The 144,179-nt window shown below is 42.3% G+C and overlaps 3 protein-coding genes across 9 annotated transcripts in view; 1 reads left to right on the top strand and 2 right to left on the bottom strand.

Moving 5' to 3' along the window:
* traf3ip1 (TNF receptor-associated factor 3 interacting protein 1) overlaps nt 1–16,358 on the bottom strand; it is a 20,058-nt gene extending 3,700 nt beyond the window's left edge. Inside the window, exons 1-15 of one of the 3 annotated variants that reach the window (XM_010879847.3) lie at nt 16,128–16,358; nt 12,348–12,416; nt 10,088–10,249; nt 9,329–9,457; nt 7,669–8,151; nt 7,498–7,572; nt 7,129–7,152; nt 5,471–5,494; nt 5,243–5,321; nt 5,089–5,109; nt 4,804–4,888; nt 4,059–4,151; nt 3,740–3,875; nt 3,502–3,538; nt 3,311–3,387 (exon numbers count right to left, since the gene is read on the bottom strand). In XM_010879847.3, the coding sequence (XP_010878149.2) occupies nt 3,311–3,387; nt 3,502–3,538; nt 3,740–3,875; nt 4,059–4,151; nt 4,804–4,888; nt 5,089–5,109; nt 5,243–5,321; nt 5,471–5,494; nt 7,129–7,152; nt 7,498–7,572; nt 7,669–8,151; nt 9,329–9,457; nt 10,088–10,249; nt 12,348–12,416; nt 16,128–16,250 (1,617 nt within the window). In that variant the 5' untranslated portion in view covers nt 16,251–16,358. The remainder of the gene's footprint in view (nt 1–3,310; nt 3,388–3,501; nt 3,539–3,739; nt 3,876–4,058; nt 4,152–4,803; nt 4,889–5,088; nt 5,110–5,242; nt 5,322–5,470; nt 5,495–7,128; nt 7,153–7,497; nt 7,573–7,668; nt 8,152–9,328; nt 9,458–10,087; nt 10,250–12,347; nt 12,417–16,127) is intronic. The other 2 variants (XM_034286941.1, XM_010879848.3) reach the window with 2 other exon arrangements.
* Nucleotides 16,359–16,824: 466 nt separating this feature from the next.
* Nucleotides 16,825–21,195, top strand: agr1 (anterior gradient 1). 3 transcript variants are annotated; one of them, NM_001303932.1, is given in 8 exon segments: nt 16,825–16,880; nt 17,908–18,018; nt 18,269–18,332; nt 18,821–18,873; nt 19,084–19,160; nt 19,325–19,388; nt 19,762–19,845; nt 20,988–21,191. In NM_001303932.1, coding segments are annotated over 7 exon segments (489 nt in total). In that variant the 5' UTR covers nt 16,825–16,880; nt 17,908–17,921; the 3' UTR covers nt 21,038–21,191.
* Nucleotides 21,196–28,791: 7,596 nt separating this feature from the next.
* On the bottom strand, nt 28,792–136,278 carry adarb1b (adenosine deaminase RNA specific B1b). 3 transcript variants are annotated; one of them, XM_010879842.3, is made up of 13 exons: nt 136,038–136,278; nt 101,175–101,252; nt 97,741–97,830; nt 68,872–68,932; nt 49,740–49,814; nt 45,183–46,108; nt 42,585–42,699; nt 42,040–42,208; nt 41,622–41,773; nt 38,870–39,038; nt 36,123–36,304; nt 33,765–33,943; nt 28,792–33,567 (listed from the first exon to the last, which is right to left on the bottom strand). In XM_010879842.3, exons 5-13 carry the CDS (start codon nt 49,765–49,767, stop codon nt 33,391–33,393), a joined length of 2,097 nt encoding a protein of 698 aa, XP_010878144.1. In that variant the 5' UTR covers nt 49,768–49,814; nt 68,872–68,932; nt 97,741–97,830; nt 101,175–101,252; nt 136,038–136,278; the 3' UTR covers nt 28,792–33,390. The 3 variants fall into 3 exon arrangements, with proteins under 3 accessions (XP_010878144.1, XP_010878143.1, XP_012993354.1); XM_010879841.3 differs by lacking the exon at nt 101,175–101,252; XM_013137900.4 differs by lacking the exons at nt 68,872–68,932; nt 97,741–97,830; nt 101,175–101,252; nt 136,038–136,278 and adding an exon at nt 65,597–66,817.
* Nucleotides 136,279–144,179: the final 7,901 nt, after the last annotated feature.

Here is a 144,179-nt window from a genome sequence, read left to right as displayed (position 1 = left end):
TGACAAAATCCAATTTCAGGGTGGTTTAGAAAATGTTTGCACTCACTAAAGAAGAGGATAATACTTTAGACCTGTGAGACTCATCCATCTCCTGCCTCTACTTTGGAGATAAAACAGGCGAACCAACCGCCCTGAAATGTGTCCCTGGAGGAGATCTCAGAGGTGGGCCATGGACCTAGGTATTACAGCATGACAATTCCTCAGTGCTGCTCTGGGGTTCCCTTTCTTCAGGGAGACACGTCGCCCAAACGTTCAGCCAGATCATAAAAATAGCTGTAAGTCAGTGAGGTGAAGCGGGAGGCTAAAGGAGGAGGGGGTTACAGGATGTCAGGGTCAGTATGTAGCAGCCTAAAGGGCCACAGCTGATACCCCTGAGACCCTAGGGTACAACAGGGAATCTCACCTTCCCTGGAAAAGACTGGGGACAGGGAAACTGGACTGATTTAATTATGAGACAAAATAAGGGCTCCACCACAAATGCTACTAAGAAAAGTTTACAGTTTTCGTGTATGTGATTGAAGCAACTTGAGAAAATTTGGTCTTACGATGCCATGGGCTGCATCAGAGTCCAATCTCATAAGCTCAGAATGATATTTCTCGGAAACCTTTCCCAATCTCAACTGGGAAAATGTTTCTCTGAAATTTCAATGAGGTGCTCTGAAGGGCAACATGGAATGCCACAGGGTCATTTCCTTATGTTTCCACCCCGAAAACAAAAAAGCTGAATGTTTACGAAGACACAGGCTTGGCGGGGTTGGACTATTTATTTTCCTGACTATTCTGCCGAGAGTATTCTGGCATTTCTCCTTCGTGACTCTCACTCAACAGCCATCCATTTGTGTGCCACAGGGTTTATTTATACATTGCAAACCTTCATCAAGGCTAATTTGATGGGGTAAGAAAAGAGAGAGGGTATGAAAAAAAATCATATGAAAACGCAGCTGCTACGAAGGCCCGGTTCTGTCTAAATAAAACGGACGGCCTCCGAGAAGTATCTTCCAATAATATACAAGTCTTCAACAGGGTCATGGGGAAGGTCGTCCCTATAAATATACAGCCAAATTCTTAGATGGTGCACTTTGTGTGGCAGGATATGGCAAAATAAAAGTGCTTTAACAGTCCCAAAAGTCATTTTATTTACAGCGGTTTAGCCACTGGCACTAACAATAGCAAAAATGATTCTGGGAGAAGGGGGTGGGGGGGACATCTACAAGATATGACATGGAAATAATTAAAGTTCCCATAAATGGGACAAAGTGGGGGTAATCATAAATCAAAGAGCGTGAAAGTCATTCCTGAGCAGGGCGTTTGATAAACGTCAGCGTTTAAGAATGTCATTTCAGACCTGTCACACTCTAGGGGACAGGGGAAGCTCAATATTTACAGTTTTTAACCCTCCGTGTTCCGCTGTGATTGCAAAAGAGCAACGTCTCTATTACCCTGACCCTCAACCCTTTTATGTCAGGAAGGAAGCCATTATAGTCCTTTCTACAGCTGACGAGGCAAGGCCAATAAGACTGGGGGGGGGGGGTAGCTTATGTTTCTCCTCATAAGCAGACCTACCTTTCATTGGGACTGCTGTGTGAACCCCCCCCCCCCCCCTCAAACCCCCTGGTTAGAAGCCCCATAATAAGGGGTCTGGAATCCCCAAAAACTGATGAGGCGGCATTAAGACATTTAGGACAACCCTGTGGGCTCTGCTCAGGTTGCACTGGAGTGGCCTGGCACGTTTGATGCAGGAGGGTAAAGCTCATTTGATTATTTAGAAACCAAAGGGGAAAACCAGTCTGATTATTTTGAAAGAAAGTCTACAATTTAAGAGTGGAGCAGCGCAATCTGAAATGTTGAGGCGGGTGGGGGAGCCGTCCATCCAACGGGGCAGCTGGGAAAAAGAGGGGACCTTCTGAGGGGCACCACTCCCACGTTTAACCTGTCTCAAGCCTGGAACCCCAGTGAAACCCGACGCATGCCATGCAGATGGGAGCATTTGTTTCTCATCAATAGCTGGACCGACAAACTCATTGGAGAAGAGGGATGGATGAGGTCTGGGGTTAGGGAAAAGGTTGGGGGCGGGGGGTAGACAGGTCCTTTCTGCATGAGCGACGGATGAAAACACGGCATCCGTCAGAGTCGGATGGTCAGCTGGGCAGGGAGCGTAAAACGCTTGGGCAAGAAGGACCACCCAAAACAGGCTGCGTTAGACAACCAACACTGCTAGAGCATGGACAAGAGGCCTTCACACCGATTCACTATCCAAATAATGACTGTGGGAGCGATCTCTGGCCAGTAAACACGCTCGAGAGAAACAGTTATGGTATGACGTCAGGCTGGAAGTCATGTTTAGAGGACCCTATGCAGGGTGCCCATGAAGCAGACCTTCAGGTATACCAGGGGAAATGGAGAGAGCTGGTGATGTGACTTCCGCTTTTAGACGTTAACAAGACGGCATACCATTTTACTCTTCCTCCACATTTACTGGACTGGTTGAACTTAGCAGATAAGAACATCCCGATATGACTTTTTTTTCTTATTTTGCTAGTGAAGACCAGCGTGTGGGGGGTTCTTTGAATGTCTGCTATGTCAGGTTATGTTCAGAGTAATAAAGTCTTAACTGAGAGGCTTTGGTTGAAGCACATTTAGGGGAAGGGCAGGAGGCCATGGAATAGAGGGAAGCAGCTGGACACAATGACACATATTGATTTAAGGTCAGATAACTGATTTTACTGCATAGAAAATCCAACAGAACAGTCCAACCCATATCATTACCTTTATCTCTTTAAGATGCCGCTGATATGACATTAGGGGAGCTGATACAAAGACGATTTCCAATGGAAACATCAAGTTATGTTGTTATGCACAGAAATCAATCACATTTGAGTTTTAAATAAACATTCTTTCAAATTGGTTCTTGCAAAAATGCTGTTAAATTAAGGGGTAACTTAATTCACTCAAGGCATCAAAAAAGTGAAATGACCACAAAACGAATAATGGGTTGGGACCCCTAACCCTAACCCCTGATCTGTTGTTTTTGGTTGTTTTATTGGGATTTCTAATGGGCATTTTGCAATTAGGGTTCTTTAGATAATTTGCAAGATGTTTTTGAGCAACAGAGAATGCATGGTATGTGTTTTGCAGCAACACCTCCCCTAAGGTACTGAATTTCCAGAAATAACTGCTTGTACGTTGATTAAAAGATACAGTGGTGATAAGATAATAATTTGGTCATTGACAGAGCTGTGTTTGTCTGTCATTGCACTGTCCTCTAGTGGGGATTAAGAGCATTACATCTGTAGGACACCACAGATCATACCTGGTCTTTGGACTTTGGAGATGATGGGGTTGTTTCAAAGTTTTTCTTTGTTTCAAGGATTTTTTTCACTAGTCCACCTGTGGATGAAAAAAGGTGCAGGTGTTATAAACTGCTAACATTTTTACATGCTTTGTTTTACACAGTCCAGCACCTATGAAGTGACTGATCGGCTGGCGAGATCGATTGCTCACCATGTTTTTCATTGCCTTGGACTTCCACTGTTGGCTCCTACAGAAGAACAAAAAAGATTCCGAAAGAAGAACGCCATTTCATTATTAGTCAAAACTTTTAATATTCAATCTCGCTTAATGGCACAGAGTTAAAAACATTACCGGATATAAATTATATTTGTCCACCATTGTACCGTTAAAAGATCAGTCCATGAGTCAAAAATCAACTAGAAGAAAGATTGTGTTCTCCTTTTCATACCATCTCCATGTCTGGCATGTCTGGAGGGCGGATGGTCTCCTCCACCACAAACTGCTCATCTTCATCCTCTTCATCGTCCTCAGAGAGCTTCTTTCCCTCCATAATGACCGCTGCCGGAATCTTGGCACTGGTCAGCCTGAAACACACACACGCACACACAAAAGCATGATGTACTCTGAATATAATGTATTCTCTATAGCATGTTCACAGCAGTCCATGTTTCTGGCCTACATGAAACCACATATTGAATTTGTATCAGACAGGAGACGTTAAGGTATTACTGACAGTGGCACAGGAAGTAAAAGCTGTGAGAGATCACCTTTGGGCCGAGGTCACGTCATTGTAGCTCTCCTGCCTCTTGAGTCGTGGAGGGGCGGGGCGGGCACTGCTGGGTCGGGGTATCCTCCGGTTACTGACAGAAACACAGGCCGTGTCACTGACAGAAACGCCTTTAAGTAACAGTGCTGCTGAAAGCTGATCCAAATGAAAGCCTGGACCAAAATGCATAGTCATAAAATACCTAGCGGGGGTCATAAAATACCTACTGTATTCACTGTACTTCTATGCATTTAGTAGTGTCCAATTGTTGAGGTATATCTAGTTGAATTTTGTCAAACTTGGGCCCAGAACATAGTGTTCTCAGTCAACCCATCAGTCCATCATGGGACAGCCGTGTGTTTGACGTTATGCTGAACATAATTGAATTGAGGAGTGGTCCAAGTTACTGCTCCACAGTACAGCTGTGTCACTGCGGCCAGGTGTTCAAGTCCTGGTGGCGGCATACCGACAGTGCCTGGGGGTCCAGTAGAGGGCGACACAGTCACCAGGGGTGCTCTAGCAATTTCTTGTGGTAGGTCAGGAGCTTACAAACTCCAACCTGGTGGCAGGCTGGGGAACGTCTCCTCTTGCACATGTGCCGACAAATACTGAGCGAGCAGTGTGATAAGAAGCAGCGCAGCGTTGCAAGTTCTGCATATGAGGTCACCGGTCTCAGACTTTGAATCTCCCATTCCCACTAGAAAAAAATCGATAATTGGACAAAACCCCCACCCCACCCCACCCACCTGTGGGCCACGAGCGACGGTTCTGCATCTGGGGGATCTCCGTTTTCCAAGAGGACTGGTCTCTCTGCCAATGCAGTGTCTCCATCTAAAGACACAGAGCTTGATGAAGTCAAGACGACATCATTTCATTCAAACTAACAATGGATGGATTAGACATCAACAGCTGCTGATGACTATGACTCTGGAAACAGCACATAGAAACAGAAATGTCCACTCTGAACAACCCCAGAGACAAAATGCACATCCACAGAGAGAAGGTATTGGTGCAGTGAGAGAAACACTCACCTCCTTCACTGTCAGATTCATCTGGAAAAGATTTATAGAAACATTTTTATTAATTCATATTATGGTGTGGACATGAGTCTGAGTCTAGCGAAGGTGAGAACGCTGAGGCATGTGAGAGGAGAAGAGGGTCTGGGGACAGGTTTTAGGGGTTCACCTCGTTGGACTCCTGCTTTGGGCCAGCGCCTCTGCCCTTTGGCAGACGAAGGCCGAGCTATTCTGGCTGGACTGTCAGACTGAGGAGAAAGAGGAGGAGAGAAGGGAGGGGCAATGACTCAGCGTGTCCCGTTGAGGACGGCGCGACTGTAAACACACATTTAAACATGCACACATGGAGGGTAAACCAAGCAGGACACGGACAACCCCTATTTAAAGACAACCGTACCTGTTTGTGTATGACTTCCTCTGTCTGTAAACAGAAAACAAAGCAAGGGTCAACATCGAAATTACACAATTGAATCCAGACCTCGGCCTCTGAGCCAACCACCAAACGGAGCTAGTGTAACCAGTAGGACAACCAATGTACTATGTTAAATGGTATAGCATTACATCAATAGCATAGTATGACAAGCTATTTATGTACACCCACGAAGCGACGGCAAGTCAACCTACCAAGCAGTACAACCAGTTACACTCCTAATTTGGCCTAGCCAGGTCGATTCTAAATTGCTCCAGGCACCTAGACTATGGCAAGATAGGCAAAGAATGAATACCACTTCAGCTGTGATACTAAGCTTCCAATAATGAGCACAGAATCACATTAACACACTCACAGCACCATAGAAAGTGCTGTTGTGTCTTAGTGCTGTTGTGACATTCGTTATTTCAGATTAAGGTGATTGACTGGGTCAGTCACTGACAAAGGGTGCAACAGACTTGATGACAACTCACATGTCCATCCATCCATCCATCTCTATATCCTTATATACTGTACACTGCAGTTTCTAATAAAACATTTGGAACGAGACGATGTTCCAGGGATGTTTGATGTAGGCCATCTACTTACACATTAAAATTATTTTAAATCTGAAAATACTCTGTCCAATGAAGGAAGGCCAAAAGGGTATAGCCTGCTGGAAGGTTACAGGCTATAAAAGATAATTAAACAAGTATTCAAACACATTTGCACATGGCCAGGTTAAATGAGATGAACAAAATAAATCGAGTTGATTCATCTATGAAAAAAAGGATTGCAATTTAAAATGACCATGTCAGGATGGAGGATTAAATGGCACGTTGTCTATTTGACAAGATTAGCAGACTCAATGTGTCAATTATGAATACAATTAAAACAACTATTTATTTAGGCCTATTTAAGAGGAGGCACGCAATGAAAATGCACATCATAAAATCAAGCCCGCACAGCAACTTTCTTTTTTCCACAAATATAAAGTTGCTAATAACATTTACGGAAAAACTATTATATTTTAATGCCTGGCATTGATACATGAAAATAACAGACACCAATTCCAACCAAAATGTGACTTACACTCATAACCTAACCGCCCGGATTGTGTTAGCAATGCGAGTAATCTAGCAAAACTTGTATGACACAAAAACTATTTTACATCCTCCATTCATCAGTGTAGCAGATGTCTCAAAAGTCTATTAGGTCCTGAATTCTATGGAAGATATCCGTTAGAAAGATAACTATAGTATTAGAGTTGAGTCGGGTAGGTCTGAAATGGCTGCGCCACTGAAGAATAGTAGTTGTATGAATATGAAATGGATAAATATTTTCCATAAATGTTTTGTTGTTTGTTGGATATTTTGTACTTATTAAATTGGCTTCTATATAGAAAGCAATCTATTAAAATACTGCCAATAAGGAAGCAACACATTGCAAGCTCTCACTAACCAAGAGAGTGCTATATATATAACCTAATCCCTTTTAGACCGCAGATGACAGCTGTCTTTGTATAAATAACAAAGCCTTAGTCTAACAAGTGTTTCATCCCAGCAAAATGTGAGGCATGAGGGAGATAAAGCAAAGGAGAAACGTAGGGTCTGTGCTAACAATAACAGAAATATGGATTCAGCTACCTCTTCCTGCTCATCATCTGCCTTCTGGTTGAAGACAAGAGGACATGCATTATGACACGCACAAAATATATAATATTGGAAATCTTTAGCCTGAATAAACTTGAGTAATGAAATTCAATTTTTTGGTTAAATAAATGGCTTTTGCTAAAGAGAATAGGATAGTTATACATTTTCTTTCCTTTAAAACAAGTAAATCAATGATATTGTAACTGCCAACCTGAAAATAAAATGGAGTTGACTTGAACTTTAATGCCAAACATAACTGAAAATATTGAGCCATGTGCATTAGTAAAATATTCTAATAACTGACGACAGATGATTGGTTCAGAGAAAGGATATGAGGAACAAAAGAGGAACGAATGAGCTTACCGATGGTTCAGGTTGGGTAATTCTATTAGGCACCTCTGAATTGGGTTTCAGTTTGGTATCCTCTGACGCTCGGGCCTAAACACACAAAAACACACCCCCACGATGTCATAATATGTCATAATGGCGACATTGCAGAACAAGGGGAACCAAACCATGAAGAGACTGGCATACCTTTTTGTCACCTTTTGGTGGAACTTTGGTTCTCTCCTCCCCCTCTTTGTGTCTAGGCTCTCTCTCTGTCTCTCTTTCTCCCTTGTCCCGCCGTTTATCCTTGTCTCTCCCCTTCTCCCTGTCCTTCTCCTTGTCTCTCCCCTTCTCCCTGTCTTTGTCCTTCTCCTTCTCCCTGTCTTTGTCCCTCTCCCTGTCTTTGTCCCTCTCCCTGTCTTTGTCCCTCTCCCTGTCTTTGTCCCTCTCCCTGTCTTTGTCCCTCTCCCTGTCTCTCCCCTTCTCCTTGTCCCTCTCCCTGTCTTTGTCCCTTTCCCTGTCTTTGTCCCTCTCCCGGCTCTTGTCTTTGTTGCGGTCTTTGGTATGGTCTCGTTCGCGGCCCTTCTCTGTCCGATCTCCCTGGCGGTGACGCTCCTTATCGCTCCTCCTGGGCAGGTCCAGGTCCTTTTGCTCCTGGCCTTCACTTTGTTCCCGTATCTCCTTCCTCTCCTAAAGAGACCCGAGCACAAACAAGCACAGAAGACCAATACAGAAACTGTTCAATAATATGAATCAAGCTGTAACTGTCAGCAGTGCATCCCTGTAACTAGTCTAGTGGTGGTTAGAAGTTAAAAAGAAAATCAGGACTTATGTCGCCTTTGTAAAGATTTCAGACCCCTTCAGTTTTTCCACAATTTGTTGTGTTATAAACGTAATTTAAATGATTTTTAGAATTGCGACAACATTGCTTTAAAATCAAAAACGTGTCAGATCTATGGAGAAATTAGTGGAATTTCAAGAAATTGCCTTAAACATTAATAAGAAAAATAAATCTTACATTCTGTGGGGTGACAGGCCAATATCAACTATCAACACACCCATGGCCATGCCCCCTGACCACATCCACCACCTAAGACCCATTTTGACTTAGAAAACTCCCTGGGGACATTTTCATTTAGTATTCAGGTATAATAATTGTATTTTGGTCACATCAGACCTAATCATCTATATTCTCTGCTACAGGCTAAAGTAACTTGCCTTTAAGTCAGGGGGGGCATCCATGTAGCCACTCTAGCATTAAAGCCTAATTGACAGTGTTGCAGAAAAGGCTGTCCTTCTGGCAGGTTCCATATCTGCAGGGAAGCTCTAAAGCGCTGTTAAAGAGGGTGTTGGGTATTTGGTCACCTCCCAGATAATAATGGTGCCCACTGTGCGCCTGTGATTTTTAAAAATAATTCCCATGATCTACACCTCGACACAAAACCTATGGCGAGTTAAACTTTGTTGCTTGATTTCTGCTCTGACATGCACTATGCAGGGGTGTAGGCATACTCCAATCAAGCTCTAGAGACATATCAAGGACGATAAAAGGACACAGGATGCATTGGAGCTCAATTTGGAGTGTCATGGCAAAGGGTCTGAATACTTATGTACATAAGATCCTTTTTTATTTTCTACAAATGTTCTCGCTTTGTCATTATGGGGTGGTGAGTGTGGATTGATGGCCAAAAACAATACATTTTAAATTAAGTCTTTGACAACAAAATGTGGAGAAAGTGCAGGGGTCTGAAGGCACATACTATAAAAAATAACATGGTTGACTTTTCTATCACTGGCATTTCACATTCATGGAATTCTAAAAGTGAATACATCGTTTCCACTCTGAGTTCTACATCTACCGTCGCACCTCTCTGTCTCTGTGGCGCTCGCGACCTTCCCTGTTTTCTTTGTCCTGGGACCGGGAGGTGCTGGCCTTGCCCTTGGGATCGAGCTTGTCCCCAGCCAGGACACGCTTCACCGCCTCCTCACTGGACAGCTTGGGTGACATGACACAGGGGACAAGTTTGTCAACAAAACCCAATCACAGGTTTTCATCTCACAAAGAGAAATTCCCCAGAGAATTGTACACTAATAGCATATATTAAACTTTTACATGAACTAATTAAGCACAACTGACAAATACAAAAAAAAAAATGTTTTTATAGACTATCTAGCTTACATTTTATTTGTCTTTGAAAAATAGATCTGGAGGAGGCTTCGCAGAGATCCTCTGAGCTCAAAGCCTTTTTATTCACACTGGCTGTCTTCAGGGTCCAATTAAAATGTACTAGGCTGTATTTCATCCCTTCAGGCTTCACCCAGAGGCATCGTTAGTGTTTTGCATGAGCTTTTCCAGAGCATTCCGTGTGTGTTGAAGGGTGACATTTTTTCAGGGTGCATTTGAAACATCGACTGAACTTAACTATGCTCATAATAATTGCAGAAGGAGCTACCTTGGAACATTTCTTTGAGTCTGGGGATCATATATAATGTATTTTGGTGCAATGCTGGATGTCGGACCGAAAAGTTTGCTACTTGTACAAGAATGTGCCGTGTGGGTTTCGGCGGTGCCGCTGGGCACTCCTGTTTGTGCGTAGCCTAGCTGTGTCATTCCACGCAGCCTGACCTTGTTGAGGCAGCACTTGGCGATGGCCTGCAGCAGCTCATTGGTCCTCTCAGGCTCGTGGCCGGCCACTATGCGAGCTGGCTTGGCCGACAGGGGTTCGCCGCTCACTAGCATCACCACATCCAGGGCCTTCTGCAGGAATGCGATCTTAGCGTCCTTATCCTGGTGGAGGGAGAGAGACTTTGAGAACATAACAGGTTTTCCTCCATAGAAAGTCTCAGGAGGGGGACTCAGTCTGTCTAAGCCAGGAACAAATCATGTATAATAAAGCATGCAGCCTACACAAGTTAGCATTAGTCTACACAGTACAATTTGTAAAGTATAGGTTAAATAGCACTTAATCAAAAACAATTCCAATGAGATGCCCCTAACGCAGTAGACTGCATGTGTATTCCATCATTATCATAGTAAATGGAAATGTTTTACACCAAAGGTGCCAGCCTGCTCTAGGGAGTTTATAGGCTTGAAGACACCAAAAGCGCAGTGTAAAAGGTTTTCAATACCTGCTGCTGGCAATGGTTAAGTGCTTGAATGAATAATGGGCTACAGAGCCTGCTAGCTAGCTGTCCACTGCAGCTCAATGTATACTTTCTACTCAAACATCAAATCATAGCCAGGGCTCCAGACTGCAACCAAATTACGGTGGTAAAGTCTGGTTTTTACTATCAATGTAGACTTTTTGATATACCGCAGGGGTCAGCTACTTCCTAGGACAGACAATGCCAATTTAACGGTTTGTTTTGTTATGAAAATCCAATCCATATTTGTAGATTTTACATGGACATCCATAAAATAGTCATGCCACGGCAGACAAAGGGTGCCATGTCATTTTGCTGATGGACTGCTGCCATAGGATTGCTACTACTCTGAATGAGTTTATTGCACAACATCAGCTTTGGAATTACAAACATTTCAGTTATGTTTGTCATGGAGTTATGCTCGGTCATGGAGAAATGTGGAATAACAATAAAAGGTTGTCAATTCAGCAGGGCGACACTGCCACCTAAACCTCATTTTGATCCAGAACATCCCTGAACTCCTTAAAGACTGTCCAGTTTAAAAAAAAAATGTTTAATCCCCACTGTGGGATAGCATAATTAAACCGTGGTGATTCCTCTTCAATTGTTTTTCTCAACTGTGAGCCTACGCAGACATTGTGTGTGAAACTCATCACAACTGTTGTTGCAACGTAACAAGCCAGTGCCTCATCTGGGATCCATTTCTAGAAAACCCAGTTATTCAATGCAGATAATAGTGAGACCACACCCTCAGATGACCCTAACCTGACATTTTAAAAGTAACCTGGAATTAGTGACAGCAGGAAAATGCTCTATGTTCTCACAGCTCAGTCCCAGAGGTCTCCAGCCCAGGCCATTTTTTCAGAACACAGCTGACATTAAAGGCCAAGCAGAATGAATAGTGAATGGCCCAGAACCAATAGTATCCCTTTCAGGTGTTGCCAGTAATTACACATGCTACCGTCACTAGCGCTCTCCACTGGGTTCAGGTGTGAATGCTTAGGTGCGTTCTTGCCCTCATTTTGTTCCCTCCACCTCCATTCTCAAGCCAGCCTCCTACTGACAAGAATGGTGCCTGATGATTGCATACATGTCAGTACTTATAGCACTTTATACTGTATGTTACAGTGGGGGAGATGGAGATATTGAGTCATCTGGAAGCTCACTGACTGGAAGTCTTCATGGATAAGACTGGTGTTACCCCTGAGGCCACAGTGGTACTGAATTTAAAGCCATACAGCCTAGCTACACAGGTCTGGCTCGAGTAACACACTGAACAAGTCTTCTCATGGCTGGATGTTTCCACACCCATGCACGGTGCTGAAATGACGCATACAAAACAAAGAGAAACATATTTTATATATGTGTTCAGGAGAACACAATCGCGACGATCTTCGACTACTCATCCATACAGAATCTTTTCAGATCCTTGAAAAGTTTGGTAATCATTTTGACACTTAATTTCTGGGAAAATATAATATAATATTTATACTTTAGGAATATTTAATTTTGGTTGATTACCCAAATCATTAATGAAGTACAGCACATTCCACATTCAATTTACAATATACTTTCTTAGCTGTGTTTATTTTACACAAGCATTTTATCAAGTGTGCCAATAATTTGAGGTAACTGTATCAATTAGTTCATAACAAAAGTGATGCAGACCGTAACTCAGTGGATTTCCCAAACCGGGAAAATGCAACATTTAACAAAGTGATCAGATGGAGGACACATCTTACCTTTACGTTGTCTGACTTCATCTCGGCCTCTGCATAGAGTCCCTTCATAAAGCCAGTGGTTCGGATCACCTGTAGCAGAGATGATACATTCAAGCAATTTACTTCAGGGTTGGTCGACTGCCTGGGGCAAGTCAACGGATTACCCTGGCCAGTTCAGACTACTGAGGTTGCCAGGCATTTTACATTTTAATTTATCCATGAATTCCAGCAGGCCTAGCCTCAAATGGATCTTCTGGGTTCAGCCCCATTGTTTAGGTCAAGGATGGTTATTGGATGGCATTTATGCTTGATTAGGTTGCCCCACTTGTCAGCGGATTATTAAAGCCTTATTTCAGTGATCTAGGGGCTACACTGGATCTTCTACTACATGTTACGAAGCCCAACTTGAGCTGCATGTCAACCTTTCAAGATCATCAATATAACATCTGCTTCCATCAGAAAATGCTGGGTGACAAGACTAACAAAATGATTCCCGCCCCAAACTTAATTTTTACTGTGAATGCAGCTGGCATGCCGGAGAAATGGTGAGGACAGTTTTAGCCAAAGTGAGATAACTTTTAAGAACAAGCTATAAGTGTAGACTACATTTGGGATTACAGGTTCTTGGCTGATCATTGTACAAGAATTGTGTACATCTGTGTGTACATCTAAACAGAAATAGTTATTATGCATATAAAGAAATGACACTGCAGAGGTAAATATATTTGAGCTAATGAAATTAGAAGAAAACATTTTATTGGTGGATTGGTGTGATTAAATTAAAATTCCAGATCGCACAGCCAAATATTTAGGTGCAAACAGTGCAAAAGTTTTCAAGCACCTCACAACATTTGGACAGTTAATGTTTATTAGCTAATAAAAATGCTGTATCATTAGAATAGAAATATATACGAATACAATAAAAGGCAATAAAAACTGCTTGTGATGTCCCAAAGGTAACTGATATCTTCTGAGATGGCCATAACAAGTGTCCTAAAGAAACATGTTAAGAAACAGGGCAATTTGATGACAGATGAACCAATCTGACTGCATCTGATGTTCAATACTTAAGGGTCACTTCTTTGAGGGGGCAAAAGGAAATCCAGTCAAGTGCTAGCATAACATCTGGCAGTCAACAGGAACCAAAGTACAGACTTTGTCCATGAAGATAAGCCTTGAGTGAAATGGCCCTCTGATTGACTGGCATAAATGTATTGCCTGGATTAAAACACAGCATCAAATTGGCCACATCACAGACCCAGTCTGAACATAATTAATGCTGTGTGGATCTACTGCTGTCAGTGGATCTGTTGTTTAGAAGCTTGTACATAAGTGGTTCACTGATTGTCAAATGATACATTATTGACCAAAATCCCCCACTGGGGAAAAGGCAGCCAAAGTCAAAAGAAGAGTTATGGTAAACCCTGCAAGAATCTTTGAAGATTTTACAGCAGAAATAATAGGTTACAGGATAAAATGCAAAAGGGCAGGAATTATTTTAAGGTTAGGTAAGGTTCTCAAAACACTCATAGCCTTTTTTTTTTAAAAGGAATACGTTTTTCCATTTGTATAACTTATACACTGATGAGCTAAAACATTATGACCACTCACAGGTGAAGCAAATAAGGAAACATGGCAAGGTCTGGGTAGATTAGAAGGTAAGCAAACAATCAGTTCTCATAGTCAACGTGTTGGATGTTGGGGAAACTGGCAGAAGTAAAGACCTGAACGACTTTGACACAGGCCAAATTGAAATGGCCAGACAATGTACACTGTGCGCCGTTTACCTGGGGAAGTGGTGGCAACAGGATGCACTGCAGGAAGAGTGCCACCTACCTAAACATCGTTGCAGACCAGGTACACCCCTTGACAGCAATGGGCTTCCCTGATAGCAGTGGCCTCTTTCAGCAGGATAATGCTCCCTGCCACACAGCACACATTGTACAGGAATGGTTTAAGGAACATGATGAAGAGTTCAAGGTGTTGCCCTGGCCTCCAAATTCCCCAGATCTCAATCCGATTGAGCATCTGTGGGTTGTCCATTCCAATGTGGCTCCACCTCACAACTTATGGGACTAGAAGGATCTTGGTGCCTGATACCACAAGACACATTCAGGGGTCTTTTAGTGTCTATGCCTCAGCAGGTGGGTGCGTTTTTGGCAGTACACTGAGAAAAAACAGCATATTCGGCAGGTGGTCATAATTTTTTGGCTCATCAATTAGGTTTGTATTATTTATTTTTTTTACAATTAAACACTTTCAGCTCAGATAATGGATTTCAACAATTTTCTCAGACGGACTCAAGACTTTTGAAAAGTATTATAGGTAAGTAAAATGGGTGGTGTACTCTAGAGCAGTCAGATTTGATCAGATCAGGAAAACTCCTTCCTGCTTACTCCACATTAACCTATAAATTGTGGAAACATCGAAAAAGATCTCTGTACGTTTCAAACAATTTCCTAATGAGCAAATTAGGCAGCATGACTTGGTGGTTCAAATTATCAGTTGTGCATATTGAGCCTATGACAGACAGGAGTGACATATTTTTGGGAGAGACAGAAATAAAATAAACATTGAACAAGATGGTATCTTCTATTAAATTACATTTGAGTCACTTCTAAAAACACTTCATAATCCGTACAATGGAGTTACGCATGCCAACACACTTATCAAATATGTATGAGCATATATTGAAAGGTGAGACAAACTGGAGGAGAGATAACACCATAAATGTAATAAAGTGTAGCCATCACTGCCACTTGTGGGAAGAGACAGCAGTGGCAAATACAGAGGAAACAGAGCCCGTACGGGTGATTTAGAGAGTGTGTTGTGTTTCCAGATGATGTAGTTGTGATCTGCTCGGCCTAGATAATCTTTCCTGATATAGCCTGTGGCACAGACCCAGCCACTTGCCAAACCCTTTACCGTGACAGCTATGATCAATGGTGTCCTTTTAATCTATAACATGGACGCATATAGCTGACAATCAAAGAACAAACTGCCTTCTGTGCAGTTCATGCGTTCATAATGACATTTTGGCTAGGGTAGAATGCCCAAATCAACAAGCAATCCTACTGCATTTCCAATTTATTGTTGTCATCTATAAGAGAAGCTTCCATGTGAAAAAGCACTGCAACACGGCACTTCTCTTCTGACAAAAATATAGTATGTAGCTAGCCAAATACTACAGCTAGTTATACTGAACAGGTAGCAAAAGTTTTGAAGAATATGTTCAACCGATTCATGAATGCATTACATAGATTACTAGGAAACGAGAACTAGCTTTTTGTGTCGTATTTGTTTTACATAGAAATGCAGAATGTCCACTGGAAATTAGTAGCTTTGTCCAGGGCTTGGTTTTGTTTGGTAAAACCAAGCATACAGAGCGCTTAGCAACAAAAAGCAACGCAGGCTTGTTAGCTATTTAACGTTCTTGTACTGTAAACAGCCAACTAACATGGGCAACATTTTAGCGCGTTAATCGAGTACTATAACGTTAGAATCAAAACCAGAATTGTACTGTACTTTGAGTGTTGTGATGCTGCTAGTGGGAGTCAAAATTATGCTGCAACAGAATACACCAAAACCACATAAAGTTGACATACAATGGGTGGTGAGCATTATGGATAATTATGGCTTATTATGGTGAGTATATCGTATTATAATATAAATGTATAGTTGTACGTACACTTCCAGTACACTATCCAATACTAAGCTTGATGGCGAACATTAGCTCATGGTGTTAGGTGGCTAGTTAGCTGCTTTACAGTGAGTTAGCTTGTTAGCCTAGTAGCTACTCACCTCACTGAATATGTCGTGCAGGTACCGAAACGGCGGTTTGCTGAGCAGTTTTTCAGTAAGTGGTGGTTTCTTTATTACTTTCCCCAAAGTATCTTGGGTCTTTTTGGCCACTAACCCGTTCATGGCAGCTGTTGAAATGATAAATTCCTTGAAAGTATGAATAAAACACGAAAAATAGCTAAATGACTGCTTTCTATCAACCCTCTCGTCGCTATGTCAATAGCTTCCAATCCCACAATGCACCATTAATCTGAAACGCGCGTGCGCTAATTGTTGATGGTTGTCAAGCACATTTGCTGACCTAAGCAACAACTTACAATGTAAATAATTAAATATTTTTATAAGTTATGCAACTTATCATAAATGCAAATGGCATTGTATAAATTCATCAAAAAATGTATACAAAAAAACCCATCTGTATGTGTGTACAGGTTAAACAACAACATAATCTACAATAGGGACTACACTTGAAATTATTTCCAGTAATTTATATAGGCCCAATGCTTAGATGTATGGGTTTATGTTAGATAAAGTAGGATTTTTCAATAGAAATACATTTTCACTGCCAAAAGTGTTCACAAGTATTGTATAAATAATGTGTGTCTGTGCGTGTGTGTAAAACACCCTGTATGCCAACCCCATACCTGTTTGGTGAGTTCTGCTGTATATAAAAAGGCCTGCAAATCAAAATCAAGTTACAGCCAGCTTGGACGTAGGCAACAGACAGATTCTTTTCATACACCTGCAAAGTGGGTAAGATATCTTTAATGGTAAATCATTCATAAGTTTAATGAAAACCTTTATTTGTTTATACATGTATTAATTGAAGTATAATAATATTTACTTGATGCATTCTTTTTATAAACTGTGTAGCCTACATCTCTGTTGGTTTAAACATAACATTAAATCCTTGATTTTGTATGGCCAAAGAAGAAACAAATGATCTAAATGAATTATCTGTGAAACTGTTTAAATGCCATAAGACTACTAGTAAAGTGATATATTTTTATTTGTTAAGACTGTAGTACATAATCTATGTTGCACTGCGATATTCAAGGAAATTGGATACAATAATTAATAAGACTATACATGCCACAAAGATTTTTTTAGAAGGGTCTCTTTGTTATGACACTTGACCTTATAGGGTCAAAGAGTGGCTATACGGCCAAAGAGTGACATACATAATAATAACGTTTTACATTTTTATGGCCTTTCACTACACCATTCAACCACAATTTATCCTACAAAATATATTAGCATATGTCATTGCAATGAAACTGGCTAATCCTGTTATGACACAAAGCATGCAATGCCTTCATTCATTGCTTCAATCCAAAATGAGGATCTTTGGTGTAAAACCTGTTAAATTAGTTTTAGTTGCACACCCAAAGGGTGTGTGAGAGAATTCAATGAAGAGAGTATCAAATGCCTGCTTCTCAAAACCCATTGGAAGAGAATGTTATAGAGGAGGGATCTATCAGCTTTTTCATCCAATGGGATTTAAATAGAAGGTGACAAGAGGGGTAAATCTTGCCATAGTCTTACATAGTTAAGTAGGGTATGCACACCACCCTATAATTAAAGAAGATTGTTTCTCCTGACTGGTTGATATCAAACTGTAAACTGGCCAGTACAGGTGAGCTTTGCTTTTGGTGTCAGAGACCATAAAGGAATTAGGGAGTTGTCTGAGATTTTCTTTAGCATTGGGTCCCATTTAAAAAAATAAAACGCTTTCAAACACTTTGACTCCTCTTTCATCTTCTCTACTATTCTCTCACAGAACGGATAACCATCATGCATCGTTGGTCTCTCTTTGCCTTGCTCTTGGTCACCTGCATAGATGTCTCCATACAGAAGAAGATAAAACTAGCCCCTCAAACTCTCTCAAGAGGTATGCCTGTTATGTTATTGTCCTAGCACCATACCTTTATTTGAATGTGGATGTTGGTACTAAAAATACTTCTTCAAGTCTTAGTGCCTACTGGAGACCAGGATTCAATCCCTTTGTCAACATTTTTGCCATTGTACTCCTGTCTGTTTTCTACAGTCTGAATAATGTGTATAACATGTGATGTATATATAGAGTTAATGATCATTATTACACAATACATTCACTGTTTCTTTCAATGATTTTGTCTTAGGATGGGGGGATGACATTACCTGGGTCAAGACATATGAGGATGGACTAAAGACGATGAAAGAAAGGTAAGAGAAAAAGTATTTCCCCAAAATGTATGCAATATATCACATTGCAATATTTGGAACATTGTTAAAACTACCCACTCTGGTTACATACAGTATAGTCTCTTAGACCAGGGCGACATTTGAATGCGTGTCCTTGCGAGACTACATACTTCACAGCACTTCATCGTAATTATTGCTCCATTCATTCAATGTCCCCAATGAAATAAATCTGTGATCGAATCACCATATTTATGAACTTATTTCCTACACAGTACATTCCAGTTGTCCAAAGCACCATCAAACGTAGTCCACTAAGCAGGTGATAGGGTGCCATTTTGGAAACCAAAAGCCTGTGTTCTGTGTTCTTCTCTTAAATCCATTACGATACCGGGTTTTTCCTCGTTCTCCAGCACATTCTGTGCTTCTCTTTAAGCATGTGCACTCACTACGGGTAGCTATCTTGCCGTGGAAAGTGTTCATATTTTGTCTGTGTCCTTGTCTTCCCACAGTAAGAGGCCTCTGATGGTCATTCATCATTTGCAGGACTGTCCTCACAGTCAAGGTAGGGTTGCTCTGCTTCCGTACTAACTTAACATCTAACCACACCAATCAAGGTCAAGTTGCTTACACTTCGTCATTCTGTTCATTCAAATAATATCATAGACATTGATGTAAAACATTGATTGTTCATTTGCAAGAGTTTGTGTGACATTGAAATTGCAATATATACATGTTCTCACTGACTGGCATCCTGTTTTACTTTCTTAAACAGCTCTAAAGAAGGCCTTTGTTGCTGACAAAACCATACAGAAAATGGCCAAAAGTGATTTTGTTATGCTCAATTTGACGGTACTTCACAATATTTGGATGTTTTGTAACATAAACTAATCAAAAGCAATGAAATTGTAAGGTTATAACTGTATCCCAATAATGCATTTCGTTATCTGCTTACCTGGAGATAGACATTATGTTCAATTGATATTTATTAGAAATATATCTTTTTCATTTTTCAGCATGAAACTACAGACAAGAATCTGGCACCTGATGGTCATTATGTTCCAAGAATCCTATTTGTTGGTAGGTCTTATTTCTACTACGTTATTATCGTATGACATCACTAATAGCTAATAAATTACCACTTTCTCATCTGAATCCACGACACATCAATCAGAATGTGTAATGCTTTCTGTGGGATCGGTAATGTAGCTGTAATCAGTGTCTCCTATAACCTTATTTGAATGAGTAGCCAATTTCCTAAGAACAATAGGTGAATTTTGATCAAGGGATCAATGTAATGCATGATGGGCCAGAGTGTAGGAAATTCAGAATAAAGCATTACCATCTACTTATACCCCATAATGTGTTCTGGCTGAAGGAAAATGTGTCTGCAGTGAAGACATTCTCTAATCCCTCTACTCTCTCTCTCTCTCTCTCCTGGTCTCTCTCTCAGATCCGTCCATGACTGTGCGAACAGATATTGTTGGAAAGTACAGTAACTCACGGTACAACTACGGGCCTAGCGACATGGCTTTGTGTGAGTGTCCCCCCATTCTTCTGATCTTCTCTAATGAGATCCTATGAGAGGATTCTGTTCTCTGTATAAAGCTTTTCTTAGGCACATACAAGCATTTCTTAGAACAACAGGGTTCTGGAGATACAAAGCTCTGAGGCTTTTATGCAAAACAGTCAGATGCATTTTCATAATGTTGTTCGTCTTCTCAGAAAAGAAATGCAGTCATCGAAACTGTTTTCTACTGTTAACTCTGCAAATGCTTTAATCAAAGGATGACTGTCAGCAAAAAGATGAACATAACCATACATTTTCCTGAGCACATAAGCACACCAAACAGAAAGTTAGCTTGTCCTTGTCCAATAGAAATATCCAGTGAAAAAGTTATTTGCAGCAAAATAATTTTAATGAGAAAATACAACCATCACAGTTCTACTTATTACAGCAAACTATTTTTGTTGGAATATGTAAAATCATTCTGCTAACACACTTCCTGTGTCGTTTTGGTAAGGGAAAACAAGGAGAAAAAGTTGTGTAATTGTTTAAATTCAGTCTTATAAACGTTAAAGCTAGGATTCTACACAGTGCCCCTTTAAGCATTTTCATTGATATTTTCCTACTGACAGCTTTTCCCACAGTTTTGAAGAATGATTGAACATTGGGAAAAAACTATAACAAACAAACATGCATAGCATGCCTCCTTATACACAATACTTCTTCATTCAGTTCTACTCTTCTTCCTTGACACCATCCTTTAACTAGCTGGGAAGAGAGTTTGTGGGATGCAACTGCAAAATAATGAGAATTCTGAGAGGATAGTTCTTAGGTGGAGAGTTCAGCGGGTGAATACTTCATGAAAGTTTTACTGGAAGAGTATTTCTAAGCTTTCTGACAGTATTGCTGAATGTGTAGGAAAATGTCCAGGTGTTGCTGGTTCCACTGAAAAGCTGAACAGTGAATAACTATTGATTGAGAACAATTAAACTAATTATTGTAATTTCTGAAACTGTAACAATTGTTGGTATATCTTTACACTACTATCAGAATAAAGTAAAGAAAAGTCAGGTTAATTTCTGGAAATTCTTTAATTGGATTTCAAATTCTCTTTCTAAGTTGAAATTGAATTCAGTCCTTTTTATTCAAGCTTCTTGTCCTTGTTTCTACAGTGGCTGAGAACATGAAGAAAGCAAAGCTTCTGCTGCACACTGAACTGTGACACCACAGCCTTTTAAACACTGTACCCATAAGCCACTGGGCTCATTCTTACTCTTGGAATCAACAGCAAAAACCTTCCCTGTGCTTCATTGAGTCTGGGACAATCACATTTACACAGAATTGATACAATGAATAAAAAATAAAAATGATACTTTAACATTTCCATTTCATTGTGTTGTAACAAGGGGACCGTATTGATAATGCATCATCAATCCATTATCATGAATTCTGTAGACATTATTCTCTGTGCTGTAAGACCCTCAAAACTCCTCAGTATGACATATTATTGTAAGAGAAGTAATTTACATTTATAAAAACTGTCAGTGGGTAAAATTCCTGATTATGCTTAGGTCTCATCACTGCAACTCAGGCTTGTGAGAGTCAGAATTTGCACATCCTGCCATACTCTGCCTTTCAGCAGAGTGGTTAATCGACAAGGAAGTAGGCAGGAGCCAATGCGCTCCTCAACCATAATTTAGCTTGCAGGTTCACAAATGGCCACAAGGAGTTACTAGAGACCTTCCTTCCAATCCAGACTGCGCTGAGGGATTTTTAACCACCTTTTGCTGGACTATCGGTCATGGTCCTTATGCTGTAATCTGCAAATTCAGTGTAGTTTAAAATGAATAAAACCTAACTGAAACTGTATAGAAATGAAAGCCTCTCCATATTGTACACTTTCTTGACTGTGTCCAGCTCACTAGTTGCTAATTATTGCCTAAATAAAAGCTATTGATTACTCAAAACATTCGCTTACTTGAATTTAGTAGATACTTTTCTCACTGGTTCTCCTCTGAGCTCAGGATTGTTCAATAGAATGAATTATTTGCCAGGTCTGCAAATGTTATAATGTCACAATCAATAATTTTTTTTTGCAAAAAGTGCTCTTAGCAACTCCATGTTTAGGTGAGTATGACAAGTAACAATTATAAGTGGACACACAACTACAGTATTAGATACAAATGAGCTAAGATTGTGTAAGTTTAGGTATTAATTTTGGAGCAAGGCATGACATAAAACAGGACTATTCAGAAGCTTTAAAGGGGTCAATGCGAGTTGAACAAAACCTAAGTTATTAATTTTGAAAATCTAGATTTCCAGCTCTAGATGCTTCATTCAAAATCATACTATAAACAAACTGTTTGTTGATAAATAACTGCTTGCTGAGGTTAGGGTTAGGTTTAGGGCTACAGTTAAGATAAAGATTAATAGTTAGTTGCTCTTGTCCAAATGTTATTATCATTCATCTTATTAAAATCTGATTTTGAACCTAACCCTGGCCTCTTCTAACGTGCCTTGAATTAAGACATTTAAGCACATTTCTTTTCATGAATTCTTATGACGTAAAGCATTTTGTTGTTGCATCTAGTGACGTCAATTAATGGTCAAACCAAACTGAAAACCCACAGACAGCAACCATGCTAGAAGTCTCTATCACCTCCTGTTTACATCAAGCTTATCTATACATAATTAAATCAATGACCAATAGACAAAAAACGAATCAATCAAGTTTAATCAATCAAAGGATTAGGTAAACACAGTTATTTTCTAAAAACTGAATCACCCCATACAGTAAAGTGTATAATGCCCTATAACACAGGTAGGTTCAGTATGATAAGCAATAAGTGTTCTTAAAATACACATCATATTCAGATTGCCTCCTTGAGACTTAAGATTTATGTTAGCTCCTAGAACTATTTGATATGGTCATGAGTTGGAGCAAAGTTCATGTCAAATAGTGATTTGTCAAATGAAACGCTACAGTAAATAAGACAAAAGTAAATCTGTAGTGTAATATAACAATAAAGCTTAGTGAATGTGTAATATTAAACCAGCCATTTTGCAAGGGAAATGTCAAAATATTTCACCACAGCTGCTTAACCCCACCATAACCCCAGGTGAAGCTTCAATGTAACAATGTAACAAAGTTCAGTCCATGGCCTCCCACTGATTAGCACTCTCATCCAAGTCAATTTCACAGGCTTGACATCGATAACTGAGGTCATCAGTGGGAATAAGAGGAATGTGCAAGAATAAAAATAAAGACAGTTAGTTGATATTTGTAGATGCTTACAGACCCATAGGAGAAGGCCTATTCAATACATACAAACCTCTTTAGATGTAATTATCAGATTTACTCACTAGATGGCGGTATATGATACTGTATGACAAACATCTCAGGTGATGTTAATACCTTTTAATACTATGTCCTTCACTGTTATCGCTGTATAATTTACATAAAGACACACCCAGATGCTAAAACAGTATGGAGATTACTCACAAGGCAAATCTTATTTGAATGAAGATGCATTTTCAGTATTTCTTCTGTTTGAAATGGTACTGTACTTTTTGTTTGGAACCAGATTTAATCAGAACCCGCTTTGGCCAACGTCCTCACAGGGCATGTTTTGCTGGTGTTGGAGGTATATCTATAATATGAGCAGACCAGCTGGTGAGAGGCTGTTCAGGTGACAAACCACTCCATTCATTATTATGCTCACCACTATTGCACTTCAAAATGCTGATTAAATCGTACTTTGGGTACCAAGTTTGGGGTACTTTTAGGTTTCAAGCGGTTTGGGCTTCAATAAGTAAATGAGACATGTCATCGAACAACAAAATGTAAATCAGAATAAAAATATATTTAGTTAAGCCAACAGAAATGTTAGCATTGATAAGTGACTTATATCTGCATTTGTTTCATGATTACATGATTTCTTGGCTCGACCATTAATGCGTAAAGTTAAGTTTAGATGGCTAGCTAGGGATTTTTATTTTGCTGTGATCAGTAGGTAAGTAGTAAACCTAACGTTACCTAAACGTAGAACATAATTAAATAGACCGCCCTTAATATTTAGAGACTGTGATGATCCATGTCTGAAAGCTGCTAGCAGAAAGTTTATATTACCGCAGGTGGAAATTTCTATATCCTATTTTCACTATTAAAAAGCAATATTCTCTGCCTAAATATTCGATATGGGAAATCAAGTAGCAACAACAAAAATTTACACAGAATGGGAGTTAATGCAAAGCTCCACCCCAGAGTTTGGTGTAGCTGAGAGTCTGAGGTATATTGGATATTTTTTCTGGGTATATTTTACTTTAAGCTTTCAAACAATACATAAATCGTGAAATAAAAAAATTAATCACTAATTTAAAATGTTACTTTGAGTTAACAGATTAACTCTGACAAGCCTTATTGTAAGATTAATTTGGAACAAAATATATTTTCCAGTAACAATTACAATAAACCTAGCACTTCCTTATGTTAATCACTACTTATATTTTTGCAATTGTCACAGCCTTAGTTACAAAAATAAAAAGGTTGTCCTAGCTGTAAATTGGGTGTGAGCAAAAACTATCCGATTGAACAACACTTTAATCCATTGCCACCCACAAACAGCTAAGACTAACGTAAAGGTATCTGACACTATTTCTTTGGTGTGTGAGCTTTTCCAAGCACACCTGTGTGCTCACTGAAATTAAAAAATTACTTGCCACAGTCTTACGTTGTCCATAGATTGCTTTCAGGGTAAGGTAACCAAAGAATACATTTTGCCAAGCCTTTTTTTAAATGTAAAAGATTTAATTATGAATAATTGGGCCACTCCCTAACAAATGACAGAAAATTCAATACAAAGCCTTCCCTCAGAATGTCTACAGGTAGGCCAAGTCATCTAAAAAACATAACGACCGGTAAATTAACTTTATTTGAATGACATAACCACATAATGGAGAATGCCTCTAAAGCTAGACATCATTAAATTAAATAGTTGGACGGAACATAATCATCAACATGTTATTTTAAATGCACACAAATGATTCTTCTGATGAGAAAATATACTTTTGATAGTATATTCATTTTGCTTATCATTTGGCTGCGGAAATGTTATACAATTGTTGCCGATAGAAATTGTCTCCCTGGAATGGGAGAACATCACATAGCAGGGAAATGATTCCCCACATGTACAGTCTTCACACAAACCTGATCAATTACTGGTTAAATTATTCATTCTCTATTCCTCATCTTATTTCTGGGATGCGTTTAAACAGGCTGCCCAACTCTCTGATCTCTGTTGAACCTGGTGGAACTAGCAAATTTATTTTCCTCTCTTAGGTTTTGTTGGCAACCACAGGGACAGAGGTGAAATCCATGAATTGAATAAACATGTCTGTACCAGTGTAACAAAGAATGCAATGAACAGCTTAAAGTTATAACAGATTCATAACAAGCCGCCATGTTGCCATACAGTGCGTGTTTCCATGACGTTTCCATGACTGAGGGAAAGCACTGAGGACATCTGCTAAAAACAAAAATGTGTATTGGACACAAATATCCCCTTAGCTCTAATTCTTCCCAGAGCTCTCCTTTTTTTTGTATGTTCTTTTTTTGCCCAATCAATGCTGGATGTCCCTTCTTTATGTTTGGAATTCCTTTTGGATTGTCAATCTTCCGACTTAGCCTTGGATGTGAAGCCAAATTGACTATGGGAGGTTTTGTGGTTAGGCAAGGACAGTGTCTCATATGTGAGAACATAACACACCCTTCAAGCCCTCAAGGCAAAATTTTGTCTTAACAAATCTCTTTATGCAGAGGCAACCACTCTGAAGGACAATTTCAGTGGATGAGGGTGCAGTGGAGATTTATACCGTCGCACAAGAGTGCCTTTATGTAAAACGCTGGCAACTAATCACAACATTGAAAACCAGAGAGCTAGTGAGGTGAGGACATGAACCAGGTGACCAAAAGGGGATGACCACCTCCAGGTATAACTCCCGATGACACGGACTGGGAAAGTCCAGACACCACTACAACTGAAGACCAAAACATGTTGGTGTTGAAACCATGTGGGTTACTCCTGGGATGATCAGAACCCTGTACAAATGTTGCAGCACAGGGTCGCCTAACCCAGTGGCCCTTCATTCTCGTAACAATGCGCAGTACTAAAGCTGCAATGAACAGTGCAATAATCAGTCGCCCACATGGACAACCAATTCCTTTATATCATAAGAACACAGCATATTTATTATGCAAACTACAACAATGCAAGAGATGCATTTCAATTAATCAAACCCACACACTTTGGTTTTTTTTAACAATTACAAAAAATTCCATGCACTTTGTCGAACTTGCAGAGCAGCGTATGCCTTGACATTTAGCTTAGTGTTTCTCTGATCTTCAGGTTGACTTTGACAATGGGCCATAAGTGACAAGGACACAGGACCATTAGCCCTGGTCTCCGCAACGCTCAGACAATTTAGATATTCAAATCTTCCCCCGCTCTAAGAAAAGTGTTTGTAACGAATAGATGAACGGGTAATATGCCATTAAGGTCAAAATGCAAAAATCATCTCCATTGCTCCAGTCTCCATCCCCTTTCCACTCACACGCCATCATCGCGGATAGAAAAGACAGGGTGGACATTTTTAATTATTGTGTCAGGTTCAAAGAATCTTAATCAGGACTGAGCTATGCTGAGCCGGAGCTCAAAGATAACACCCCCCCCCCCCCCCCCCCCCCCCCCCCCCCCCTCTTCTGATGACAGCCTATAACCTCTATCCTCTCTCCCATTCTGCTGCTACCCCTTCCATCCAAGAAATGTTCCTATTACTTTCAAATATTACTGTATTTACCCCATTACATGGGGTGGGTGTTTCAGGAAGTAACCACCTGAGATGTGACATAACTTGACTGATGAAAGTGGACATATACCACGCAGTTTGAAAACAGGAAATGTTGGTCAGTTTTATCACGTTTTGCACTGATAAACACAAAGAAATTCTATAATGTCGAAGTAAAAAATAAGATCTGCGAAAATGGTCATGATTGAGGGAAGGATGAAGTGGGGTATAGGTAATTCACAATGGTGAAGTGGCTTTGAGACAACTGAAGGCCTTTCTTCTCCTTCCAATCTGACAGAGCTTGCAAGGATCCACAAGGAATTAGAGGAACTGCTTAAGTCCAGGTGCCCAAGATCGCAAATTCACGCTATGTCATTGTGGTGTATTAGGTGAAACAAATTAATCAATTATGTCTATAACACGTGGAGAAAGTGAAGGGGTATGAATACTTTCCTAAAGCAAGTATTATTCCAAGAAAATACCCCAAGGTGTGTTAAGACCTACACAATAAATACGTAGTTAAAATAAAAAAATGTATATTTACTGTTATTTCCTAGTCAAAAATGTTACATTGCCTTTCCACTTCGAAAGTGCAGGTTTTTGCAAGGCTGCAAAAACAAAATCCATTGTTATGCTATTTCAAGTTTACTGTAAGACATAAATGAGACTGTGGGCTGATAGATTTTCACTAGTAACTAGTGAGGAGTGTAGGTTTGCTCCATCGCCCGCCAGGGTGAATTCCAAAGATAAATAATTTCTCTCAGGGACACCAATATCTGCTTTCACCATAAATATTACACGGGGGGTGGTTCATGGCTGTGAGGAAGTGCACACTCAAAGGCCTCCAAAAACAGGCTACCTTCAGGAATGATATTTTTCACCCCTTACTTTACTAGGTAAGTATAACCAAGGACACATTCCTATTTCCTGCAATGACCGGGCAGCATTTTGGCCAACCTGTAAGGGGAAGGGCAGAACACTTTTTATTCTCTAACCGTTAGGCTCCTCTGATGCCTCATATAATGTAGTTTAATGTCATATCTCAAACACCTATTGACTTTTGGAAGGTATATCCTTGGTTGGGTGAAAAGGGTTGTGTTTACACAGATTATTTTGGATTGAATTTCCAGTAATTGGTCACACATTAGATCACATCAGATATTTCACGTCTATATTTCACATCAAATAAACGACAAATCAGTAAAAACTGATTTTTACTTCAGCTTCCAGTGAAACTAATTTTGATGAACATGACTTTCAATGCTGTAAAAGGCAAGGGCTTGGGTCCAGAGTTTCTCAATTCAGTTCACTAAAGCACTACAACTGTACATTTGAATCACTTAAAAATAAAATAAACCAGCCCTAAATAATGAATGACAGAAAGACAAGGCCTGGTTGGTCTTGGCCCATCACCACATGCAGGCGTGTTCTAATCAGCTTTCTCATGAATCTGTGGAGTTATGCCTCAAGGGGTTTGCGGCTTCATTATTGAAAGAAAGCGTACAGTAAGAATTTGATGGTTGTATTTCATGACCCTAAAAATAATATCCAGCGCACAGTAAAATATTAATGCAGATTTTTTCTGTGAAGTTAGGCATAGCTGTGTTTTTCTAGTTGGTTAATTTTGTAACAGGACCGTGTCGACTTGGAGCCTTCTCAGGAGGAATGTGACTCATGATATCTTCACAGCATCCACACACGTCCACTGCAGCCAGGAGCTTCAAGGGCGAGCACATGCACAGTCAGAGACAGACAGCCACACGGTCACCTTTTTATGGCCCTGCCTCCAGGGCTATTTGGAGATACCACGGGAAAGTGGAAGGAAAGCCCTTAATCGGGCTTCACCTTGAAAAAGAGAAACATCCAACAACAGCCTCTTTTCATTGTTCGCTTAAAACAAATATAGAATTGCATTTTGGTTCTGTCCCGGTGGGATAGTAGAAAAGATGACATTGAGGTTAGGGATTTTTTTTTTGTTGCTAAAATGGATTTGGTGTTTTCTATGTGCTCAATACTTTCTGCCCCACCCTCCCAAAGCAGCCAGAGCAACACCCACCCTGCCCACATATGGGCAGCTATGCACACACACACACACACACACACACACATCACAAAGAAAGACAAGGCCTCGGCAAAAGTAAACTAAGGTCTCCTTTATTCTTTTTTTGTTCACTTTATATATCTATGTATCAATTTTTTTTTTCTACATACGAGTCCTTAAAAGTTAGTCGTCATGCTTTAGGTGCAGCTTCAGTGTGGGAGCACATGCAAGATGGTGGTCCAGATGGAGACTGCAGCGGACGAGGGGGTGAGAGGACGAGTAAGGAGCTCTGACCACCCCGAGTGTGCCACACTGGGACTACCGAACAGTCACCAGATAACCACAACGCAGTCAGGATGGCCGGCTGACCGGATGACCGACCGACAGGGGACCACAGATCACTGGGATCACTTGATTATAGGGAAGCAGTTCTGTTTCTTGCAAACAGTTCCGACCGATCCATGTTGGGGGACGGTTTCTGTCATGACATCATCAATTGACATCTTTAGTGCATTCAAAAAAAATATAAAGAACATACTATAGACAAGCAAGCCGCCTTTAAAAAATTCTCTGTTTTAAAAGAGAGTGAACAATGGGGAGGGACGGGGGGGACAGAGGGGGGCCCTAATTAAAGGGGCATAAAGGGGGGTATATTGCTCATGACCTGGATCTAGTTTTCTTTCTGAGGCCCGCCTCATGGCTCGGTTCCTCCATTGTCAACGACCTCAGGACATATTGTTCCACAATGGGACGGTGAGGAGGGGACGGAGGGAAAACTGGGTTGGACCACAAACACAGAACTGATAGTCTGTTCCTCTCAACCTTGAGCTTCAAGTCATTGATCCAAATTACCGCAACCAATGCGGCCGTTTGCGGTTAAGAGGCCTTTTAGAGAGACACAAAAGGCACACAAAAAAAAGTGCACCACAAAGAACATACAGGACATTTGAAATCGGCTCACCAAACGACTAGCAAATCTCTGGCCACTGCAGAAAAGGAACAAGACTTTTTTTACGACTTCAAAATAAAAGACAAAACTAAATCCAATACATCCCAGCTGTTTCATGAGAGGCAAAAGAGGGAGAACCAGAACTAGTCAGTGAAGGAAGAATAGTTGCACAGGCATCACATTTTTAAACCAGTATTAATCCTAGTCGCATCAATTCCATAGCAATAATACAGAGGTTCACAATATTTACACCTTGATAATCAACAGCTACAGAATTACTGAGAGCCTGACACGCAAAATTCCATCACAAAGCTGGAATAAAACAGAACACAAAACCATCTTACTATACAAAAAAAAAAAAGACATTGGTAAAATGAAAGTATAAAAACAAAAACATCATATCACACCCAGCAATCTGAATAACACAGGTCTAAAAAAAAACTAAACAAAAAAAAAAGTATCCCGATTTTGTCTTTTGTCTGCTGAATAAAGTAAATAGAAAAAACACAAGGACATCATCTTTGGTGCAGATTCCACAGCAATACCGAACGTCATGTTGCCATGACTTTGACCGAGTGGTGTCACACATGCGCAAGCACACACGCACTTTGCTCTAGACATACACACACACGCACGCGCGTGCGCACACACACTGCTGGGACTGCTGGATATAAAAATACACCAAGTTATAGAATACCTCAATAACCAGTTTTATCTGCAGCATGTCTGTTCACATTGGGGTTTATCACTGGCCATCGACTGCAACGCTCAACCACAAACAAAAGAACAATGCTGATATTAAAGGTGTGACTGGTTTACAGTTTAAGGAAGAACACACAGATAGCACAGTAGCAAGTTGTCATTACTGGCATCCAGAGTTGTGTGGTAGAAATAGCCTAAATTGAAAAGATTACCACGAAGAATACAGCGGGGAAAAGGCTTCGAGAACACCCAGGTATATTGAGGGATCATAAACAGATGGGTCATTTGGTGGGGAGTGGGGTGGTAGTACCAAACCCAACTTGGTAAAAGCCCATGCGTTTCTCTTTGTTCCACTGGAAGTTCACTCGCACATGATCAATCAGCGTTGGCGTAGAGTTCTTTAAACGGCTCTTGGAGACCTATGCATTGAATGACATGACAGTCTACTTTAGACCTTCATAATAACCCCAGGTTGACATAGCATGCAGTTGCCCTCGGATTAAGGATCACAGATTTTTGGGATAATGTGAAATGCCAACTGAATCAAAATTCCATTTCAATAAGAAAATATATAAAATCCTACACAAGTCACATTTGCTATGCACTGCATCTGTTTCAGGACAGGCTCATTCACCATTAATCGCCTCTGACAACGTGCCTCTCCTTATCAGGTTTGAGGACAGTTACAGTGAACTTGCCTAGGCCTAATGTAACATTGTTTCAACTAGATGTTTTCCATGGCAATCAGCTTGGGACAACGTGTGCAGAGGGGAACTGTTTTATAGCCTATTTTATCACGTTTCCACTGCAGATATGTGATCATAAGCTTTTGCCTACCATGGATTGTTCTAAAGGAATAGGAACGATTTATCTGAAAAGGTTTTTCACATTCCAAATAGATATAAAACACTGCTGACTTTGTTTTTCTGTGAAAAAATAGACCTTAGTGCAAAGGCCGGGAAATGCACACTAAAGCAGTAGGTTATGTAATATATATATATATTATATAAAAAATGTGAAGACAAAGCCATTATGGAGAAGAGCAGTGTGTTTGTGCCACATACAGAAACTCAGCATATAAATTTGTAATGTCATTATGACAATATTAAGAAATGGACAAAAAAACCTGGGTAACGGTACAACAGAGTGAGACCAGGCGACAACAGACAATTCATGTGAAATGTTAAAATTCACTACCAGAAGAGTTAAAACAATGTGGTGGGTTTGCGGTGCAATAAAGCAGCTATTTTCTTGTATTTGATTAATTTCTGTTTGATTGATCTGTTATAATTTAATTCCGATAATTTTGGGTCAGATAAGGTGGACCTCGGATCAAAGTCAGATCGAGTAATAATAATTTAATTAAAAATTAAAAGTTTCCTTCAGATGTCTTCAGTTTCCTGTAGAACAGACTAGTCATGAGTAATAACATGAATGATAATATACATTTCTACACAGAAAGGTATACACATTTCCTATACATCTAGATTGATACATTTCAAACCATTCATAATTCAGACATATTATCCCAACTCTAAGACCAACATTTTTGACAGACCGTCATAGCTTCAATTTAAAAAGTGAATAATTGAATATATCACTATTTTGGTGGGGTCCAGGATTGTTTTTGGGTCACAGGCCAGAAAAGTTAAAGAAACATGCTTTAAGCATTTATAAATGCACAGAGCATTGATGCTAAATGCCACTGAGGCTTATGAAGGTATAAAGCAACTCCAATGTCATGTTACTGATAGGACATATCATATTCCTGCCATTATTTAGTTGCAGTATAACCCAACATCTCGCAAACACGAAAAAGTACAAAGTTGCAATACTAAAACAAAGCCCCCCCTCCACAAACACCAAAGAAATCAAACAAAACAAACACGCATCAAGACACAAACGTGATCCAAAGCTGCCTGTGCAGAAAAAAGATGCAGGCATTCAAAAATTCCCTCAAGGAGATCCCACTGCTTATCGACCAAATCAGCTCTGCAGACCTCGGAGACAGTTCCCATGCAAAGCCATGGCTTAAGACAATAAGAAAAAAACGTGCAGCGTCTCCTTAACTACCTTAACACTCCAGGCCCAAAGACTCAAGTGCAGTCGTCAGTGGCCCCCACCAGGGCTCCGTGCTCCAGGATGGAATGGCTTTAATGACCAACAACGGCCCACAATTAAATATTTCCGATCAGCGAAGATTCAAAGGGAGCAACCATTAATTTTGTATTTAATACAAGGGGCAAGACCACTGTCCTGTAAGGCTCTGTTGGTAGAGCTAGGCTCTTCCAATGCCAGAGATGTGGGATACATTTTGATTGGAAACAATATCATAAAAGTAAGTTTCTGCTAAGTGACTGAAATGTCAAATGTCGTATGGAAATACAACCAAATACATTTTTATATTACTTAAACCAAACAGGAACTTATGTTGGACCTACATTCATAAAGTTTGTTGACTGTGTCCAGCTCATTGATTATAACAAAAAGCAAGGACACATCAAAACATTTTGACAACCAACCAAGGCCCCCGGGGCAAAGGGAGTTTGATACCTCTTATCTAGCCAATCAATGTACATTTTGGTTATCGAAAAACTTTGAGAGTAACTACATGCTATTTGGACAACGTCATATTTTGTGTCTTGAGAAATAATCAACTACTAAAATAGATTCCAGTTAAAAAAATGGAGGGACTTAAAGGGCAAACTGAACATGGTTACATTAGAATAAAATGTAAAAAAAGAAAATTTTATGGACGCCACACCCATGAGGAATGAGTGTTTGGGACGGAGGGAAGTGGCAGGAACCACCTACTTTACTTATAACAAACACTCAGACAGACATATAAACGCACACATACATGCATGCACCCACGAGTCACACGCACCCACGCAGGCACACGCACAAACACACGTGCACACACAGACGTGCACACACAGGCGTGAAGTCTCAGTGGCTGGTAGCTTAGAGGAGCCCCTCTCTCAGGCCTAGAGAAGGGTTTGGGCTGCGATGGGTCGGGCTGGTCCAGGAGGTTCTCCAATCAGGAGTTAAGGGAAAACTGGTCCTGCTCGATGGGCTTCTTCACCCAGGCCCCCAGGCCGGACTTGTGGAAGACCTTGATGAGCGTCGTCTTGGCGTTATGGTACTCCAGCGCCGCCTGCTTGGCGTCATGGTACGAGCTGGGCTTGGACACCTTGATCCTCAGTGTGGATGACAGCTGGAGTAACCCGGGGGGGACAGGGATTTTGAGATGAACAGAGGACTACTTTAAATCAAACGTCGAGGAGCAAAGAAATTGGCTTTAGCTGGTCCTAATGTGAAATTTGCGTGTCTCGGATTGCCATAAAGACTAAAGGAGAGACATTGCGGTGTGTGTGTGTGTGTGTGTGTGTGTGTGGTGGGACCCTTCCATACCTTGGAGTGGAGGCGAACCCAGCGGCTGTAGAGGGCGTGCTTGCAGAGACGGGAGGCGCGCCCCATCTCGTCTTTGCCCGTGGTGGCGTTAATGACCTCCAGTGCCTGGTCTCCAATTGCCCAGTTCACGCTGAAGTTGGGCGCCTTTCCCGGCTGCCTCGCCTCCGCGTTGCTGATTCCTGGAATCCCAGACAGGACAGTGGAGTAGTGGATGAATCGACTTTAAGACTAAACACCCGTGAACCACTGTGGGACATGACGAGCCTTCATGGCAGACAACGTCAGAGGAGTTCCGCTGCCTGCCGAGGACAACCTCAGCCGTAGACCACAGGGTCATACACAGTGCATAACGCCTCAATAACGGGTTGGGTTCTTACCCAACACATTCCAGGCAGCAGGTAACAACCTATCTGGGTATCATGTCAGCTCATCATTTATATTGAAACACCATGGAAACAATGCAATGTCCAAGCAGCCAGTTCATGACAAAGCTCCTGCTACGGGACAAGAGCTCCTCCAGGCGGGTGGGTGTTGGGGGGGTGGGTAGATGCGAGGCATAAATCTTTCGGTGCAGGGTGTTAAAACGCCTCAGTTCCTTTTGCTTCTCTGCAGCGCTGACTGGCTGGCTGGCTGGCTGACTGACTGGCTGGCGGGATTATGATTTAAAGGTCTAAATGCTGAGCGTCCGCCGCGCAAAGCTCCTTCACGGTAAAACGCCCTAAAGCGGAAAAGGTTAATAATCCTCCCATTATATCTTTACCTGCAGTTTAGGGAGCCATCGGGGAGGACAGGGAGAAGAAGGAGGGCAAGGAAAAATAAAGTACTGATAGATACGCGACTAATGCCAGGAGGAAGCTAAGGGCGCCAGTCAAGACGGATCTGCAGGGAGACCGGGGTCATGTTCATTAGGGTTCACCATGAACAAAGATTTTAAAGACTTAAAAACAAAATCAAACCAAGTGTTTTGAGTCCCTTTATGTTTTTGTTTCTACTGAACATGGACCATGACTCTGTTACAAGGGAAATGCCCTCCCCTGCCTTTGGACAGCGGGAGGGAACAAACATTTTATGTGCTATAGTTACATATGCCCTAAAACAACTTGACAAACAGCTATGAAGCTAAATGTCACAAAAGAAAAAAGGCTTGCGTGAAGAATAAAAATCAAAGAAATAGAAAACTACAGCTCAAAGTGTCTAAACAGACCTGACCTTAAAAGAATAACGGCTGCATGGCATGGTTCCCACGGATTTGGAACAAAGGGCATTGAGTTATCGGAATACACACAGGGAAAGGTATGCAAATGTCACCACAGATGACAAGAGCAGTGGTTCAACGGGACTGAACCATCTGATTACCTGGGATTCTGTTGGATGTTTACCACGGACATGTATACATGATTGGTGTTTACCTATGAGCCTACTGTGGGTTTGCTGACCGAGTCACAGTGATGGGTTTGACAAAAAAACTATGAAACAGACTGAAGTCAGCCAACCTTCTCCTGGCCAACTAATAGCAGTTTTCACAGCATGTGAGTGTTTGAACACATTTTTGCTGTGTTTGTCCCTCAGGCATGAAAGTCTTTAACCGTTTTGGTTTCATTAGACTACAAAATGGATGAGAGACTAAAACAGAGGGGTTATCAGGTGTCTGTTTGGGGTGGCACGTAGCCTAGCAGTTAGCACAACTTTGTTGCTAAATTTAGCTGGAGGGGTCATGGCGAAGTGTCAAGGTGAAAAGGTATTGGAGAAGGGTCAAGGTGGAAAGGTAATGGTGAAGGGTAGGGCTGAGCGATATCAACAAAAATCATTATCGTGAAAAGTGAACCCAAGGTACACCTTAATGTTAATTAGAATAATCTAGTTAAACTGCATTGGAATATGGCACATTTGTACTCAGCCTTTTTTAACACAAAGTTATTGTGATATATATTGTTGGAGGTAATTGGGTCCACTTATTGTAATACTGATTTTTGTAGTTATCGTGCAGCCCTAGTGAAGCATTAAGGTGTAACGGTGGATGGGTAATGTGATGGGTCAAGGAAGGGTCACTGTGTAAAGGTAATGTGAAGGGTCAAGGAAGGGTCACTGTGTAAAGGTAATGTGAAGGGTCAAGGAAGGGTCACTGTGTAAAGGTAATGGGAAGGGTCAAGGAAGGGTCACTGATGAAAGGTAATGTGAAGGGTCAAGGAAGGGTCACTGTGTAAAGGTAATGTGAAGGGTCAAGGAAGGGTCACTGTGTAAAGGTAATGTGAAGGGTCAAGGAAGGGTCACTGTGTAAAGGTAATGTGAAGGGTCAAGGAAGGGTCACTGTGTAAAGGTAACGTGAAGGGTCAAGGTATAACGGCGAAGGGTACTGACCACTCAGTAGAGGCCTGTTGAGGCTGAACTGCTGGGGTAGGTCCTCGATGTCTGCGATGCGTTGATACATGGCCCGGGACAGGTGGTCGGCATGGTACAGGCTGCCCAGGATGATGCTGGAGAAGTAGATGGGCTCCATGAAGTAGCTCATCAGAGAGCCCTGGATGCCCAGCACGTTCCATCTGTGACAGACGAGCACAGGGGTTAGTATAAACGTGCGCACACACACAGTACACACACAAGGACACAGAAACACACAGAGATGGAGCGTTGAGTCTGAACTATCCAATTTCATTTCCCTTCACCCTCTCTGCTATGTCGTTACATTAGTTGTGCCTCGTCTTTCCTGTCCATTTTCCATCCACACGCTCTACCATGCATTTGTGCCAATTGCCTGGGAGACAGACAACATCCAAGAGGACACACACATAGACGGGAGGAAAAACACCATCAGCCAGCGACAGAAACAAGACCCTGACAAACAGCTCTGATAACCGCCACTCCGGCTTCCTTTCTGACCCGAGGCTGTGTGTGCAAGAGTGTGAAATTAACACACAGATGAGGCTAGACCTCTAGTTCTCCTGTTGCCCTCAGCGGGGTGGGGGGGGGGAGTGGGGCATTTTTCATATGCAAAAGGGGAGAAGGGGCTTATTCTGTGGACTATCTTCGCTAGTGTTCAGTTCCTGACACAAGCAAAAGACATTGTCAGACAACTTTGCGCACGTGCCTGCACAGAGAGACAAAAGAGACGCAGAGACACACTGACCAATAGCATGTCACGACACCCACCCAACTACCAACTACCACCTAACTACCCAGGAAGAGTGGTGACTAGGGGCGTGCTGATCACATCACACTCGTATCGGCAAAAGTATCCATTAGATTCCACTTGATACTCGTGATCTGGAAATGCACGTGTAGGTGGAGCCTTTAACTTAAGTGAATTACTGCGATGTCACCCCTCAGCACCTCAGAAACGCCTCCAAATGCATCACTGTCCCTGCATGCAACTACACACTGTTCAACGCTGCTCAAGTGATAAACCAGATATTAAATGAGTTGCAAAATAGATCAAACAGAATAATGAATGGCGGGCTGGTCAGGCCTACATGGGTTTATCTTTCTCTGCCCTACATCTGTCTGCGTTGTCTTCGCAATCAGTTGTTTTCTCCAAAATATGGCATACCTCAGGAGACGGTAATGCTTCTAAAGAGCCTGGCCTTTCACCTGGGCTGGGACCAGGAGGGAATGAGCTGTAAAACTGGACCTCCGCATCGAGCGTTGCTGCCCACGTAATCAAAGGAGGAGGGAGTACAAAACCTCGGTGAAATGGCAGGGAGAGAACGCATATGTCTACAGGAAACAATGCTGGGGCTAAGCGGCCATCGCCGAGTCATTAATCATTCCTTCAGGAAGAGGTGGTAGGAGGTGATTTGTTTTGTTGTGGGGAGAACTGGCGGGCAGTCTGTTCCGTGAAGCTGACACGTTCTATACATTGCATTCTCATCAGGCGCTAAGGTAGGTTAGGGTATGATGGCAAGGCCATTACCGCCTGCTCAAAGACATTAGCTGTGTGACACATCGAAATGAGGGGGAGGGAATATATGAGGCGGAGTCGGGGTGTAGATGGCTCTGTATATTGACAGGGAGGGAGCGGGGATGTGTCTAACCTCCATCCGTAATTAGGCTTACCCTCTGAACTGCAGAGGTGCCACTGTCTGAAGAGCAACACACCTGCTCAGGATCAGAACTACAGCGTTTTGCACGTTACTGACTCTGTGGACAATGGGACATCCAGGATAACTCTTTACGGCTATTGCAGACCAAAAAAAAAAACTGCTTAAGGAAACTCTGCGACTTCGCTGTCATTCATTATTCATCTGTGAAAAATTACTTTATTTTTGGCCAGCAATTTCAGAACAGTATAACATCTCAATATATCCAACACTAGCTCCAAACACAAACTATTGGAATTGAAGTAAAATTCATTCTAAAATAATCATACCGCATAACCACATGTTCATTCATTCCGTTGTATTTAAAGAGGCAACACATTCTTGTAAATGCCCTCAAACTCAGGTAAAACACCACACATACACACATACACACATACACACATACACACATACACACATACACACATACACACATACACACATACACACATACACACATACACACATACACACATACACACATACACACATACACACATACTGTAACACTGTTCCTTTGAAAAAGTGTTAATTTTACAGAAAGAAATAAGTTAGAATAGGTTTTCGGGTATTAGGAGTTAGGTTTAAAGCAAGATTAAGGGCTAAATCAGGTTATTGGATTTGTTTAGGTTAGGATCAGTAAAATAATTTTAAAAAGAAATATATGTCCATGTGCACCGCAAGGTTTGGCGTGTGCATGCAGGGACATGTTTTTGTTTCATTGTGAGCATGTTTGTAGGGGAAAGGAGTAGAGAGACTAAAAGCTTGCTGTAACGTTTTTTTTACGGTCAGTTTGTACAGTCAGGACCACAGTGGCCCTTACAGATAAAGGCTGACAGTACGTGCTTCCAACTGCAGTTAGCGGCTCAAAGTCAAATTAACTAGGTGTAATGCCCAATTCAATTCCTCAAATGGAACAACCTGGACCACACCACATTTACACCTGTGGCTTATCCCTACGCAGTGCGTCAACCTTCCTTGGGGGTGGATATGTGCTGAACAGGTCACCAAAAGTGGTGCATTACTGGGTACCTGGCAATCTTGTCGCTGCAGGACATGGTGAGGAGCCGCTCGCCCTGCAGCACCCCGTCCCAGGTCTGGATGGTGTTGCTGGACCTCACAGGGATGGTCCCTTCCCCAGACTCTATCTTGGTCCTCAGCTGGCCCCGTGCCTTACGGTTGGGGTGTCGGTCCCCTTGGTCTGGACAAGGGAGACAGTGACGAGACGGACGGATTCATCCCAAACCACCAGAAGATCCCGATGACAATGTGTCATACTGTTTACGAAGGATTACTTGAAATCAACAGATGTGGTTCAGTACCTAAGCAATCGTGACTCAAACAGTAAAACTTGATCATGGAAATACAAAAGTGAGTACACCCCTCAGATTTATGTAAATATTTGATTATATATTTACATGTGACAACATTTAACAAATGATACTTCGCTACAATGTAAAGTAATGAGTGTACAACTTGTATAACAGTGTACATTTGCTGTCCCCTCAAAATAACAACACACAGCCATTAAGGTCTAAACCGCTGGCAACAAAAATGAGTACACCCCTAAGTGAAAATGTCCAAATTGGGCACAATTAGCCATTTTCCCTCCCCGGTGTCATGTGACTCGTTAGTGTTACAAGGTCTCAGGTGTGAATGGGGAGCAGGTGTGTTAAATTTGGTGTTATCGCTCTCACACTCCCTCATACTGGTCACTGGAAGTTCAACATGGCACCTCATAGCAAAGAACTCTCTGAGGATCAGAAAAAATAATTGTGGCTCTACATAAAGATGGCCTAGGCGAAAAGACGATTGCCAAGACCCTGAAACTGAGCTGCAGCACGATGGCCAAGACCATACAATGGTTTAACAGGACAGGTTCCACTCAGAACAGGCCTTGTCATGGTCGACAAATGAAGTTGAGTGCACGTGCTCAGCGTCATATCCAGAGGTTGTCTTTGGGAAATAGACGTATGAGTGCTGCCAGCATTGCTGCAGAGGTTGAAGGGGTAGAGGGTCAGCCTGTCAGTGGTGAGACCATACACCGCACACTGCATCAAACTGCACGTATTTGGTTCAGATGGTGTCAAGCATGTGTAGCGGCAACCAGGTGAGGAGTACAAAGACAAGTGTGTCTTGCCTACAGTCAAGCATGGTGGTGGGAGTGTCATGGTCTGGGGCTGCAAGAATGCTGCTGGCACTGGGGAGCTACAGTTCATTGAGGGAACCATGAATGCCAACAGGTACTATGACATACTGATGCAGAGCATGATCCCCTCCCTTCGGAGAATGGGCCGCAGGGCTGTGATAACGACCCCAAACACCTCCAAGATGACCACTGCTTTGCTAAAGAAGCTGAGGGGAAAGTTGATGGACTGGCCAAGCATGTCTCCAGACCTAAACCCTACTGAGCATCTGTGGGGCATCCTCAAACGGAAGGTGGAGGAGGGAAAGGTCTCTAACATCCACCAGCTCCCTGATGTCATCATGGAGGAGTAGAAGAGGACTCCAGTGGCAACCTGTGAAGCTCTGGTGAACTCCATGCCCAAGAGGGTTAAGGCAGTGCTGGAAAATGATGGTGGCCACACAAAATATTGACACTTTGGGTCCAATTGGGACATTTCCCTTAGGGATGGTACTCTAATGTCTAAACCAGCGGTTTAGACATTAATGGCTGTGTGTGGTGTTATTTTGACAGGACAGCAAATGTACAATGTTATACAAGCTGTACACTCACTACTTTACATTGTAGCAAAGTGTCATTTCTTCAGTGCTGTCACATGAACAGATATAATCAAACATTTACAAAAATGTGAGGGGTGTACTCACTTGTGAGATACTGTATATATGGTTTTCATACAAAAGGTTTAAACTTTCTATTGTACTCCTCTATGGTGAGCAGTAACTGGGAACAGCACAGATAAGACACAAATAGGAAATCTGTGGTATTAATTGGCTAGCAGGCCTCATGACACACTGACTAATTGTAGCAGGTTATTTATTTTGTGTTTCAGTGCATGACTGGAAAACAATGTGACAGAATCATTTATATGTCACATATAAAGTGGATGACTAGTCAGATAGAGAGAGACCAACCAAGAGAGAAAATGAGAAAGAGAATGACAAAGACCGCTAATTAATAGACGTGTTTAAATGTTTGTAATGCGCATTTGGACATCCAATGGGAAATTCAAATTAAATTAAACCAAGCATAGGAGAAAAACGTACAAGATTTAATTGAATAAAATAAACAAGGTCTGATATCGAATTCTCAACAGGCATAACATTCAATAATAAGAATTGGTCAGCCAGCTAAGTGAAGGGAATGAAGACTGACCCCCAAGTTGCGGTCGATGGAGTCCGGCTGTCACAGTGGGCACGCTCACTAAAAACTATGTCACCAAAGTTAAAAAGAAGGCCATACTGTATGTGTAGCATCCAACATTAAGCCCTTGTCATTACTATGCTATCGCCATAGGATATCAATGAGTCAAATCCCAATCAGCCACTCACTGATTTAAGACAAACTGCTTGAAGTTACGTATAAGACGTTCATGGATAGAAATGCTGAACCATGCTCATATGATATAAAAACGTAAGAGCAGATTCCAACAAGTCGCAGATTCTAAGATTGGTGAAAATTAAAGGGCGGACCGCATCGGAAATCATTATGTTGCCACTGGATAGCCAGACTGATGGGTCTAGAAACAGGAATCATGTCGTCATTTTACAGTGAGGGGATTGGTCACACCGACGGTGGCACGGTAAGGGTGATGCCTCATACCTTCCATGCCGGCCTCGTGTGGCGAGAAGATGCGCGCGTCTCCGCAGGGCGAGGTGCTGATGTAGAGATGGAACTGGACGTTGTCCTTTAGCCGGTAGCCACGCTTGTCACAGCGCACGAATATGGACTTCTGGTGCTCTTCCTTGTTGTTGCTAGGCAACAGAGGGTAAAAAAAGGGGGCAGTGTGTGGGCAGGGGCACCAAATTGTCTCAGAAAACCAAAACATAAAGAATCCGCTGAAGCAGGAAGTCATGAATGTGTGGCAAGCAGCAGTTGAAGCAACATTTTTGCAATGTAGAGAAAAGGTTTAGAGGAAATTGCAAAAGTGGATGTGAGTTTGTGACCTGACAAAACCCAAAAATGGTTTGATAGAGTTTAACAAACTAACTTCAGAACCAAAGGGAGCCATCCTGTGTACCTGAGGAAGTGTTCCAGCTGTGAGTAGAGGTAGCGGATCAGTGAGCGGCGGGCGATGATCTCCGCGTGGCAATCGTTGAGCGCCAGTCCGCGGTCACTCATGTACTCGCCATTGATGCACTTGGTGCCCGTGGAGACGCAGATGACCTGGGCCTCTTTCACGTCAGTGCCTGGGGGAGAAGGGAATAGATCATGTTTAACTATTGTTTTCATTTTCCATTCAACTGACATGCATCTCAGGGACATTCTTATGTATACATTAATGCAATATTACATTTTTGTAAATGCACTGAGTGATGAGGCTTAGAAAGCTGATGGAACAGACAAACTAACTCAAAAGGAAGATGTTGGTATGACCAAGGATGACTGATGATGCTAATCCCACCCTTCCCGAGCATAAGCAGCTTATTTTCCTGACATCTTCAGGACAGTATAGTGGAGGTTTACTGTCTGTACCGATCTAGTGGGGTGCCGTTTGGCGGCAGCAACCCCACCCCACAAGAGCGAAGAGTGCCATGTTTTCCCATTAGACAGAGTAACGTGTACCTGTTGTCATGACGACCCCCGCCAGGACTTTCCGCCGTGCGTGGGGGGAGGTGAAGTTGTCCGTCAGCTCGCTGAACTTGTCCACCACCAGGCGGGAGACAGCGTCGGCAAGGACCTGGGAACGCACACCCCGCCACACACACACCCCCCGCCACACACACACACACCCCCCGCCACACACACACACACCCCCCGCCACACACACACACACCCCCCGCCACACACACACACACACACACACACACACACACACACACACACACACACACACACACACACACACACACACACACACACACACACACACACACACACACACACACACACACACACACACACACACACACACACACACACACACACACACACACACACACACACACACACACACACACACACACACACACACACACACACACCCACCCGATGTGACAAACAATACAACACCCACAGCCTTTAGAAAGAGGTTGTCCGTTTGAGACCTGTGTATCCTTCTCCAAATCCAAAACCATTAACCTCCTGACTTTCACCTGGGATCAGCATCTAACGGCAGCTTCATTGTATTCCACTGCACACAAACACCCCAGAGTCAGCCATGTGAACCTACTAAGCACAGCTGACAGTGCAGTCCCTCAAGCACTAGCAGTACATTCACACATCTGCCTAAAGACAACATTCAGTTCAAAAGCATCTCATCAAACTGGGTTGGCACTGATGTAGTGGGTACATGTGTTTGTTATTTAGCAAATATATGCACCTATTGGTTCTCTTCAGGATTTAAAATCTACATTCCCTTTCAGTGACAAAAACACTACAACTTAGACTATTATGAATAGAAATGGGAGTTGTTTTTTCATTAGAGCTAAATGCTTATACAGTCAGTATAGATCAAGCTGAATCTCTCCAGGAACCTCAAATTAACTAGACACATCTCTTTTCCTTGACAGCGGCCGTTCCTTTTGCTTGCTTTTATCCATTGAGTAATACAATGAAAAAATGATTTCAGCCAAGGACAGGCGATGGCTGAATGGGCACAAATGAAAGAGATTAGTCCAAATATTACTTCGCTGGTACTTCAGAGTCACCCAGTTGAAGTGGGATCATTTAACTTCTACGTTCCCAGGATTGGTGGCAGGCAGCACACTTGCGTATAAGCCTGCTAAACAGCGAGACAGTAAAAAAATTAAAAACTGAGTATTCTTTCAATCACGTTTCTCAAATTTCATGTCCATGTCCATGTGGAGAACCCACTTCAGCTGGGTTGAAAGTAATTTAATATTAACCGAAAATAAATAGACAAATTAACAGGTGCAGTACCATTGACACAGGCTGCTGGTTAAAAGCAGACCAAGGGGCAATGAAAGGAGTAAGACAAGTGAAGCCATTGACTGTTTGCCTCATAAGCTGCTTTCCTACGCAGATTGCACTCCTGGCACAGTGGCAGGACTTTTGACAGCCTCTTCTGTCATTATAAATCCTAGACCAATTCAACACCTCAACCCCAAAGACTACTAAACTGAATAATCTTTACTCATCATCAGATACCTGCTTTGAGCACCTAAAAGCCAGTTTTCAGACTCTACCAAGCAATCCAATTATCAATAGACGGGTAACGTCCCCAATCCTGAAATTCCAATACTCAATACTCTGATTCATTCCAAACATAATACCAGACTCGGGCAACCCTTGACAGTGCCTCATATGATCTAAAGTCTAGGTAGGAAAAACTCTGGACAGTCAACAGTGGTTGTTTACACGACAAAGATGTTAATTAAGATAGAAACACGCTAGTCCCTGGTGTAATCTCAAACGGCGATAAGGGGAGACCGATTAGGAAATGTCTCACATGCATGCACATCTCAGTCTTAAAGCACCTCACATATACCCCACCCGTCTCACCTTCTAATGATTGGCAGGAGCGCTGAATGTTCTGGCGGTACTTTCATGAAAATAAACGACTTTAATATATGAGTAGAGGTACGTGACTGATACTGGACTTCTTCAGATAAGCTCAAAGACATTTTCATTGAAACACTTTCAGATGTTTTTGTTTTGTAATGTAAAAAAAGAATATCAAATGGAAATCAACAAGTTTGTTTCGACAGAGCTTTAAAACAAGCATATGAAAGGTTTTCCCAGCTTAAAGAATAATAGAACAACTACTCTAGAACTATATAATTCACTGCTTCAAAACCTTATCCGGATTTTTATGAATATTTAATGCACTCCCATAAAAAACATTCCAAATCTCATCAGTTTAAGAATGCCTTGCATTCATGTTTTGGCTATCCATAATGTATCGCAGAAAAGTCTACTTTCTTGGTAAGGTCTGTTTTCGACTCCAGGGTGTTAGGCCTGTATCCTGACAAAAAATCCCTGAGGGATTTGCGTAAGTACTGTGATTCCTTTGTTCAGCGGCCACAAATATTACATCTAAAGTATAAAGCTCATCACTCATCACTTAAAAACACACTTCACCCTGGTTCATTCAGTCAGTGAGAGTAGATACAATTTTGCTGCCTGGGCCTGACCGAAAACGCTCTTGACTTGGGGCTGAGCAGGCCAGATGGTCCCAAGATGCTTAAGACGCCCTCTTACCTGGGGTAGGTGGAGCTGCAGTCCCTCTCTGGGGATGGGCTGTCGGGATGGTGTCTGGTCCAGCTGCATGTTGAAAAGAGCTGAGAGAGCTGCCTGGGCGGCCCGGGCCTTGGCCAGCTTCTTGTTTCGTCCGGAGCCCTCAAACTGCTGCGAGTCCACAGACACCTGCATCACAAAGTTCTTGGCGTGGCTCTCGCCGCTCTCTGACACAAAGTCATACTTGAGACCTGGCCTCAGCTCATTGAGGATCATGACTGGGTTCTTCCCACTAGAGGGTGAGGTGAAAGAGGAGGGAGGAGGCAACAGGGCCTGGGCAAGGTTAGCACCTGGCGTTGAGGGCATGGGGTACTCTCCCAGTGAGTTCAAAGAACCGCTGCCATTGGAGCCCAGATAAAAAGAGTCCTCAGGCGGTGCAGGTGTTTCAAAACCATTGAAGAGCATGTCCGGGAAATCGGCCTGGTCGGACGTAAAGTCTGTGTTGACGGTCAGCGTACGGCCCATTGCGAGGTGTGCCTCGGAGGCATTGGGAAACTGGACAAAGGAGCGCAGGGCCTTCTCAGCCGCATTCAGCTTGGCCTTTTTCTTGGTGGGGCCTGAGCCCTCAAACTGCTGCCCGTTGACCTCAACTGTCATGACAAACACAGGAGCATGGACCGGACCGGTCTGAGACAGCAGCTTGTACTGCAGCCCCGGCTTTATCTCATTCAGCTGCATGAGGGCATTCTTGGGTAGAACCGGGCCTGGCGTTTTCTTACGCTTCTTGGCCCGGAACTTGGATTGTGTGTGTCCATTGTTCCCCTCCTCTAGGGGACGCTTCCTACTCCCCCCACCACTGCCGTTGGGGAGCTGCTCGACCACAGCTGCCCCCTCTTTGGAGGAGACGTTGTCCAGGTTACGGTTTTCCTTTACGTCGGTGCTGCTCGAACCTGCGGTGCCCAGAAAGAGTAACTTACAACGCCTTCGTTGCAGGATCTTGTAAATGTAAAATTTATAGATTCCTGTATCACTCTTTGGAACTGAACTGGTGATGTGTGTACTTTTTTCTGTAATTTTTTCTGGGATTCTTAATGGAAATTACGTTGCGCCCAAAGGATCAAAACACATCTAAAAGGAAAATCCATTTTGCAATTAAGTGTTAGCAAAATTGCCAATAATTATTGTCATACATATAAATTGTCATGTTGATAGGACTTTCTTGCATATATTTTATTGGATTCTAAAGCAAGAGGGATTTAATCTACACAATACATTAAATTACTACATCAATAGTGAAATCAGTGAGGGGAAAATACTGTTTAAGAAAAATCTGTCCATCATAACTAAAATATTGAGTTCCTCTCTCCAAATAAGACTGAAACATTTGCATTTGCTGGCCTTCTTTAGGGAGGTTTCTGAAAATTAATGTCAGTTTAGGGAGGGGTCAGGGAGAAAAGATGTGGAAGAGTTGGGGTAAGCAGATACAGCCATACAAACACACCGATCATCACTTTAAGGGGCAGATTTAAAGACCTGCTCTTTATCTGTCGGCTGGCTTTTTAATGATAGGTTTGCACTACAGCCTAGAATGCTGAGCTAGTATTATAGCTCCTCATAATAGTGAAATTGCAGCTCCAGAATATTCTAAGCAAGGAACACACATCACCAGGTCCTGTTGGCAAAGTGGATGGAATGTTGGCAAAATTTTCATTTATAACATCCTCTAGCAAAGGCTTGATAGGTTACTCCTTTCGGTGCTCAGGGAAGAGAGAACCGGCAGTGCAAATGACAGGGTTTTTGGGAAAATGGAGGGTGTGGTCTGGGTGTCATAGGATGTAGGCAGAAAGGGTTGAAATAAAGAGGAACGAACAGCGAGGAAGGAGGCCACATTCCACTAGACCAACCAAGTCTGATAAGAATGGCAATGTCCAACCTGAGATTAGGTGCCAGTCTCTAAAACATGTTTATAGGGAAATGTAGCTTTTTAGAATGTTAAACTTCATCCACTTTTAATGTTGAATCATCATCCAGACGGTCGATGTTCCATTTCGGAGACTTGGCTGTGTTGCATGCATGAGACATATACTATAGCGGCCACAGTAAAATAAATACTTTAAAACAATCTACACAAACCACCTCAATTGAGTTTTATAAAGCCACATCAATGCAAAAACCAGTCATGATATTCACTAGGCTATAACAATTACAAAACTGTATCACTCAAACCACGCTTTGCCCTTATCCAGGGATATTTAGATGTCATGGGATGTTTTCAGGAAAGAAAACGATAGCATGTATCAAAAAATCCCTCTAAAATAATTTTAATCTTCAGCATTTTTGGGAGAGTCTCCAACCACTGCAGTATATGGCTCATGCACAACTAGACAGCCAAATGAACCTTTGACCAGCTGTTCAGATGATGCTTCAAAACTAAAAGGAAATGGAGGTTGAACATGCTAAATAAATATATGTATCCCTTTAAATCCACTTATGTCATCTCTATATAACCCGATTTCTCTGACGTCCATTACTGGCTTCATGGTAGCACAGAGCTGTATCAAATAAGACATATAACAAAATAAAAATATAGCAAAAACTATGGATTTTGAAAATAGATAAGATTAGAACTAGGTTGAGGTTTCCAGTGACTTCGGAACAACACAGAATCCTTTTCTCCTTACAGACGGCCATGTTAGTCAAGTTCTTACATACCAAAACTGGGGCACATCCCAGAAGCAAGACAAAACATAGAAGCCCTGCACTCACATGGTTCCCAAATCTAGTCTCTTATATAACCAGACTAATATGCAACAGTAACACTCCTAAAAATATGTACTTGCTTTTTGGATCAAAATACATAATTAAAAATATTTCATTTATGTTGGACGTAGTTGATTCCCCAAGGCAGTTTTCAGATATCGAACGGCCTAATGGGCTTTAAGGTATTTGTTCATTAGCGTAACATGGATGTGTTTATGTGCAGTTGGATGGAGGTCTTGAAGTGAGTATCACTGACACATCGAGAACAGGGTAAACATGCAGAAGCAAGGGAAAAGAGGATGGTTTGTGAAGTAACTACAAAGGGGAAAGACCAAAGTTATGAATACTGTAAAACAAAGAAGTGCCATCAAATAAAAGGGAATCTGACGGAAGTGTGTCGTGAAAATGATTAGAAATATAGTGAAGAAGATATAGTACGAGGAAGCAGATACATTTATTTGGATGGAGGGATTCATTTGAAAGAACTGTTGTAAGTATTGTTCACAGTTAGACAGAAGGTGCTACAATGAGTGGCTATGGGATTACATGAAACTGCTGACTTTGTATGAGCCAATGAATATTTAATGACTTTTATTGCAGTATTGCTACAGAAGACTTAAACGTCTCATCGATTTCAGTGCAGTACTTACATATTCTTTTGAGGCTTATGTCTGTCTGTGAGCCTATCAGTGGGTGTTTGGAACTATGTTTTTCCAACTGGCATTTAAGCTGGCATGAATTTGGAAAAAGAGTGAGCTGCTTGAAGAATACCAAAAGATGAAAAACTCCAGATATTCAAGTACATGACAATTTTATTGCTAAGAGCTTGTAGCTATCTCTAAAAGTTGCTAACTTCTCATGAGATAATTAACACAACAATAGTGCCAATATCAAAACTGCATGAACTGCCCTGAGCTTTGAGTCAGTTGCTGGCAATTGGGGGAAAATACTCAAAGCATAATTTACCACTTTTTCGTGTTAGATGCTTCCTCAACCTGAGAGTAATCACCGTTAGCACAAAAAAATGAGGAAATAATCAGGGCGTGAGTATGTTTAATTTTTTATGACGTAAACACCTTTAAGTAAGCTCAAACCTTCTAAAAACCTGCTACAGTTTTTAGATATCCACATGCCCTGACTACTTCCATGATTTTTAGCTAGTAGTGGCTACATTTTCAAGTTTGTAAAGGCAGTCAAAAGAAAACTGAATCATGGATTAGTGTTTCTCATGCCCCATAAAAGTCTTTAAGTTGAAAAAGCAGAATTCTCTTTTAATCGATAGAATAATTTTAACCGTAATTCCATAGCTGCTCATCAAAGGAAATGTAAATACAGAGACAGGCCGATTGTAAAGATGAAACCGGTGAGTGAAAGTACAATGGCAATTATCTATTTAATTCTTGGATAGACCAGGCAGCCGTTTTCTTCTGTCTGTTCAGCGTGGTGGGAATGTGGGGGAAGAGATTCATTCATAGGCACCACGGCTGCTGGAGCTCACGGCTCAGGACTCCTTCCAAAATGTCCAATTAAATTTGAATGTGTGAGGGAGGTTGAGATGTTTTTAAAAAGAGTATGCATGGAGCAATATAAGTTGAATCCAATACATTTAAAGTTTTTTGGGGTGAGAAAGAGTTCTGCAGACAAGTTTCTGTATGTGTCTGTCCTTTATGTACGTCCTTCTAGGCGGAGGGAGCAAGAAGGAGGGAAGGGGAGCGAGAGGGAGGGAAGGAAGGAGAGAAAGAGGGAAGGAAGGAGAGAAAAAGAGAGGGAAGTAGAGAGAGAGAGATACTTGGACAAAGAGAGAGAGAGAGACAGACTCACTCATATTCTCCTCTTCGTCCATGTCCATGGTGAAGAGCTTCTGTTGGGACCGGGGCTGCCGAGCGCCGGCTCCACCTGAGAACCACACCAGAGGAATTTGGGGATCAGTCAAAGTTAGCCCAGATGTTCTCACCTCCAAATCATTCACACACCCGTACGCAAAAACACACAGAACTTCAACAGCATGGACTAAGTGGGCTAATGTCTTGGTCCCTTAAGGGCAGATGTAACAAAGTACAAAAAAAATCTAAATATTCAAACACACACACACACAGAGAGAGAGAGGGGGAAATAACACAGCCAAGTGGAGCCTACGGTTTGTACGTTGTATAAATATTCAGCGGTGGAAACTAATCTGGGTGAGAGAGGGGAGAGAGGGGAGAGAGGGGGCCGAGTGCTGACAGGCCGTAATAGTCGGGAGCAGTCTATTGTGACTTTAATATCCGTCCGATTAGACCTCATTTCCAGCTGCCTGCCGGGAGATATACAGCTATTGACATGGACAGGCCTTTTAGTCGGGCATGACACAGACAGACGTTTTTCCTCCAGTAGAAAATGCACTACATTGCGCACAAAGTTGTACAATACAGCAAAGTCAATGGATGTCTAGGCGAGCTGAACTGGGTTCAAACTCTTCATTTTTTGTGTGGCCATCAGTCTTCAAGGAATACCATGCAGTCGACACAGAGATTATACTGACAACCTTTACACCAGTGGTTCCCAACTACGGTCCTCAAGTACCCCCAACAGTACACATTTTCATTGTAGCCCCAGCCAAGTACAGCTGATTCAACTTGTCAACTAATTATCAGGCTCTCGTTGAGTTGAATTGGGTGTGCTTGTCCAGGGCTACAACACTGTACTACTAAGGGGCACTCTGGGGACACAGGAACATTTGAAGATTTCAATATACATTAACTTAGCATTTCATACAAAGCTGCCGGTCAAATGCGCAGAATCTTCTACCAAGACCTGTGACCTCATCCTACTACATTCACTACCAAAATACTACATGAGGAAACTTTGGAAATAGCTTCCCAATTCCAGAGCTCAATAGTGTTGATTTCAATATGAACACAATCCAGATTCAGTACTTTTTCTGGCCTAGACAATAACGCGTTTTCCCAAGTCCAATGCACAAGGAAGTTTATATTGCCCTATGGAGAAACTGTGTTTAGAACACTTCTGGACCCATGTTGACTAGGTCTTTGATGACTATAAAATATTAGAGCATTTTAAATGGGACTTTGTCAAGTAAGTGAATAAGAATCTTTAAAAACACTGCACAGGAATCTTTCACATCCACACACAAACAAGCCAGTCCAACGGCAAGGGCACAGAAACTACAGCAGAAGCTGAAGGACAAGAAAAGTGCAGAAAAGAAAGAGCGAGCGTTGATAATGACGTATGATGGGGAGCAGATTGTGCTGATTCAAGCTCAAAGCCTAGGTCCCATGCACCATTCCTCACTGATGACACTTTCTTAAGCTAAACTAAATTGCCCAATTAATCTCGGCTAATGGTGGGTGACAGCAAATATGCTAGCACAATTATCACCCTATTAAAGATTCATATTCCGCCCCATAATTGAAATTGAAAGGGGGAGGGGGCACCGGGTAGGAGGGTAGGAGAGAACCCCCCGCCCAAATTACAGGTTGAGATTTGTCCATTTAGGCTGGCTTGTGCGCCATTCGATTTTGGAATTGACACCTAAAAAAAACGTTTGCCCATTGGCTCATGCGTAAGCGGCCATGAGATTGGCTCCAATATTGGGCCGGTGCATCTACAGCACCCATAAAAGAAACTTGGTGCGATCCCCAAAGGCTCGGCAAAGGCAGAACCTGAAAACTGTCCAGTAGTTCAGCCCAACCAACAAATACATTGCCTTAAGATAATCTGAGGTGAAAAAAAAAGTCTGTCAGTGCATTTGTGGCATCTCACTTACGCCTCAATAACCAGCTGAAGGGTGCGAGACCAGGGTAGCTTCTGGCCTGCTTAGCTCTGCATGGAGCCGGTGTAAACTCAACTGCATCTGTATTTGGTTTGTGTTGGCCCACAGTCAATTCCAATTCACCCAGGCCTGATTCATCCTGATGTTCTTTTCCCTTCAAATGGCTCAGTGGAAGTAAAAGGCATCAACGTAGCGACGCGTCAGGTCTCAAAGTCCTATACCAGATTTGAAGAGGAATCCAACCCACAGCTCTAAGATTCCACAGGACGGTCTCTAGCAATGAAATCTTTGGGAACAAAGTGGTTTCAACAAACTGCATACTACTCTGGCTGCGGAAAGTAGAGAGGGGAGCGCTATTAGCACGATGACTGCAGACACAACTAGAACTACCGCCATAACAATTGTAATGGTAGAACATTGTTGTCTTCAGTGAAATAACCTTCAAGCTTAAAGCTATAGATGTGCACCGGCTGACTAAGCAGGTAATTATGCAGTCGGGTTCGATTTCTTGGGTTGCATTGGTAGACAGACTGGTGTGCTCCTTGCTGCTTTATTCCTTATGCACAAAGGAGACCCAATCTCAAGTTGTGAAAGGGGCTTGTTTCAGAAGTGGATGGCTGGGGCGCGGGAGGGAGAGAAAAGATGAGAAAGAAGATGAGAAAACTCAAATTCAATCTCGACGGCGTGAGGGACTGAGGGGAAATAAGGTGTTTTGATTTGTCTTTCATCCCTCGCTTTTTCTGCAGCGGAGCGATAGCACTGCGCTTCCGTGAAGGGAGCCGCGGCTGCCCGGATCAGAGGAGAGGGAAACGGGGGATAGAGAGGAGGTGAGATAGAGGGAGGAGAAATAGAAAATGCAATCCTATTCCAGGTAAAAGAGAATCATTATCTCTTCTAAAACAGCCAAATCCGGACAGGCCTGTCCTTGAAAGACAATGGCTGGCAAACGGTCCAGCAAGAACACTGGCGAAGTCTGAGAAAGGGGGGGAGGGAGAGTGAGAGAAGTAACGAAGTAGAAAGAAGGTTGAGATGATTTCATGATTTCTGATGCACATTTCTCTCTGGTGGAACCAGCTTTCCTCATAACAGGCAACAGGCAAAGTTTTCTGTCCAAAAAATCTGGGATTCACATCTGCCAACCCAAATGGGAAAAACTTAGGAAACCTGGAAGCACAATGCAGAGGATTCTTCACAGCCTTATGGGCACATTGGCATGGAGGTTATTGAAGCAATAAAAGTGATTATTTTTTACCCACTGACAGGGTGATGGCTTGTGATTGGTCTAGTGACAACTTGATGGTTTGTTATTGGTCCTGTTACATCTCAGGTGCCATATTATAACACACCCTAAACGGACTGCTCTTTATTTTGATTGAGCGACGTGGCACACAGCTAACGCCACCTTTAATTGGGATTCCATTACCTCTCCCGATATCTGTCATTTTCAAAAACAACCCAACTTCTCTCTCTGATGAAATGAAAAAATAAAATGCCTCTCTTCCAGATCTCCTTTGCTGCCAGTCACAGCTTGCTGTTGGAGCAGAGAGGTCTCCTCTGAAGTGTCACTTTCATGTTTGCTGCCTTTCAAAGCTGTTCCCGGGCAGCTGCGCACAGGCACTCTCGACATAGCCTCAAACTCAGGCTCTGAAAGAATCCTCTCTGACATACAGACTAAATTAAGTCCTAAAAACACTGAAAGCCCTTTATCTGCCATCCAGTCCAAATGCCCAGTGGTCAGAAATTGTTGGTTTGACAGCCTCCAGGATGCATGGGACACGAGCTGGGAATTAGGCCTCCTTAGCAGCTTTGTGACTGTTATAAACATGCAAACACACACACACACACACAAACATGCAAACATGTGAAACTATTTACTGGATAACTGAACAAACTATTTCAGGACCATGGATAGAGAGAAACACCAATCATAAGTTATTTAGCTAAAATCTACCTAACGTCCTGCCTATTATACAAGAGTTTCCATACTGGACCAATTACTGCACAATTTCCACATAAGAATAATATCACTTATTACTGTATTTCATTAAATGGAGGGGTCTGCAACTCTTTAAAATTTTCATTTAGCAGCACATTGTCATGACAAATTGGACAAAATCACAGCACATTGCCATCATAATGTGAAAAAAGTGTCTGAGAAATCATTTCAAATCTGGCCAAATCTCTGTGGAATCTTCCAGGTAGTAACCATTTTATTATCCATAAAAAACACCCACTGTTGCAAACCAGTAAGACACTAGCGCAGTGTTAAATCCACTTCCTTATTCAGATGCTGATGCAACAAGGGGAAACACTCGTAATGAAGCAAATTAGGTGTCTGACAATTCACACCAAGACGATCCGTATAGACTTTGGATTTTTAGAGCTCTGAGTGAAACACTGTTCGTAGAGGTGTTTTCACTGGGTTCTAGACTTGAATATTTTACACTGGGCTGTACATCACACGGGAGCAGCTGTGGAGCACTTTGAGGGAGAGAGAGAGAAGAGAGTATCAATATGAATTTTTTATTTGGTGGTTTTATGTGAGCTTGCCTACCAGAGGGTAGTTGGAGCAGAGGGTGGGGAGAGAGCAGGTTGCAATGGAAGCCAGGCAAGGTAGACGATATGGTTGATGCAGGTCCACACAAACACACAAGCCTATACTGAACATATGCAGGTGGGCGTGCACAAACACACTCTCGCTCCCTCCCTCTGTTTTTTTATTTATTTATTTTTTTACTTGTGTCATTTGTTCACACACGCCCACACTTTTCCTCCCCCCCCACCCCGTTTGCCTTCAGGTGTGGTCATAAATCAGCCGAGCGCAGGGCTGTGAAACCCCCCAGCACGGCAGCCAGGGCCAGTATATGGCCGCTCGCTACTTTGCCGAGTCCATCAATGCAAGGACGAGTGACCGACCGACAGCCTGGCGCCCGCTGACATGCAGGAAACAACGACAGCAGCCAGGGCACCTCCCATTCTGCCCCCCTATCCCATAACCCCATTCCCTTTCACTCCTTCCAGATCCTTTCCCACCCCCACATCCCCATTATTTGTCTGTCAAGCCAGCAGTCCACTTAAGCAGTGAAATAAATGGACAGCTAGTGCTGGGCTTCGGCGGTGAAGCCCTGGTAGCCAACTTGCTGCAGAAGTGCGCGTTGATGCTAGGACGCCTTCTTCAACTTCTACAAAAGAGCTACGCCCGCCGCTCAGGCATTAAGATTATCCACTGTGTTCATATTACAGTAGGCTGCACCACAGAACTGTAAAGAGCTGTCAAAGGTAGGTGGCAGCAAAGGATTTGACAACGCCACAAGGCACTAGCCATGAAATGGACAACTTGACAAGAGAGTGAACTATTAGATACAATAAGGCAACTCGAGAGGGCTCTTGTTATCGGGGGTGTCCCTGCAACACTTGACAGTGTTGCAGTGACACTGAATTGGGAAGATGGGAATGTAGAGTAAGACTGGAGTTACAGTAAACGGCCCCCTCGCCAGCAAGAACGGGTGAAAAAGATTTAAGAGAAAGAATAAGAAAAACAGAGGTGGGCAGCGATAGAGAGTATGAGGGGAAGAGAGAGTAAAAAGAGAATGATGGATATAGAGAAAGAAGAGGGTGAAACTGAGAAAATGGTGAGAAAGAGCAGAAGACAAGGGGAGAGAAATGAGAGAGGGAAAATGAGTGGAGAGGGAAAACTGAGCAGGCAGACCATGATGAATGGCTGTAGGAAAGAGAGGGGATGGGGGGTCGGGGTGCTCTGTCACCAGTGCTCTCAGAGAGGATAACACAGACAGATGGGTGCTGTGGTCAGTGCATCCATGGCATTCCAATGCATAACTTTCTGGCTCCTCTCCCGGAATTGACATTTGCAGTGTGATATCTTGCTCCTAATATCATCTTTATGGACAGGGGATTTGGTCTGAATCCAAAATGGCGCCATTGTCCCGATATAGTGCACTTGTTTGTCCAGAGCCATCAAGGGTCTAGGGCCAGAAGTAATTTGGGACTGAGTCGATGGGGACACAGTTGTGATGTTTGGAACAGAGCTACTAAAACAGACCCAGGGGACTGGCAGTTAGTGTTTATAATAGGGTTAGTGTCCAGTTCAATTTAAAAACTGGAATCGGATTCAGCAAAACTACCTCATTTATGATGTTTCAACATAAAATGTTAATTAAAAAAAACATTGCTGAACTCCTGAAAATTGCCTTGTTATTCTACAATTATATCGGAATGTAAATTAACTTCAAAAACATTTTGCTGAACAGTCATGCCAAGGAATTTTGCTATTCAAATGACAATTTCCAATTTTGCTCTGGAATTGATTGGGAATGTAGCTAAATGTTATCAATTCCAGGTCATTTTTTTTTACTGGCAAGTTAGAGACTGGCAAGTTAGAGCTGGTGTTTGAGGAAAGCATTTAAAACATCTAAATAGAGGTGTGAAGGCAAATAATGAAAAACCATTCCTTACTTCTAAAATGCACATTTCTTGAGGGAATCACTAATTGGTATGTATAGTCAACGACAATGTTTACAGTTATTATCCAATCAAACCATAAGCGATTACATAGAATTGAGATCTTTGTAAAATAATAGTGAACCATTCACTCCCCCCCAACACTCCTTCCCTCCGGATGTGACCAGCTAATACACCATAATGTGGTACATGTGTGGGGCCAGCGAGGGCCAAATGAACTGGGGTCCTTGCGGACAGGGAGGTCTGTCGTTTTGCCTGATTAAAACTGATGGGCCACGGTACGGGGGAGAGGAGCGTGGCCGCTTCATATTACCTCTGCAGTGTCCCCATCACACGCACACATATACACACACGCAGCTCAACCATACCCCCACGCAAACCTCCATCTCAGACGCCATTATTCAATTTGGTTTTTCTAATGACCAATAACCCACTGGAATTAGCCTGCCAAGACCAATTTGACTTAATTGCTAGTAGACTTCCCCATGCAAGGTGCAGATGCCAGCCGGACATTCAGACATGACCAAGCCTGGTTTCATGTCCAACTGATGGAGCAGGAAGAAATACCTCATAATTTTCACTTATTTAAATGACAAGGTATATCTTTAGTCTCCTTTTTCATAAGAGAAATAAAAGAAAGATGCAGGCCTTATTATAAACAAATTGCATTCTCAATAATTTCTAATATTTTTAATAAAAAATATATAATGATGATCCTCCATTGTGGACCACACGTTGAAAAAAGGGTGAAGGAGAGGGACTGTATCTGTTCGGTTTTAAATTTGTTTTGAATGTGATTATTTTTTAACTTTTCTTTTCTGTTGGAACTTTCAAACATAAGGGAAAGGGAAAAAAAACAGTATTAGTAGTTAATGTCAAAACAGACATTTCATATATACAGTGGATATAAAGTCTACACACCCCAGTTAAAATAGCAGGTTTTTGTGACGTAAAAGAATGAGACAAAGATAAATCATGTCAGAACTTGTGACCTATAATGTGAACAATTCAATTGAAAAACAAACTGAAATCTTCGAGAGAAAAACAAAAAACAAAAAAACTAATCACAATAACCTGGTTGCATAAGTGTGTACACACAAACTAATACTTTGTTGAAGCACCTTTTGATTTTATTACAGCACACAGTCTTTTTGGGTAGGAGTCTATTAGCATGGTACATCTTGACGTGGCAATATTTGCCTACTCTTCTTTGCAAAGGCGCACCTAATATGTCAGATCTCCTGTGCACAGACCTCTTCAGATCACCCCACAGATGTTCAATTGGATTCAGGTCTGGGCTCTGGCTGGGCCATTCCAAAACATTAATCTTCTTCTGGAGAAGCCATGCTTTTGTGGATTTGGATGTGTGCTTTGGGTCGTTGTCATGCTGAAAGGTGAACCTACTCTTCATATTCAGCTTTCTAACGGATGCCTGAAGGTTTAGTGCCAAAATTGCCTGGTGTTTGCAAATGGAAGAAACACAAAAGAACTGTCAATCACCCTCGGTCTGGGGTTCCATGAAAGATCTCAACTCGTAGAATTGCAATGATCATGAGAACAGTGAGGAATCAGCCCAGAACTACATGGAAGGATCTTGTCAATTATCTCAAGGCAGCAGGGACCATAGTCTCCAAGAAAACAATTGGTAATACACTACACCGTGAAGGACTGAAATCCTGCAGCGCCCGCAAAGTCCCCCTGCACAAGGAAGCACATGTACAGGCCTGTCTGAAGTTTGCCAATGAACATCTGAATGATTCAGAGGACATATGGGTGAAAGTGTTGTGGTCAGATGTGACCAAAATCGAGCTCTTTGTCATCAACTCAACTCACTGTGTTTGGAGGAGGAGGAATGCTGCCATCACCACCTTCAAACATGGAGGTGGAAACATTATGCTTTGGGGGTGTTTTTCTGCTAAGGGGACAGGACAACTTCACCGCATTAAAGGGTCGATGGACGGGGCCATGTACCGTCAAATCTTGGGTTAGAACCTCCATCCCTAAGGTTCGTGGATGGATATTCCAGCATGACAATGACCCAAAACACACAGCCAAAGTAACAAAGGAGTGGCTTGAGAAGAAGCACATTAAGGTCCTGGAGTGGCCTAGCCAGTCTCCAGACCTTAATCCCATAGAAAATCTGTGGAAGGAGCTGAAGGTTCGAGTTGCCAAATGTCAGCCTTGAAAACTTAATGACTTGGAGAAGATCTTCAAAAGAGCTTTTTCTGGATCTGTTCAAATAAACCTACCATAAAAATTAAAGACTGATCATTTCTTTGCCAGTGAGCAAACGTACAAAATCAGCACATGATCAAATACATTTTTTCCCTCACTGTATGTATGTATATATATTTATTTTTTTTCCACTGGGATATGCAAAATTGACTTGTTGAAGCAAGTTAGCATGGCTAGTTATTACTAAATAGCTGGTTAATAGTTTTCTTTAAAAACATATCTGGACAGCACATGCTTTTTAATTCCCTTGGCTGCCGGTTCCAATCTTCTGAAAACAGAAGAGTTGTTTGAAGGGTGAAAGGGCTGGGATATAGAGGAATACAGAAGCACTGCTGAAGCATCATCCAAGGGGGAGCCAAACAGACATGTCCAGCAGCGCCCAGCAGCTTTCAGATAAGGATGGTCCCCCAGACTCCACTCAAGACATGACCTGACCCTCTCATCTTCAAAGGATGCAATGTTCGGAGACTTGGCCTTTATCAGTCCAACTGTCACAATATGTTGCCCGTTTGTTTATTCAGGAAAAGCACTGTAGAAGTGCAAGAAATTAAATAAGCAAGACAATAAGTAACACAAATTCTCAAACACAAAAGTAATATTTGATTCCAGGCATGTGGCTCAATGCAAAATCCATCACTTCACCATAGAAATGGACCATGCCTATCCCTTCAAGACTGCTCACCTGTGCTCTAGGACACAGGCCAACAGAACATAGCAGATTTAATAAAAATAAAAACAAAGATCTCTCCCTCACCCCCTCCTCCACCTCCCCTCTCTGTTCAAGGGCACCGGGTGGCTGCAGACATCCCTTTTCCCCTTTTCAGAGGGACCTGTAAAATCTGTGTGACAGCTGTGATTTATGGTATACGCAATATGGGCCTGTGGGGGCAGGTGGGTATGTGTGTGCTGGTGTGTGCGTGCTAAGGTGTGAGAGTTCTCCGGAGTTCTCCAGAGAGTATGGCCAGAGGTATCAGTACTCACTGTTCAGTCAACCCAGACGCACAGAGAAAAGAGAGAGACACACACACACACAGAAACAGAGGGACAAAGAGGAGCGCATGTTGTTGCCCATGAGTGCGAGTTGAGCTGCATGATGAGGCGAGAGTGAAAACACAAGAAATGCGCCACGGAGATGAACTGAAGCTTTTGCTGACAGCTGGTTAGAAGGCACAGGGTCAGCTGATGTGTGAAAGTGTGTGTGAATGTATGGCCTCATTCTCTCAAATTGTATTTTGAAGCGGTGAACAGACCAAAAACTGCTGGTATCAGCAAAGTCCCTGATTCTCTCTCTTTCAACTATCTATTTCCTTTGCTCTCCCTATTTTTCCATTTTCCTCGCCTCAATGGCCGTGCTGCTCCCATTCAAGCCATGCACTGTACTTCATATTCCAAGCCAAGTCAGACACACGCTATCCGTGTTTGTGTGTCTACTTGAGCATGGATATATCCTCAAAGTGAGAGGCAGGTGCGCCTGAGCTTTTTACAATGTCTTTGGAGAATATTTATATCCCTTCACTTTCTGCATATTTGGCTGAGTTGCAGACTTAATTTATAATTTATTAAAATGTTCTGCAATTAACCTACAAACAAAACACCATAACTAAATTGGGGCTACCTTATTGAAAATAAAAGCAGACATTTCTCATCTATTTCTCATCTAAGTATCCAGTCCTTTATTAAGTACTTCGTACAAGCGGCTTTGGCAGCAATCACAGATTCTGAGTTATTTGGGGATGCCTCGATGAAGCTTAGTACACATGGATTTGGGCGGATTCTCCCATAGTTCCTCAAAGAATCTTCTCAAGCTCGGTCAGATTGGATGGGGAGCATTGGTGCAATCTTAAGATTTCCATACAGATGTTCAAGGGGTTTCAGGTCCGGGCTTTGGCAGGTCCACTCAAAATCATTCACAGACTTGTCCCAAAGCCACTCCAGTTTTATGTGGTTTGGGTCGTTATCGTGATGAAAGGTCTTCGCCCCCAGTCTGAGGTCCTATACACTCTGTATCAGGTTTTCTTCAAGGATTACTAGGTATTTTGCTCTGTTCATCCTTTGCTCTATCATGACCAGTCTCCTGGTCCGGCCAAACATCTTCATAGCATGACGCTACCACCACCATGCTTGTAGGGATGATATTAGCCAAATGATGAGCGGTACCATGTTTTCATCAAACGTCACGCTTTGCATTCAGCCCTAATAGTTGGATGTCTCCTCAGGCCACAGAATCATCATGCTCTCAGATTCCCTTTGATGCCACTTGGCAAACTCAAGGTGACGTCCTACACCTGTTCATGAGAAGCAGCATCCGCTACGCCACTCTAGAAAGACTGGATGGTTGGAGTGCTGATTGATGGCGTGCCCCATAGATGGTTGCCCTTCTCTCATCTCTGCAGGTTCTCTCATCTCTGCAGGGAAACCCTGAAGCTCTGTTTAAGTGGCCACATGGTTGTTGGTTACCTCCCTGATCAAGGCCCTTTCTTGCTCAGTTACTTAGTTCGGCCACACAGCTAGCTATAGGAAGAGTCTTGATGGCCCCAAACTACTTTCATATCACGATGGAGCCCAATGTGCTCTTAGGAACTTCCAGTGCTTTGACATTTTTGTATAACCCTTCCCAGATATTTCTTGACAAAGATCTTTTTCAAAATGGTCGATGGTGGACTCAAATCAAGTTCCAGAAAGGAAAATGACACTTGATGCATCTGAGCTCAATTTTAAGTGTCCTGACAAAGGGTCAGAATACTTGAGATATTTAAGCTTTTGTATTTTCAACAAATTGACACACATTTGGAAAAAAAATATTCACTTTGTCATTATGGGATAGTGTGTGTATATTTATGACCAAAATATATAATTACTTAATTATAAATGAAGTCAAACAACAAAATGTGAAGAAAGTGAAGGGGTCTGAATACTTTCTAAAGGCACTGTATTTGTGTGGATCAAGGTTTGTGTGCAGTATATGAGGGAAGGGCAGAGTAAAGAGAGATGTTTCACACATCCGGACGTTATTCCTATGTTCTGAGGTAATGTTGATGGACAGTTAAGCAGAGATGGTCTGAAAGGTCACTGAGATAAGGCTGGTCTTGACAGGAGGGTGAGAGAAGGACAGACAGGAGGAAAAAGAACATCTGCAATTTGATGGCAAATAGTGTGAGTGGTAGAGGACTCCTTAGAGCAGTGATGAGAAAAGAGAGCTGGAAGGAGAAAATGTATGTAACACAGGTAAGGGAACACAGAGAGAAAAGACTTGGGCTGTCAAGCCAAAAGAGATGACAGCACGAGAAAATTAGAACAGGAGAGAGACAGAGAGGAAGAGATAGAAAACCACTAGACAAGAGTAGTTTCAGCTTCCCCTTGCTTGTAGTGGCCTACAAATTCTGCTAATTGTTCTTTGTGAGCACAAGATGTATATGAATGCAGCATATTTGCCACAGCGCCATTAGACCTAGCACACATACATTGCTTGACAGGGACTGATTTGATAAAAAAGCATCCACACACATTAGCGACCATTCTCGCAGACGTCCTTGGCAAATGAGGCATACTGTAAGGTAGCGGCGTTGAGACTTCAGGGCCGCCCAACCCTACTGACAGTCCCAGACACGGAGTCCTCCCTGGCTGAACACACATACGCTTCGCTCCGCCACAGCGACTTCCCCTCCATCACTTGCTGACAGCCATTTGCCGAATGCTAATCGAGGCTAATTACACACTGTTCCCTCCGTGATGGTGTGACCCAGCTAATTTCTTATCATGACAGAGTGCCGTTTCTGCATTGTCGGGGACCAGGCAACAAGATTACACTAACAAAATGAGGCAGTCGGGTGCTTGGTGTCTTAATTAAGTACGTTTTTAAGTAATTAATGTCTTGGTGTCTCTTTTCTGAACGACGTTGTTGTTTCTGGAAGCAGTTTGCTGGATGTTTTTTCTGCCAAGAACTGACTTCCTTTGGCAGACAGTCTGTTGACAATGCTGTTTCTATGGTTGCAAGTGTCTTAGAAATCGCCCAGTTTTGTTAATCTAGCATTTGATCTTCACTGTTATCATTTTGTAGACGCACTAATCAATTTTTTTCAACTTGGCTTAGGGATTTGTACTAGCACCTTTTGGTGACCTGCAGTTACCCAACACTTACACCATTAGGACTTCTCCATTTGTATGTCTTGAATCATTCCTGTGTATAACATGCAGACTAGGACGGCCACCGGTGCACACCCGCATCCATCATCTTGTTCATCTCCACCAGACGCAACCATGACATGCAGGCCAAATGGATTCATCAAATGTTTATCAACAATTTACATGTAGAGACTGATTTAATTTTTTTTTACATTTTATCATTTCATTCTTTTAGCAGATGGTCTTATCCAGAGACTAATACTAAGGGCATACATTTAAAAAGAGCTAGGTGAAACCTCTACAAAGTTTAGTTGTAACAGCATTCAAATTAATGAATTAGTCATCAGCAAAAGTCTGTGCTGGAAAGAAGACCATACAAATAATAAAACCTTTTTTTTTTTAAACATAAACCAAAGACAACAGTCAGAAGTGGCAGATGTAGAACTATACTCAATAAAGTACTCAATAAAAAGTTACGTTTACAGGTGTTTTCTGAAGCAGCTCAGCTTTGTCAAGGTTAAGCTTTAGGTGGTGGACCAACATCCAAGAAGACATGTCTGGCAGACATGCGTAATGCCACCCGGGTATTGGAAGGAGAAAAAGAAATCTAAGTGTCATCTGCAGAGCAGCAATAGAAAAGACCATGTGACAATATAACAGAGCCAATAGACTTGGTGTATGGGGAGAAGAGGGCTAAGAACTGAGCCTTGGAGAACACCAGTAGTTAGAAGCTGCACGGCAGACAGTGATCTACTCCACATCACCTAGTTAGAGGCTGCCAGGTAGGAAGCTATCCAAGAGGGAACGTAGACTGAGATGCCCAGATCAGAGAAGGTGGAGGATGCTGTGGTCAACATTCACAGACATTGAGACAAATTTTAACCAATGAGAGTTGGACTTGCAGTGCGCTGTGCACCTGGTAATGGAGACGGCCTTTGACGCGCAAGCAGCACATATACAATAATTAAATAACATGTTTTAATTTATTTTGCAATGCTTGCGCACACAGAGTAGCTGATGTAGTCTGCGCATGTTATAGTAGAATAAGAAAATGTGCCACAAAACAGGGATGTAAACACATTACATTTGGTATTGTCATAGTATGGGTGCCCGGACAAACCACAATCAACATGTTCGATACATGTTCGTGCCAGCACCATTATCAATACCAACATCAATATCCATAGAAATTTCTTAAACCCAGTGTTTGTCATGATTAACCTTTTATATACATACACTTCCTGAACCTCTAATCCTAACCTTAACACCCAAAACATCTACTGTCAACCTATAGAAGCATTTTAATAACAGAAGAAATGTCAACATACTTTCTGTAATGTCATTTTGGTTCTGAAAATATAGGAAAGGGAAAGATGCACACAAAGACACAGAGTACATGTAGTATAAATAAATCCAAAGGCATTCAACAGCCTGGAGAAATGTTAAACATCTTAAAAAGTAAATCTTAAATGGAGCAAAATATTAAAGTAATCGTAAAAACAGTTGTGTGGACCAATTGTATATAAATAATAAAATATAAAGAAATCTGCACACACAAACTCAAAGAAAACATACCTTATAGACCTAAATCTATTAACAGCATTTCTCAATCACAGTTGTAAATAGCTCTTGGATTGGGTTAGGAATTGTTAGAGATAAAGGCTGACCAGTTTTTGGCTAACAGAACTGAATGAAACAGCCTGTCCTCATATCTCCCCCGCCACTCCATCACCAAAAGCTCATTTTGGAGATTCTGCTGGCTTTGCACAAAACCCCGGGTCCCATTTTCCATATTTCATATACGGCCCATTGCCTTATGAGAGTCCTCCTCACTAAAACGTATTGAGGGGGCAAGACGTTGAATCATCACCTCTTGGAAAATCGTCTGTTGGGTTAAGTGTTCCAAGACTCACTTGAAAGCAGCAATAGGGTTAAGTGGTTGGCACATGGATGATGCTATTCACAAATCTACTTATATTGATATGGGAGAACAAAGTCCAGGCAAAAAAATATGTTTTTACACAGAAACTTCACTAATGCTCTGACCCTCAGCCCAGAGCATTAGTAGAGCAATAGAGAGTCTAACAACAGGTGAAGGTACCCACTCTGGTTTGTAATAATGGCTTTGCATAGAAATTAACTACAAGCTGGGATGGGTTAGGGAAATAACCTCACCATTAAGTATTCTCCTCCCATGGGTTTGTGAACATGGCTCAATAATTTCTGTGACGATAACGAGGAAAACAAATATTGGCTAATATTGGCTACACTGACAGCCAAAGGTCGGTCTTGAGTTTTTGGTGTGGGAAGTATAACACAGCTAAAACGCATATTCAGCACCAGCAGATTTACTTGGATGAAGAAGCTCAGGTCTGACGATTCACTGTCGGGGGGATGAATCAGAAGCAAAAGGCTGATACCTTACTAATACCACCACTGAGAGGCACCTCAATAATGACTACTTCCCCTGTCGGGCTAATCCCCAGAGCAGGGGAAGCAAACTCAGGGAGAAGAAGCTCAGGCTGCGTTTAAACAGGCAGCCCAATTCGAATCTTTCTTTTCACTAATTAGTCTTTTCAGAAAATATCTGATTTGATTTTAGTAAGACAATTGTGACTGGCCGTCTGAAAGCAGCCATGGATCAAATTGCATGATTCCATTCCTTTCTCAGTGTCAAAAGACTGCAGGTGGTTTATTAAGCATGTGAGTGCCATACATTGACACTTAGTGCAAAATTAGTGGTTTCTTGAAATGCCTCTTTAAACCTAAACCTGTTACGCACACACGCACAGACACGCAGGCACGCGCAGGCACTTGCACACACATGCACGCACGCACACACCAAGCCACTCACTTAACCAAAAATACCAGAGAATCCCATTTCCATACTCAATATTTAGGTCATATAACACACAGCCAGAACATTTTGTATGGCAAATCTATAGTAGATTCTGTTCCCCTTAACACCAAATGATACCAGTCAATGTTCAAGTTGCTCATGCAATATACCCACAATACAGAGAAACCAACTGGCATCAAACAAACTAAGGTAAGAGTAGGAGCTGGATACCTTGGCGCTCACTGCGTTTCTTGCGCCTCCTCTTGAACCTTCTGCGGATGAGGCAGTAGTAGGAGCCCAGATTTTGGGTGCCGATGGCGGTGCTAAACAAGGCCATTCTGTCCTGTCTTCCACTGGCTGACAAACACCGTCCCTGTCTTCCACGTCTTAACACACTGCTTCCGTTCTTCCACTGACAAACCCACAGCTTCCGTTCTTCCACTGACAAACCCACAGCTTCCGTTCTTCCACTGACAAACCCACTGCTTCCCGTTCTTCCACTGACAAACCCACTGCTTCCCGTTCTTCCACTGACAAACCCACTGCTTCCCGTTCTTCCACTGACAAACCCACTGCTTCCCGTTCTTCCACTGACAAACCCACTGCTTACCGTTCTTCCACTGACAAACCCACTGCTTCCCGTTCTTCCACTGACAAACCCACTGCTTCCCGTTCTTCCACTGACAAACCCACTGCTTCCCGTTCTTCCACTGACAAACCCACTGCTTCCCGTTCTTCCACTGACAAACCCACTGCTTCCCGTTCTTCCACTGACAAACCCACTGCTTCCCCGTCTTTCACTGGATATCACACTGCTTCCCCGTCTTTCACTGGATATCACACTGCTTCCCCGTCTTTCATTGGTTAACACACTGGTTCACTATCTTCCACTAGCTATGACACACCTGTCCAATAGCTAACCCAGTGGTGTGTTGTCCACGAGCTAACCCAGTGGTGTGTTGTCCACGAGCTAACCCAGTAGTGTGTTGTCCACGAGCTAACCCAGTAGTGTGTTGTCCACGAGCTAACCCAGTAGTGTGTTGTCCACGAGCTAACCCAGTGCTGTATTGTCCACGAGCTAACCCAGTGCTGTATTGTCCACAAGCTAACCCAGTGCTGTATTGTCCACGAGCTAACCCAGTGCTGTATTGTCCACGAGCTAACCCAGTGCTGTACTGTCCACGAGCTAACCCAGTGCTGTACTGTCCACGAGCTAACCCAGTGCTGTACTGTCCACGAGCTAACCCAGTGCTGTATTGTCCACGAGCTAACCCAGTGCTGTACTGTCCACGAGCTAACCCAGTGCTGTATTGTCCACGAGCTAACCCAGTGCTGTATTGTCCACGAGCTAACCCAGTGCTGTATTGTCCACGAGCTAACCCAGTGCTGTATTGTCCACGAGCTAACCCAGTGCTGTATTGTCCACGAGCTAACCCAGTGCTGTATTGTCCACGAGCTCACCCAGTGCTGTATTGTCCACGAGCTAACCCAGTGCTGTATTGTCCACGAGCTAACCCAGTGCTGTATTGTCCACGAGCTAACCCAGTGCTGTATTGTCCACGAGCTAACCCAGTGCTGTATTGTCCACGAGCTAACCCAGTGCTGTATGGTCCACGAGCTAACCCAGTGCTGTATGGTCCACGAGCTAACCCAGTGCTGTATGGTCCACGAGCTCACCCAGTGCTGTATGGTCCACGAGCTCACCCAGTGCTGTACTGTCCACAAGCTAACAGTCTGCTGTACTGTCCACAAGCTAACAGACTGCTGTACTGTCCACAAGCTAACAGACTGCTGTCCTCTCAACTAGCTAATAGACTGCTGTCCTCTCAACTAGCTAACAGACTGCTGTCCTGTCAACTAGCTAACAGACTGCTGTCCTGTCAACTAGCTAACAGACTGCTGTCCTGTCAACTAGCTAACAGACTGCTGTCCTGTCAACTAGCTAACAGACTGCTGTCCTGTCAACTAGCTAACACTGATGTCCTGTCCACTACCTAACAAACTGAACTTTGTCCACTAAGACACACTGCGGTCCTGTCCACTAGCTAACACCATTATGTTCTGTCAACAGACACTATGTCCTCAAGACCAAAGTGTGTAGAGATAACTGGGAAAAAAAACTTCACTATTCTTTTGTCTCCGAGACATGTAACATATCAAAGAGGTGGTCCTATATTTCTCTTTCTCTGTCTTGCATACCCCTTTATACCTTTTCCCTTCTTGCTTTGCCTCTTTCTTTCTCTGGGCAGAGGCAGCTTGCTCCCGCCAGCTCTGTGTTTCTATAGCGTCTCCCTGACACGTCATAATGTCCCTCAGCCAATCACCAGCCACCTCTGGCTCAGTGCTTGGTCTTGCGCACACTCATAGATCAGACAAAACACACACCCACTAACACACATCCGTGCTAACAGACACTCTCACTTAACAGTGCACAGCTATAATGATTAATTGAATTGATGCAGACATTTATAACGTTAATTTGAGCAACAGTATATATATTTTTTATTATCCATTAAACTACTTCCTTTACCAATCACCCATATTAGCCACCTTATATTATTTCATTTCCAGCACCAGAACACGCAGACAAACAAGTTGGCTACACAGAGAGTCACAAAATCACAAAATCAAAAACACAGTAAGACACACTAATGTCTCAGCTCTTAATGTCCTATAATGTTTAACTCAATACTGAGGTGGAATTTAACATAGTACACAGATTGATGGTCGAACAGGTTCAGGTACAGGGAAATCTGGTACAAGGATCACAATATCAAGATACAGAATTCTACCTCCCTCTAGTGGTAATGGATTGTAAAATGCTTGATTATTCCACTTAGGGCAGAAGGTGTGTATGAAAGGGAGTCCTAGACAAAATGTAGCAGGAGGATCTGCCCTGAAGGCAGAAATTAGTTTGATTGGCTAACGCAATAGAGAGTGAAGAAGTTGTGTCCCAACTTCAGTATATCACTGAAATAAATTTTACATTTGAAATGGTTACGTTAGGATGAGGACTAGGGTCAAATCCTGGTTTAGAATTCAACCTTTATTAAAAGCATTGAGTCAAACAATGACATGCATTTCTACCTTCATGGCAGATCTGGTTCCATATATGTTTGAATAAGTAAAGCACCCATGTGTCTGGAAAAGCACCCTGTCCCTAGTGATGTACAGTCAGGGAAGGCAGTACAGAATCTCAGGAGAGGCACCAGGGTACAAATCGCCAATCGCCATATGAACTGTTTGCATTCTTAGTGCATACTGCCTCTAAGTGGATGACACTGATACTGCACACATTATTCACCTCAGGGCAGCAGCTGTGAGGAGCCTTTACGGTCCAGTATAACAAAACAGGCAAATGGACCAGCACGTCAGCAGAAGATATTTCAATCAGCTTTTATGACACTTTTTGGGGTTTTCCATTAGTTGTTATGACTTTGTCAGGAAAACCAGTTGATAAGACCACAGCCAGTGAGGGAGCATGGGGGGGGGGGGTAGTTTCACACCTGTTTTCCCTTTGCTGTCCGTTGTGTAGTGCTGACGCTCTCAGTGGGGGTTTTCAGTGGCCTGGAAAAGAGAGTGCGGGTCAGTTAAGAGCTGTAGTATCACATACTGGTTCGACACAAACAGTGGGAAGAATATAGGAGGACCAATGCCCTCCTCATATGAATTAGTACAAACAACTTCTCAGTACGTGTAGGTGAGGAACTCCCAGACAGGTTTTTGAAGCCATCGAGCAGAACAGGTAATCCCTAGTTCATTGCATTTCTCACTCCTTGCCATTGAACTCAGCCATTTTCTGTTGCACTTAGCCATCTCACCCCCCCCCACCTCCATCTGTGAATCTGCACCACATCCATCTTTCATTCCATCCACTTTTTTCCTTTCTCAATTCCAGCAATCTTCCCTCCCACCCCGCTCAAAGAGCTGTAGACCAGACAGTATGTTGAGAATGACATGCATGCCACGTAGAGCCGAGAGTTGCTGAGACAGAACCATATGAGAAAACACTTTGTCCTCTTTTCCAGTGGAAAAGAGGACAAAGAAGCTGAAGTTAACATCGACAGTGACATTATACACTAAATTATACACTAAGGCGTGCATAAAACTCTTCCAAAAATAAATGCCTAAAAAACTGCTTGCGCCAGCCATAGTGATAAAGCTCTGGGAAAGATAAAATTCAACACTGAATAAACAAGAGCATTGACAGAGGGAAAATACCACAGGGAGGGCAGGAGTGGCTAGGAAGGAAAAGGAGACAGAAAGAGATTGATTTGGAGAGATAGGCCTAAGCGGTGAGCTGCCATAAGAAAGTCCAATCTCACTGACCCGAGGGGTCCATCGAGGACAATGCAACCCATCACTGCTTGCTTCTAATTCCCATGGTTGTCTGTGCCACTGTGGCTCAGACCAACAGGCATGGGTTTAGACAGCTCTTCAATAAGAAGAGTATGGGCCAGTCAGCCAGAGACACAGAGAGAGAGTGTGAGAGACAGAGAGAGAGAGAGAGTGAGAGATTGCTGGGTCTCATACTACTCCAATGCAGCTCCATTCTCTAGTCAGGTACTAGCACAGCCGGCACAAGTCTGATCACAACTGTTCGGGACAGCCAACTGCGCAGTGTGGAGGTGGCCACAGAGATGTGCTTATTGTTGAGAAACTCAAGTGCATCACGGATTCTGAATAAAGCTTCAAATGGTGTGGTTTCGCTGTGGTTTCCCAAAAACACTGCTTCTGACATCAGGCAAAAGCATCTTCACAATGTCTATTGTCTTAAACCCATACATCTGTTCACATAAAATGAACTGACGAAAAAAAACATTTTAAATAGAAATGGCCATTGTGGAAGCAGTGTCAATTCTTAAAGTTCACAGGAATTTCCCCAAAAACCTACACACGTATGGACTAAATTAAAAGCCACAAAAAAGAACAAAATAAAACTCCACATTCAAAGAGGGAGTTATAATGCAGACTTTATGTGGTTGCATGGACCAGTGGATAACTGTGTTAAGAGGGAAAGACATTTGTCACGTGTATTAAATACACTCACGTCCGACCAAAGAGTTTGTGGAAGCGTTGTTGATGTAAAATACAGTACACAGACTATGAAAAGGACTGAAGTAATGACACGCATAGAGCTGTATATGAAATCAGCTAATCTCATGCCCAGAAGAGCATAAATCAATATTCCACACAGTAATAAAAAACCAACTCCACAATATACTCTCATAAACTGTCTTGTTCTTATGTTACAAATCAAATCAGATTTTCGACCAAGCCATCAAAACGGATTAAAGTTAATGTGTTGTTTTCATAATTTGTAATCAAGCCGCTCTGCCTTTGCAGCCCGAACACCATTAAACACCACTAGGTGGTAGCATTGTTCTTAATTTCCCTCAAAAACAAGTTTACATTTCCACTGTCTTGAGCGATAATCCCTTCCAAAAAATTCAATACATTATTATTCCTCTGCAAGTTATAATGTTACATGAAATAAAATATAAATTCCTGTTATATCTGTATGTTGACAATTCTGGTGAGTCAGGCAGTGGTGGTCCACAGTCTAAATGTGTGTAGAAGTCAACTGTAGTGACATCTATCCACAGGAATAGGATTTAATAAGAGAGAGAGCGGGGGAAGGAAAGAGAGGACAGCTAGAACTCAGGAAGAGGTTCAGATATTTTGGTCCCTCCAAAAATGCATTCACATAAACAACGTCTTCTTTAGCTGGTCTGTCACATGTAAGAGGTACATTTTCAGAACTCCCAGAATATTCTGTCTGCCCAGGACATTTTGAAGTTTGGCCTGGAAAGCTCTATATGCAGACCGATCGCACAATGCTTTGCCACAGTACGGAGCCTGTATCTTAAGAAATATCTATTAAACGTGAATAAATGCGGACTAGTGGCCCAGTGTTGAAAGCCCTGCCTCTGCGAATGCCTAAAGCACACCAGGGTTTTTCTAAAATATTGTTTGGAGTTAAGAGAAAGGAAATGTCTGGGATAATGAGAGGGAGGCCGTGTTTAACTCTCAGCTCTCGGCTTAGTCAGTCCTCGCTTGACACATTAGATTTGCCTTCTCAACGAGGCAGACAGAGGAATGTGAAGAAAAAAACGTTACATTCCTTGGTTTGTATTCATAATTTGCTTTTATCAGTCAGGCTAAAGGAACATAATGTAGCATCTTTAAAAATGTATATCAGTCTGTCAATAAGTGACTTGTGTGTGTTGGTAAGTAACCCATTTTAAGGGGATCTATCTCCTGCTCTCATGTGTTGAAGTATACCTGTCCAGAAGGGAGCAGCATTGTCCTTCAATTAAACACCCCCTGCCCTTAGTCCCTGCAAACTCTACCTACTGCACCGTGTGGGTGCGAGGATGCCCACGGGGGCATGGGTTTCTGCATCTATCTTGCTGCACTTAAACTAGTGACATTCTGTCAGAACAGAGGCCCACAGAGACCGCTGCCTCGCTAACCTTGTTGTCGGATACTGAAGTGTACCGCGAGGCGGATGCCTGTTAGCACTGCATACTTCCTCTACAGCGTTGGCTCCCTGTACTACTGGCCAAGGGCCTGTTAACGCTGCATGCTCCCTATGGGAGCCTTAGCGCCCCCTGTAGCGTTAGCGCCCTCAGTATCGTTAGATCCCAGTCCCACCAGCCAGGGGCCTGTTAACGCTCAGTGCAACTTCAGCCCAATGCAGGGACTGGGAAAAAACAGCAAACACCGCAGGGGAAACAAGTAAAGAGAGTGGTTTGGTAGCAGTTGGGGAGGGACTGATCAGTGTACACACACACACACACACACACACACACGTTTGTACAGCTACCCTCATGGGGACCAGAAAATAGAAATTGCATGCTCCCTTGCCCTAATCTTAACCCTAAACCTAACCTTAACCTAACCTTAATCTAACCCTAAACCTAATCTTAACCTCAATAAAGTAACATGTATGCCTAAACCTTACCTAGATGTAATGCTTAACCTTAACCCTAAACTTATCCAAAAACGCCTGGACCTTAAAGAAAGCCCAATTCTAAATATACAATAAATTGTAAGTTTGACCCTAAACTTAAACCCTGAGCCGGAAATTGACTTTTGCCTCACAGGGACCGGCAAATGGCCCCAATGAGTCCAATTGTTTCTGGTTTTACTATACTCATTGGGACATTTGGTCTCCATGAGTTTAGAAAGACCTAAAACACACACACACTCTGTTGAACGGTTTCTGAGCAAATCATTTTTTTAACTATTGAATGGTACATTCAACCAAACAAACAGAGATCTGTCAGCCTTTCACAACCAAAAGCTAAGAGCAGCCATCCTAATTTCCAGCAGTCAAGGGTGAGATGACACTTGAATTATTTGATTAGGAAACCCTGCTAATGTTTGTTTGGAACTGTGCACAACTGCTACACTGGCCAGATACAGGTGAACAGATCAGATCTGCCTGAAGTCGACATTTAACAGTGGCTACCATAAATAAAGTAAAGTAATGGGCACGGACAGTTCAAGCGGATGTCCATGAAGGATGCTGGCAACATTGTTGTGCAGCCTGCACTTTCCCCCGTTGACCCGATTCCCCTGCTCAACCCCCATACTCTCCCCCCACCCACTTAGCAGGCCTGTACATGTTCCAGCTTTTTAGAATGGGTGGCACAGGGAGGGGGCCCCAGTCATTCTGTTCTGCTTCCAGGACCACTGAAGCTGCGTCCGTAGAACTCAAGGCTCCAGGTCAACACAACAGAACAATGGCCATCTCTGTCTGCCCCCTGGCAGCCTACACAGAGGAGACACAGGAGCTTGGAGGGCTCTGGCAGGAGTACCAGTGAGGGAGGAAGTCCAAAAAACATCATGCGCCTCTGGGGAGGCATCCATGGTAAGCGGTGTCCAAGACGGATTTGTTCAATAAATCAGTGATACTAGCAGTAAAGTAGCGCTGTTCTAGTACCCTTTTAGTGCCTTCGGAAAGTATTCAGTCCCTTTCACTTTCTCCACATTTTGTTACATCATAGACTGAATAGACTGCATTATAACTGATTAAAAACATTTGGAATCAGTCTAAACACAATACCCTATAACAAGAACGCAAAGAAATGTTTTTAGAATAAGTGCTAATTTATAAAAAAATAAAATGGTGAATGTACCGAAGGCACATCTTGCTTTAGCAATGTTCTTGCAAGCTTTGGAGAACTCCCTCCCTGCTGACTTCTGAAAACTTCAGGTAAGCCGCACGCATTTCGGGTTACCCTGGTGGGCAACAGGTGTTTTCAGAGGTTTTCAGTGGCCCCAACATCGCATTTCCCCAGCGGGCCCAACTGGTGGTGACCACCTCTGGAGGTTAATGGGGTTAAACATTGGCTAAAAACCCAGTGGGTACTAGAGCTCTGAGACGATTAGTATTAGATTCATGGTAGGAGATCAAGTCCACTCCACTAGGAACAAAATTGGAATCTCAGGAAATTCTTCTGAATTTGAAATGGGATTTTTCACAATCAACTGTGATTAGCACCCAGCTGAAAATCTGAATAGCAGGAGATGATTTGTGCTTGCCCCAAAATATCCTCATTATTTGCTTAGGCTCAGCTACTGGGTTGTCAGATTTGCGCGTGCGGGCATGTGTTGGGCTGCATCCCCCTCTCCCCGGCACTGCTGGATCTATCTGGGTCAGGCGTCTGGGGTGATGGTCAGGGTGAGATGGTGGGCATCACAGCTGGGTATCACAGCCCTACCCTCCAGCCTAACACACATGCGCCCCCTGGATCCAGCAGGTACCGTCAACCAGAGCAGGCATAAGGTACTGGCACCTGATAAGAGCGTTTATTGGGTGTGTGCGTGCATGTTGAGGAAAAAAGAACTTTTTGTGAACACTAAATTTTTCCACAAACTTTCTTTCAGAATTGTATCTGAACTGCTCGTGCACGTCAAAGAACATCTGGTTCTGTTTGAGACGCTTGACTTGCTGCAAGTCCCATTTTTATTTTATTAAATTCACAAAAACGTGAATATATGCATTTCAGTAAAACAAAAGTAGAAATGTATCTCAGAGGCAATGTTTCATGTACTACCATTCAAAAGTTTGGGGTCACTCAGAAATGCCCTTCATTTGAAAGAAAAGCAGTTTTTGTCCATTAAAATAACATTAAATTGATCAGAAAGAGTGTAGGCATCATTAATGCTGTAAATGACTACTGTAGCTAGAAACAGCTGATACTTTATGGAATATCTACAAAGGTGTACAGAGGTCCATTATCAGCAACCATCAGTGCTTTGTTCCGATGAAACTGTCTGCTAATCCAAGTTTATCAGCACAAACTGTCTCTAACCAGAATAAAAAGAGGAGTGGGAGGTCCCGGTGCACAACTGAGAAGAGAAAGAGTACATTAGTGTCTAATTTGAGAAACTGGTCCTCAACTGGCAGCTTCAGACACAGTGTTACCAGTAGAGGAGAGACATGTACTACCCTACAGTGTTACCAGTAGTGGAGAGACTTGAACTACCCTACAGTGTTACCAGTAGAGGAGAGACTTGAACTACCCTACAGTGTTACCAGTAGAGGAGAGTCATGAACTACTCCACAGAGAGACCTATAGAGGAGAAACATTTAATATGCCACAATGCTACCAGTAGAAGATGAGAAACATTCACTAACCCTTTTGGGTACAAAACCAGACCCAGAAGTAGGACTTGGCGATAAAAACCTGAATCCATGAGACTTATATGTAGGCCATATGTAACTGTTTCAAATATATTTTTGTAAATTGTTTGGTGTGGCTGAGATATTCTCCATTCCCCAACTTTATCGCTGGTCCATCTGTCATCGTGTATTGACTTGCAGTCCCCGCATACTCACTTTAGACACTCACAGTAGTATGCATCCCAACCTAAACCACCCTGGACTAGCCAGTATTATTGCAGGCCCATTCAGTAAAGGAAGAGGAGACAAGTCATTTTACACTTTATACTTAGGCCTGTAACTGGGCCCCTTTAAGGAAACTAGTCCGGATATTGGAAGCAAACATTAAGAGTCAAACATGTACTTTTCAAGCTATAAAACACTTAAAAAATCCTATAAAACAGGATTTAAAAAGGTTTTGAGTGGCTATTTTTGCCCTGGGGAAAGAAATACTGCGATTTTGGTATGGTCAGAAGCCTACCGATTACGGTAAAACATCTTATTAAGTTTCCAGCCCCTTCAAACCGACCCAACCTTAGGTCAAAATACAAAGCCCTGCCTCGCCCATGCCGTCTCTATTCTAAAGCTGGAGCTTAACAAGTAGGACACCAATGCAGGTGCATCGGTGTGTCAGACAAAGAAATTGGTTTAAGCATCTGTGACAGTACCTCGACTCAGTCAAGCTTGAAGCTATAGCTCTGTAAAATACTATCTAGAGTATACCGCAGCACCAACACCGCCCCCCTCCATTAAACATCTCCACAGAAAGGCTGCAACAGCATGTTGGTCAGAGGAATTGGGAATGCATTGGCCATCCATTTACTACCAGCGGGGTAAGGAAATTGCAGACTGTAATAGCATCTTATTTACACGATCCAGTTTGTGCTTTGAGCCGCTTCTGAAATACGACATCATAAATGCAGAACTGTAGCGGTCAAGGCTTAAAGCGCTCCGTTTTGCCATGCCTCTTGTCCGTTCCTATATTTCTCCCTCTTTGCTTCCTCCTCAGCCTACCCGCACAGTTCCAAACCAAACACAGCGTTTCCGCTTGGCAGGGCAACACACTGTGTTTGTGCGCGTGTCAGATTCCGGGGTGATGCTGGCTTGCATAAAAAAGGGTCTGGCGCAGGAATTAAGGAAATGTTGTGAATCTCGGTCTGTCTTCGCTTGTCTCCTTCTCACATATTAAGGGTGTTCCACTGTTCAAATTCATCCCCTGTACACGTCCACACACACACACACACACACACACACACCTCACCGAACTTGCCCCGGGGGATGGGCTGCCATGGGTCAGTGAGTTATTGTGTGTGCGCGTGCGTATGCATCTTTCGGCCATGTTGAGGTGACTGGCCTGTCTGTCTGTGCCTTCCCGTCGGTCTGTGCGGGTCTCTATAGCAACTTCCCCTCTTACTCTCCGCACGCACGCACACACACTTCTTGCCCTGAGTAAATGCATAACTCCGTGCTCTTGTCCTGTTCAATTTCACTTTTTCATCCCTTGAGCTCTTCTGAAATATTTACAACCACTGTGCTGCTGAGGCAAGAAACAGGCCTTCCTCCTGTAATATATGTTCTGTATTAAGCCTATCAAATGGCTTGGATCAGCTCAAGGAAGCCACCCACCCCCCCCCCCATACACTCACAAAGAGAAAAATGAAACGCTTATATAACAACAATACAGCTTCTATGTATAGTATGATTTGTAATGTGCCTCGGCTTGGGAAAACAGGTTGATCTACAGTACCATTTTAGTTTTGGTCAGGGCTCGAGGATATAATGAAGAGGCAACCGAAGTGTATTTTCAAAGAGAGACCAGACGAGAGCAGGGGTCACTAATTCACTGTGGCGTGGACACGCTGACTAAGAATGTTTTGAATGTCAAACATATCTCCACGAATGGCCGTTCAAGGAGAAGGGAAGAAGTAAAAACAGAAAAGTCACACAGAGATTAATTATTTCTTTGAGGTATGGAAGCAGGAAGGATTTTGTTTTATAACCAATATGAAAGACTACCAAACCTTTGGGCCCATGATAGGTATCAACATTTTGGTCGAGGAATAAATAACATTAATTGATTAAGTACCTGTCTTTTAAGTAGCAGTGTCTGGCCCTTTCCCTCTCTACACAAGGGCTTAACTCAGAGCCTGGGGGTCCTGACTGCTGCTGGCTTTCTATTTTATCTGGTACTTAATTGTTTTCACCTGTTTTTCCTGTTCTAAATCAGTCCCTAATTGAGAGGTAAGGTGCAAACCAGCTGTACTCAAGGCCTACAGTGGAGAACTACAGGTTCAGTCAGAGAGCCATCTTAAATGAACTTGCAAAGTAATACCGCTGGAATGGCAGATGAGTCAATTAGACAGTTCTCCATCATCTGCCTTTAAGCACATAATTCACTTAAGATAAAATATTCACTTAAAATAAAATAAAAACTCTTCAGGCGGTCGGTTGGACAGTGTGTGTGTGTGTGTGTGTGTGTGTGCGCATGCACGTGCATTAGCAGCACAGAACGGGAGAAGATATGAAGAGGTAATTTGGAGCCTTTGGTAACAAGCTCTTATGTGGCACAGGGCATAGTGGGTAAATTACCTGCTGTTGGTCAGAGTGGACTTCAATGACAATAACTTCTGCTTTCTCACATACGCACCACGAAAAAGATGTTGAACGTGCTAAAAACGAAATCTCTCTTTAATCTTAATTACTTAGCATGTATTTCTAAACTTAACTGACCCATACATTTTGACACCTAAACCTGATTGTTAATGTCAACATTTGAACGTAACCTCAGTTCTAACACTATGCACAACTGCATGTTTCTGACCAAAACAGTGGTACTTTCCCTTAGTGAGGACCAGACCAAAAAAGCCTGTAGGGAATGATTTTTCAGGTGATACTATCTGTTGGGACATCTGGTCTTTAGGGTTAATGCCTCAAACTGAAAGTAACCCCAACTGCACTTTGATCTATTTTGTGAAAATACTGTCACTTGCAAGGGATGAAAAAGAAAATACTAGTTCAACGCTCCATCTCTCGCTAAATATACATTGCATCAACATGTTCACGCCTTGAAATACCTGGTTCTTTTTTGTAGAAGTTGCACTGCATACAGTTCTGGTCAAGGATCAGTACAGCATCCATCTATAGAGTTAGCATGTTACATGCAATGCGGACCTTACATCAGTGAAACATGGAAACCTCAGTCTGAAATGCCCTGATATAAAAACATTGCTGCTGTTGTTGTTTAGAAAACAATTGGCCCACATAATAAGCTAATTAAAATGTGGGTAGAGGAAAGCCTAAGGCCTGCTTAGGGGAAGAGAGAATCACACTCACACTGACAGCTGTTCCTCACAGGACAAGAGACAGAGTGATGCCATGGAGGAAAGCTCCACTCTAGTGCTGGAGTGTGAAGGCTTGTCAGGTGTCATAGTCACGTGCTAGCGTCTGCACACGGAAAACTACACACATGGAATTCTCAATATAGACATTTCAGCATAGTCAATTCACCGTTTCCATACCAACACCACTTGGTTTTTTCAGGTGGAGGAATTTTACACTCCAAGGTGCCCATCCACATGAAATAACACACGCTGGTATGAATGTGTATGTGTGTAAACCGTGATTACACTTCTAGCCTTTTAAACCAGGCCTGGGGAATCTCTATAGGATTTTTGTTGGAAAGGGGTGGGAAAATCGTTGGTCAGTAACGCCTCAAAACACATTAACCAAGTCAAATGCATTGCTTGGGAGGGGCTTATACAGATGCTCAAGAGAATAATGCCTTCGTGCAACAGTAGCTAGCTAAGTGAAAATGGCAGCAAAATCGTTAAAGTCCCATCGAAATATGTGGATGTATTTCGCGTTTGTGATTAACCATATTAGTCTTTGAACAACAAACATATTATTTTCCTAGTTAAATCGTCGTTATTGCGACTGACAACACTCACATTAGAAGATATAATAGAACCGGAAACGCTGAATGATGGGTTTTCTAAAGCAGTGGCTCCTGTCACAATCCTCTGCTAATATATAGAAGTGTGGATGATGTAGAAACAATTAGCACTTTTGTGAGGGGAAAGGGCTAATTATAAACTAAACGAAAAGAGATGGCGCGGCAGTCTCAATCCCCAGGTGTGGCCCCCAAAAAATTGGCTAACGGTTTTTCTTGTCCTTATTTTGACCTGCATATGCTGCTGTGATTCCTTTTTCATTCAGAACACGAACCCATCCTCGATTATTGATATCAGAGGAGTAACCACTAGTGTCATTGACCAGTCCAGTTTTAATTTCAATAAATCGTAGACTGTCGACCATGCTTTATAAATTAAACTTTTACCATAGCTTGCAGGAAGGCATGCCAAAACGTTATTTTTTTTCAGCAAAACATTTTAGCAAAGAAGTTGTAATGGTTTGATTGACTCGATCTTGTGAAGAGCTCAGTACTATCAAAACAGATTTACGTTTTTCCTCCATCTTTGCTTATTTTCGGATTATGCTGCAACCTACCCAGATAGCACACATACGTCTTGCCGATGTCAGCATAAGATCGAAAGCGTTTTAGAGCGTCGAGTGGAGGTCGGCTGTATGTGTGAACCACCGAAAGAAATGTGTGGCCAGGAAATGGGTCTGCGATGGGCGGTTTATGCGTTTACTCTGTATAATCCTGCGCGGTCTTTTCCGTAATCATTTATTTCCAGATCTAAGTCCGATACAGACCTCATCCGGCGGCAAGATGTATTGCTACAAAACTATTTTCATAGAACATAAGGCGAGTACACACACAAATCTAGTTGGCTAGCTTAATCATATGCGTAGGTTAGCAAATTGTGTTTCTATCTAATAATGTGTACTACAATGTGCGCAGTGTACCTAGCTAGCTAGCTAAGGAAGTACACTGGTATTTTTAATATAAATTTTTTTTTAACTGGGGCTTTCTATGCGTTTTGGCCTTTCGTCTAAACGCAAACTGCATTTTAGGTAACCGAAAACGGACCTTTTGAAAAACTGACCTTTTGAAGATATTCAGAAACTATGTTTTCAGTGTTTACATGGAAAACTGATATTTTGGCTTGTAACGTCGGTGTGCCTATTTTATCTCGGGTTTGACGTCAGAGTGTGCGCCGTTCTCTTTTGTTTACATGAGCCGATTTTGTGCAATTGCGGACGGAGCCAAAATAGTGCTGGTATTGCTAACATGACTTTACATGTTTACCCAAATGTACAGTTACTCTCCCACTGTGTTTAGGAGCAGAGACAAAGTAGTGGTATTCCGATGGTCTTGCATAGTGGCCCCCTTATGCTGACAAAACCCCAATTTTAAACATTGTTCAGAAGATCTCCCCACAACCAGCCAAAGGATGGAAGCAATACCCAGCACCAGTACTCTTTGAAACAGGTAATATTCTGTGTACAGCCGTATTTATTTTTCGAATGTATGTATTTGTAATACTACACATACATAATTATTTACCTTCATTAACTGTACATGGTCCTTGTCATCTGTTACAGAATATTTTCACAAGATTGCAGAGCGGTTGTTGAAGTTGTGTGACATCAGACCTCAACACTGACCAGGAGGAAGAATGCCAAAGAGACTGACAACATATCAGGTGAGAAAATATAAGATTTATTTTATTACTTTAGCCTGATGTAGGAACATATCAAGTGAGTAAAAAAAAGCTATAGTTATGAACTAAAAACTTTCAGGAAATGTGTTCAATCCAGTTCGAAGAAATGATTGGAGGTGTGAATGGAGGTTTATTTGAAAACTAATATCCAATCTTGCGGCTGAGAATAGGGCGGGAACTTTTTTGCCGGACCGCGTAAGTGGAGCAGGCCAAAAAGAGCGAATGTTTCTTACTGAGTGAATGACTGACTACCCCTTGTTAAATAACGTAGTGGTTAGAGATCCAAACCTATAACCAATAGGTCCCGCATTCTAATCTTGATACAGTCAAAGCAAATTATGCATTAGGATTTGTTCAGGATAGATAGAAACGTCGCTGGCTACTACCTTCAGTAGCTGTGTTATAGTAAGCCTAAAGTAAAACTGTTCATGGTTGTATTGCAACTATTTCTGGTGGCTGTATAAAGTTCATAGTCTCGCTAACGATTGCTCAAATCTTATGAGTATTCCAAGTAGTAAGTTAGATACTAGTAAGCAAATTACAGACTAATAAGCTGTAAAAACAGCCAGTGGCAAAAACCATACATTTCATAGATGCTATTTGTGGTGGAGGTAAACCACCCAGTAATGCTACCTGACCAAATAAATCAACATGAGAAGGCCTGATAGATGGACAACCTTATCCCTGTTGAGAACCACCAAATAATGCTGCCTGACTAGATAAATCAACATGAGAAATTCTGACAGATGTGACATTATCCTTGTGGAGAACCACCCAGTAATGTTGCCTGACTATATAAATCAACATGAGAAGAACTGACAGGTGGGCAACATTATCCCAGTGCTCCCTTCAACAAGGGCCTATTTACTTCCACTTCATTATCAATACTACCTTCCACATTACTTACACCTCATACATAATGGATAAAGAGTGCTCTATCCCATACGGTGCCCTCCTTTGCCTGTTAGCAGAGTGCACTGTAGTGCCTAATAGAGCGGAGGCAGGCTAGTAAATGCTAAAGGGCACTTTTAGCTTTTTTCTAAGGTTGTATGGTGGGTCAGTAGAGATTTTCCCCACCGCCATAAACTATTCTATAAGTTTCCTTTTACTGTGAGCTAGAGAGGCCTAGAAAGTGACAGAGCTAGAGAGAGCAAGATGGTAAGAATAAGAGAGCCAGAGAAGAGACCAAAATATATAGACAAACAATTGAACAGCAGAATAGGCGGCAGTAGCAACTGCAGCAGCTCTAGCTTGTTAGCGCAGGCATTGGTTTAACGCGAGCAGACAATGAGGTAATGTGGTTGGAGTTATTTTTTTGTATGTTTATTAGTCACCGGTTGCCTTTCTTAGCCTAGTGGCTATGGCCCATCCTCTGGGAACAGAGCTTGGGTTAGTAGCTAATGTGCTTTGTGGGAGCTCTGGGCACTGTAGCCGATCACCTGGCACACGCTTTCTCGCTTTCAACCTTCTCTTTCTCTCAAAGTATCGCCTCTGGAGTCTCTAGGCAATAGCGTTGACTCAAAGACGGAGTGGGGGGGGGGGTGCAGGAGAGGGCTAGTGTGGCCAAGGAGAAGGATAGTGAGGGAGAAGATGGTACAAGAGAAGCTGCAGTGTAAAGACAATTTAAGACCAGCAGGCAAAAGGGAGGAAAAACGCACTGATGGGCCGACCGAGATAGACAGACCCAGAGTGACAGACACACATGGAATCTGGAGTTGATGACTGACAACTCCCAATTAAATTGCAAGTAGACTTTCTTTTAACATTTCAATTGAGTTGTGTTAGTCCTAAACTTCCCTAAAGACAAACAGTTGAGCTAAAGACTTGCACCTCAATGCCTATTCAATGAAGGTGGCATCTAAGCCAACTTAGGGTATGTTGTTCCATCAGGACAAAACAGGGACCCTTAATTAAAATGAAAAATATGGAAACAACAATGTGAGGATGCTAAAATAAAATGACCACGCAAAAAAATTAAATGTGTAACAAACCGTCTTACTCTCAAAACCACAGGAGAAGGACAACATTGTCAAGTTCTGGTGTCTACAATTGCTCAATAATTGCTGTTCTTTGTTCTTGAACCTTCCTGTCACAATGAAGTTTGCTCTTGAACGTTCTATTTGCATCTGAGTCTTTGACTGCAGGTCGGTCTGCCTTTTATGCTTTGGAAACCTGCAGAGATTAAATTTAAGTTATTCTGGATGGAAGACTGTATGAATTTCCGCACGTGAATGATAACTGATCATTTGCTACTGCCAGACACTTAACCCTGGTTTGAAGGCGAGATGTCTTCAGGGAGAATAAACATTTGGATAATTTGACATGCTTATTTCCTCGATCCCCAGTTGAAGTAAACGTTTTTGGGTTGTTACGTAAAGCATACAGACCAATTATCCCAGACCAAGTAGACTATGTAATAGAACATAATTGGCATCCCTTATTTTGTTTTTTGGGCTGTTTAGGGAGAGTGGGAAAAAATGGTATGTTTGTATGCATGCCTGCATAGATGTGTGGTCTGTGCTTCTGAGAATCAAGGAGCAAGCAGGGGACCGACCAACCCACCAACCAAGTAACCGAATGCAAAGGGGGGCTAAACCTAACCCCACATATGGTTCAAATCAAAGTTTGTCACTGGATTTTACATGGTTACTCAAATTCAAAACTGGTACAGTGGACATTGAACTGGTACAGTGGATATAAAAAGTCTACACACCCCTGTTAAAGTGCCAGGTTCTTGTGATGTAAAAGGAGAAAGAAAAATGTCAGAACTTTTCCACCTTTAATGAGACCTTTAATGTGAAAAATTCTATTGAAAAACAAACCTAAATCTTTGAGGGGAGATATTTTTTTCTTCACAATAACCCGGTTGCTTAAGTGTGCACACCCTTAAACTAATACTTTGTTGAAGCACCTTTTGATTTTATTACAGCACTGTCTTTTTGGGTAGGAGTCTATTAGCATGGCACATCTTGACGTGGTAATATTTGCCCACTCTTCTTTGCAAAAGCGCTCCAAATCTGTCAGATTGCGAGGACATCTTGTGCACAGCCCTCTTCAGATCACCCCACAGATATTCAATTGGATTCAGGTCTGGGCTCTGGTTGGGCCATTCGAAAATGTTAATCTTCTGGTGAAGCCATGCTTTTGTGGATTTGGACGTGTGCTTTAGATCGTTCTCTTGCTGAAATGTGAACTTCCTCTTCACCTAACCCTAATGGATGCCTTAAGGTTTTGTGCCAAAATTGCCTGGTATTTGGTAACTGCCTGGTAACTTTTCATAATTCTCTCCACCCTGACTAAGGCCCCGGTTCCAGCTGAAGTAAAACAGCCCCAAAGCATGATGCTGCCCACAACCATGCTTCACTGTGGGTATGGTGTTCTTTGGGTGATGTGCAGTGTTGTTTTTGCGCAAAACATACCTTTTGGAATTATGGCCAAAAAGTTCAACCTTGGTTTCATCAGACCATAACACATTTTCCCACATACTTTTGGGGGACTTGATGTTTGTTTTTGCAAACTTAAGCCGGGCTTGGATGTTTTCTTTGTAAGAAAAGGCTTCCGTCTTGCCCCCCTACCCCATTCATATGAAGAATACAGGAGATTGTCACAGGAAGCACACAGCCAGTACTTGCCAGAAATTCCTGCAGTTCCTTTAATGTTGCTGTAGGCCTTTTGGAAGCCTCCATGACCAGTTTTCTTCTCGTCTTTTCATCAATTTTGGAGGGATGTCCAGTTGTTGGTAATGTCTCTGTTGTGCCATATTTTCTCCACTTGATGAAGACTGCCTTCACTGTGTTCCATGGTATATCTAATGCTTTGGAAATGGCTTTTGCTCTGAGATGCAACTTAGAAAATGTCTGAGAACAGCTGAACTTTATTCGTGATTAATCAGAGTCACTTTAAATGATGGCAGGTGTGTAATGACTTCTATTTAACATGAGTTTGAATGTGATTGGTTAATTCTGAACACAGCCACGTCCCCAGTTATAAGATGGTGTGCATACTTTTGCAACCAGGTTATTGTAAGGTTTTCATTTTCCCCCTTGAAGATTTCAGTTTGTTTTTTGGTTGAATTTTTTACATTAAAAGTGGAAAAAGTTCTGAAATGATTTCTCTTTGTCTCATTCTTTTACATCACAAAAACCTGCCATTTTCACAGGGGTGTGTAGACTTTTTATATCCACTGTATATACTGTTCTGAGGTGTCAGGGGCTTCATGTTCAGGATTAGAGCCATTGTGCTGAAGTTACAGAGACAACAAACAAACATGTCAGCAGCCAGACCACCAGAAGCGACTCCTGAAATCGTGACCGAGCTGAGGGCCTTGATTGGATGTCAGGGGCCGTTGTGGTTGTACAGAGGAGAAAGGTGGAGAGAGAATACAGGGCAAGCACACAAAGTGTCAGGCATGGCCGGTGAGCGGAAATGCAGCACTGAAGGCCAGGCAGCATGCCAGTTAGAGGGAGGGGTACCAGCAGAAAAAGAAGTTGAGCGTGGAGCTGAGCATCAGTGATACTGAACAGCGGCTCCAAAAGAACTGGAGGGGGTGTGAATATGAAGATAAGTGACATGACTCTAATGCTATCGATTATAGCGCTGGAGGTGAGAGTTACCGCACATAACCATATTTTCCCAAACAACATGGGGTCCTTCGAGAGGTTCTTAACAGTTAGTCCATTTGACAGAATGGATAAGAGAACGTGACTTCAAGCACAAAAGCCCATAGCCAGAAATAACCAGGGTGAGCCATACATGGTTTCAAATTTTGAAACAGTCTGAATTTTTTTATGAATGGTCTATGTTCATATCTGACCGAGTAGAAACACAGAAATCAATCTTCTGAGTTCATACAAGTTGTCACTAGTTCGGGTAGGGAACATGAGGTGCAGGTAGGAAATGCCAAGTTGATGGCTTACGTTTTCCCAAAGCAAGACGGCTTCCTGAACCTACTGAACAATAAAAACACTATTCTTAGCTTTAGATGAAAAGAACGCCAAACACGCATTGTTTCATTTTGATCCCATCTTAAAAGTTAAATCCCCCTGTTAAAAGCTACAATCCCTTTAAAGTATGGGGTTTGCACTATAAACAGTGTGGCATGTTGTTGGTTCTCACACACTTGGGCTCATTCTATGGCTGTCTCGCAGTCTTCTGCACCCACTCACCATCCATTGAAGTGGCTTTGTCTGAACTCTCCTCTTGCAAAGACCTACATTATTTCCTTTCCTTTTAATTTAGAGGCAGCTTGTCTGAAAAATAATGCTTAATGAAAAAAGCAAAGCAAGACGTTTGTCAGCGATGCAGAGTTAGCAGGCTAGTATAGCTTAATTGCTGGCTAGTTTTGTCAGTACCATCGTTAACTATAGTTAAACTGAGTCTGCTTGGCTGCAATGCCTGTCCATGCAAGTATTATGTATGTTTATGATGGTTTGAGTTTAGCAGTACATGGCCTGGGCATACAGCTTAAGGTGTTACTGTTCATTTGTGAAATCCCCATCCAGGAGCATAAACAATCTAGTTGGATATCCAATTAACTGACAACTGGAATGCGTGATAGAAAAAAATAAAATATATATAGCTATATTTGGTATCATGTCCCACCACTTATTAAAAAAAAGGTGCTATTACAAATGATCTTCCTTGACAGTGATTGTACCGGATTTACTTTGTCTTTATTACCAATCACAAATTCAATGCTGTCTCAATGTTCCACTAAATCTAATCATTATTTCTATGAATGATACCACTGTTTGTTCTAAAACATGTTCACACTAATTAACCATAATAACTAAATAATTTCACAGAGGCAGATAGATCTCTATCAAGCATGGTTTAGGCTACAATGTTGTACTATACTCAGTTTGTATATTACAAAAATGAAATCACTTTGAAATTCTCCTCATTACAATTCTGTTGATGAGACAGATTAATACATACTATTTTATTTTATAAAGCCGTTATACATTAATTTAAAGTCTTACAGGGGTAAAAAAATGCAATTAAATGATTACATAAAAACGCTTTAAACTGCCAAATTCCTGCACTATCCCCCTTTATTAAGGCAAAAACCAACCAGTACTAGATAGTGTACACTGCAGTGCCGCTGCCAAAATGTGACAGGTTCTGTATCAGTGTGAGACACCAACACCAGACGGAGAGATCTGGTTGGGACGCATGTGGGCTTGACCTGGGTTCCGGCAGAGACAGATTGCATCAGGCTATCCCTGCTGAGCTTGGCATTCTGCAGCCCTTGCTAGCCTAGTGGTGGCTAAAGGTTAGCGCGTCCTTGTGGCGTGCCCTGGTCTGGTCTTCCTTTCTGCTCGGGCAGAAAGGAAGGGTTTACAGGGCTCTGGGAATAAACAGGGAGTAAGATAGAATGGATGTTCCAAGATACATAGGCCAAAATATAAAACGTTCTGGATACAATAAATCTGAGTACTTTTTTTGTTTTTGTTTGTTTCTCTCATAGGTAATGGCACCCTCCAGGTGTCCGAGATCTGCATCAGGCCGTGATTAGAGAGAGCGGATGAAAACCTGGCTGTTCGACCAGGACCACAAATAAACAGTCCTTTTTTTATATACAGCAGCAGCCACACATGCGTGCAGACTTTACACTGCCACATGAACTCACCAGCACAGCTCATTAACAAAGACTGGTGTTTCTTTAAAGGGATAGCTTCTTATTTTCGGAATGAAGCTTTTGATCTGCACGCTAGCTGATCCCAAAAGAGCCCAGTCATTGCGTTACCGTTAGTTAATACAGGCTCACGTAATTACTTCCTTCAGACTAGATGCGGAGACAATAACTGGTGTCCACAGATTTATTGGACTCGGTAGTAGATTTTAGGGAAAGCACTTAGCCCTTCAAACCACTGAGAGCACACCACCTTGCGTAAAACTTTCATTTTACATCTCCAACTTCCTCTCTCTTTCTCGCCCCAACCTCTCCTTTCCTTACCCTAGATCCTGCTCCCTTTCATCTCCCCCTCTGTTTTTCTTCCCCCTTTTTTATCCCTCAGTCTCTGTCCCTTTCTACAAGGTCACATGCAGGCTCCCTGCAGTGTTGTCATCTTGACTACTCTCCGTCTGAGGTCTGTTAGAGAGGGCGCACACACACACACACACACACACACACACACACACACACAGAGAAAAACACGAGACATAAACACACTTTTGTCAAACACACAATCGGGCAAGCAAACACACACACACAGACATAAACACAAACAGAAGGACTGATACAGACTAGGAGAGGCTATCTGGATCACGGTTCACAGGATACGGCTCGATTGCACTTGACGCAATGGAGCAATTGAGTGCCTGACACGTCACAAACAGTAGGTAGACACACACAATGGTCAGTCATAATCAATGGGGTATTGGTGTTGCAGTGGATTGGCAGTGGAAATTATCACATGACACTGGGGTCACTCCCCCATCCACCCTCGTGGAAATATAGGAGGGAGCTGAGGCAAGGGAGGTTGTTTTAAACTGTCACCAGTGTACAGGAGGCACAGCAGAAAAGTAAATGTACCTTATATTCTATGGTAGTTGTAAAATGAATGCAAAGTTATATCATTCAAAAGATCACATCCCTGTGTATGGGCCTGTGCTAGCTTTGTTGTGAGAAGTGTCAAATTCTCAGTTGCAGTGCCAATCCGAAACCTAATGAATGGTACGCCATTTGCTTATCAAAAACGTATATTTACCTTGTTAAATTAGAAATCCATTACTGTAGATGGCAAGCTAATAGCTATACAGTAGCCAACCTGTAATCAAAACAATGACCGTTAACTAGTTATTGTCGATTTGGTTTCAGTTAACTATATTAACTTGATCTATTGCTGAACTTAAAAATAGACAGAAGACGAACGGAAACAAAAAGACTCACTGTCTGTATACAACTCTAAGAACATTAGTGATTGGAAAAATATGTATATACTACTTGTTGATCAATATAACAGTGTCTAGAAACAGCACATTTCAAGACACAGTCCAACACTTCAAGCAATTTATGATATTACACGTTGCGTGCAGTTCGTCCATCGTAACATAGCCATAAACTGTTTTACTTTTGGCTTACTATGTAGCTACTTTTGGCCTACTATGTAGCTTGTATCCAGTATAGTTTTAGCATAGATAATAGAACCGCTTTAGATCTCTGAGTTTTAGTTTATCCTCAACTAATCCCAATTTGTTTTATCCCTGGACCTGGCCAGATTCGATGCCTGGCCTCCTGTGGGGCAGACCACGTCTCTAACCACTACACTATTCAACAATGGGTAGTCACCCACTCACCATCCCAGTCAGTAACATCCTTCTTGGCCAGCTCGGCTTACGCGGTCCAGCGTTATTTCTTAGCTGAGCTAGCTAATGTTAACTAAGCCAGCCGTATCTACTTTATATGAGGTAAAAGGGATTTATTAGTGAAGGGCATTAAAGCAAACATTCTTAGAGGTATAAAAAAGCTAGCTGTAGAGCATTTAAAAACGTCTAAAATCCAATACCAATAGCAATACCAAAAGATTAGCAAATATTTATTTAATACAACAGTTCCTGTGGTTGAGTGCACAAACCTGTTAAACAAAAGACTAAAGCCTCCAGACCAGACGCTCAGAAATCAATCAGATAACAATTAAAAAAACAGCCAAAACAAAAATACAATCCATCTAGTGGGAAAACAGGAACACAAAGCAAAATTCAGTGCTACCTGGCCCTAAATTGACAGCTCATCATGCCAAAATATTTTACCATGGCTACTCAAAACAACAAAAACCATAGCGTGGGTTGGTGCAGCAGTCTAAACCGCAGCCTCCAGTGCTCATGTACTACTGCGTTATGGGTTCAAATCCAGCCCATTACAGTTTTAGAAAAAACGAATCTCCCCTCTATCTAAAAGCATACTATCCCTGAAAATGTATCCAAAAAATATATATAGTAACCTTGATCAAGCACTGACAAAGACTTGAAAAGGGAAGAAACAACTAAAACGTGTTCAATTAAATAGAATACGTTCCATTTGGTAAAGATGACAAACCTGTAATTCTTATGTCATTGTTAGTTTTATTTTCAATTATTCTATTGACTGGTCATTTGACAATCTTGATTCTTATTATTGATGTTGCATTTTCATTGAACAACCATTTTCAAAGTATACACTGGCAATATGAACATTCCAATAAAGATATTCGACATTGACACAGCTAAAAAAAAAAAGAAAGAAAAAAGTAATGCATTCAGAGAGAGAGAAAAGGAGTAGGATGAGCAAGGCTTCTATGACATCACTCAGCATTCAGTGCATACCCTCCTTGGATAAAGGCAAAACACAGAACCCTATTATCTAATAGACCAGGAAGAGAGAGGGATCTTAACAGCTGGAAATTCAATAACTGTATGGTCAAGACTGCATGTCTAACTTCAAATTAGGTTGTGCCGAGTTTTGCCATCACTGGTGGCGTCCAACTGATGCAGCATTTCCTACACGCACATGGTTGGCCTTTACAGGATAGTATAAAACGTCGGGAAAACGGTGTCATTTGGAACAATGTTATACCATATCATACCGGCCGGTTATCACGTCACACGAGGCGTTAATTCTGCCGCGTGACAATAATGCAATGGCGACTCGTTATTACACAGACAAGGGGATTCCTTGCTCCGCAAAATGGACCGCAGTGACAATTGTGTGAAAACCCAAAACATGCAGATAATTGTTCTACTGCAGACACACGCCCCGCACACATGCACACTGACGCAGACAAACACACACACACGTGCATATGCGCACAAACAGTGCAGTGCAGAGAGGGAGACAAAACAACGTGTCATCCTTTTTTCTTTTCCTCTCTCTTAGGTGTACATACATGTCCCTCTCTCTCACACACACACACACAGGTTTTCTCCGCCTTGTCCTAATTATACCTTGCCCATTAATCAGCCAATGCTGTAATTATACCACCAGCTCCAACATGTAATCTGACTGTGAAGAATGATAAAATCATTGCTGCACTCCCCAGAGCGGGATGAGAGCGGAGAGATGGGGGAGTAGGGGGATTGCGGAGTAAAATTATTTGCTATTCATTTTCTGTAGAGCACATTATGATTATAGACACAAACAAACTAGCGCCGCAGCAATCTGATTTGATTTAGTGCGAAAGCCGTGCCAGGGGAAGGTGCGCGTGTGGGTAATCTATTTGGAGCGACTCAAAAATGAGTTCAGCTCAGGTGAAAAGGCTTACATGGAAATTGCGTTGTGGAGATTTCAGAGGAGATACAAAACAACAACAAATCAACACTGCAATCTCCACTTTTATTTGCTGGAGCCACTACGGAGTGTTTGCTAAATCACTCAAACGTAAAAAGTGACGGCTGAAGAGCGAGAGGAGTGGATTGTAAAAGAAATACAAATCCGTCCTCTGTGCGAAACCGAGAAAGCGGGAAGCTCTGTGCCTATTTGTATTCGCGTTAGCGGCCGGGTAATAGACAGTAGCAGCAAGGTTATTGACGCCTTCTCGCAGCACGGTTTCAAAGCAGGAGAAACAGAGGAAATAAGGGACATGCGAGGAGAAAATACAGAAAAGGTGGGGGGAAAATAGAAAGCTGCAATTCCGTGCTAACTAAACTACTTCACGAACAACTTGTTCTCTATGGCAGCTATGCTTATTATGCAAAGCTTTGGTTATGAGAAATTCCCCGTAACTACGCAGGCTGCTAAGGAGGGAGCAAGAACTGCATTTATTGCGAGACAACTCTGCCACATGTTTGGCGGGCAGTCCGAAAGCCTTTAGCTCAGTCCCAGAGCGAGATAGAGAAGAGGAACATTAAAGATACTCTGATAGGAAGAGAGGGGAGAGAGAGAGAGTGGGATGCTGGTGCCAAAGTGGTCTGCCAATCCGTGGGGGACAGTGGCAGACTTGTTAGCTGTGTCATTAGACCCCCTGGCAAGATGCACACGGTCTTGCCCAGATCTGGCTACACACAGCAAGGAGACATGACAAAAATGATTACTTTTTTTATATATATCTACAACCAGCTATTCCAACTTCAGGTACATTTAAATAATTTGTGATTTTGACAGTGCAACCCGAGAAACCTCATCAGAAATGCTCCATGGAAACACCAATAAGATCATCCAACTAAATGTAATTAATGGTACAATGGATTGTTTTTAATAGAGTGAGGTGAGATGAAAACTGATAGTATTATTTTGTGTAAATTCGCCCTGGAAAAAAAGTGTCAGTGTTACCAAAGTTACTTTGTTACTACCAGTTTATATTCCGCTTACATTTTACATTTCACAAATAAAAATCATGGCAAATTAGGCAAGCCAATTAAAGAAAAAGTTCACCCAATTAAATAAATTCACTGTGGTTTTATTGCCATGTAAACAGTATTTTGTTATGGTATGAAAGCAATCCATGCTTAGGTTTAATTTCAGCAGTTTTGGCATATAATGTTACTAAAATGTTAACAGTGAAAAAACTGCAGGGGAAAGCAAAATAAATGGATTGTCAAACTTTTAAAATGTACCGTACAATTTACAGGTTAATGGAACACCAATGTGTCATTCTCTAAGTTGGATAAATAAAGGCCAACTGACCTTGCCTGTAAAATCATCTAATGCCAGACATGGTGCAGACACATTCTTAATGTGTGTGTTGTTGGGCTAGTTCCAGGTAGGATGTGTTCAGCCTAGAGCATTTGAACTGGGTGCCAGCTCCACTCATAGCCATCTTCAAAAGCACATTGTATATGTGCGTGTGTTTTGTTGAAGATCAAGGCATTGATCTTGTCCTCCCTCTGCGTCTTGTGTTGGATCTACCTATCCTGAACTCAGTTCACCTCTCTGCCTTGATGCGAAAATCGCAATGGCAGTGCCAGTAATGCAGATATCTGTAGGGAGTTTTCCAGCCTAACATCCACAACTGCTCACCTGGCACGCTGCTCTACATGACCTGAGCCAAGCTCTTAAACTGAGCCAACTGAGGCATATAGAAAAACTTACAGTAGAACAACATTGCATTAAAGGCCAACAGATAAGGCTAAGCAATCAACCTTCCCCTCCAAAAAATATAAGTCAGGAAATCTAGAACACCTACCATTTGAAGTTTACCTTCAGGAAGGGACACCATCTTTCTATTGGAGTATGTTATCTTTAGAATTTATCAAAACAAAATACTGCCAAGTGTGGCATCAAATTGAGCAGCATTTCTGATGTTTCATCATGTAAACAAACACACACACACACACACACACACACACATACACCGATTACATCCACTCTGGCCTAAGCCTGCTACTTCTTACTACCGGATAATATCCTTCAAATGTTTTTACCCCAATTAAGGCGTTTTAAGGAAGCAAGGACTGCATTGTTTTGCTGTGAGTCAGTGATCGCTAGAAAACTCAGCTGCGCTGTATTTTCACACAGCTGTCTCAAATAAATGTTCCGACATAGTGAATGGTGCTTGGGTACAAAAAAGCATGTGGGTAACATTGTTAACTAGATTAATGAAAAAACGAACCAACTTCTCTGAAGAAAAAAGCAAATGGATGATACCTAAACATCTCCCACCACACTTCATTTTTCCCCATGAAGGACATTCTGTTATTCATGGAAGCTTCAGTCATTGACTGAACTTAATGAAGCATTTGCCAAATATTTGCCATTAGATAATTTCAGCAAGTTACTAGTGGACATCCTCTACATTTCTTAAGAGAATCAAAAAATTGCCAAATTTGTACTGATAATATTGTCTGGAATTGAGTGTCTCTCTTTTGTCCACACTTTCATTAAGATGTTTTCTTATTTTGTGAGGACATTAGGGGACAAAAAATATATTCCAAATATATTTTCACAAATCCTAAAATGAACCCAAATCGTAACCCAAAGTTTAAAATGGCCAAGTGTTCTCACATTTTCCATGGGATACAATTCCTGTGAGGACCAGAAGCAACAATGTTTGTTCATTGCAAATCCTATTTTCCATTCAAACCTTACCCTACTATTAACACTAACACATTAACCCTAAAATGCCATATCACTAAACCTAATTCCTACCTCTCTACCAGAAATTGCTAAGAAGAAAAAAAACATCCAAACTTCTACATATTTGGTTTACTAAACATTTAAGGAATTCTGGTCCTCTTCAGTAATGCACTAAAAGAGGAGCCTCCCCAAGTACACTGCCCAAGGTGAGGAAGTACCCTCTTCAAATTCCCCCAGCAGGCTACCTACAAATGAATAACAATCTTTACCACTGTCAAGAATGAAAGATCACTGCCCTGGGTGGTGAGAGGCATCAAAGATTAATGCATCAGAGATGTTAGTTCACCAATGGGAATGTAGAGTATGGGAATTCATTTGAATATTAGAAGTGGCCCTATGAAGAATAGCCCGCATTATTCATCTTCTTTGCAATCTGTCAGTGAGCTGGGCAGTCCATTAGTAAGCCAGTATGGGCTGACACACGGCTGGACCATGACTCCATGTTATAGGCCTGTCTTCGCCTTTGATAGTTTTTCAGACCGCTTCACTTTCTCCACATTTAGTTATATTATAGACAATTTATCACTGATAAAATATTTGTTTTGCCATTAACCAACACAGAAGTTTATTTCTCGAGCTGGCCGTCCACCAAAACTAAATAACCGGGCAAAAAGGCAAAGCACAACGCCTGGTGAAAACAAGGTACTGCTCATCACCTGGCTAAAACCAACTGTACGGTTAAACATGGAAGGAAGAACAAAGCAAAATATTAAGAGGTCCTTGAAGATCCAAAGGGCACAGAACGCCAGACTGTGGCGTGCAAAGATAAATCTTTTAGCATGTCAGTGACACACAGTTAGATAAGGCTGGAGTGGATTTGGGACAAGTCTGTGAATGTCTTTGAATGGCCCAGCCAAAGCCCAGTCTTAAAAACATCTGTGGGAACACCTGAAGATTGCAGTTGATTAACACTTCCCATTCAATCTGACAGAGCTTGAGAGGAACTACAAGAAACATGGGAGAAAATCCCTAAATCCAGATGTGCAAAGCTGATCACTGCCAAAGCTGTTTCTACAAAGTACTGAATAAAGGTTCTGAATACTTCCAGTATCATCAATAAATTGGCAGACATTTAAAAAAAAAAAAGGGCTTTGCTTTGTCAGTATTGGGTATTGTGTATGGATTCCTATTTTCTTTAATCAATTATAAACTAAGTCTTGAAACAAAACAGAATGAGGAGAAAGAGAAGGTGTGTGTGAATACCTTCTGAAGGCACTGTATAAACATGTCTTTGTCTATGGCTTATCTGTCCACCACGACTATATTCCAGTACCTCCGTCAGCATCCTGGGGACAGTGGCAACCTGCCTGATATGGGCCTCATTGACTCACTGAGTTGAATAGCCTGGTGTTGCCAGTCTTTCTGTCGACGCAGCAGTGAAGACTCATTACTGTAATGGAGGTGTGTGTGTGGGGGGGGGGGTCATCCCTGCACAGACAATCAGCCATATGACAATCAGACAACCCTACGCAAGAAAGCCTGAGAACCAAGCCACTAAAACAAATCAGCATGATCTCAGCTGGCCCCCACCCACAAAAACAGCAAAATAAAAGTAAAATAATAGTATTTAAAAACAATACAGGCCGCTCTTAAACAGTTAAAATGGTATTAAAAAAAATGAAAAAAAAAAAAATTATAGTGGCCCTATACATTTAGACTGAAGTCCAAATGAGTCTGTCTGCATGTTTGTGTGTGTGCGCGTGTGTTTGTGTGTGGGCATGTGTTGTGGGGGTTTGGTGTGTGTAGGGTTGTGAGACTGCCCAGTGCACTGCCAATTACATGTGGATCAGTCTCCACAGGAGGCCCATATCTGTCTGTGCAGACAGGAAGGGGAGAGGGAGAGAGGAGAAAAGAGGCAGCGACAGCAGAGAATGAGAGCCCCAGGGTCTCCAGCTAGCAGATGACAATATCAAACAACAACAATCTAAGCTCCTCAATGCCGCCAGCTTAACACCTTCACCTGAACATCGCCAGGCAATGCTGGCCCAGAGACCTGCTGAACAGACCGTTCAGTCAGCATTCTGCTCTGCCATGTGACATGGTGTCCAAGAAAGCAAGAGAGACAGAAGAGACAATGAGGGTTGAGATGACAGAGGAGAAAGAAAGGAGCGCATACTCTCGTTTCAGGGCCAAGTTCCTTCTGTTTTTTTTGTGCTTCACAGCAATTATTTTGAGATAGGTGGATGGCAAATGTCAGCAAGTGTCAACAACACCTACACCTATAGTAGAGGTCTGGACCTCCGAAAGGTTCGAAAATACTAAGCAAAAAAAAGCTAAAGAGATGGTTAATAATGCAATGCCAAAAATAAAATGGATTAATTCCCAAAAGGAATGAGGTCCTTCAGGAGCCGGCATAGCTCATTAACAATCATCCCTAATCACAGGGTTTGCATTTCCAGCAGGGAGAAGAAAACAAAAAGCTATAATTTGGAACATCCCAGAGAATACATCAACCTAAGAAAATATGTCAAAAAGAGCCAAGAAGAGCATGACTGACTGACTCTTGTTAAATAGTGTAGTGGTTAGAAACGCACACTTCCACACAAGTGGCCAGTGTTCAAGTCTCGTTGCAGACAGAACAAAGTACGCATTTGGATTTGTTCAGGATAGACAAAAACTTTGCTGGCTACAACTTCAGTGGCTATGTTTTTTGTAAGCCTAAAATAAAACTCTTTGTTGAATTGCAACATTTTTGGTAGATTTTCCAAGTATGCATCCGTGCACGCTTTTTGGGGTTATAGCCTGTGGATCACAACCCTTTGCGGAGTAAAAGAGGATGGTTATGAAATAGTTATCATCACCTATATTGATAGTTATTGTATCAATGTGGACTGCCTACCAGCAAGCCCTGTTGTCTTGTGGGATTATCTCCGACCTTAAATTTTTTGATACTCCTCGCATACTTTTGTCTCTCAGAAATGTCTCTCCACTCTGTACTTTTCAGCCGTCACAAAACAATATATATCCACTCTGTAATACCATGAATCACCATTAATAAATGTTCTGTTGCCCATGTTATTACAGCAAATAATGTAATGGCTGAGGTACAAGTTGCATTCCCGCTGTTTAAATAGCATAATGGTTAAAGACACAGTCTACCACATAGGATACCACGGATTGAAACTAGCCAGGGACAACAACCCTCGTCCTTTCTAATCGCAGGTCGGCTGAACTAGGCTTGCCTGGTTCCTTTTCTAGTTGGGGTTTCTAAGTAAACACCCTTGATGACGTAGCCCTCAGTCCCTCAGAGTGACGCACGCCGGTGCTTTCTAAAGCAGGGCTCAGATGCACAGGTCACAGCTACCTTTCCTTATTAAAGTGTCAGGCATCGGTAACGCAACCCTGTGTTGTCTGTTGTGTCACCTTCATTAGCACAGCCCTACGAAAGCCCTTGGGTAATGGAACACTGGGATATGATATTCATACTGTCCATAAGCCTTTTCAGATATTAATGGACCATTAAACTGGTCTGGGTCCTGATGTCTAATGAAAAAGAGGGGACTATGGGTCCTCTTGGTGCAAGTCATGTCACTCAAACACACCAGATCAGGACTCTGCAAACACTAGTAGTTACAGTAACCCTTTAAAAATGTATATAAACGGTATCTGTTCTAAGTGACTGGGAATGGAGAGATGCTTGTTTTTCCTAACAAATTTGTACTAAATTGGGAATAAAAACAGTTTGTAGGGTGAGTTGTGGGCACAAAAAGAGGCCACATGTAAAATAGGTGAACTTCTATAATAAATATAATAAAATGTCTTTTAGGCATAAACTGGCTCATGATCATCTGCGCAGTCAAGAATCTAAATCAGACAAGCCCCGAAATAAATAAGTATCGTACAAAAAGCCTTCCTAGGGCAGTCTTGGAGCAGTTACGGCTACTCTCACTAATGAGCAGTCCAACAAGACAAAACTATGTGGAGAAAAAAGATTAACAGTTAGGAAGTTTATTTTTCAAATAGTTTACCTGCATTTGGAAATACATTATGTGTGTGAAGTTGGCAACGTGTTTCAATTTACCGTATCTCAGAGTAGTCAGACAGGACGCACGCACGAGGCAGATATTTTCCAAATCTTCAAGGTCCTGCAAACAGGGGTCAGACCTCCTGCCTGAAACAGAGAATATCAGTGTAAGCATATTATATAATTTTTCTGAAGAAGTCAGACAAGCTAGATAAACCAATAGTGAGTCTTATGGGAAGAGCCTGAATTTCACAGATACTCATGACAAGTATAGAACTATTCACTTGCCCTGAGGCTCCAACCCCCACACCAGAAGTATGAAATGCAGGACCATTTCATAACTAGAACGTCCAATACATCGTAAAATGTGTCTTCCTAACATCATACAGAGGTAGTCTGTATTCATGTGGACCAAGGAGACTGGCACAGGGGTTAGATGACCCTTATCAACCAATTGCTCTACTCTATGTGATCCAATTATAGAGGCCCCAAGGAGAAGTGCCAGCGACAGAAAAGTTAGGAGCTAACAGGGTCAACCACAGCCAAGAGCAAACTGGTGCCCAATATCTGAACAAATAACAATCAAGAAGGGACTTGTCCTGAAAGCAACCAGTGTTGTAAGGAAGAAATAAGACATGTGGTTAGACAGATAGGAGACTCCCAACCAGGTTGATGGTTTGTTATGTGGTGCTACGGTAAGAATTGTAGTGGATAATATGGCATTGTAGCTAGAGCCCTGGAACAGTAACTTAACTATCTGGGTTGAATCTCTAAGGTGACATAGTGAAAACGCCATAAACCTAATGAAAACGCCATTAGACCCCAATATGAATGATTGTGTGAAAGAACACCCTACAGGCACTTGACACTAAGACAGCTTTGTTAAGTTTCTAAACCATCGTTTGCACAGATATGTAATGGAAGTGGACACAACTTTGTCACTTAGTGAAAAAAATTAAGAAACAGAATCCAGCTAGCACTCAGTTAGATAGCACTGACTGTGAGTGATCTAAATAAAAAATGAATGTACGAGCGGAAGAACGCCCATTCAGCAGTAACAAAAAAAAAACCTGTTCCGCCCTTAAGTGAGCTGTTCGGCCAACCAAAAGAGGCCTGGGTGGGTTGAGTAATGTCTTCCAGTTTGACTAAATGCATGATGATCACCCATAGCCTGGGCAGTTATAATCCATCCAATCAAAAGGAAATGGTTAAAATGTCTGACACAGCTCTTTTCTGACTCAATGTGGCACAGACAAGATTTGAGATCCAGATCTGTTTCATTAAATATGGCTGACAAAAGAGCAGGCTTGAGACGGTAAAGCAAAGAGGAGCTTGTTGACTGTGAACAGCAGTCTGTCTTTGACCGGGTCTTCCTGTCTTAGTCAAGAGACAATGTGTCCCTGGGTGACGCCCACTGAAGACTAGAAGCAGGCTGAAGGAAAATGGGGGCTTAAGAATTTGAACACTACAACAAAACAGACAATGCAAAAATAAACCCTGAATTTCATACATTCTGTATCAAGTGATATGCTATGCTCCAAAGATAAATATTATAGGTCTAAGCAAAAAGCTAAATAGCCGAGACAAAATTAGGTAGGTAGACACAGACTACGGTCTTCACTTTTCTAAGAACTGTAAACCCACAGTAGCAGTACCTAATCCATGTTATATGGTTAGCTCTGACACCATCTTCACCCCAGCATGATGCCCACTAAGAAAACTACAGCATCTGCAGATCCAATAGACATTGCAGGAGCCAGTGTTATTTTTTCTACTCCAACAGCATCAGCTTTGCATTCTTGTCAAGAAAAGCCTCCAAATCCATTGTGGTAAGCCACACAGTGAAATACACCCAGCTAGATAGCCGAAGCCTGGAAGTAGCCAGTGTGGTGAATATGTTCAGATGCAAACTGCTTGAATATAAACTCCCACTTATAAAAGCCCAACAGTATTCCAGTCACTGGCCATCCCTACGCTTCCGACAAACTCTCTTGAAATTATTCCTCACTTCCTTGTAGGGACACAGTTCCCGGAAAGGTCACCAAAAATGACCCCTCCATTTACTCATCCGGAGGCATCAAAATAATCCTATTAAATAAACATTAACCAAAATGTAAAGGTTGATGTCCCTCCATGCGTCTGTGTCCATGGGCCATGGGGTGCTGTACTAATCAGACTCTCTGTAGCCTCATCAAGCAGACACAGTTAAGACATCACAGCTCTAATGAGTGTACAGCTGCAGTGTCAGCAGGGCTGCAATACAGACTGCAGTAACCTATTGCATATGTTACATACACCAGTACAATGACAAAGAAATTATACTCTATGCTATGCTGAAGTCAAGAAGGCTGAACTGCTCCCCTGTTCATATGACCTGTGTAAAACAAATGTTATGACCCAGCGAAGCACTTACAGTGCAAAGTGGAGAGACAAAACAACGGTATTTTTTTTTTTTTTTTGCAGCTTCAATTGCGGCAATGAGATCAGGACAACAAACTCTTAAACGTGTAACTGGCCCGTTTCAAATCCTGCGGTGCTCTCCACTACGAAGTCATCTTCATTTACCAAGTTGTTTTTAATTAACAGACAGAACAAAATAACGGGGAGACACAGAGGTCAAGGTTAGAAATGGGCATGAAAACCCTGGTATCCAGCGACGGACCACATATAACATGCATGGAATTGGGAGTGTTCCAACTGGGCCACTACTCTCCACCAATGTGTATACCTGAACTGCAAACTGACCTAATGGGGACATACACACAGTGTCAAACATACCCAATGAAAGAGCTCAACTATCCACTTTAAAGGGCTATTATTTTTGCAGTGGAAATGAATGAGGGTTGATAATCCTCCAGGGTTGAAAGGATATCAGTCTTTCATCACGATCACGATTATCTCTCAAACAGACCCAACGGCACTCATTATTAATGCCAAGCGGGTCCCGTCCAGGAATGGAGCAAGGAATTGGGTGGAACGGACCTCACCAGAACAGGGGAGATACACTACTTTGGACATGTCCTACAAGGAAAGGCATCGACAAGACATGACAGGGTTAGGTTGAATTCCATATTGTACTGAATGCAGTAACAGGTTGGATACATGAATGTAATATATAACAATTCATTTTGTGTGAGGCATGATCAAAAAGGGCATATTAGAATTTCAACCATTTTATATTCAAGAGAAGGCCTACCGACAGTGGAGATACACCTCAGTCTATCAGTGCAATGCATGTGGAGACATCCTAATAGAATACTGCTTCAAATCAATAATCCACTAACTAGCAAGAGACCCGGATTCCCTAAAACAGGAGAATTTCCTGGAGATCACTTTGAAGAAATATGAATATAACAGGCCTATTTCTTGGGCTCACACTGACAGGCCGTGTGACATTTTGATGGAGATTGATGGCCCACAGTTAATCATTTCATGCTTCAGTTGTCCAAGCACGCTTGGCTTGATGCGTTGCCACCACTGCGGAGTCCCACCTTGTGTCGTCTCCATTTTGGAAGGGAATCTAGCAGCAGCCCTGTGGTCCTGAGGGTTGGAGGTGGGGGGCCTCACACCTGCCAGATCACAGCAAGCGAAAGGACCCACATGACGTCTGATCAAAAGGACTATGTTGTCATCATCTGAGCACACACTAAAACTGAGAGGATGCTTCTGTGCCTTTTCCATTAATGACAAAGTAGTGTGGTTATTCATTTATTTGAAATTCTATTTAAATTAACAGGGACTAAATGCCAAACACTTGGCCTTCAGGACAGAAGAGTGCAAAGGATATCACCTTTGCTTATTTTTTTAATGGAGGGAACCATTAGAAATGTCTCTCACCTTATCTTATCACCTTCAGTCTGTCATAAATAACCTGACACCTTGGTTGACAGGAGAGTCTAGCCTGCCAGCAACCAGGAGCATTAGTACTGAAGCCCCAACCAATCCCAACCACCTTTTTAATAGAGGGTGGCAGAGTTCTTGAAGTGCAAAAATCTTTTACTGCAAAACTAAGGCCAACATAGTTCAAAAACGCCAAGTGGACTGCATCTATTGACAATCATTAATTTATCTGGTGTAATAGAATAACACCTTGATTCAATCTGAGAAAGAGAACACTCATTAAACTACTGCTTCAAAACTAAGAAATGACTGCAGAGCGCACATCCTACTAAGAAATTTGCACGTTGAATGTAGACAATAATGTCGTAAGACTATCTGAAGTTCCTAGTGGGGTGAATATGGGGTAATATTGCCACATTTCCATTACTACAAGAATCCCATTTATTTGGTCTAACATGGCATTCAAGCTTAAGAGAAGCACTTTGGATGAACCGCTGTCGTGGCCAACACCAAAGCCCTCCATCTTAATCCAGGCTCATCCCCCGCTTGACTGACAGTCATCCGTTACATTAAGAAAATGAAAGGCTCTTTGTGTGTGCACACGTGTCCCCTGCGATAAGCTGTGACCAAAACCAGGACGGAACTGTTTCCTGCCTGATGAATAAGCCTCATTACATACGATCTGTCAACCAGCAATGCAATTCCACAACAAGAGACTATGTAGCTCATCGCTACATAAACAGCACTCTCAGTTGGAGAGCGTGGCCAATGTAGAACAGACCTTCTGGTAGAGCGTGGTGTAACAAATGAGGCAACACATGACAATACTGTCAACCATTGGCGGCTGTTGGACAGGACAAGACATGCACACACAGACAGACAGGACGTACGCACGCACAGACAGACAGACAGGACGCACCCATGCACAGACAGACAGACAGGACGCACCCATGCACAGACAGACAGACAGGACGCACCCACGCACAGACAGACAGACAGGACGCACCCACGCACAGACAGACAGACAGGACGCACCCACGCACAGACAGACAGACAGGACGCACCCACGCACGCACAGACAGACAGGACGCACCCATGCACAGACAGACAGGACGCACCCATGCACAGACAGACAGGACGCACGCACGCACAGACAGGACGCACGCACGCACAGACAGACGCACGCACAGACAGACAGACAGACAGACAGACAGACGCACGCACAGACAGACAGACGCACGCACGCACAGACAGACAGACGCACGCACGCACAGACAGACAGACGCACGCACAGACAGACGCACGCACAGACGCACGCACGCACAGACAGACGCACGCACGCACGCACAGACAGATAGACGCACGCACAGACAGACAGACAGACGCACGCACAGACAGACAGACGCACGCACAGACAGACAGACGCACAGACAGACAGACGCACGCACAGACAGACGCCCGCAGACAGACAGACAGACAGACGCACGCACGCACGCACGCACGCACAGACGCACGCACGCACAGACAGACGCACGCACGCACGCACAGACAGACGCACGCACGCACAGACAGACGCACGCACGCACAGACAGACGCACGCACGCAGACAGACGCACGCACAGACAGACGCACGCACAGACAGACGCACGCACAGACAGACGCACGCACAGACAGACGCACGCACAGACAGACGCACGCACAGACAGACGCACGCACAGACAGACGCACGCACAGACAGACGCACGCACAGACAGACGCACGCACAGACAGACGCACGCACAGACAGACGCACGCACAGACAGACAGACGCACAGACAGACAGACGCACAGACAGACAGACGCACGCACGCACGCACAGACGCACGCACAGACAGACAGACAGACAGACGCACACACGCACGCACAGACAGACGCATGCACGCACAGACAGACGCACGCACAGACAGACGCACAGACAGACGCACGCACAGGCAGACAGGCAAAAACTCTCCTCTTTCTCCACAGACTCTATCGAACAGAGCATGAATGCCAGAAAACATATCCCCCTCGACGAAAAGGACAAAAAAGAATGAGTCATGGCCACTCACTTGAGGGGAGTAAAAATGAGAGCTGCGTTAAGAGCAGTCTCATCTGACAGATTTAAACGTAAACAACCAAGTGGATCCGGCTGCTCCACCGTGGGTGGCAAGGTGTGTGTATTTTCCCTCACTGGAGAATTAGTGTTCTGTACTCCTGAATTGTGATCAAACGTAAAGACGTCAATGAAAATTAGAACTACAACCAAATCTGAAAGGGATTATATTTATTAAAGGATGATATTGTGGGGTAATCCTTTCATCCTCACTGACTTTGATTTCTGATACGGATGACAATAACCATGACGCAACAGACTTTGTGAGCTGATGCCATTTGACAGCTGTTCAGTCTCCAAGCTCAAACTGGGTTTTGGAAAAGACACACCTCAGAGAATTGTCATTTTAATTCCATCGCCCCTGGGCTAGTGTCAATAAGGGAAACACTTGACGTGAGCAAATCAATGACAGAAGCCTTTTCCAGGAGGAGTTGTGCCCATTGTTTCCTGTCATCTTTCTGGTGGTGAATCGCAATGTCTGACATGCCCGGGCAAGCGCCATTCTCTATCTGGTGCAAGGAATGAGGAAAGGAGAAAAGAACGGAAGTAGTCAGGGGCGGAGAGCCTCGCTCATAAACTAGATTAGAAAAATAACAGGTTCACCTTGACTTGTGAATGACAGCAGGTGAGATATAGCTACCCTTTAGAGAATACAGAGAAAGAGGACCCTTACACTTGTAATATCAAACTTCCTATATACCCACACACAAAAAAAACACCCACCCATGGCAGTCCCTTCTGCCTCGTCAGGACAATGCAGAATTTGTGTGCGTGGGTGCATGTGTGTGTCTCAGTGAGATGGGGGGGAGAAGGTGACAGCGGAACAGGGAGCACCAGAGGCAGGGGTTCCCTTTTAATGTGTGTGTGTGTGTATATGCGCCCCCACATTTTACCTGCAGGGTCAGAGTACCCACTCACAAATCGCTCATTTGGCACGTTCCATTGGGCTCATGGGTGTAGGGTTCATCTACCTCTAAAGTGCCATTTTGCCCATTTTAGTTAGCGTTTACCCTGCATCTTTCTAGGACACACTTTACTCGTAGATGATTCAGCTGAAGAACAAGGCACCTTTCTAACCAACATGCCTTCATCATGCTTCTGTTCAAGCCCTCCAACCCAGTTCCACTCAGCCAAACCTATCAAGCTGCCCGTCAACCAGTCGACAAACGTCTCACGGCTAGGCCCCGCTTAAAAAGCACTGCCTGCTAATTGGCAAGGGACGTCAATACGGCAGTATGGATCGCTATAGAAATGTGGAATTAAATATTGATCTACCGCCCGTCTTGCAGCATCTTAACAAATCCCAAAATGTGACGTGAAAGACTATGGTGGCTGGAGTGAGCATTCACAGTAGCTGTGCTATGACTAGCCAGATATCCATTGCTGAAATAGAAACGTAGTGTATAGGATGTGTGTTCCAGGCATAATCATTTAGTAAAGCGCACCAGATAGCCTGCGTAGACACTGGGAAATTCTTTCCAGGATAAGTCTCTCAAAGCAGGTGTAATGAGGTGGCCGACCAGTTCCTGTGGCGTCAGCATTTCCCTCCATTTGAAAACTCCCTCTTAATCTTCCGCAGGCAGTCTACCTCCTCCTCGAAAAAGGCAGCAGAGAGGACATACATACCCATTCATCTACATCCATTCATTTATTCAGTCACAGGACAAAGAATACCGTGTTCATTGGTCTCCATCAGAGCCCATTGCAGTGAAGTGTGGGTTTTCTTCACTAGGTGATAGATCACACACACACACACACACACACACACACACACACACACACACACACACACACACACACACACACACACACACACACACACACACACACACACACACACACACACACACACACACACACACACACACACACACACACACACACACACACACACACACACACACACACACACACACACACACACACACACAAGCTCTGATTGGAACTTTTCAGAAAATTCTGTTGAAATTCTGTTTGAGAAGAGGGGCTCTTTAGGTGGATGGAGGAAACTCCCTTTTTAATTAATGTAATCAGCGGTCAGTGATCACGGGATGTATGGGGTTTGTGTTTCCATCTGTTCTAATTAACCACCCACGCCAATCGAGTCGACTGACCGTTTTCACATATTCACTCATTCAAACGAACGTGCGCGAGGGTAATCAAAACCGTATTTGACAAGAGGAAATCAGGTCTCCATAGACCGAAAGAACAAAATTGGAAAAGAGCAAGAGACCCAACCATGGCAAGGCCCATCTGCCCCACGGAGCATAACAGAACAGATCCCCAATGAAATGAAACCAGCCTTCCATAGAGCATTATGAAGACAACGCAGCACAACGGGTTGTCATCTCTGCCTGGCAGTAGTGTCTCTGGAGAAACGCATGGATTGAGGGGATGAATGGAGGGTATGGTTTGAGGGCATGTCAAAACGGCAACAACACTGGGACAGCAACTCAATCAGAATTAACATTAAAACGCCGGGGAGAGCCTGTAGTGAAAACACACAGATAATTAAATCAGTTAATATCAATTAGCTAGCGTGCATAAGGACCTGAAGCCAGCAGCCAACGTCATGTGATTTCATGTGTTTTTTTTGTGCCTTTGAGCTATTAGTTTAACAATCGCTCATACATACATAACAGAATAAAATCTGCCATCCTCCCTGTATGAACAGCACTGACATTTCTGTAAAAAAAATTTTGTTACTTGATTTTAGAAAAAAGTGCCCTGGAGGGCTTCTGGAACACACAAGCATCTAGATTTAGCATCAGCAGTTGGTGGTATGTATTCATGATAGCGTGAGCAGAAGCAATGGCGTAGGTTTGCATTGTATATTGGGGGGGGGGGGGGGGGGGGGGGGGTCAGGGTCAATGGATCCCAGGATTTTCTCTCTTTTCCAGGGGGGGTCACACTGATCTATAATACACCCCCCCCCCCTAAACACACACACATTCTACACCATTGAGCAGACCTGATATGCAAAACAATTATATTTATCTGAAATGTTGCAAAATGAAATCTCAAGAAAGAAACCATCTCAATTTCCAAATGAGAAATAAAAACGTTCATGTTAGTACACATCCAGGAATGGTTCTCTTAATGGACCTAATCTGAAATGCGACATCAAAGCAGAAATGGGTTCTCAAGGGGCATTCTTAAACCATTCATGTGTTACTTGCCTGTAAGCTCAGCCACCCATGATGAGCATTGCTTGCTCATAAATATTTCAACATACCATCAAGAAGTTATACTCAATGATGCAGGCCTTTGGTTTTATAATACATCCCAGGGCACCACGAAAAATAAAAATGATACTAACGCTCCACTTGCGCAATATGAAGAGGTCGAAAGGAGAATTGTGGTGTGGGCGAAAGTGAAGGAAACAAAATTCATAATCAGGCAGGAAGATCTGTCAGACACTGGATCTTCTCCCAGGCTAGATCCCAGCAGAACTTTGGTTCACTGAGCATGAGCGGAAGTTCTCTTCCAAGTGTCACATCAGTGAGAGAGGTTCTTTCAGTAAAGCTGTGTCCTTTCAGAACAACAAAAATAAATGACGGGTTGCCGCTAACCTGGAGGCGCTTGAGCTGGTGAATAGAGGAGACATCTGACTGGCAACCGGACATAACCTGGGTATTCAAAGGGGGATGGGTGTTGGGGAGAGTAAGTGAAGGCGACGGGAGAATCGCGAGGCGGCTGATGCGAACGGTCTTACAAACGATGTTCACACATACAGCCCCTCGGTTGTCTCAGTGCCGACCCCTGTGGCTCAAACCACCAGCCTGAACGAAAGGAGCATCGACGTTCACATCTCATCGCATTAACTAACATACAACCAGATACAGCGGTGTATCGGGGTCACTACAACATGCCTCTGTGAGTGAAATCTCAGCGTTGCACATGTCAAAGGGTAAAGGTCGGCAGTGGGCATAACATTGGGTCTGCCTACAAATGCCCAAGGGCAGAATATTACAAAGGCACTCTGAGATAGTGCAGGAAGGGAAATAAACTTCTGTCCAATCAGAGGCTTGGCTTGGATGATGCGCTGGCCTACTTATCCAGTCCATTCGGCAGCATGAGAGTCAAACACAAAGTGCCACACTTGGCGACGACAGGAGACAAATAACTGCTACTAACCCATCAATCATGTGATGTATTATTGTGTCAGACAGCTTTGTCACACACACAAACACACACCTCATTGGGTAGCTAGCTAGCCGCTAAGCCCCTTCATCACTGCCACAATGTCATCAAAAGCTAGCACAACTGAGCTGTCTGCCATCAGTATGCCATCAGTGTGCGGTTGACTTTGCCAAGATAAAAGGACAGGAAAGTACCAGGCCAACAATTACTTTAAGGGTAATTCTTGAACTGAGGGGTTAAAAACTATCCCTCAAAACTTGCACATGTAAGAGAACTTGAAATAAAAAAAAGAGATCATGTTTGTTTATTTATTGTTTTATGTAACTGACATTTATAGGTAAGAACAATTCTGTTTCACTGCAAAACAATTTTGAGTTGGCAAAATGGTTTGTATCTCTTGAGGTATAGTGATGGGTTTTGATTTTAGATGTGAGAGGTAATACGTTTTTTACGTCAATGAAAACAAATAAGACAATCACTGGTAGCAGAATCATTTTGGGGATTGATCCATATTAAAAAAACGACATACGACATATGTAGACAGTATTCTCATGTGTTAACTAAAATAGCAAACCAAGTCAGAAATAGCAGCAAGTAGCTAGTTCGATGCATGGTAAACAATATATAAAATAACTTCACCTAATTGAATAAGGTGTACTTACTACTGGATTGTGTGGTTGTCCCATCTAGCCATCTCATGGTTGAAAGCAATAGCTGTTAGTGGCTCTGAACAAGAGCATCTTTGAAATTAGGAAATGTAAAATGCTTACACTTCTAACAAAAATGCTTACACTTCTAAATACATTTTAAAAAATGCCATGTCCAAATGCAAACATTTTACGAAGACCCCTAAACCTATTTTCTATATTTGACATACGAAAAATGTGAAAAACTATTAAGCATTATGATTAGCAACTAAATCAGATAATTAGAGTGATCAGAATGAGTGCCTGATCATTAATGACTACAGCACATTGGAAAATGATCGGAGTTCATACGCTTCATTTTAATTGCCTTGTGACAAGTAGCAAGTCTTGACTCAATCTAATAGCGTGACGTCATCATTTTGAACTTTCAAAAGCCATGACCCAGTGAAATAGGACGTCACCTCTACGTCTCTGGATCATCAGGGCGGGGCCTCTTTTCTCAGACTTCTCAGCCAATTAAACAAATTCGAGCAGATGACAATGGTTTGATGTAAAAACAAGTTAACCTCATTCCAAGACGCCATCCTCAGTCAGCAAGAATCCCCTAAAGGGTGATGAGACTCATCGCTTCAACGATCCAGGATTGTGATTTAAAGCGAAACCCCTTGGCTTCAAACGTCAGTCCGGGTGAAGTAAAACCACACAAGATGCCAAGCCTCAGTGCCACTGCCGAGCATTAGGGGACTGACAATCAGACTCGATTTGGGTGCATCAGGGAGCTTCTATTCTAGGGGAAAACTAAAAATAATCACCCAAAACAAGTATCCAGAGGCTGGTGTGGATGGAGGTCAGCATGAGTAGTATGGTAAAATCAAGAATAGTATCCATTTCCATGTGAGCCTTTTCCCACTGATGTTGCTGAACACATTCAGCTTTGGATTTGAGAAGATCAAGGACAATGACACCTAATTTGACATGTACTCTTTAAGTTACCACCCCTACTCTAAAGGACTTGAATTTTTCTGCCAATCAGAGAGTGGCTCTGTTGAGAAATCAACCCCCCCCCCCCCACCATTTTATTTTTTTAATCCAGACACAAATACGCACAGTAGACAGACTTCCACAAAAGCTTGCCACAGGCCAGATACATCAGACAGATTTCAACCCATCATCTTCCACATCTCAGCGCTGCATCTCTCTGATCCCTTTCGGTGACATTTTAGTCACTCCATCACTGATGGCAAATGAGAAAGGAAGACCTAGCCCCGCAGTCCACAAGATCTCTTCAGTGGGTGAAACAAAAGCTGAATTAATAAGGGTTTGTACTGGAAGCAAAAACAGCGGAATTTGCAGTCTTTTAAAATTGCATTGTTACACTTTTAAATGCATATGGTTTGTTGTTGCTATTACATTTGTGGAGGAGTGCACAAACTCACTTCTAAATAAGTCTTTATTACACACTGGAAGCGAAAATCCGTAGCTAATTAGATTTGAACTCGGTTACAGTGGGAAAAAAAGAAAAGCAACAGAAACAAAGCCAAAGAGTGGAGTAGCTTTACTACAGCTGTGCTCTAAGCTTCCCTGGATAAGAGCATCCGTTGAAGTGAGTATAAAAAGCATTATTCTAATGCATATCATGATGCGGAGCAACATTCAGATTGTCTATGGCGTATACACCTGGTAGAAACTATGGTGAGGCATCACGTGTTGCTTTCAAAGGAACGCAACGGCACAATGGGATGCGCACAAGCTGTTGGGCAGTGTAGATATAGTATGATCTGTTTAGCCCTGTGGGGTGTCGGCCATGTACTGTGATGGGAGGCTTTGTGAGCACGTGTGCAGCTGCTGCCGCGGGTCTCTGTTGACAAGGGCAGGGCTCTGCCGACCTGACACGGCCTCACGATATCCGTCCGGACCCTGTCCTTTCCCATGATCCTCAGCGTGAGTATTACCGTTGGGTCATAACCCTCCGTTACGAGACGGTGTTCGGTCTCCCTCACACAAATAACCGGTTGCAGAAAAGGAATTTTCAGCTAGCGGACTAAGCGGCTAGTTTCACAATCACACACCTAATTTGATTTTATGAGATAATTCGTGGTGTCGTTGGAAAATGTAACGTCCTATTTCAGAAAGTTAGATTTTCCAACGGCACCTAAAATCTCAAAAGTTCAAAATGAAATCATACAATAATTATATTGTGGCAGTATCACTAAATCAGCTACCGTAACTTAGGACTTTAAGCGTCACATTGCGTAGTGCGATTTCCATTGCAGGATAATAGAACTGCGCAGACTGATCTAACCAAGACTTAACTTTCAAATACCTGGTTTACATAATTTACTTATTTAGGGGTCGATTGACCGGTCATACGGTTTGATATGTATTGTAATGCTTTCCTTACCAGTCTTCAGTGAGCTGCTACATGTTACCAGCCGTTAGAGCTACATGCTCCAACCTCCCAACATTTTCTCAAAATGTACTATAGGCTGTGCGTTCATGATCAATCAACATCAGTACACTTTTTGTAATCTGTACAGCTTTAATACTGCACTTCCTCCCTGGGGACCAGTATGATTGACTGGCCCAGTGTTTCCAAAACCTTCCTGGTCCGTTTTTAAAAGTTGGAAATTGCTTTTACTTTGTGCTCACCATGAGGATTAGTCAAACAAAGCCTAGCGACCAAACAAGAAGTTGTACGCCCAACTGAATAAAAGTAGTTCTAAATTGCCATTGATCTGTGTGTAAGCAGATCTGTAGAGTGTGCTGTGCTGCCCAGCGGGGTGAGCTTGGCTGTGTATGGCACATAAAGTGGCTCGCTGCTGGTTCTCCACAAGGAGAGCGCTTTCAGGTGGAAACAGAGCCTTGCGAACAGCAGGTGTTGCTGGTCAGATTTGAAAATCGCTGGAAAAAGCAACATCCAAAAAATGAGCGGAGAGCGATTTGGAAGAGTTTGTTTCATCCCCTTTTCAGAAAACAGCTCCCAGACTTTGTATTGTTCCAGACCAACATGCTGAGAATTTTGATGTGCGTATACAGGAAAGAAAACCTGAACTCAAAGCCTGTCAGAAAAATAAAAAAACAGTGAACACAAACCTGAGTTCAGGTTCAGATTCAGGGGCTCACTTTAATTCTGGCTAATGGTCCAAAGATGTCACAGACGTGACCAAAAAAAGAGGAGACTTTGTGCGAGTCCCTGATTAAGTACAGAGCTCCGTTCTCTCAAACCCGAAGAAACAAAGCAAGGATTACAGAAGCTCAATCACTCCGCTGGGGCCGGTTACACTGCAGAAACTGAATGACAGAGAATCCTCTGCGATTATCATGTTGCTTCACTCACATATCATTTTGAAGATTGTGTGTGGGAGATGGGGTTGGTTTTGTTTTCTGAGGATAGAAAGCAAGTTCTGTAATTGGAGCCCGTCTGTCAGGGCTAAATGATTCATCAAATGCAGTCTGTTGTAATAGTGTAGTAGAAAAAAGGCTGGATAGGATAAAAAAAAAAGAAAGAAGCTTTTCTCATGTGGCATTTAATGTTTGCCCTCTGCTGGCGTGTACAAATTCTTAGGAATCTGTGAGAGCATGTTTAGAACACAGTGCAACTGCCACATGTTCATCTCCGGAAAAGGAGATTGGAAGCTACCACATCATCTCTTTATTTAGTCAACACAGCAAACGCTGAATTATTACTGCGTAGCCAGTGCCATGGTAAGCAGCATCGCCTCCTAAGATTGCTGCAGAGTGGAGCCAGCAAGAATGTTGCTGTTCACACAAAGACGATGCAGTAACATTAGTGGGGAAAAGGACTGTTTCATTAAGTAAATGAACCTCCTCATCTGATCTGGTTGGCTGATCCAATCTAGAGTCTTTGACTTTAACTAGACCATGCAAGGGAATCCTCTTTGCACCTGCTGTGTACTGAGGCATGTTACATGCTTGGCTTTTAGCATCATCTCAAAAGATATGACATGATGGTTTTTGGAAAATATGCTAGTCTGTTTAATCCCAAGCAAAACTGCACAAGGGTGGAGAGATGTGATAGCGTGGGTGGGGTAGTGAGTGTGAATAGCGCCATGGTGAGGAGGAGGGATGGAGAGTGGGAGAAAAGGAGAGATGGAGCGCATGACTTTAGCACAGCATCAGCACTGCGCATCTGTCATCAAGATCAAGGAGGTTATTTATAACTTGCAGGGCCTTTTGTGCTGCCAAAATCCCATGCTCTCCCCTCTCAGCCAGATAATTATCACATCTCAAAACTCCAGGAGACCTTTGTTTGGTACACACACACACAAAAAAAAAAAGAGGTTCAACTTCTGCAGATATTTGGAGATCTGTACACTCCCATATTCACAGGTTTTTCAATCTATGTGACATGCAGAATGTAAGGTGAATATCCTATTTTGATGGAGAGTACATGATCAACATTTGGCTTCGATTTGTCCCCCAGTGCAGCAATTAAGAAACTACTGACATTGATCAGGTTGCTTTTTTTCTCCCTCCAGAAGAGACTGAAATAAAACACCACTGTGCCCCTGTCCAGTAAATCAGCTGGTCCGTGTTTCCACCGAAGTGACAGTCTCTAAAGCTGTGGGCCACCAGCAAAAGTGCAATATCGTTCAGTCACAGTGAATGGAAGCTCTTCGAGCTGAACGCAAAAACCAAATCTGGCTTTGCGAAAGTAGGCCCTTGGATTCCTTGGACTTTTGTCAATAGGAAATCTAAACAGAAAGCAGTGGTGTATGCTGGAATTGAGGTAAGAACCCACAGAGTGCCAGTATGTCCATCACAATGTTGCCTGTCAATGTAATGTGGGCGGGTGACAATGATAAAGATTTTGCTGACATTTCATTGTGATAACGAGATATCCTCTGCGTTTGCGGAGTCACTATTGGTTGTCCCACCTTCCTTTAAACTAAGCCACGTGGAGAACACATGCTTCAATCCAGACGTAAAGGTTATTCCTCAAAGGACCTTTAGATTCTAAAATGTACCTTCACTGAAATGACTGTATATCTATCCATTACAGATTCGGTCAAGAGGAGGAGTATTCCTTTAGATTTCCAGTGAAAACTGTCCATAAATCTCTCTTCACTCAGTGCCATACATCGGCAGTGCAGCTACGGGACTCTCCAAAATACAACACAGACATCTTGGACGCGCCACAGGGATGAGGTCAGAGTTCGCCCACGCCCACCGAGGCGCTGTGTCCGCCAGACAACATTAAAACGGAGAAGCCCTTTCAGAAGCAAGGTCACAGAATGGCAGGAGAGGACGAGCTCTCTCAACAGGTGTGCAGTCAGCATCCTTGGTGCACCGCAGAGACCAAACGGTAACGAGGCAAATTCGACCAGGCCATGTGAGGAGTCTTCCTCTCCTCTTCCACCCCTCTTTCTCATCAGCAGCTCTGAGTAGCTGGCGACCCACTCCCTCCCCGCTGTGTCTTGTTTACGTTTCAATTAGTGGAGCTGACCTCCAGGACATGTCCCTCTCCCTCTCTCTATGCATCCAGATGTTGTTCAGATAATTAAAGTCAGCCCATGACGTCTGCATAGGTCACTCAGCAAACATCTGCACCGAGTGTAGCAAAAAATGGAAATATTGAGTCTCTGTGGGGTGGCCTCGGGAGTGTGTGCGAAGGGCAAATTAGAGCAAAAATACACCAACACACAATCTCAGATGTAAGCACACACTTTCGTGACACAGTTGGAGTACAGGATCTAACGGAGTCCATTAATGACCGTTTTCAGCCTGAAATAGACAGAGATAAGCAGAAGATCTAATCCCAAGAGTCACAGTATTGCTTTACATGTGTCTACTGATAGCGCCCTGCATGACTGTCTACTGCGAGCATCCTGATGACATGCCAGACTCCAAACAGAATAAATACACCTGTCACAGACAGACCCAGAGCAAGATGGCTCACCTGATAAACCTGAAGCACCAGGCATTTATTTCCAGTCTCCACAGGGAAAGGTCCAGTGGTCAGACAGTAGATTATATGGGATTGAGAAGACATTCTGGTTGTCATTAGGCCGTACTTTTGGCAAATGTGTGTGTCCATGTAACATCTACAATTGAATTTGCACACCACCATCAAGTCAATTAATTATTTCTGCGTCAATCACCCAAGTTTGGGCCAGGGGTATCTGAGATGGTGTGCTTGGTGCGATTTTATCAGGGGACACAATGAACTGATGATGGCTGATTAGTATGTGTCAAGAAATAGTGGGTCGGAAGCCGTGTCGTAGGCCAAGCAAACGACAAGGCTGTTGCTGAGCTGCGACAGCAAATTATAAGCAGAGCCACGTGGCGTCAGATCATGACTTGCTAATCCCAAACAAACAGCTAACTCTTAATGAAACCGCAGCACCCAGATGGTTGAATCCCAGGCAGTAAGTGGTTGTCATCCTGCCATTTAAAGGCAATCAGACTTCCTCTGCTTAGCATCAGTTTTATTAATTTACCAGATTAGAGGCATTCCCGTTTACATTACGGCACATGACGCGCAAGCTTCCAATGGGAAGAGTCAAGGTGACGGCGAAGCCTAGCCAGCTCCGCCCACATTGCCCAATTACTTGTGTTCCATTGTGACACCATCTATCCGGGCCATCAGCTTTTGTTGGTGGAGAGCAGTGTCACACCTCTCCTAATTAAGAGATAATCCATTCGTAATATGCCTTTTGGCTAATGGGCATTCTAATACAAAGCCTTACAAACCTGCATATAGTACTATGCGCATTGCCTTGAACGAGGGATTAAAGCTGAATGAAAAGATGTAAAAGCTCAGGTCAACTGCTGTTGGTAAATATGTAACAGCCGCGAAGAAACCTGATAAAAACATCCCCTTTGCGTTCGTAAATGTCCACTTGAAGCCTCTCTTTTGATCCATTTGCTGGAATTCAGTTACTGGTTGATTTGAGTTGGATAAAACTGCATAATGTAGACTAACAACTATTTGAGTAACCGTATTGCACTTGGCACAGTGTAGCATAATGAAGAAAGACATTATATTGAGTGAGTAACTTACATGTAGGACGTGTAATTGTGTTGTTTTGAAGATGCCTTCTAAATTGCCCCATGGGGGTTTGATACAGGTCCAAGGCGTATTGTTCTGTATTCAACACACATTGCTGTCTCAATCAAATGCCAACACAAAATAAAATAAACATCAGCTTCTTAATTCAAAAATGCCCTAACATAAAGCCCAACAAACTGCGTTGCACATCAGAATGTGACAGATACGTGGAAACAAATTCACGCTTTTAAGTACACCAGTCATAATTCAGGCACAGCTTTCATCATGACTCTAACAAAAAACATTCTCTCTAGGGAGTGAAGTTCTGGGGCCCTTGGTCGGGGGGGGGGGGGGGGGGGGGTCTACATGGAAATGGCGCCACAGGCAAAAGCTGTCAGTCAAAAGGAGAGGGTGTGGCTGTTTGAGCAGCAGGGGAAAGGGGTTGAGGGGGACACCACTGGCCTTTGGGTAGATTAGGTCAGCACTGTCCATGTTCTACCACCAACTCCATAGAGTGAAACACTTTTGACTGGAGACTTAAGGTGTTCTGGGTCTGGGCAAAGATACTATACTAAATTGTTTCATTTGATAAAGAATATCAACTTAAATGTGATTGTATGGGCTCAATGCTATCTACTATCATTCCCTCTGATGGGCTCTGTTCATTGCAAAGGTGGGCAGAGTGAGTGCCCTTCACCACTGAAGAGGATTGTAGTGTGGTACAGGCCAAGCTAACAAGGCAACATTTGTGAGCCAAACTGGGCTGGGAAATTGGCGTAACCTAGAAAACAAAGACGCACGCACACAAACCACAGGGTGTACACACTGCAGACCTGGAAAGAGAGGAGGGAGGAAAACACGTTGATGAACTTCCGAAATGATCTTGGAGCTATAAATATATGAAAAGCCAAGAGGACAAGAGCAATCGGCAACGAAACAAGAACCGGCTGCTTGTCCACGCTGCATTACTCATTCTTGTGACAAGGTTTATTCCTTGCACTACATTATCAACAGGCATTCAGTAACATCATCCATGACCATGGATGGACAGAGAGACAAGAATACACAGCAGAAGAAGCAGATTCGACCATGAGAACAAGAACATACTCTTTTGATGGGCCTAGTCTTTAAATGAAAACGTTTTGGAATATTGTGCTAGTAATATAAGAACATTTTAATAGATACCAAAATCAGATTCTTCTTCTCTGACACAATGTAAAATCATCTGTTTAGAGTAAACTACTAGGTATAACCTGAACACTCCGTCCGGTCAGCAACTGAATGATTAAATAGAACATCTACACATCACCTGCATTAACATTTTAGGGGTTCCTATATTAAAATGGATCTGGAATGTGAAAGTCGGGAACAAGAATCTCTGCTTTTGAGAATTTAACCATGTCACACAGTCATGCCATGGCTTCCGCACAAACATCCGAAAAATGAACATAGCTGCATACAAGCTCCGGGGTGGAATGAATCCAACCTGTTTTAAAAATACAATACAAATTAAAATGTTCCCTCTGAGTGAACAAAGTGCACACACATGACCCGCGGACCAGAATGCACCTGCCACACTACTTACACAGTGAATTACGCCATTCCTTGTTTATTTCCCTCTCCAGTCATCGCAGTACAGATTTCTTTTTTGGAGTAAATTCCCAAAAACGTCTGACCCTGGGATTGCTCAAAATTACGAAGACACAGCTAAGACCTGGAATTCATGGTGGAATTCCAACTATTCCAGACACCACAGTCTCTCTTCCTGTGTTTAAGTAAGGGATATGAGCAATCCCCATAGCAACCTAAATATTCTCTGTCCTAGTTCCAAAGAAGAGGAACACAAGTGGATAGCATTTAAGAGAAGCTTCTGTTTTCCATATCTTGACTAATGGGTTTGACACAGCAAGTAGAAAGTGGACCTAGGTTGGTAGATTTACCACCAACGTATTATACAGTTTCAGAATGTGATTGCTCTAAATAACGCATAATACAGCTTGAGATAGGCTAAACTGATTCTGTATCAGCTCGTGGGCAACACAACATACCTTCACGTGAGTGCTGCCAATAATATCCGTTATCCGCCTCCAGTTAAGAACAACAGTTTCACCAAGCCCCAGCCGCAACGAGCTGCGTGCCTTCCCCTGATATCCTACAGTCTCACAAACGGGCACTCAACCAAGTCAGCCATAGTGCACCAAAAGCCTTCTTTGTTTAGCTTTTTCTCTATGTATAGCCATGTCGCCAAGGGTTTTACAGAGAGCTGGGCAGTGTGCATGCGTGTGTGTGTGCGTGTGTGTGTGTGTGGGGGGGGTCATGTCAGTCCTGACACCCGGCTGTGTGAAGGCAGCCATGGGTCTGCAGATGGGAGCGGCAGGGAAAGGAAGAGCCAGCACTAGACAAGCCAACGCTGGAAAGGAGAGTGTTGCGGCGTATCGGACACTCAGAAAGTCCCCCTTCAATCTCGCTTTCTTCTCTCACTCGTCTTGCTGCAGGAAAAAGAATTGAAGGTGCCATGACTGATGCATGAACCATGTTCAAGATGACGGGAACATCGTAACAAGGCAAAGGCTGCAGAACCAGTCACGGCACTGAAGATGTTTAAGAAGCAGACATCTGCCTGGCTCTCAGGAGGAAAACATTAGCGGCCCTTGCTACGAAAGACATTAAAAAGGACTGACCAAAACACCAAGCATAACGTGACACACGTCTAAGATGGAAGCCAGATGGACTGGAGTGGGTAAACATTTAGAAGAATGGACCATGGACAAGATTACAGACATCTGCTGAGGGGACGGGCTAGATCGGGGACATTCAACATATACCTAACAATATCTGGAGCTGGCTAATTCCACCTGACAATTAATTGCAACCACCTGGTGTCCCAGGTCTAAACAAGTCCCTAATTAGAGGTGGCTTTTCTAGAGGGCAAGGAACGTTCTCCACAGTTCAGCTACAGAATGCACAAAATACTAATGTAAACAATGATCCGTGTGTCATAAAGAAACATCTCCACAACAAGAAAATGCTTTTTCCCCAGCATCAACTTTCTCTGTATTTATCTGTTCATAAAACACAGCTATATCAATTCCCTCCCCTCTACACAGTAATTGAAGACCAATTTTTTTTTTAAACAATCCTTACTTTTGAGAAATCAACTTAAATCATGCCCATGTGGTGTTCTTTGTCTGGCAGGACAAAATACAATCACAAAAAAAAAAAAAGAGGCAGACAGATCCGTATTTATGAAACAAGTTAGCAAGCAAATAGTACATCCTCTAATGTGGTACATAGTCAACTTGCTATTGCAATGACAGTAGCCATATCTAGCAAGTATTAACACTAGATCTCCATAGATAAATCCCATAGGCAAGGTTTCCAGCAAGCAAGGCTCAAATCAATTGCAGTTTTAATGACAGAAGCCATATATAAAAAGCGTAGGCTATACATTTCACAGTAAACATTGCTAGCTACAGACCTAAAAAGTAAATTCTCACAGCAATTGTTTGATTAGCATGAAGCAAGGCACAAATCAATAGAATGAACTAGGGGTGGGCACAGTTACTTGAATATTTATTTTTAAGTTAGTATTCATGAACTTGTTTGAAAATATTTTTTCTAAGAAATACAACATTTGAAAACAAAATAGGGCTGTGTTTAGACAATTGCTTTTCTAAATACCAAGACCAATATCAACATACAAGGATATGCTGATTTTCTTGATTTTTTTTTTTACTGAATATTTGTTATGTGATTTCTAGGTAGTTCTCATGACATGCTCTCTCTCTTTCACAATAGTTGACATCATTCAAAGGGAAACTAGTAGTGTGGTAGCCCAGTTAGAAAGGATCCAATATGAACTGTTAACAAGTGGACGACAGTTCACTAATTCAAGACAAGATGGTATACAATATACAGAACTAAAGGTTGAAGAGATGAAACTGATTTGGCTACAAAAAGCTACCATAGGCTTTGGTTGAATCTGAATGTGATTGTGGATGAAATGCCAAACACATTAAGGTAAGCCAAGAGCATTCAGCTGGCTAGCGGGAACCTCTAGGTTTTAGCTTCTGGCCAACTGTGTGAAATCTCACTGACCTAGAAATCTGACAAACATGATACAAACTAAGGTTCCCCCAGGGTGAAATTCTCCTTTAAGCCATGGAATCGGCTTGAGGGTCATGAGTTGAGGGACCTAGCTGGGGCAAGAGGTAACCGCATGCAGGTAAAAACAGTGAGGCAGATGAATTAGGAGCTGTATGGGATTGTTGGTGTAGAAATGTAAGTAGAGCAAAGCATAGCGTCGCCAGCAGGCTGAGATCGTGGGCCGCTGGTCCACAAACAGGGACGATAACTGAAATGACACGCCGAGCAAGAGGTTGGACAGATGGGTGACAGGCTACTGGTCATAGAGAGGACTGCTGTCAGCCTGGTAATGTGTTGGGGAGATTTCATGGATTAGATTTGAACTTTATTTCACACTGGCTGAGAGGATGACAGAGGACCCCGGGCGGGCAGATTGCTATTGGTCTAGATATGGGGAGGTGGACAGCACCACTCCATATGGCTAGACATCTGGTCTGCAGATGGCCAACTGACCAACGTACTTTTTAATGGACAGATTTGCACTGAGATGTAAAAGATGGATAGTAACGCCTGCCTTGTTGTGCATCACGGCAGTTAAAGAGACATTGTGGACGTTTTTTTCCCATCACGCTCTGAGCTGGACGTGTCAACGTGTGGTTCATACATGCATCATCTGGTCCAGCAAACTTGAAATTTGTTTTAAGGCATATTGAGCTCAACTTACCCCTTGCCTGTTGCGACTGTTACAGAGAGGAATAAAAGAGATAATGAGTGGGTGAGTGGGAGAAAGAGTGAGAACTACTAGCTAGTATGCCGATCTTCCTTGAAGTCACATGTTGGTTGTGGCGCTACGATATGAGATGCAAGATTAATTCCATACTTGACGGGGGAAATGTGGTCCAGATGGGTACGTTTGGTTGTGAAGCGATGGACAGACTGACTGGCCATTACAACCCACCAACTGATAGGTTAGGGAACTTACACTGCTAGTCTGAACCTAATTTTTGCAGACTCCAGACAGGTTAGGCAAGAAGGATGGACGGACTGTATGATATGGAGGGATGGGGAAGCGGAGGGAGACGATGGGTGGCATCAGTAATATACATTTTAGCCATTTAGCAGACTTTTACCCTGAATAAATAAGGGCTATGTGCCTTTCTCGATGGTAGCCTGTTTTTTGTTAGTTTTTTTACCCTGTTGGCATTTTGGACACATCATGAAGTGGAGGGATAAAGAGCAGAAATGCAGAAGGTGGCAGACATCGTGGAGAAGACGAGACGGAGCTGGTAGAATACAGTGTAGCAGATGGCCACTGCTGCCGTCCCCCACTGAACAATGGTTCCTAGGGAATCAGCCATTGGCCAGTTTTTGACTGGAGGAAATAGCCAGATGCTCAGTGCAGCCCTCAGTGCCTGCTGTGCTCAGACAGAATGGTGAAAAAAGCAAATTCAGTAGGACCAAGTTGGTATGTGAGACTAAATAATTTCACAATGAAGACCAGGTAACCTTGTATTGATATCAAAACATCGAATGTGTTAATATTTCAAGTGGCAGGCTGGGAAATTTGCAAGTGACAGAACTATTTTAAAAACCATTTTGAGCTGGATGTGAAATTGGTTGTTTACATGCAAAATCATTAAGTTGATTCACCATCATACCTCAGTTACATACCTGTACATGCCATACAATGGGACCCATTTTGGCCTTTTACAGGGACCCGTTACTTTAATAACCAGTTGTCATATCCCTGAATGTATCTTTTATTCTTGAGGAAAATTGACTTTCTGAAACCCAGTTTTTAGGCAAGCAATGAATCAGAAGTTCTTAACCAGAGCAACGTACAGTAATGTGTGCATCTATTTTCATACCACAAGTTTTTCTATTTTTAGAAATCCAAGAAAAGCTCTGATCTAGCATCAATGCAGGCAATCATTTGAGCTCATTTGATTTCAAAGAACATTCAAACTAAATCCAATCCATCTAAGGTAGAGAGGTTGCACAGAGGCATCACCATGGTGTGTGTGTGTGTGTGTGTGTGTGTGTGTGGGTAGACAGGGTTCCTTTGAAAGCGAACGCCCAGATACATGCCATGGAGCAGAGCACGGAGCTTATGAAACATGAATAGCGTGTATTCACGGCTTCTCTTTGAGCCCTGCATTATTCATAGAAGCGGCTCCACTTCCATTGTGGATACATGTAGCGGCAGATAACAACGAGCCCCTCTGATAACGGGGTGATATGTACTCTAGGCGACGTGAAGACAGCCAGGAGATGTGGTGTGTGCGGTTTTAATGCCAGGATGTTATTTCAGTCTGCTCCGAACTGCCCGGGAAGCGGAGTGGAAGCTGTGTCGACAGACATATGGGCTATAGCCTTACCCCGGGGGCATTGTGGCTTTCCACACAGACGGGCAGAAACCCACTGTAAGCGCTGTACCGGGGCATGACAGGTAGCTGTACTGAGGGGTGGTGGGGATACGCCATGTACATTGTAGGTACTATGATCCCTCCTGAAACAAAATGCTCAACCACCAGGGGGCCTACTGCAACGGTCACACAGGTATTCGCTGGGTTGTATGACTCAGGCACACCTTAGGGTGGAATTAGACTTTCGGCACAGATCTGGGATCTCTGCTACACGGCGCAGTGCTCTAGGCCACTTTTATCATAGAACCAGGCTGACTGCTACAGTATAGGTCAGAGCACTGAAGGTGCAGCTAGCTTTCAAGTGGCTTTCCCAATGGGGTATGCTTGGCGAGATTCGCAAGGCAGGGATATCTTGGTATCATTGTGCTCAAGCATTAACTTAGGGCGGTTTTCAGGTGATTGAACATGTTCTCACGCGTTGACCTGCACAAATACTATTGTGTGGGAATGAATCAGAATTATTTTGCAGAGATACTTATGAGGAAGGCTTGCCATGATCTTAAACTCTCCCGAATCCTTTTGGAGTTATTACAATGAACTGCAATTACAACTCCATATGGGCCACATACAATTGCCAAACAAATGGAAGGAGGAGGAAATGGGAGTAAAAAATGGCAAGTAAAAAGAGCTAAACTAACCTTGAGCTAAAGGCAACTTAATCCAACAACACAACTGTCAGGGCCACACTCATAGAACAGAATGGAATGCTCATACCCAACACTTGAGCTTCACATTCAACAATTTGCCATGACAATTTGAGGTTAGCCTATCCTTCCATGAAGAAAAAAGTAATAGTGGGTACAATTGGGTAGAAAACCCAACAATCCTATGCAAACCGTAGCCATGTGTGAGTGTGCATAAGAGAGCTCCTTCATGTGGAAGCAGCGAAGCAAAGCAAAAGGGGCATTCACAAGGGACTGTGGCCCACGTCAGGCAATACCAGCCTTTTTTGCAGTCCTCAACACAACAATCAATCCATTAACCCAATTCATCCATCTTTTAAATCCCAGTGAAAGGAGAAATGGATTTAAAAATACATTTTTAAAATTTATATGGAATCTCTCTCTATAATAGGAAACACAGCAAAATGAGTAGCGAATTATAATCATTGACAAGGTTAGAAATAATGATTTTTTTAATTGAAATAATAATGGTGCCCAAACCTAGCTTTTGTCAAATAGTCCTCCATTTGCAGCAATTACATCCTTGTAGTCCTTTGGCATTCCAGCTGTCGAGGTAATCTGAAGAGATTCAACCCCATGCTTCCTGAAGCATCACCCACAATTTGGATTGGCTTGATGCGAACTTCTTACATACCAAACGTCAAGCTGCGCCCACAACAGCTCAATAGGGTTGAGATCTGGTGACTGTGCTGGCCACTCCATTATAGACAGAATACCAGCTGACTGCCCTAAATAGTTCTTGAATAGTTTGGAGCGGTTCTTTGGGTCATGGTCCTATTGTTGGAGGAAACTGGCTCAATCAAGGGCTGTACACAGGATACGGCATGGCATAGCAAAATTGAGTGACAGCCTTCCTGCTTCAAGATCCCTTTTAGCCTGTACAAATCTCCTATGTCACCACAACGAAAGCACCACCAGACCATCACATTGCCTCCACCATGCTTGATAGATGGCATCAAGCACTCCTCCAGCATCTTTTCATTTGGTCTCCGTCTCACAAATGTTCTTCTTTGTGATCCAAACACCTTAAACTTAGATTTGTCTGTTCATAATGTGTTTGTTTGCCCATCTTAATCCTTTATATCCACTGGCCAGTCTGAGATGTCTTTTCTCTTGCAACGCTGCCTAGAAGGCCAGCATCCCGGAATCACCTCTTCACTGTTGACTAAGGACGGAGCTTAGCCTTTTCTCCCATGGGTGCGAACCTTAGCCGCGGAGCCCCCTGCCACTCCTCAGCCGCTTGAATCTTACCACTGCTACCTGATATCCCAAAGAAAAGATAGAGTCAGATAATACTTAATACTCCCCCCCCAAAAATGTGGGGGAAAAACTCTTCTTATTAAGCTACCATAAAACATACCTGCAGTTACAAAACTTCGCTGCTAGCTGCTGTTGGACCTGTTTTCCCCCCTTTGTTTGAAGTTGCGAAGCAGCTCCTGTCATTGTGGCGTCAGATCTATCCATCTTCTCATGCTTCTGCTGCTCAACTTTACTAACAACGTATCTCAAGGGCACATAATATTATATAAAATGTTTATAATGTATTGCTTTTCTTTCCTCCTAGTGGCAGACATATCTACATTTTTATGTTTTGTTACTTAAGCTAGCCATCTTCCACAGTTCAAATCCTTAACAAATGAGCCAACAAGATACACCCAGGGTTGCCATATTTTACTGACATTATACTGCCCCATCACTCGCAAACTCCACATAAAAACAGCACAAATGCATTTTCTTATACACAACCCTATCTGGAAACCTCTGCACCTGGCAACACCAGTTACAACTCCACGGTCACATAGTGGTCAATCATACAAATGCATTATGGAACAACAAAACAAGTACAGATGTTTATCACTTCAATAAATAGTATTGAGCAAAAAAATAAGAAATCTATATTTTATTCTGCTTGCGATATTTTTGTCAACCGTAAGAAACTTCTTGTGGGGTCACGCACCCATCGTGCTCATTTAAGCTCTGCCTTTGCTTTTGAAAGTGAGACTGGTGTTTTGCGGGTACTATTTAGTGAGGCTGAGGTTGAGGACCTGCAAGGCGCCTGTTTCTCAAACTAGACACCAATGTATGTCCTCTTAGAGTTGTGCACCGGGGCCTCCCACTCCTTTTCATTCTGGTTAGAGCTGTTCTGTGAAGGGAGTAGTACACAGCGTTACACGGATCATCAGTTTCTTGGCAATTTCTGGCATGGAGTAGCCTTAATTTCTCAGAACAATGATAGACTGATGAGTTTCAGATGAAACTTCTTTGTTTCTGGCCATTTTGAGCCTGTAATCGAACCCACAATTGCTGATGTTTTTATGTCTGAGAGTTGTACCAAGACAAATTCCTATCAACTTGTTGACATGGCAATACATGTAATTTAATTGAATTGATGCTCCACACAGTCAACTAATATAAAGGCCAGGTTTATTGCTTTTTGAATCAGCAAAACAGATTTCAGCTGTGCTAACATTTTCACAAAAGGGTTTTCTAAAGATCAATTAGGATTTCAAAATTAAAACTTGAATTAGCAAACAACATGCCATTGGAACACAGGAGTGATGGCTGCTATATTAGTTGTCTACACTGTATTTCTGATCAATTTGAAGTTATTCTGATATTTTAATGGGCAAACAAATTGCTTTTCTTTCAAAAACAAGGACATTTGTAAGTGACCCCAAACTTCTGAACAGTAGTGTGTGTATGTATTTTTTTACCCATCCAAGTAACCCATATTCTGTTTAGGGTAAAATATAATATCTATATCTCTCCTTTCTGGAGGGGGTCTGGGTGACAGTGGAACAGAGGGTTCACTGTGGCGGTACAGCAACCCTTTGTGCATGTGCCTATGCACTGTAATATCACAGTGAGTGGCTGATGCTAACAGGCTCTGGCGTGTGCATTCGCCCTTATTCCACAGACGGTCCATTTCTAGTGGGTGATAGAAACCGTGTCCAAGGGCTGTTGGTCAGCTATATACGTACACACAAGCAGCTCTGGAGGGCGTTCAATGGACTCGATTAAAACTAATGCTGTGGTAACTGTAAGCGTCTCAACATTCAAATGTAATGGCTCTGACCGGCGGCTTCCTGCTCATAAAATTTGGTGACGGGGGAGATGGGGCAGCACTGATGGGCCCTCCGGGGAGTGCAGGATGCCTCAGTCACGCTAGTTAGCCGGAGTCCCGTCAATCCCATACTAGCACTGAATGCAACTACCCCACTCTGCACTCACAACCCCCCACCCACCCACCCCAACGAAAAACATGTTCCTCCTTCCCTGGCCCACACACTGCCATGTGGTTAGACCCCCCCTGCCCCCATGCAAACACGCAACTACCAGAGACTAACCAAAAGGCCAATTCTTCCAGCCCAGTAAATTCACTCTTAAAACGTATTCACTACGTTGCATTTCCCCCAAACAAAATCACTGCAAATGAACAAACAAAGTCAATGACTATCTAAATGTTCAGGTGGGTCAACAGTACTGAACATAAGAATGACTTAATATACATAAACTCGGCTACAAGTTGGATGATTACGGTTTTCAGTCACATAATGGTCATGTCAACCAGCAACAAGACTCATTTTATTGAACTGTTCAGATATGTTGCAATGTTTGAGCATGAATGCTCTTTCCCCCTATCGACCAGGTTTGAGAGTTGGACTGTTTGGGAAATCCATCCAATCACTTTGTGACAAAATAACACCCCCATTGATTTAAATGCAACTATTCATAAAGCATTTAATGGTATAGCGGTGTATGCAAAACAAGTGAACTTTGAGCCCTTTTTGTCTCTTGGATGTTTAGAATTTCAGGTTCAAAATGTTACATTCTAAAGCAAGCAAACAAAGACAATTTCATTATAATCAAAAGGGTAGCTGTCACAAAGTGACTGAATTCAAATGGATTTACCCTGTTCCATGTGGCTGGAACGTACAGAAGAACTTTCCAGAAGGGCACAGCTTTTCAGGACCTCTTACCACCCGTTTGCTTGATTAGTTTTGCAATTGTATAAAAGGTTATAGCACTGCTATTCACCACTGCAGGAGATGACAAAACAAACAGCAGCAGCATTCAGATCCTGCCACAACAAACCCCCCAGAGAATGAAACATTATCCAAGTGAGGAGATTTCATTAGGCCTTGATGCTTCTTTTCCTCATTGGAAACTCAAAGGGAAAGATTTGCCTTGTTATTCATCTTTTAACTTTTTTTTCCCTTCAACTCTCAGTGGAATAAAGAGAGTAAAAATGTTCACCAGAAGTACAGACTGCTTTTATCAACTCTGTCCAAGACCATTTAATAAAAAAAAATAAAGGAGCAGACAATACGTCAGAGGATGGATTACTGTCAGTTTCTCATGACGGAAGCTTCAAACGTGAGTGGGGTGATTCATTTGGCTCTCTTCTCACTACAGAGGAATTTCTTTAAAGATAAAAAATTATAATTCTAACCCAGTTTACTTCAATCAACATGGAATTGTATTGGTTACTATTAAATTGATATGCCACACTAAAACCGACTCTGGTACACCAAAGCAGAGACTTAGCAAGTAAAGAGGCACTGGAGTGCTCATCGCAACAAAAAGTGAATGCCAGGTGAAAGTGCTTTGGATGTGAAGTTATATGGGGGGGGGGGGGGGATGTCCTGATCCAACACAGCGCTCTCTGCTGTCTTTGCATATTTGCAGCTATGCTCCAGAGGTTGCTGGTTCGAACTGCATTTTTATCAAGGATAAGAAAAATGCATTTGATTTACCAACAAAAATTAAACATGCATATAATGCAGGTTCCAATTACACTGTTACACCACTGCAACCATGTACAACCATTCAGTAGCACATATTAGGCCTTTTCACACTGCTTTGTTCCAAGACTGGCCCCAGGTTAGCTTAGCCTCTGTTCACACAAGAGTTTGTTAACCCCAGGCTAAGATTTAACCCTAGGCTAAGGTTTCACACTTGTATTCCTAAGCCCTGGGCTAAGACAATTTCACATTCTATGTTAAGCTACAAATGTCACATTATCTATGGCATGCAAAGAACATTGCAGTAGCCTGACATGATTAATGTTACGTTACCATGATTCAGTTAAAGACTTCATTACATCGGTTGATCAAGATGCCCACCCTGTCTATTTGCTTAGACAACTTTGTTAAAACAACGCAAAGAAAGAAAAACGTTAGTCATCCTTCATTCTTTTGACAAATTTGCTAGATTTAATTCCAGAGCAAGCTGCAATAACTACTTAGCTCAAATTTAGCAGGTATAATGAAACCAAGTTTTCAGAGTGAAAGGACCAAAACAGACAGAGCTGTTGGTAATGGCGCACATCACAAGCATAAGTAAATTAATTGAAAAGGCAGGTTTTGTGATTGGACAAAAAAAATTATATGGTTTTGGTCTTGACCCTGTTTCACACTGGTTAATTTGTCACCGTGTTTCTGGGGCTAGCCCTGAAAAGTCAGTGCTTACCCTGCTCCAAAGCAGGGCCAGCTAGCCCTAGGCTAAGAGTGGTGCAACTCCATTTCAAAATATCCAAGTGTGAACACTTGCTTAGCCCTGGGCTTAGGAGGCGCTTAGCCCTAGGCTAAGGTGCAGTGTGAACATGCCTAATGCAAGTCTTAGAGCGATGGACTATGCCATCCTAGCGGGGTCCATAATGAATTAATCCATGTGGAATGAAAAAATATATATATAAATGTGCGACTGCTCTACAAAAGTAATTCAACCAAACAATTAAACAAAAAAAGGAACAGACCTAAGATATTCAAATTGACACTATACAATGACAAACTAGCAGACAGACAAGGTCAAAACATTTACCAATAACTCAAGACTAAATGAAACACCTGATACTTGTTGGTAGAGTTCTCTCCGTCTCTGGGCAAAACTCTGCTACTTCTGCTACTTCTGCCTCTTAATAATTACAGTGTCTGCCGATGAGCATAAAGCGGGTCTAATACGATTATTACCAAGCTCTGCAATGATATGCCAGTCATATAGGAGAAGGGAGGGCAGCCAAAGGCATTTTCTGGGTCCAGACTGGAAGATATTGGATATCAGTGACCTTTGAAAAAGGGTGGAATTATTTTTAGTTTATTTAAAAAGAAAATAAATATATACATTTTACCAGCAAAAAAAAACATTCTAATTTTCAGCAAAACCCAAGGAGCAATTAGGGTTTACTGCCTTGCTCATGGACAGAACAGACTTCACCATGATATTCAGTCCATCTGACCAGTAACTATCGAGTTACTGGTCAGAAGCTCTGAGTGTTCTTCACTAATATTCCAACAGGCTATTTAGGACAATAGGAGATCAGTATAATGATCAATAGAAGATGGCAACAAAACAAAATAATGCAATACACAAATAGACTAATCAATCCACAAATTCCCACAATCTCTATGGCAAAAAGCAGGTCTGAGTTCTTAGCATTCAAGTGCTCATCATAAGTTCTTATTTCTGGTGTAGAGCTCGAAAGAATAATGTGTTGCCTTTAACAGGTCGGTTCGGGGATTAGAACCTGTAAACTTTTTTTCTATCGACCCAATTCTCTTGACCAATTGGCTAACCTGGCACCCGAGATTTGTCAGACTTCTGTAAGAAATGGGTTTGTCTCTGGCTTTCTTAAAAATATATATATATAGCGTGACTGTACTCGATATAAACAAGGACAATCCCAGTGTCTTCCCGAGTTTAAAATAACCATTGTCGGGCTTCTAATCCAAGAATGATCCCTCTCAAATGACATAACTGCTCTCAGGGGACAAGGGAAATAGTGGATATAAGATGGATAAGGCACCACGGTCCAGAGCTAATGAGTGACGGCTGACGTAATGTGCTTGAGCAGTGGGGGTTGCTGCAGTCTGCCTCCAATCAGCCACTATAGGGTTAATAGAGTCCCTTGCTCTGTGGTGGCACTGAGAAGACATGTGCCTCAGGGAGCTCCGACTTCTCTGTGACGCGCTAATAACCGGGGCAGAGTGGAAGCTAAATGAAATGGTCTGACAAAAAAGCCCTGGGGCAGCTGAGCTAGGCAAAGCGGAGCACCAGCTTGGCTAGGTACGGACGGCCTTTGTCTCTTACAATACGATAGTGAAAGACTCCATTCTCATCTAACACGTAAGTCCCATTACAGGTCAGAAAGTTACATTTCCATCAACTTCATTGGCTGTTAGACTCTTCTTTATGTAGGAGGTAATCTGAGTAAATACCCACTGGGGAGGGTATAATGCCATTTACCAAACCAGTTTAATTTGCAGCAAATATGATCAAAAACACTTCCAGGTGATTTAAAAGGAACACATCGGCTATTGTTTTCATACAGTTCAACCTGTGCAGTGCATCAGGAGACTGTAATACAAAACGCTGACCGAAAACATCAGGTTACTCCTAAATTGTTGTGGACATCTAATCTCCACTTTCCACTGACAAAAGGACCAACAACTTGAACTACCGGTAAAGTAAGTTGAAATCAATATATTAAAAAACTGGCACACTTTTTTTCAGGGGACTTCCTTCAGACTAATAATCCATGAGTCACCATGGTAACAGTCTGATATTTCGGCAACCATAGCACATAACCTAAACACAGAGCAAGAAAAACTAAGTGTCAGCTAGGCAATTAGTATTGGGCTTCTAAAGTAAAGGTCGATGAGGACAGACCTAACTATGAGTTTGATGTCTAACAATATACATTGCCATCCACAAGAATATCCATGAAAAATGACGCTGCCTTCAAAAAATAATATTACTGCAAAGCATTGGACACGCAAGAAAATCTTATTTATTAACATCTAATTGATGTATATTCAGATGAACATTTTACATTTGAAAGAGTCTTTGAGACATTTTAAGTGGTTATCCACACCATCTATTTGCCTTAGTTGCACATTTAGTAGGGGTGTAACGGTACACGTACCTAGTTTAACCCTCACACATTACTTTTTTGTGCATGAAACTAACATTTAAAAGAGTTTCCCCCAAGAGATGGATCTTGGAGCCCTAACTTGGCAACCGAAGTAGCCAAGAACATGTAAGTTTGCTTGCCGGCAGTGGGCAACAGCCAATCAGAAAAGGCATGTCCAGTACACTTTCCCGCAGGTTCCCTTTACAACAATTCCTACCGTTCAATCATTCCTATAGCAAAATGGATGAAAATGAAATCATTCATATCATTGGTTGGGAATACTATTAATAAGCAGGAAGACATTTCATTTGAAAAATAATCCTACCTAGTGCATAATTTAACTTTAGCGGCAATGGGCAAAATTCACAACTTCATAATAAATTAAAATAAACTGTACCGAAATCGGACCTAAATCATACCGAACTGTGACTTAAAATCTTTGGTACATACCGAACCATGACTTTTGAATATACCTTAACATTTAGTATTGCCATTTGTACTGTATTTGCCTTCATTGCACATATATACAGTGCATTTCACATGTAATATACATATACTTAATACTTGTAAATTGACTGCCCTCTTCTATTTGCACTTCTGGTTAGATGCTAACTGCATTTTGTTGTACTGTTTATATTTGCTCAATTACAATAAAGTTGAATCTAATCTAATTCACTGGGGTATAAATATCAAGTGACACAGTCTAAACTCCCTTAGTCATTTATCAACATGGGAAAGGCCATAGCAGAGAGCAAAGCCCGCAGACATAGTTAGATGGATAGTTCTGTAAGAATTTAGAATTGACGTATAATAATAGAGAACCAACGTTATAAGTTCAACAGATCGGGACATTAAAAACCCTTTTCAGATGATGCATCACGTCACTGACCAGACATAGACAACGGAGTGTGAGCACCACAACACGTTCTGGAAGTATACTACAACTACACTGGTCGAATCTGGTCCCAATCTTCCTGACCACTCACATGGCACACTGACTTGTTAGGACAACCAGGCATTTTGCTGGGTCCACCCCACACTGACTGCTCAGATTCCACAGTTCTAATGGCAAAAAAATATCCGCACAGATAACATATGCAAAAGTAGTTTTGGGGATTTGGTTAACCATCTTTGGGTAACCAAATCTCTAAAATTACTGTAGAAGATGTCACCTACATGCCAACGGGTTTGGAAGGGTTGCAAAAAGAAGCCCCTGCGGTCACCAAATCATAAACGGAAGAGTCTTGCGTTTGCTTAATGTCATTGGAACTTTGGTTTAAAGGATTGATGAGACTAAAATGTAGCTTCCTGGCAAGAAATACCAGAGGTGGGTTTGGCGTAAGAAGACCAATGGTCATGCCGAAAAAAAACAGAAAAGGAACCAGGCAAGCCTAGTTACGCCGGCCCGCAATTAAAAGTGATTAATGTTGTTTTCCTCTATGCCACAGTGCTATACATCTGCCCAGTGCCGGTATAGCATCTAGACATCAGATAACTTTGTCGTGCCCCAAAAAGCATGCACGGATGCGTACTTAAAAATAGTCACAATATAACCGTAAACAGTTTTAGTTTAGAATTACTATAAACATAGCTACTGAAGGCTGTATCCAGCATAGTTTGTCTGTCCTGACCCAAAGGGCATGCACAGACACGTACTTTTACGTTTTTTTATGCTTACTGTAAAGTAGCCACTGAACGTTGTATCCAGCAAAGTTTGTCTTTCCGGAACAAATCCTAATGCATAATTTGTGTTGACTGTGACTGTACTGTGAGATTAGATTGTTTGTAACCACTACACTATTTAACAAGGGGTAGTCAGTCAGTCACTCCGTAAGAGACATTTGCTCTTCTTGGCAGGCTCCGCTTATGCGGTCTGGCAAAAAACAATACCCACTGTGAACTATGGTGCTGGATCTGTAATGTTGTGGGGATGTTTGACTACCAAAGACCCCTTGGGACCTTGGGTACATGGCAACTCCATGAAGTACCTAGACATTTCGGGCCAAAATCCATCTGTCCTTGCCATGACCCCAAAACTGTGTCATCGTTGTATCTTCCAGCAGGACAACAATCCAAAGCATACAGTAACTCAGAGAAATCAACTTTGCAAAGGGAATGTGCCAGGGTGCCAATAATTTTGCATGCGTTTTTGTGTAACATTTCTTGATTACTTTTATTCTTTGTACATATTTCACTCAACGGTTAGTTACCTATGATTTGTTCAATATAAGCTGATAAACAACAATTATATTGTTTTACAGGCACTTTTGTTTCTATTCACCCTAGTGTGTAGTGTTGCATGATACATCGATACTAGAAAAATATTTAGATACTAGAATTTGAGAACGATACCATAACTAGGAGTTTCAAACTTTGAACATTTTCATTTCATTCGGCACACGCTTTGCTGTGGTGATGTTTCCCGAATGCAAATAGGGTATGTACCTCTAAGCGACCAAGCATCATCAGCGGTAACATAGCACTGTCTAGTGAGAAAAAAAAGCTGCATCAGAGCTATAACATCTGAAGCAAGTTGAAACCTTCTAATCAAGGTGACCAGACGTCCCATTTTTCCAGGGACAGTCAGTTTTCTGGTGACATGACTGATTTTGGGGGGAAAAAACACTTTTTGTCCCGTATTCCCGTTTTTTTTTTGTTTGTTCTGATCTACTGCCCAATCGAATGTGACAGGTTATCATGATTTACCACACCTTTCAGTCTTAAAGTTCCTTATTTTATATAGTTTAACAATGATCCAATAACATTTCACTTCTCCCAAGCTGCCAAGACCAAGCACCTGTGTGCGCGAAATCCCAACTCCCAGCTGTAACAACCATGAACGCAATGTCAGGCTATTTGTTCAAGTGCATTTTGGATTAGAAGTCCACAGCTTTCTATGACAAACTCATTAAAGACAAGCGTACTCTGAGGAAGACTGACTCATGCTAAAAAGTAAAACAGGCCGCCGGACTCAACATCCCCCAAATTAAATTAGCAAAAGTCAGTAGGCATAAATTCTGTTACATTTTTATAGTTGTTGCTGGGTACAATGGAAACATAGGGCGTGTACATTTTTCAGAACATAATGTGTTCGTATTATATGGAGTACAAACAGTCTTTTGTTGTTGTTTCAATCCAATTTATTAATGACACATATGCAATATTTTATTATAGTATAGCTTTTACAGTGGAAACTTCATCTTTGCCTTTTTCAGAGAAACGTATGTGTTATTCTGAGTGAAATGCTCCTTTTGCTTCAGTCTAAGTCATTGTCTAGTTACTGTAACTACACTGACTGTACACACACACACACACACACTACTGTATTTGTGCATTTGATAATACAAGTATATGTATAGTAAAATAGTAGGCCTTACTGTGTTCGTTGTGTGTAGGTGGTGGGTGTGTGCACGTGGGGGGGCAGGGTCCTAGTCTGACGGTCCTGTATTTCACCCTATTGAATCTGGTCGCCCTATATTTAATACATACACGGTATAAACTATTTGACGGCATGGCAGCATCGGGGAGAACTGTACGTCCTCAACTAGTAGACCGTGGGGAAGCCCAAAATCATATTTGGCACTACTTGCTACAAAACCATGATAAAATGTCAAGCCCAAAACATCAATGTTGTCCATCTGCAATAGTTGTTATAAAGCTTGTCTTACGAAGGGAGGCAACATGACAAATTTGGCAAAGCAACATTTGGCAGAGCTTAATTACTAGAAATAAGTCAAATGTTATACTGTTAGGTAATTACAATATTGCTTTAGCTAGGAAGGCTGAATAACATCATCAAACAACAAAGCTTAGGCTAGTTGTTTACTAGAAATAGGCCTAGGAGCACTGTTTAATAGTATACTGTTAGCTAATTTATTAAAGTAATTACTAAAGCTTATTTATTAAAGTCATTGGTGTTTTTTTTTTTTTTTTTACTTATCATTTAGTATTTTGTGATTTGTGTTCAGGTTAAATATTTACAAAACTTTAGTATTTTTACAAAGATTGCTGGACAGCTTGTTTTTGTTGACTTTATTACATAACAGTGGTTGACATTGCTTAGTGCTTTTCGTTTTTAGATGGGTATCGTTTTGTTATCATATTTTCTGATACTAAAATGAGTATCAGCATCGAAGTTGAGATTTTGTACTAACACTACTAGAGTGCCAATAATTCTGGAGGGCACTGTATTTTGGGACATGATGACTGACTGATCTAGCAACGGTGGTGTGTTTGTTGACATTTTTCAATAAAAGGTGTTTGTGGTTGCAGGAAGTAACTACTCTTGACAACCTAACAGCAGGCGACTGTCAAGGGTCTAGTTTCAATTACAAAAATGTTTTTGTCAAATTGATAAGGGGCAGAAGAAACTCATAAATAAGGTAAATATGCTAATAGGCTGTCTTTCAAAACCAAAGTTTAATGGTTAAACATTTGCAGAGCTTTTAGTGAAGGAAGACGATGCACACCAGAAAAATACACGAATGTTACCTAAACCTTATCTCTACCTACTATTTTGTAATATTCAGGTGGATGACATAGGTGGATAAGGCAGGAATATAGTTTATTGTAATGATATTGAAACCCGACTAGTCACTGTTGAAAGTAGCATAATCCCTCATCAATTTTAACATCCAAAACTTAAAGGTATGGGAACAAGTAAGCCTACAAATAGGCTACGTTTCTCCATTGCGCTAAATTCGTGAACAATTTAATCTACTTGACACATCCAGTGCCAATAAACTGTACGGAATTCAACAACATTTCTTAAACCATCACATTGTACTGTAGGCTCTACAATATTCGCTTACATCACATGGGAGACCATACAGCCAAAACATGCAATGAAGTATTCTACTGAAAATCTATAAGGTTTGCTCATGGGGTAGGCTATATAGCATTCGACACAACTTATGTATCGTACCACAAAATAAACACCACTACTTTTTTATGTATTCAGAATAACATTTGCTGAATGTTTCATTTATAAATGTTGTTAAAGCGACCTGAAAAACGTAACAATTTTAACAATACATTCTGGTGGTTTTCTAGTCTATTTTAAAGACAAAATCTTGAGAAGATCGCTGTTTTTATCAATTCTGACCAAGCGAACTGTACAACTGACCGAAAACGCTCAACAGAGCAACCAGGCTTTCTTTCAAATAATCTTGTCGTTCCATGCCACCAGAACGCTACAATGTCCCTTTCATAAAACTGCGGATATGCACATGCGGTCTGGTCTCCCCAACAGAGTAGCAGGCACGACAGCCAAACACGACACCACTGTTACTTGAGAACGACAATTCTGTATAGTCAGGCGTACAGAAGTTTCATATTTTCATTAATCTAGACAACACTTGAAACCGTTCAAGTACCATGTTTGCATGCAAAACAATACATATCCTCCCGGAACCCAAGTGAACTAGCTAGTGTTTTCGTACCATCCGTAGAACTGAGACGACGTCAATACTTACAGTGTGTCGCAATTAAAAACAAAGCTTTCAAGGCTGTGAGAAGAGATGCTCGTCCTCCGTTCAACGTAAAAGTACAGACCACCTCTTGTCCTCTGCGTTATGGGTAGCTGGTGCGGAATGAATTGTGTGCAGCCACTGCTCATACACTACTGCTCGCGGCAATACAGATAGACTGAGCGGCCTAGGATACTCTCGCGGTGTCGGTCCTCGGGAACGAGCAACGTGGAAGGGTGGATGCTCGTCCACAACTCCTCAACAAACGGGTGTGCGCATTGAGGGACTCTTTTCATGGATCTGATTGGACGAACTCTTGACAGTGGGGTTTTTAGATGTGATGATTGGCTCGTTTAATTGCTTCTCACGGAAGACGTTTAACAGCGGTCACGCACCTCTAGTGGGGAACGGATGTAAATTAAATAAAAAAGTATAATAATTAACAAAATTCGCCGTTGGCGCCCATTAAAATGTGTCCCAGGGTGGCCTTCATATCGTATTCATTCTGCTAAATTAAACAGTTATTTTTCTCAATAGCTGGAAATATTGTTTTTAATGTTTTAAACGTCATAACTGCACACCGATTACAATTAAATTACTGTTATAGCATATTAGCTAATTTAGACTATTTAGCACAGCTATTCAATGTTGGAAGCTGAAGTAACTCCCTTTTTAGTCTTTTCTAATCCAGAGCCGTTTACACACTGTATTGCACACAATTACTACATCTACTTCACAAAGGCCTGCAATGTAGGCACCAACTATTTGTCCTTGAAACAGTTAGTTGCCTCCTGTTGACTTACAGAGTCAAATGTCAAAGTGCTAATTGTCTGGCCCCTTTTATAGCTGACACATAAACCAATCAGCCATAACATTATGACTACTTACAGGTGAAGTGAATAACACTGATAATTCCGTTATCATGGTACCTGTCAGTGGGTGGGATATATTAGGCAGCAAGTGAACATTCTGTCCTCAAAGTTTATGTGTTAGAAGCATGGAAAATGGGCAAGCATAATAATCTGAGCAACTTTGACAAGGGCCGAATTGCAATGGCTAGACGACTGGGTCAGAGCATCTCCCAAGCTGCAGCCCTTGTGGGGTGTTCCCGGTCTGCAGTGGTCAGTACCTTTCAAAATTGGTCCAAGGAAGGAAAAGCGGTGAACCGTTGACTTGTTGCGCGTGGGGAGCGAAGGCTGGCCCGTGTGTTTCCGCTTAAGGGGGACCTATTAGGCAGGTAGTCATAATGTTGTTGCTGAACGGTGTATGTACTGCTAATTGGCAATCAATGTAATATGACTTGTACTACAGCTGCATTTTTAATTGTGATCTAGTTACTTCAAATTAACATCCCTTTTCCAAGTGGTGTTTCCGTTATTTTGTCTACCCCCTGTATACCTGTGTGTTGTAGCTAGCTAACTAAGGCGTCTGTAGGTGTCATATCCTACATTTCTTGCATATTGCTGTGGACACCTTGGTCACCAGATGATATAAATCAAGGGTATTCAAATTTTACCCTATGAGGTCCAAAGCCTGTTGGTTTTCTGTTCTACCTCATCATTAATTGCACCCACCAGGTGACCTTGGTCGAAATAAGTTCCTGATTAGAGGGATACAATAAAAAAAAAAAAAGTGTAACTGGCTTTGATATGAACACCACAGATATAAACTATCCTTGCCTGCCAGCTCTCTCACAAGAGGCTGTCATTGTCTGGACACCAGCTTCAGGCTAAGGACACTGCATCTGAACATGGGATGCTTGTTTAAGGACAAACTGATCCTCCACATCATCTGTCAAGGAGGAGGGCTGCATGTGATCTGTCTGTAACCCTGTCGCCTAGCTTGTTCTCCAGTCTGGTGTCAGCCAAAGTAGAGGGCACAGGACGCCATAATCCCATGCAGCATTTAGGTTCCCTAAAAGCACTGCCTCAAGAGAGTGTCATACCATTCAGTGCTCACATGAACCATGCAAGACAAAGGCAGTGTGAAAATGAAAAATAAGACTGCAATAATGAGTAGCGGTCATTGAAATTAGTAAAGCAGAAAACCAGGCTTAGAAGAGGCTTCTGTCAAGTTGTTCTTGCCAAATATCTATCTAGTCACAAGTTATCCTAGTAAAAAATTGTAGGTAACAAACAATCATGGCATATAATGCCTATAAGAGAGACATTCTCTCAAAAATAATGATTACAGTACGGTTTCCAGTATTGGATTATTCTATTTAGATCATTTTTGATGGGATAGGGTTCTTGTCTGGCCCTAGAAATCCGTAATGTATCTCCACCCTTCTCTAATATATGCTCATCTTATCTTCATCCGCTTATCCGGTATCGGGTTGCGGGGATAGCAGCTCCAGCAGGGGACCCCAAAATTCCCTTTCCTGAGCCACATTTGCCAGCTCTGACTGGGGGATCCCGAGGCGTTCCCAGGCCAATGTCGAAATATAATCTCTCCACCTAGTCCTGGGCCTACCCCGAGGTCTCCTCCCAGCTGGACGTGCCTGGAACACCTCCCTAGGGAGACGTCCTGGGGGCATCTTTACCAGATGCCCGAACCACCTCAACTGGCTCCTTTCGATGCAAAGGAGCAGCGGCAAACCCTTCTCTATTATATACTGTCAAATACATTTTTGCTTCACAGAGTAAGTCTTCCAATTCAACAAATTGTTTGTATCGTCTTCCATAACTGTTATGCTGTTGTTTGCAGTGCTCTATCAGGCTAACTTACAGGGTTCAGTGTATTTCAGTGTGTTATGTGCCTTATACGCCAATACTAGCGGGGGTAGGATCTTTATTCTTCTGACACATTCTGGGGAATAGTCAGCTGGGGAAGATGGGTAACGTCCTGGTGTTCCATGTTGGGGGTGTTTGGTGGAGATAATATATAGTTTCACTCTGAATTGTGACAGCTGAACATTTTTGTGCATGATAGGGACTTTAGGCTTCTATTACGGATGAAAGTTTATGAACAAGTCGACAGAGGATTTGGCCACTGTAGCGGATATGTGAATACATCAGTGTTTCCTCTTCCCTGTGCAGCTCTTAAGACACTTCCAATGACAGTTTTATGAAACTCTTGAGGAACTAAGCCTTTTCTACTGCCTCAACTAAAACCTTCTGACTGTAAAAACATGTCTTTTACCTTTCTTCCAGATTTTCTTTAAGTTAACTTTTAATATTAGACATATTCTGTCACACATCTTAAATTGGTAATTCTTGTCATAATTTGTGTTAAATGTGATAGAAAATGCTAAAACATCCATTCACTGGAGTAGTCTCACTAAAGTGCTCCTCTTTTCAGCTTCTGTCAGAAGTAGCTTTGTCCGCTCCTTCACCACCAGAGCCTATATGGAATCCTAGAACATGATTGTCCAGTGAGCAGAGAGCTTAATTAAACTTAATTAAATGGAGGGAGAAAGAGAGAGATCGATGTTGCAGATGTTTTCGAGGAGCGCTATATCTTGGGCAAGAATTAGGGTTTGAAACAACATTGTTATAGTGCGAATGGATTTCACAAAGTAATCTGAGTGACTCAGTCTAATACTTTGAGGCTGAAGCCGGTGTCCCAATTTTTACTCCCAGAAAGTAAGAGTGCACCTCAAACAGCATTTCTAAACTCCTGGACGAATGTCACAAAGTTCAGGTCTGTGTAAAAATATTATAGAATCATACTTTTTCGTTACTTCTAGACTAGATTACTGCAATGCTCTTCTCTCTGGTTATCCAGACAAATTAATAAATAAACTTCAATTAGTGCTGCACACGGCTGCTAGAATCCTAACTAGAACAAAAACATTTGAACACATTACTTCTGTCCTGGCGTCCTTACACTGGCTGCCTGTTAGGGTTAGGGCTGATTTTAAGGTTTTACTCTTAACCTATAAATCAATACATGGACTTGCTCCTACTTACCTTGCTGAATTATCCAGCCATATATACCTACACGTAACCTACGATCGCAAGATGCAGGACTTTTAATTGTACTTAGAATTTCTAAACAAACAGCTGGCGGCAGGGCCTTTTCTCATAGAGCTCCACTACTGTGGAATGATCTGCCAATTAAGTAGGCTTGATACTGTCCACCCTTGCTGTCTTGCCAGGTGGGCTCTCATCGCCACTGGGATGCCCTCCCTCCAATGCCTTTCGGGGGAAGAGTCACTGGCTTGTTGTTGACTCTCTGTTGCGCACTTGTGCAATTGGGCTGTATGCTGCTGGCAATACTCAGCCCTCATTCAGGGGGGTTGCGGTTGGTGGATGTCCCTTTGATTGATGCCTGGCAATGTAGGTGGATTGATTTCCTGCCTGTTGGGCCCTGTCCGGGGCCTCCCCCGGGTAGGGCCACAGTATCGCCGGACCCCCCGTCTCAGTTCCAAGGTGTTACGCTGCTATATTATTGTGCTGAGGGATATGAGGAATGCACTTCTAACTTTTCTCAGTTTCCTCCAGTTTTACATTTTAGGAGGAGATGAGGACCTGGTCCACACCTGCGGATTACCTGGTTTGGGGGGCCCATTGCTGTCCCTGTCCTTGTCCACCTGGTCATACTTCTGACATAGTCTAAAATCAAATAGCCTCTGGATTTAGCCCAGAGAAATGTATTAATTAGTCCAATTGGACTCTTAATATCTCACCCGGCATAGCCAGAAGAGGACTGGTCACCCCTCTGAGCCTGGGTCCTCTCTAGGTTTCTTCCTAAAATGCAGCCTTCTTAGGGAGTTTTTCCTAGCCACTGAAATTCAACACTACTGTTGTTTGCTCCTTGAGGTTTAAGGCCGGGTGTCTCTGTAAAGCACTTTGTGACAACTGCTGTTGTAAAAAGGGCTTTATAAATACATTTGATTGATTGACTTTTTCACCTTTGCATCTGTACATGCTGGGATATGTGGTGAGCAGTGATTTTGTGAAGAATAAACACACCCTTTTGCAGAAGTGTTTAATAAAAGTAAAGGCAATGTTACTTACCACAAATGGCGATCAGCACTTATTCACAAACTACACTACACCACAGGAATTTTAACAAAATATATGCTTTGTTTGCTCATTAATTTAGCTATAGTTTTGTTAATGGGACCTTTTCATTTCTCCAAAACATCACAATATTTTTTTGTTGTTGCAGAGATTAGACTAAGAATTAATATGTGGTTGGGGCCTGGTTTATCTGTTCAGGGCTTCTCCCAGGATAAGGAATAGGCTCTAAATGATTCCAGACCATATAGCTGAGTTAGAGCACAGAGTAAACCAGTGAAACAGTGTGCCATCACTTGTTACATAAAAAATAGGTATCTGGAAAGATCTTATGTAATTTGGTTTTAAAATAGTGTAATCAGTACAAAACTTTTAAATTAAATAAGGTAGTGTCCGGAGTTGATAAAACAGGTATAAATGCATTTCAAACTACTGTATCTTTTCATTCTGTTATGGAGATTTCATATACCTAGCTCCTCCTCACACCATGCCTTCTCACCTTGCCTTCTTACCTTGTCATCTGTTGAGCCGTTTTCTATGTGTGAATCGCCTACAGCAGGGGTATTAAACTTTTAACCTACAAGAACCAGAGCCTGCTGATTTTCTTTTTATACCTGATCATTAATTGCACCCACCTGGTGTCCCAGGTGTAGATCCCAGATCTAGGTCCCTGATTAGAGGGTTGCAATGAAAAAATGGAGTGGAACTGTCTTTGAGGGCCAGAGTTGTATACCCCTGTCCTACAGTATAAATCTCAGGTTTCCCCATTGCTTAAAAGTATTGTCAATGTTAGAAGGGGGTGGGGGGGGGGGTTCCCATCCCAAAAACGACTTGGTCGTAAGTCAAAATAAATTTTAATTTGCTTCAGGATATGGAGTGTGCTTTCAATAATGTAATTATATTAAAACGTTATTTATCCAGAAGGAAAAACAACATGAACAGAGTGCCAGCAGAAATGGCATTGTCAAAACATATCAAATTTGGGAGAGCCAGTCCTTCCTCCATCTTGGATTTACAGAACCTTACTTCATAATTTACTTCATAATTCCAGAGTATTTGGTTGATGAGGTTTTTTATGAAATGTTGAGTTTTGAATATAGCCAGTCCATAACAACAAGGTGTCCCATCCCTAAATGTCGACCCCCAACTTGCCACAATTACTGGCAGCGTTTATTTGAGTTCCCTTTGTAAACAGGGCTGAATTTACAAATTGTCCCACATGTGGATACAATTAACTTGGTTTATAATTTGGAAGGTGATCCAATTATGATAATTTAGTTTTGTATTTTCAGTATAGTATTTAATTTAAATTTTTGTAAAACTGTGGCATATGTTGGGCCAGCAGTCTAAGTTATTGCTGCTGCATGGTTATATACCACACGTCATAGTACTGAAACAGCACTCTTAAGAGATTTTAATGATCTCCTTAAAACTGTTGACTCAGGGAGATCTGTTATTCTGGTGCTTCTGGACCTGTCTGCAGCCTTTGACAAGGTGGATCATAGGATTCTCTTGAAATGCCTTGAACAGTCCATTGGCATCAAAGGAACTGTCCTGAAATGGTTTGAGACATACCTGACTGTTAGGAGTTTTTCGGTCCACCGAGCCGAATTTTCATCGACCACGACACCTCTCACTTATGGGGTCCCCCAAGGCTCCATTTTAGGCCCCATCCTTTTTTCAGAGTATATGTTGCACTTGGGGTCCATTTTTAAGAAACACAATATCTCCTTTCATTGCTTTGCCGACGATGTACAAATTCACATGCCGATAAAAACAACATCTAAAGACTCTGTACAGTCTATCTTAAACTGCTGAAAGGACATCAAAATCTGGTTGGCGCTAAACTTTCTTACTTTAAATGAAAGAAAGACAGAGATTCTTATGTGTGGACGAGGTAACTTCATGGGTGATCCTCTTGGTACCCTAGGCCCTCTAGCCTCTTATAGTAGACCGTTTGTTAAGAATCTCGGTTTTATCTTTGATAGCTCCTTCAAACTCGATAAGCAAATTAGTCTAGTAGTGAAATCTAGCTTCTTTCAGCTAAGACTATTGGCAAAGGTTAAGGTCTATCTTCCTCCGAGGGATTTTGAGAAAGTTATCCATGCATTTATTACGTCTCGGCTGGATTACTGTAATTCCTTGTACCTGGGGGTAGATCAGAAAACCCTAAATTGGCTCCAGTTAGTACAAAATGCTGCTGCTCTACTTTTAACCGGTATAAGAAAATGGGAGCACATAATACCAATTTTGGCCTCCCTCTATTGGCTTCCTATTGGTTTCAGGTTTGATTTTAAGATTTTAATGCTTGTCTTTAAGGTTTTAAATAGATTGGCCCCTTTATATCTATCTGAACATTTACATCGTCATTCTCCAGCCCGAGCACTGAGGTCAGCTAACCAGTTACTTCTAAAGTGGGGAGGACAAGTATTTGATACACTGCCGATTTTGCAGGTTTTCCTACTTACAAAGCATGTAGAGGTCTGTCATTTTTATAATAGGTACACTTAAACTGTGAGATGGAATCTAAAACAAAAATCCAGAAAATCTCATTGTATGATTTTTAAATAATTAATTTGCATTTTATTGCATGACATAAGTATTTGATCACCTACCAACCAGTAAGAATTCCACAGACTCACAGACCTGTTAGTTTTTCTTTAAGAAGCCCTCCTGTTCTCCACTCATTACCTGTATTAACTGCACCTGTTTGAACTCGTTACCTGTATAAAAGACACCTGTCCACACACTCAATCAAACAGACTCCAACCTCTCCACAATGGCCAAGACCAGAGAGCTGTGTAAGGACATCAGGGATAAAATTGTAGACCTGCACAAGGCTGGGATGGGCTATAGGACAATAGGCAAGTAGCTTGGTGAGAAGGCAACAACTGTTGGCGCAATTATTAGAAAATGGAAGAAGTTCAAGTTGACGGTCAATCTCCCTCGGACCTGGTCAAGAACTACAGGAAACGTATGATCTCTGTAATTGCAAACAAAGGTTTCTGTACCAAATATTAAGTTCTGTTTTTCTGATGTATCAAATACTTATGTCATGCAATAAAATGCAAATTAATTACTTAAAAATCATACAATGTGATTTTCTGGATTTCTTTTTTATTCCGTCACTCACAGTTGAAGAGTACCTATGATAAAAATTACAGACTTCTATATGCTTTGTAAG

The sequence above is a fragment of the Esox lucius genome, chromosome 16 (genome assembly GCF_011004845.1).
Source record: "Esox lucius isolate fEsoLuc1 chromosome 16, fEsoLuc1.pri, whole genome shotgun sequence".
Taxonomy (NCBI): Eukaryota; Metazoa; Chordata; class Actinopteri; order Esociformes; family Esocidae; genus Esox; species Esox lucius.
The sequence above is the reverse complement of the archived record's forward strand: the minus strand, read 5'-3'. Positions and strand labels throughout refer to the sequence as shown.

Excerpts from the sequence above, each read along its gene's own strand:
- agr1 (XM_010879845.3), top strand. The coding sequence starts at position 17,922 with ATGCATCGTTGGTCTCTCTTTGCCTTGCTCTTGGTCACCTGCATAGAT. Across the intron at positions 18,019-18,268 it reads CCCTCAAACTCTCTCAAGAG|GATGGGGGGATGACATTACC; the intron begins GTATGCCTGTTA and ends ATTTTGTCTTAG. Across the intron at positions 19,389-19,761 it reads TCCAAGAATCCTATTTGTTG|ATCCGTCCATGACTGTGCGA; the intron begins GTAGGTCTTATT and ends TCTCTCTCTCAG.
- adarb1b (XM_013137900.4), bottom strand. The coding sequence starts at position 65,702 with ATGGCCTTGTTTAGCACCGCCATCGGCACCCAAAATCTGGGCTCCTAC. Across the intron at positions 49,815-65,596 it reads GAAACGCAGTGAGCGCCAAG|GTGGAGCCGGCGCTCGGCAG; the intron begins GTATCCAGCTCC and ends TGTGGTTCTCAG. Across the intron at positions 33,944-36,122 it reads CAACAGGCCTCTACTGAGTG|GAATCAGCAACGCGGAGGCG; the intron begins GTCAGTACCCTT and ends CTGGGATTCCAG.